The sequence below is a fragment of the Salmo trutta genome, chromosome 35, assembly GCF_901001165.1.
Source record: "Salmo trutta chromosome 35, fSalTru1.1, whole genome shotgun sequence".
Taxonomy (NCBI): Eukaryota; Metazoa; Chordata; class Actinopteri; order Salmoniformes; family Salmonidae; genus Salmo; species Salmo trutta.
The window spans coordinates 7735118-7848966 of record NC_042991.1 but is presented as its reverse complement, the minus strand read 5'-3'; the positions used below and the strand labels follow the sequence as shown (position 1 = coordinate 7848966).

The 113849-nt window shown below is 42.4% G+C and overlaps 2 protein-coding genes across 2 annotated transcripts; one reads left to right on the top strand and one right to left on the bottom strand.

Annotated features, from left to right (window-relative positions):
• Positions 1-11132: 11132 nt before the first annotated feature.
• sf3b6 (splicing factor 3b, subunit 6) lies at positions 11133-16697 on the top strand. Its single transcript, XM_029733182.1, has 4 exons — positions 11133-11271; positions 14560-14678; positions 14824-14962; positions 16310-16697. The coding sequence occupies exons 1-4, from the start codon at positions 11242-11244 to the stop codon at positions 16397-16399; spliced, it is 378 nt and encodes a 125-aa protein (XP_029589042.1). The 5' UTR covers positions 11133-11241; the 3' UTR covers positions 16400-16697.
• A 446-nt stretch (positions 16698-17143) lies between these two features.
• Positions 17144-78334, bottom strand: vsnl1a (visinin-like 1a). Its single transcript, XM_029733181.1, has 4 exons — positions 78030-78334; positions 65787-65953; positions 20213-20428; positions 17144-19773 (listed from the first exon to the last, which is right to left on the bottom strand). The coding sequence occupies exons 2-4, from the start codon at positions 65946-65948 to the stop codon at positions 19576-19578; spliced, it is 576 nt and encodes a 191-aa protein (XP_029589041.1). The 5' UTR covers positions 65949-65953; positions 78030-78334; the 3' UTR covers positions 17144-19575.
• Between the last annotated feature and the right edge of the window lie 35515 nt (positions 78335-113849).

Genomic DNA, 113849 nt, shown 5'->3' with positions numbered 1-113849 from the left:
CGGATGTGTTCGGGAGGAGACTCAGCCGAGGAGGAACGGTTAAATATCAGTGCTTGTGTGAAAAGGTCTTTGTCTAATGCAGCTGTATTGATCCTCTGGGAAGAATTTAACTTGGTTAAGCTTTCATAGTGTCCGGTGAGTTTTTTACTCTGAGAATTAGAACCTAACAGGTCCCACATTCCTAGCACACAATAATTACATCAAGCTTGTGACTACAAACTCGTTGGATGCATTTGCTGTTTGTTTTGGTTGTGTTACATATTATTTTGTGCCGAATAGAAATTAATGGTAAATAATGTGTTGTCTCATGTTGGAGTCACATTTATTGTAAATAAGAATAAAACGTTTATAAAGCACTTAATGTGGATGCTACCATAATTACGGATAGTCCTAAATGAATCGTGAATAATGATGAGTGAGAAAGTTAGACACGCAAATATCATACCCCAAAGACAGGCTAACCTCTCACCATTAAAGCCAATTTATGATTGTTCTGGAAATGCTGTCTGGAGGCTCATTACCGAGGGTGTGATGCAATTGCAGAGCCTCTGGAGGCATGTGGAGGCCAAAGTAAGCGCCGTACGGGGATGAGGTGGGCCTCCCAAATTGTGTAACAATGCGGAGGGCTCCGCATAGCGCCATATAGCTCCGCATTGACATGATTGGTTGACGGTAGGTGGGGACGGTACATCCTGTATAAACACAAACTCGCTTCCTTGACAACAAACCTGGAGAACTTTGATGAAAGGCTATCAGAACAAGTTCACAAGTAAAAACATCTTTATGATACGTTGTGTAAGGATTTCAAAGACATGAAAATGTGTTTGAACTCCTGGAAAGCGATCGGGGAGGTAATGGGGAGATGCAGTAAAGAGGTCAATGGAATGCAGACTGTGGGGGATAGAAGGATGCACACATTCAACAAATCTGATCTAACAAAGTCGATATCTGATCTAATCAAAGTCAATCTGGCACTCATACCATCACGGCTGTCTAATCATCCCCAGCTTACAATTGGCTCATTCATCCCCCTCCTCTCCCCTGAAACTATTCCCCAGGTCGTTGCTGTAAATGAGAATGTGTTCTCAGTCAACTTACCTGGTAAAATAACGGTAAAATAAAATAAAATAAATAAAAATTTGATTGATGTATTGTAAGAGGCCCACAATCTGCCTACTAAAATCTGATTTGGATATATTTGTCTGTTTTCGTTGCATAACATTTAGAAGTTGTACCTTTTCAGGTTTATAAAAAGTTAGGCAAAGTATTTAACTGTAATGCAGTTGATGACGATGATATGAAGATGTATTGGGGTTGACGTCCATGCAAGCGTTACACACCGGTTTTTACACAGTGTGAAAGACACAAACAATAGCCTAAATATAAGATAATTTTGCTGGGGGGCAATTGGGAGAATCGGGATGTAGGTGGGAAAACGGTGTAGCCTTTTTACTTCATGCTATCTTGGCTGACCAATTTATTTGATGTGTATGACAGTTATCCCAAGCGCAAGTATTATGAAAGCTCTGACTTCTGCCGAGGCCGCATCACAGTAAATGATTTACAGCCACTTCTGATCTGGATTGACCATGCAGAGCCTTTTACAATAGCAGGGGAGATGATCATTTTTGTGGGGGAATGATATTTATGCCTCTTTCTCACTCATCATTATTCACGATGCATTCAGGATTATCCGTAATCATGGTAGTATCCACATTAATGTAGAAGTGTTTAAAAACATATCATATTCTTATTTACAAAAAAGCGACTCCAAAATGACACAAAATATTATTTACCATTCATTTCTATTGGGCACAAAATAATCTGAAACACAACCCCAACTAACAGCAAATGCATCCAACAACTTTGTAGATTCACAAGCTTGATGTAATCATTGCATGCTGGGAATATGGGACCAAATACAAAACATTTGACTACTTCAATACATTTAATAAGTGAATTTGTCCCAATATTTTTGGTCCCCTAAAATGAAGTGACTATGTACAAAAAGTGCTGTAATTTCCAAATAGTTCACCCGATATGGATGAAAATACCCTCAAATTAAAGCTGAAATCTGCACTTTAACCACATTGTCATTGTATCATTTCAAATCCAACATGCTGGAGTAGAGCCAAAACAACAAAATATGTGTCACTGTCCCAATACCTTTGGCGCTCACCGTATTTCCATTGTTAGAGCAGTCACTTGGCTATTTTTGCAATATAATATATTATCTTTGGTTTAAATAGTAGATCAATTTCAATGATGTATGAATAGAGGGGTATGCCAGAAATGCAGGAATTCCTGCTCAATCAAGAAAAATAATGTCCCTACTTCATTGGCCTGTGTTATTAGACAGTATTATTGTATATACCGTATGATCACATACATTCAGTGTGTTCGCCAGGAGAAGGCGTCTCTTCCTCAAGCAGCACATCATGCTGCCATTGAATAGAATACCATTAGTGTCATTCAAAGCTTGCATGATGCAGACAATGTGAAGATGCGCGGCTCTAGTGTAACTCAACAGTTCTGTTACTTTGTCCTGTGTAGGAGTGTAACCGATGTGAAATGGCTAGTTAGTTAGCGGTGGTGCGCGCTAATAGCGGTTCAATCAGTGACGTCACTCGTTCTGCGACCTTAAGTAGGGTTTCCCCTTGCGTGGCAAGAGCCGCGGCTTTTGTGGCGCGATGGGTAACAATGCTTCGGTGGGTGTCAGTTGTTGATGTGAGCAAGGGTTCGAGCCCAGGTTGGGGCGAAGAGTGGGACAGAAGCTACACTGTTACTTTGCACCACCGCTAACAACTAGCCATTTCACATCGGTTACACTCACCCCCCTTTTGACCTCCTCCTTTTCCGCAGCAACCAATGATCCGGGTCAACAGCATCCGTCCCCCTCTTCGCCCCAACCTGGTCTCGATGCTAAGCATCGCGTTAGCTCTCACCACTCTCTAAATGCATTATGTTATCAATATTCACAAATGTCGCCAGGAGTCAGTATAATTCTCAATCATCAGAAGGTATCAGAACTTGAATTGTTTTTGGTAACCTGCAAAAAAGGAGTCGACTTTTCATGGTGTGCTAAACATGTTGTAGAGGAAACATAAAAATCAAATAAAAAATAATAAAAAAGGTTAGGTTTCGATGTCTTGCCAAGGCTGCACTGCAGCATCTACTCACAGGTATTATCCCACTACTGGACAGCACGGGGGATTTGACCTGCTTCGTTTCCGACCTGGGCCGGTGCACCCCTCCTTAGACAACCTGGTGGTCCAGGGCTCCCCCAGGATCACCATATCGATACCGAACTTAGCGTGGACACCCGTTCGACATAGCGTGCTGCAGCCCAGAGCTCCTCAGCTCACTTGATCCACCAACCTCAGCCTCCCAGTGCCTTGGATTACAGGCACATGCCACCGCGCCCGGCGAGAAACTCAGCTGCAGGTAAAGATGATAGAGGTAGGAGTCTGTGACGTAATTACGAAGGACGGCTGTAGGCTATAGTCCTTTACATGGGAAAAACTAAGAAGTGCTGCTGACTATGTTGTAAGAAATAAAATACGGATCATGCTTTACTATACATCGTGGAAGTGTAGTCCTATAGTAAAATAACAGCTGTGACTGACAATGAGTCTGACATATTGTTTATTGTAAATGTATTTAAAAACAGTTTCAGAAATTATATATTTTTTAAAAGTTGAAAAATAATTGTGCTCATTTAGAAATCTGTTTAGGCAAATAAAAAATAGTTATAAACAAAACCCTCCAAAATCTCTATGCTGACTTCATTCACAATGGACAGCAAAGAAAAACGTACATAATAGATTATGCTAAAAAACAAGAAGACTCATGAATCAATACATCTTCCAGCCCCCTATGGGCTATTATCAACATTGTAAAACATTTATAATCCTCTATTACTCAAACAGTAAAGCTACAGACAATTCAACGTCTTGGTCCAGCACAGGGAAAATTAGAGAGGAACAAGGGGTCATTTCTCCAGGACCTGAAGCTCAATACCAGAGCCATCTTCTTCTATACAGAGAACAAAACAACAACATACACATCAGACATGTCAGACCATTCATTCTACAGCAGACCGTAAAGATGGAATAGTTAATATGGGTTTTGAAGGACAAAATGTTTATGTCAATCAACTGTTTATGACAAAGGACATTCCATTTCAATTTACGGATCTGAAGAATAGAATATGTGAGAGCAATTAGTTGTAGGTCTATCCAGTCCTTTGGGGTCTGTGAACACTGAATGAGTGTTAGTTGTGGGGAGCTAGGAACCTAAATTGAACTGGGATGCATTCAGTTCGATGAAATGTTTTCTACGTTGTGTGACGGTTTGTACTGAATGACACGTTTCCCCAAATCGTTCCTGTAAAGCTACAGACAATTCAACGTTTGAGTAAGATCTGTCCATTTGGTGCATGTGGCAGCAGCCATTCTGATAGTGTACCCCAACCTACAGCCCAATCCCTCCTTTTTTTTTTCGAATGGTCGTTCAGAACAGCACCTTTTCTGTTTAATTCAAATCAAATTGAATTGTTTTGGTCACATACACATGATTAGCAGATGTTAATGTGAATGTAGCAAAATGCTTGTGCTTCTAGTTCCAACAGTGCAGTAATATCTAACAAGTAATCTAACAATTCCACAACTACCACAATTTTCCTGTACTGCTAAACATTCAAAATGTACCAGGTACTTTGGGTTGTCAGGGAAAATGTATGGAGTAAAAAGTATAACATTTTCTTTAGGAATGTAGAAAAGTAAAAGTTGTAAAAAATATGAATAGTAAAGTGAAGTACAGATACCCCAAAAAACTACTTAAGCAGTACTTTAAAGTATGTTTACTTCAGTACTATACACCACTGTCTCTCATTGACCTCGTAGAAAAACTCCTTGCTTGGTTGGAGAAAAAAATAAAAACTGCTGGAGGGAGATAGATTTTCCACCGAGTTGGGCCTCTCTCTTCCTCTTACTCTTCTGTATTGATGGTGCGTTCAAGACAAAAAATGTTTAGGTATGCAGTGAAGTAAAAGTAAAAGTTGTCAAAAATATAAGTAGTAAAATAAAGTACAGATACACCAAAAAAATACTTAAGTAGTACTTTTACATCACTGCTGATTAGCATCCTATTTTAATTTAACTAGGCAAGTCAGTTAAGAACAAATTCTTATTAACAATGACGGCCTACACCGGCCAAACCCAGACGATGCAGGGCCAATTGTGCGCTGCCCTATGGGACTCCCAATCACGGCCGGTTATAATACAGCCTGGATTCAAACCAGGGTGTCTGTAGTGACGCCTCAACACTTAGATGCAGTGCCTTAGACCGCTGCGCCACTCAGGAGGCCCAACAGTAAGTCAACAGTGTGCTTACTTTACTGCGGGAAAACATTGATATGTTTGCTGTAACGCTCTGGACAGCAGATCATTAGTATAGCTAGTAGGCAAGGTTATGTAACCTTATTTAGTCCTACCTGCTACGGTGGGATTTAAATGAATTGTTATTCACGTATTTGTTTTTGAAGTAGAATTACTGTCATGTTAATGATGCCAAATTGCTAACCTTATTTGCACCTTCTCTATTCCAGAGCCAGTGGGTGTCCGCGAGTCTTATCACCTCTCAATTAGGTAAGCTGTTTCAACCTGGAACACTATTATTCTGCTTTGGTCTGTTTCAGACATTGGAGGAAGTCCTGAAGAGCAGGAGTTTTGTCCCAGGCCAACTCTAACACCTGACTTAAATAATCAACATACCGAATCACGGCGATATAGGGGTGTATTTATATATAATGCAAGCTCCACTCTCAAATTGAAGTTGAACTTGTTGATATAAAATAAAATCAAACAACTTTTCTGTTAAAAATAAATAAATAAATAAAACAGATCTGATGTCTTCAGATGTAAAATTCTTGAGTCCCAAAAACTTTTCTGCCGCAGCCACAATAATGTCCAGTTTCTTCGACTTCTTTGAGACTTGTGCTGTACAGTTTATAACTGTTGTCATGCCCTGACCAGTATAAGGGGTTATTTGTTATTGTAGTTTGGTCAGGACGTGGCAGGGGTGTGTTTGTTTAGAGTGTTTCGGGGTTTGTTGGGCTATGTTTTTGTAAGTCTATTTCTATGTTAGTTCTAGTATGTCTATTTCTATGTGGTGTTTGTTGGGTTGACCTTCAATTGGAAGCAGCTGCTCCTAGTTTCTTCTAATTGAAGGTCCTATTTAAGAGGGGTGTTTTTCTATGGGATTTTGTGGGTAGTTGCTTCCTTGTTTAGCCCAGTTCGCCCTGTGCCAGCACTCCGCTCGTGCAGGGCTAGGATTACCATCCAGCCAGGACGGCTTGTGCAGGAGGTGCACTCCAGACCTCCAGTGCCTACTCATGGCCCGGTGTATCCAGTTCCTGCTCCTCGCACTAGCCCTGAGGTGCGTGTCTCTAGTCTGGCGCCTCCAAAGCCAGCACAACGCACCAGGCCTCCAGAGCGTCAGCCCAGTCCAGCTCGTCCTGCTCTTCGCACTAGCCCTGTGGTGCGTGTCCCTAGTCTGGCGCTTCCTAAGCCAGCCCCACGCATCAGGCCTTCAGTGTGCAGTCCCCGTCCAGAGCTTCCGGCAACAGTGCCCCGTTCAGAGTGTCCGGCAACAGTGCCCCGTTCAGAGTGTCCGGCGACAGTGCCCCGTTCAGAGTGTCCGGCGACAGTGCCCCATCCAGAGTGTCCGGCGACAGTGCCCCGTCTAGAGACGGCCCACAGTCCAGAGCCAGCAGAGACGACCCACAGTCCGGAGCCGACAGAGACGACCCACAGTCCGGAGCCGACAGAGACGACCCACAGTCCGGAGCCGACAGAGACGACCCACAGTCCGGAGCCGACAGAGACGGCCCACAGTTCGGAGCTCCCAGAGTCGCCCTCCAGTACGAGGTCTCCAGCGACGCGCATCAGCCCAAGGTCTTCAGCGATGCGCCTTAGTCCAGAGACTTCGGGAAGGGTAAAATATAATAAACAGTTAGCGGGGGTGCACAGGTTAGGTTCGGGAGTAAGGCCCGGAGCCTGAGCCACCTCCGTAGGAGGAGGTTGGGGGGAGGGGGTGTAGCACAAGAACCGTCGGTGACGGTGGCCACTCTCCCTTCCCTCCCTTTAGTTTGGGATTATTTTTGTGTTGGGTTTATTTTTGTGTTTTTGTTTAAGGTGCATCCGGGGTCTGCACCTTTGGGGGGGGGGGGGGGGGGGGGGGTACTGTCATGTCCTGACCAGTATAAGGGGTTATTTGTTATTGTAGTTTGGTCAGGACGTGGCAGGGGTGTGTTTGTTTAGAGTGTTTCGGGGTTTGTTGGGTTATGTTTTTGTTAGTCTATTTCTATGTTAGTTCTAGTATGTCTATTTCTATGTGGTATTTGTTGGGTTGACCTTCAATTGGAAGCAGCTGCTCCTAGTTGCTTCTAATTGAAGGTCCTATTTAAGAGGAGTGTTTTTCTATGGGATTTTGTGGGTAGTTGCTTCCTTGTTTAGTGTTTGTTGCACCTGACAGGACTGTTTCGTTCTTTTTGTATATGTATTTAGTTGTTTCTCCTTCTTCAAATAAGAAGATGAGTGTACATATTCCCGCTGCATTTTGGTCCAATCCTTACGACAACTGTGGCAATGAACGCAACAAAATCCACCTTTTTAACAAACCTTATCTTTTGTCTGACAGCAAACATTTACTACAGTCTGTGATGTATCCACTACCATATCTTTGCTAGCATCACTTATTTTCTCAATTCTTTTAATCACCGCATAGGAGATTCGATTGACAGCTCTAACTGTTGCCACCTCAATTTCCTTCACCCTTACAGGGCACTTCAGGAACTCAGGATCATGATCCCCACCACAATTGCAACACCATCGTTCTTCTACACACCGTTCTTAAGTATATTCTGTTCGTCTGCACACACTTGAAACATGGCCAAATTAAACATTTTACATTGCAGTGGTTTGAAAATGAAAGCTCTTACGTCATATCTTACATAACCAAGCTTCACATGCGTAGGTATTTGCTCTTGATCAAAAAACAACAGAACAGACAGACTTTCTTATTTTTCTCCATTTGCCCAGCGGGTCAGACGCCAGAAACCAACCACACCAGGAATTCTCTTCAGGTATTCAGCCTGAACATCTGTCGTCACCCCTGAGATGACTCCTTTGCTGGGTGCTCTACTCAGAAGTTCAAAACTTCTGTTGTCTGGATTCTTTTGAGGCCCACTGCAATCTTCCTCAGCTCTTCAGATATACACTCCTGGTCACTCTGACAGACTCCACTTTTCCAAGCGCATAGTTCACCATTTGACACCTCAAACGGGTTTCCCACATGCATCCTTAACTCAACAAATGCCTCAAAAAAAATTGACAGATAAAACGCATCCCAACAAGAAGCGATTCATTATCATTTACACATGTATCCTCTACTCCAATTTTAGACAATTTCCCTTTTGTTCCAGTTTTCGTTATTACTACTACCAAATTTACTTGACGCGCTGCTTAATTCGAACTCAGCATCCACTTCCGCCAACTTCCACCACTCGTGCTCTGATGCCTTTAGGTTCCTCTCCATCTGTAGGCTATTGTACTGGCCTGTGTGGTAGTCTTTCATATGTGTCGTAGTATTGCTTAGTTTATCATTTGTGTCAACTTTGAGTTCAATCTAAGCCACAGATTATTAACTTCCTCCATTTTGTATTTGTCCTATCGACGCAGACCCGAATTCATTCAAGCAGCACTTTGAGAGCAAGCATCCCAAGTCTACCATGGTCCCAGTACTGGTTGATGTGCAAGCCTAAGTGTACCATCATTCACACACACAGTAGACATAGTGTAAACCACCATGTTGTCAACAAAAGGCTGTCCTCAATGCTTAAGTTGTATTGCCTATGGCTCAATTTGTGGATATGCTGTGATCACTCATCGTCTTTAATGTTGTGATTCACAGACACACGATGACCACGATTTGAATGCTGCAACTGAGACGGAATGAAATTGAGGGACACACGCGAGACCCCGAGTATGACTGAACATGGGCCGGATAGTTGTGATAACGACCTAAAAGAGGTGCAGAAGCACACCAGCACCCCATTCTATGTGTATTCCATGGCCAACCATCTCTCTGACTACACCTTATTCCACACTGTAGCACTCACTTCGTTAATCATAAAGCGCTTTGAGAGGCTGGTTATGGCACACATTAACTCCACCATCCCAGCCACTCTAGACCCACTCCAATTTGCATACCGGCCCAACAGATCCATAGACGACGCAATCTCATTTGCTCTCCCTCACCCACCTAGATAAGAGGAATACCTATGTGAGAATGCTGTTCATTGACCACAGCTCAGCATTCAACACCATTGTCCCCTCCAAGCTCGTCATCAAGCTTAGTACTCTGGCTCTGAACGCCTCCCTCTGCAACTGGATCCTGGACTCCCTGACATCATCTCCACCACGCTGACACAGGGGTGTGTGCTTAGTCCCCTCCTGTACTCCCTGTTCACCCACGACTGCGTGGCCATGCACAACTCCAACGCCATCAAGTTCGCTGACAACTCAACGGTGGAAGGCCTGACCAGGCCTACAGGGGGGAGGTCAGTGACCTGGCAGTGTGGTGCTGGAGCAACAACATCTCCCTCAATGTCAGCAAGATCAAGGAGCTGATCATGGACTACAGGAAACGGGGGTGAGCACGCCCCCATCCACATCGACGGGGCGGCAGTGGAGCAGGTAGCTACTGCTACTCTCTGTTTATCATATATGCATAGTCTCTTTAACCATATCTACATGTACATACTACCTCATTCAGCCCGACTAACCGTTGCCTGTATGTAGCCTTGCTACCGTGTATATAGCCTCGCTACTGTTATTTTTCTGACAGGTCTGACAGGTCTGCCTGTCTGATTTGTAAAAAACAATGTATAGTTTTGCACTTGAGCATGTATAATTCATGGTCTTTTTACTGTTGTTTTTATTTCTTTACTTACCTATTGTTCACCTTATACCTTTTTGTTGTTGTTGAAATTGCACTGTTGGTTAGAGCCTGTAAGTAAGCATTTCACTGTAAGGTCTACACATGTTGTATTCGGCGCACATGACAAATAAACTTTGATTTGAGATAGCTTCAAGTTCTTTTGCGTCCAAATCACTTAAAATGGTCCAAACGCACATGCAACAGTCATGAAGAAGGTGCGACAGTGCCTCTTCCCCCTTAGGAGGTTGAAAAAGTTTGGCATGGTCTCTCAGCAGATCCTCAAAAGGTTCTACAACTGTACCACTGAGAGCATATTAACTGGCTTCATCAGTGCTTGGTATGGCACTAGCAACACCCTTAATCGCATGGGGCTACAGAGCAGGAATGGAGCTACAGTGCAGACAGCCCAGTACATCACTGGGGCCATCCAGGACCTCTATATCAGGCGGTGTGAAAAGAAGGCCCGGAAAATCGTTAAAAACCTTAACCACCCAAGCCATAGACGATTTTGTCTCCTGCCGCATGGCAAGAGGTACCGGTGCATCAAGTCTGACACCAACAGGCTCTTGAACAGCTTGTATCCCCAAGCAATACGACTGATACAGTAAATAGCTACACAGACTATCTGAGTTAACCTTGTATGTTTATTGACCTTTTATTTCAGTTTCACTGTCTCTATGCACACTCAAAGGGCCCTACACACTCACACACACTGGATACCCTCATTGTGAAGAAAGTGGATTTGTGGCATTTATAGCCACAGTGATTAATTGTACAGCACAAGTGTCTAATAAGTCCAAAAAGCTGGATATCATTATATCTGCAGCCAAAAACGTTTTTGGAGCTCCAAGACTTCACGGTAGAAGCACAAAAATAACTATTGTCGCTAGGAAATGTTTTGCCCTCACAGGAGGCTTCTGAGCCTGATTAGAATGAGATTTTTACAGAAAAGCAGGTTAATTTTGTTTAGTTAATAAATGTTTTGGTAGTTTGTATCATATTTTATAATTTTTTGCCCAACTGTTTTCCTTTTTGGATCCTTATTATTCACCAGCACAGTAGGTGGCGGAATGCACATGTAATTGTTGCGAAAGCCATTACACCATAGAAGAAGAAGAAGCAGCCGCAGCAGCTGAATCGTCTGGAAACGGAAATACGTAAACAAGCTGCGTCTGTTTGTCGACCACCAAAGTAGTACTCTATTTTTGTTAGAACATTTTGTACAGAAAACATACAACTATGGCTATGCAAGCAGCTAAACGAGCTAATGTAAGTTCACATCTATCATGTTTTTGTTGTGTTGAAATGATAGCTACAATCAACTGAGTCAGGTTTACTATCTAGAAATACAGAATTAGCGTGGTAGCTGGATGGCTGACGACGCGTACTGTTAGCTAGCTAGCTCACTTAGCGACGTTAACGTTATTAAGAAACGCTAAATAAAGGCGGATGGCTTCATCGATTAATTTGTATTTTATGAAGACATTAACTATAAAACACAACTTAAATGTAATTTTTGGAGGGAAATTAAAGCTAACTGCGAGTTGGCTAGCTAGTTAACGTTAGCTAGTAGTAGCTTGTTTTCAACTGAGTAACTAACGTTAGTAACGTTAACATTACTGTTTATAACTTGGCACAGTTGTTGATACTTATTTCACTTGATTTTGTTGTAAATAAAGCCCCGTTTGCACCGGCACTTAAAATTAGGGCCAAATTAGAGTTGCCTCGAATGTAATTCTCAAATTCGAGCTGGGTCGAAGGAAACCCAGGCCTGCGCAGCCCAGTTTCACAACTTGTGCCAGCTCAATTAGAATTCGGGCTGGTGACGCCTTTATTATGCTACCACCAAGCTGATCACTGCTGGATGCGCCACAGCGGTCTAAGGCACTGCATCTCAGTGCTAGAGGCGTCACTACAGACCCTGGTTCGATTCCACACAGTATCACAACCGGCCGTAATTGGCAGTCTGATAGGGCAGCCCACAATTGGCCCAGCATCGTCCGGGGTAGGCCATCATTGTAAATTAGAGTTTGTTCTTAAATAACTTGCCTAGTTAAATAAAACTAGTGGTGCATGACTCCGACCCTTGTCATTGGAGTCGTAGGAGTCAACTCTGGCTCTACTCCCTAAACACGCTGAAACAATGCACACACAATATTATTATACCTTTATTTCAACAAGGAACACAGACTGAGACCAAGGTCTCTTTTACAGCTGTGCCCTGCGTATATATGTTTACACACAAAGTTTAAGTACAATGATTAAGAAACTACACAAGACAAACAAAACGATCACAGATAACACCAACAAAAATACAGCAACAGATTACATTTACACACAGGTTATACCCCTAACAGCACAATAACTTGCATTACCCGAAACGGTTACAAGCAATCCAAAAATAAAAATCCTCCAATAAATATTTAAAATGGGCAAGGGGGACAAGAGTCTCAAGTTTAAGCTTAGTCTGCAGGCTATTCCATAGGCAAGGAGCGTAACAGGAAAAGGCAGCCATTCTCAACTCTGTGGAAATCGCATGGGCCTCAAGTGTAATCCATGCTTGAGACCTGGCTTTAGGAATTATAATTCTAATATTGATGAGTGATGATAAATAAGAAGGTAGCTTATTCAGAAGTGCTTTATAGACAAACACGAGAGCATGTTGTTCTCGTCTCACGGACAGTGAAGTCCAACCCACATTTTGATATAAAACACAGTGGTGAGTTCTGTAGCTAGCACCCGTAATAAACCTAAGTGCGCAATGATAAGTAGCATCCAGCGATGTAAGTGTTGATGCCGTAGCATGCATGTAAATAATATCCCCATAATCTATAACAGACAAAAGTAGCTTGCACAATTTGTCTTCTATTTGTAGAGGACAAACATGTCCTGTTTATATAGAGGAAGCCTAGCTTGATTTTTAGCCGTTTACAAAGTTCCAATACACCATCTCATTATTATGGAGTCCTACTAGGAAGACTACATTTGTGTTCTAGTGGAATGACATGACCATGACGCTGCCCATTTGCCTATAAAAGGCCTATTTTTGTTTGAATATAGAAGGTGATGTGTGAACTAGAATATTAGTGATATTTCTTCTGTGTGAAGCTTTGACGGATCCCATTGGATGATGTGTGCACTCTACGCTGATAAGCCTATTCTTTTGCGTGTTATAGCCTTGTTCAGACAGGCATTACTAGAGATGTTGGTTCTGTAATTATTATCCAAGCATGTGTGTTATTCCAGACGATGATTCACACAGGATTTGTTTTTCCAAAATGCCCCTTGTAATTATTTTTCTTCAAATTGAATTGACTCTTATAACAGAAGCCTGGAGGTTATTGTAGCCGTGAAGATATTTCACCGTCATGTCTAGATGATAACAGGCTACACTGATAACTCGTGCTTGGCTGCCGTATGTATAGTTCTCCCATAATATTTACATTGATGAAGTGTGCTCATAATCATTACTTTAGCGATCTATCCTTGGTAGATGTCCTTCCTGATAACAATGCCCCACATCCTGCTGATTTGCGCTTCTGAACCGCGTTTGCACTTGACTATGTTTATGGATGAGAAAGTGAACTTGCCATTTCCAACTAGTTTAGCGGGGAGGCTGCTTTGCGATCTATTGCCTAGGACATTGCTCTTCAACCCTGTTTGTGGAGATCTACCATCCTGTAGGTTTTCACTCCAACCCAAAACTAGTGCATCTGATTCAACAATTAGCTGGTTGATAAACTGAATCAGGTTAGTTATAACTTGGGTTGGAGTAAAAACCTACAGTAAGGTAACTCTCCAGGAACAGGGTTGGTGAGCCCTGACCTAGGACATCAACAGCCATCCAGTCTTTCATTAAATAAGCTATAGGCAATACTTTTTATTGCACATTTAGGCCTAATTAAACTGATGCATTTGGTAATGTTCGACTTCAATTCACTGACACTATGAAGAATAGCTTAGCCATTCTCATTGATAGCCTAATATATACTGTTGGTGAATTTACGAGGCATTGCTAAATACAGATTACCAAGATATCGTCTATGCGCACGGTTCTGACTCTGCCTGGCCTGATCCGCTCTCCCTCGCCTGCTCCGCTTTCTTTTTACTATGAAGAACGCTGGTGTCTGTTGCATGTAGAATAGCTCTGCCTACTCATTGATAGCCCCTACTTTAGTGAACTTACGCGAGACATTGCAAGCCAAGAAATACAGCATTGCGATAGAACTGTCCATCGGTAATCAAAAGATGTAGGCTGTCTGCCTGCCTGACTGGTTGCCGACAAGCCTGGCTGTGCCCCTCCAATCTCTCTCCCTTGCTAGCTCGCTCTTTCTTTGCTGTCCTGGTGAGGGTGAATTAAATTCTCCAATATCATGCTAGCAATATTAGCGAAGCCAGCTGCAGTCACATATTGGCTACCTATCAACATAACATATTTTATTTCTGGAGGCAGTAGAAATGCAATTTGAGCCAGCCCAACCTGGGTTGATTTCAAAGTGCCAATGGAAACATGGCTTAAATGGAGCTTATCAGTTATGAATTCTGTTTCCTTTGCAGATTCGATTACCACCTGAAGTCAACAGAATACTCTACATTAGAAATCTACCATATAAGATCACAGCTGAAGAAATGTACGACATCTTTGGGAAATATGGACCAATACGACAGATTCGAACGTAAGTCAAAGATTGTTGCTCTGGATGGGATCAGCCCGATTCTAGGTATTATCTTCTTGTGTGTAGTCTGCAGAACTGTGGCAGGTGTTCAACCACAAAGTCTCATCCTTGTCTTTTATGTCTCTTGTTGTGCCCTGTTTTTCAGTGGAAACACACCAGAATCAAGAGGGACAGCTTACGTGGTCTACGAGGACATCTTTGATGCCAAGAACGCCTGCGATCACCTGTCTGGATTCAATGTCTGTAACAGATATCTTGTAGTTTTATACTACAATGCAAACAGGGTACGTAGACCTATGTATGATCTATTATATCAAGGACCTGGCAAAGTCTCTTACCATTGTCGATAAATCATCTCAAAGGGGTATCTAGTAGGGATTAATAACTTTCATCGCTTTGTAGATAGAGAAATTATACTGAACAAACAGTGTAGTCAATGCTGGTACTTTACATTTTACCCTGTAGGTGTCTGGAGGAAGTCCAGCTCTGTGATCATTTTAATTAAACTGAGACAAAGCAATTTGTTGCCACGAGCAACAGGGTGAACCACAGATATTGCAGACAAGTGATGCAAGATGATGCACTCACAGAAGATTTGCATGGGTGCGCTACTGCGCGTCACTCTGCAGCAATGTGAAGCTGCGGGACCAATACATCGGAGAAGTTTAGCCTCCCTCATCGCACTGGTTATGACCAACGTACCGTCTCCGTAACGTGATCCGCAGTTTTAACAACTCGCGCTGATCTATGAGACGTGATATACCGCACGCAAAAGGCAGCATGTCTGCGAACAAAGGCTAGCTTGAAGCAGCGTAGTTTTGCCCTTTTAGTCTATGTTTCTTGGCAGCCAGAGCATTGCAGAGACATAGATTCACAGAAACGCATAATATCAAATATAAATTCACAAATCTCCAATAATAGTAAAACTAAATAGGAAAATGGCCCTTGGAAAATCCCTTTTGGATCGGTGCCTTGCCGGCGTCTCAGGGAGGGTGGGGTCGAGCACACCCGCTGACCAGAGCGACCATTTGTGGTGTTTATAAAAATATATATTAGTAGGAAAATGGCAACTCACCCTGGCCTGCACACGTTGAAAGGTTGTCTCACATTTTAGGCGTGTATTTAAAAAAAGACAAAGTACATTCTACATTGGATGATCTAGCTAGCTGTATTGATCACTTCACTTGCTATACTCCCAATTTCATTGGACATTTGATACAATTACAAGGTTACTTACCCGTAAAATGTTTAGCTTTAAGAAAAGTTTCATGTTTACGGATAAAACCAGAGAAAATCGCAGCTATTGCGTCACTGACGTTTGTGGCCACACATCTCGTCACGCTCCCAGTGCAGCACCCTGAAAACCACGTTGACGGAGGTATGTCGGTACGCTCTCGTCACGCTGTCTATGTAGTTTCACTGCTCGTTGTTGTGGAAGTCGGCCCGATATTGCAGTTTACTATGTACATCACTGACTCTACCATTAAGGAGATAATGTGAGGTAAATGTTGTAATCAATGTAAAAAGAAATTGCCTGACAGGTCTGCCTGTCTGATTTGTAAAAAACAATGTATAGTTTTGCACTTGAGCATGTATAATTCATGGTCTCCATGTCACGCTTTCTCTCACAGGCGTTCCAGAAGATGGACACAAAGAAGAAAGAGGAGCAGCTGAAGCTTCTGAAGGAGAAATACGGCATCAACACAGATCCCCCAAAATAGACTCACCTTTTTCCCCTTTTCCCCATTTCCCCATTGTCCTTCCCTGGTACAGAATGTTCATTTTGACAAGTGTGAAATTGTTTGTCGCAAAATTTAGCATGCAGGTATTTTCTACTTTTGTTAGATTTCATTGCGTTTGGCAGGCTTGTTTGTCTTTTTACTTAATTGGTTTCTGTGGTGCATATTGAACACATACCGTCTCTGAAAAATCTTCCACAAAATGTATGCATCAAAAATCTATTCATACAAATTCACTTTTAGATTTCAGATTCTGTCAAATAAACGTATTTCGGTAAAATGGTCCTTTTTATAGAAGCTGCTGGCCATACGTCTTGCACGAATGCACATCTGTTATAGCACTCTTGGTGAAAAAGTAACGAGGTCCAGGTCAAAGTAGAGGTATAGGTCACGATCGTTGCATACAGGCACACACGACTGCCTGCAGTTCTATTGTATATTATATACACACAATGCGCGGGGTCTTTCACACTATCCTGAACCGGGGATCTTTGCAGTCAGTATTTCACAGTATAACATCAGCCTGCTTTATTTTCACATAACTTTGTCTCAGCTAACACCATATTTGTCATGGGGGTAGTTCAGCTCGTATTTAGAGAACTGAGATGTTCTGGAAGTTGGTAGATCTATACCCAAGACATCAACAAGAGGACAATCTCTACCATTGGTTTGCCTGCGTATTCTAATATCACTAACACAAGTGACATCTGGTGGCTATATGCAGTACACTTTCAGAAAACAGCCCATAGATATTTTATTAGTTTAAATCACAACACGAGTAGTGCAGCCATGTTATCAGGGACACAATACATGCTACATGTACAAAATAATCCTTTAGTTGACACTGTTGCCTTTGCTTACATTTGGTATCTGATTAATAATAATTTTAAGTACAAACATTTCTGGGCAAAGATGTTCATGTGAAGTTTCAGATTACAAACGGTCAGACTAATTTCTTGAGGAATGATGGTGGACTTGGTCTTGATATCGCAGTCAATTTGAAAATAAATGAATCAAATAACTCCTCCCAAATGTGCAGATGGCATGTGAAACGAAATGGGTAGTTAGTTACCAAATTGCAACTAGTGATTTATATAAGCCTTGTCTGCAATCTTTAAACAAGGCAACAGTAAACATGTCCTCCCACACCAATGATGCAGCGCCCTCCCTTGGTTCAATTGGGATCGTATGACAAACACATTTCTGTTAATTTCTATAGCGCCTGCCTAGGTCCATTCAGTGTAATTTAGTAAACGCTGGATCTCTATGGCAAGACGCATTATTCACCCAAGTTTTGTCCAAATCGGGCCAGAGCTGTCTGAGATTGCGTGTGACCATCGTACGGAGACAGATCCACAGTACCGAGACAATGAAGGTGTACAGGTGAATTACTTAATATTTCCAGTCAAGCTGGGGTCTTAAAGCCTGCTGCCAGATCTGTTTGTGCTGTCTTGCCAACTCCTATGTCGCACCGTGACAAGATGGCACAAACCGATCTGGGACCAGGCCAGGGGTCTCGGGCTATTTCTAAGCTGTTGTTTTTATTGGAGGATAGGATACACTGCACCTGAAAAGGAAGGAGCTACTATACAGTTTGTATGCTTCAGTGAGAGGAATAAAAAAGTAGAAAAAGTTGATCAATAAAGAGGAGCGCGTCGTTGGGTACACTTTGGGCAAACTGTATAGCCTACCAAAACATGGTTTAAGGGTTTTTGTCCTCTTGGCTTGGTTCATAAAGAATGGCATTCACTTGTTCTTTCAACACATTGCTCCTTTTTTGCACTCGTTTTTAACTGAAAGAGACAAACAGTATGAGATAATATTAATCAATGTCTAACACAATGTCGCACTGGCCTTAGATCATTTCCTCTTTATATCTATGAGTGGTATTAATAAACTCATGACAGGAACTTCATTGAATTCAGCACATTGATATGCAACCTGTATCTTCATTGAAGAAACTGTGTGATGACATAGACCAAAACTAAGTGGAGCAATAATACGTAGGATAAAATACACTATAAAACTCTACATTGTTATTGGGCTGCGCTAATTTTCAGATAGATGTTACATTGCCTCTCATTAGTTATGCCTCGTAGGCTATACTTCCCCCGACATTACTGATGAGGTGGTTTTATTTCAATGTATTTCATTTCTTTCGGTCCAAATCAGCCAAATATTTTTCTTGTATTCATACAGACTTGGTTTTGTCGTTAAATATGGCACATTCAATATCTCCTCGTTCAAAATGGGCTCATGAGATGGAAGATTTTAAATAGGGGTATGTTTACTATTATTATTATTAACTATTATTATCTACAAGGAACATGCTCCCACAAAAATAATGTCTTGACAAATCACAAACAATACATCCCATTCATCAATACTTGTGACCTATACTGTAATATGCTTTTCATATTAAAATATTTTATGTTTAACTGTTTAACGGCATTTCGTTGATAGGCTTTGTCTTCGTTATTCTTATAGGATGCAAAATAAGGAGATCATTCTTAAGGCAAAACCTAAAGGCATGCAAATGAACTACATTTATATTCACCAACAGTACAAGCACATTTGGAAGGAAACGTTTGTGATGAATAGGCTACTAATCCATCTCTTTATCTATCCAAATCTAATCTTTTATAAGAATGGATACTTGGTTTATCAGAAACAGTTACGTTACCATAGGAATTTGATTTGGTTGACATTACTCAATATCTGAAACACATAGCTAGCGTCAGTAAACTCAGAACAATAAAGTTGTAGCGTAATTCAACATAGCACATCACTGATGCTCAAGCTCCAGTGGAATGAGTGTATGGAAAATACTTTGCACACTTCACATTTTGGCAGTTGATTTTAAATAATTGAAATATAATATTTATATATCTATATATTTGTGCGTAGTGTGAATATGCAGTGAGTGTGTGGTTTGTTTGTATCTTATGGGGTGTGTGTAGCTCGTTATGTGTGTGTATATGTACGTATAAATTGTTTCTAGCAAATAACATTCTCATGCACACAAGTGTTTCAAACATCAAGAAGCGGATCCATTGAAAGGTAGTCCAAGCATATTTTTTTCAGTGGAAATAGCTGCAAACTGAATGGAACATGAATCTTCTGTGCAGTCTGTGGCGGTTCTCAAGCTCCCCTCTCCTCTATTTCTGCAGGTCACACTGCAGGAGTAATACAATGGAAGGGTCGCTCTTTGCTGCCTCTTTGAACTCGTCCAGTGATATCTGGTCGTCGTTGTTCTTGTCCATCTTGCTGAAGATCTTGTCCACTCGCTGCTCGGGCGTCAGGCCGTCCTCATTCATCTTCATCATGATCACAGTCCCCACCATCTTGTAGATGGCCTTCACAGAGGGGGAGAAATTAGAGTTCAATCATTGTTTACTAAAGTAGAGAAATTTATAGGTCAAACACGTTCTCCGAAAAACCCAACCTGATTTGTATTCAAGGCACCTACTGTACGAGGGCATTAAGGGCAAGAGGAGGAAATGTAAACGTTCAGAAGGAAAAGAGTCAAATCTAAAGTGCAGAACAAAAGGCATTTTTTGAGAAAGACCCCGTAACCATGACTAATATTTCAACACCTTAAACTCATATGACATGAATAGCTGAACCAAAGAGATTTGGTTGCATCCTAAACGGTACCATATTCCCTATATAGTGAACTACTTTTTACCAGAGCCCTATGGGCCCCAATTAAAAGTAGTGTACTACGTAGTGAATAGAATGCCATTTGGGACACAGATTATGATTCAAGCTTAATCTGTACGGGCTGAACTCTACCTCAATGATCTCCAGCATCTCCACTCGTGTGATCTTGCCATCTCCATCTAGGTCGTACATGTTGAAGGCCCAGTTGAGTTTCTGTTCGAAGCTGCCTCGAGATGTAATAGACAGGGCACAGATGAACTCTCTGAAATCGATGGTGCCGTCCCCGTTCTTATCAAAGGTCCTGAATGCATGCTGGGCAAACTTTGAAGCATCTCCGTAGGGGAAAAACTGAAAGAGAGAAAAAGAACAGAAGAGATCCCATTTGTATTAGTTACAAGGGGAACCCCAGCCTCACAAGCAGGTTCATCAATCATTCAAGACGATACCACATGTAGCTGTCTATACCTTTGATATTAGTTCATGGCACATACAGTACATGATGTGCCTGATCGCCATCCTACTAAGCAGTGTGTGTGTGTGTGTGTGTGTGTGTGTGTGTGTGTGTGTGTGTGTGTGTGTGTGCGTGCGTGCGTGCGTGCGTGCGTGCGTGCGTGCGTGCGTGCGTGTGTGTGTATGCATGCATGGGACTCTAAGTAAGTGTATGTCTGACACTCAGTGTGTATGACACCAGCCCCACAGCATATTGTTGAGATCCCGCAGTGGGATGCAATGCGGACCTAAGCTTTATAGTCAGTCTGGGAGAGGGAGATGGAGAGGAGAGATGCATAGAAAAAAGGAGGAAAGGGGCGAGAGAAGTGAAGAGTGAACGAGGGAGAGGAGAGAGCAGAAAGCTCCCTCTGTTCATCAGATGGAAACATCGTGGTGCTTTGACATGTTTAAGCTCTCAGAGTGCAGACTTGTCCAGCCATTGACTTTAACGGTGCCTGCCTGCCTACTTTAGAAGCTATGTTGTCTGCAGCTCAATTGGCTCCCCACTAGGTCTGGTCAAAAGTAGTGCACTTTTCATTGCACCCTGTTCCCCATTAGGGTGGATCCTTGAGTGTTCCTCCCCCCAAACTCACAGCTACAACAAATGCACCCAGTGATTAACAATACACGGTTTAGTGCAAACCCGAAAGGCTTAATAATATAATTTAGAATTCTGCCTAAATCCTCCACTGCTACTTACCCTATATTCCAATTACATTTATAATCAAATGACAAGGACAGCATTAACAAATCATAAATATTTGTCATATTTTTAAGGAGGATGATGTCCTTAAAAGCTCTGTACCAATTAATCATTCTACACAGCTCCTTTTCACTGAAGCTGTTTTTATTGAGTGTTAAATAAACACATATTAGGATTTTTTTCAGAAATCCTGGTTGAAGGATTCTGGATTTCCTGCTTATCCCATACTGATTCTGGGAATATTCAAACTGGGATTTCTGTAAAACATTAACATTTTGGGAAGAATTTTTGACACATCCATTTTCCTATTCCTGGACTTACTGTGGTTCAGACAGTGCCTCCGTGGACAATAAACAGACGGACAGGGTAGAGGCTAATGGGCTGTAAAGAAACACCATGTAAGATATGATGAGTTTCTGTTGCTGTATTCTAGTTGGGAGGCTGTGGTTCAGTTGGGTTCTCCAGGGGAAAAGGCGAATTCATTAGAGCAGACCTTCCACTTGCCCTCTCTGATAGCAGGAGTAGAGGTGTTGGAGAATATGAGCTCTTTTCTGCTCTCAAAACACATGCATTACAATGGGATGTGCCACTGCCAAAGAAATCCCTACAGATCTAATTGTTTTCAAAGTGTTGCTCTGGTTTGTCCTGTAGACGTTTCTCACACTAAAAACAACAAAAACACTCACTCCTTTGAATATAATGAATGTATGAAATGCTCATGAATGTGTTATGAAGATCTTATGAAGGTACCCTTAAAACAAAAGTTACCTTACACTCACTGCCTGTCTTTGCATAATGACACTTCCAGAACCCACACCCTGTTTGAAATCTGGACTGCACAGAGCCCAGAGCACAGGGCAAGGCTATAAATTCTAATGGCAGCTAGCAGAAGGCAATAGTCCTGGGGAGGGAATTCTGCAAACTGTCCATCTGCAGAAATGTCCTCCCATAAAAATCTGCTGCAGTGGCAAACTGATCAGACTGCAGTTAAAAGTTAAAGGAAAGAGAGAGGGAGGCGGAAGATGGAGGGAGAGGGAGAGACAGAGGAAGGTAGAGGGAGGGAGAGGGGTAGAGAGAGGGAGATAGTGAGAAGGGGGAGGAAGAGAAAGAGAGACAGATCGAGGGAGAGAGATAGAGGGATAGAGAAAAAGAGAGAAAATGACACAGAGAGTGAGTACAGTTACATGCACACAATAATACTATTATTGTAAATAGATTAATATAACTGTTTGATTGAAGCTTTACATGCTTTGCAAGAATAACTATTTCCCTAATAATCCTGTTTAAATGGATACATCCGAAATCAGGCTACCTGATGGGACTTTAGTAAATGCAGAAAATTGTCATTCAAAATAAACGTTCTAGATCACAGCGACTGTGTTATTTTCGGGAAGCCCATTTGATTCTGGGTTTAGACATACAGCATAAAGTTTGTATGTGAAAACTATTTCTAAGATACATACTTTCAGTTTTTCCAAACTCACTTCACTCGCCCATAACAGGGAGGCTTGAGCTGCTGGTGCTAGATCAAACACACCGCTGGAACTCCGATTAAACTGTACATCATTTGAAAGATTGCTCAGAAAACCAGGTGTTTTAATCGGCGTATGCGTACTTCAGTTACGACCTTATGCTGATGAAGATAACCAGAGTAAAGTGTTAAGGTGACTAATGCCATACTCGGCCTACAGCCATAATCAGTTTAATATCGAATTGTTAGTCTGAATGCAGTCGTAATCAGTGAGAAACAGAGAGATAGCGAGAGAAGGAAAGTGAGAGAAGAGGGAGAGACAGAGATAGACAGAGAGAGCGAGAGCCGCGAGCAGTTGTGGGGTCAGCCTTTCTGTTCCCAGAGAGCCTGGGTGCTCTCTGGGTGTTGTGGGTGTACCAGAGCCTTGGGTCAGGCCTGTGTAACCCTGCCAGGATGTAAGGCACACTATGATACAGCATGCACAAATGCAAATTGACTCCCTCACAGGGCTGGCCCTGCTGCTCCATATGGCCTGGCACTGTCTGGCTGTTCCTGCTCAGTCAGGAGGGACAGCAGAGACGGGAAGAAAGAAACAAACCAAAGGAAAAGTCCTGCAGAAGCGGAGAGGGGTGGGGAGAGAGAGAGGGGTGGGGAGAGAGAGAGGGGGTGGTGAGAGAGAGGGGGGGTGAGAAGAGAGAGAGGGGGTGGGGAGAGAGAGAGAGGAGGGTGGGGAGAGAGAGAGGGGGGGGAGAGAGAGAGAGAGAGAGGAGGGTGGGGAGAGAGAGGGGGATAGAGAAAGAGAGAGAAAGAGTCTGCTGCTGTTCTTCCTCAGCTTGTTCCTCTGTGTGAATCTGTCAGGTTATGAAACACTTAGTTATGTAAAAGCACTAAAGAGAAGAGGGCCAGGATGATAGGACTGACTGTGAAACTCTTTGAGCTTGATGTATCAGTTCCTTGATAAATCAGAGTGATATTGTACAGTTGAAGTCGAAAACTTACATACACTTTAGCCAAATACATTTAAACTCAGTTTTTCACAATTCCTGACATTTAATCCTAGTAAAAATTCCCTGTCTTAGGTCAGTTAGGATCACCACTTTATTTTAAGAATGTGAAAATGTCACAATAACAGTTGAGAGAATGATTTATTTCAGATTTAATTTCTTTCTTCACATTACCAGTGGCTCAGAAGATTAGTATATGGTAGCATTGCCTTTAAATTGTTTAACTTGGGTCAAACGTGTCGGGTAGACTTCCACAAGCTTCCCACAATAAGTAGGGTGAATTTTGGCCCATTCCGCCTGACAGAGTTGGTGTAACTGAGTCATTGTTTGTAGGCCTCCTTGCTCGCGCACGCTTTTTCAGTCTTGCCCACAAATGTTCTATGGGATTGCGGTCAGGGCTTTGTGATGGCCACTCCAATACCTTGACTTTGTTGTCCTTAAACCATTTTGCCACAACTTTGGAAGTATGCTTGGGGTCATTGTCCATTTGGAAGACCCATTTGCAACCAAGCTTTAACTTCCTGACTGATGTCTTGAGATGTTGCTTCAATATATCCACATCATTTTCCTCCCTCATGATGCCATCTATTTTGTGAAGTGCACCAGTCCCTCCTGCAGCAAAGCACCCCCACAACATGATGTTGCCACCACCGTGCTTCACGGTTGGGATGGTGTTCTTCACCTTGCAAGCGTCCCCTATTTTCCTCCAAACATAACAATGGTCATTATGGCCAAACAGTTCTATTTATGTTTCATCAGACCAGAGGACATTTCTCCAAAAAGTACGATCTTTGTCCCCATGTGTAGTTGCAAACCGTAATCTGGCTTTTTTATGGCGGTTTTTGAGCAGTGACTTCTTCCTTGCTGAACTACCTTTCTGCTTCCTCCAGCATCTTCACAGGGTCCTTTGCTGTTGTTTTGGGATTGATTTGCACTTTTCGCACCAAAGTACATTCATCTCTAGGAGACAGAACGCGTCTCCTTCCTGAGCGGTATGACGGCTGCGTGGTCCCATGGTGTTTATACTTGCGTTCTATTGTTAGTACAGACGAACGTGGTACCTTCAGGCATTTGGAAATTGCTCCCAAGGATGAACCAGAATTGTGGAGGTCTCCAGTTTTTTCCGGAGGTCTTGGCTGATTTCTTTCGATTTTCCCATGATGTCAAGCAAAGAGGCACCGAGTTTGAAGGTAGGCCTTGAAATACATCCACAGGTACACCGCCAATTGACTCAAATTAGATGTAGATGTCCTAACCGACTTGCCAAAACTATAGTTTGTTAACAAGACATTTGTGGAGTGGTTGAAAAACTAGTTTTAATGACTCCAACCTAAGTGTATGTAAACTTCCGACTTCAAGTGTATTTGTGTGCTCATGAACGAGTGCTACAGCAACACTGGAACACGCACTCCACTCACCTTTTATGGTAACAAAAATGCCCTCATTTGGTGTATGATTTGGAAATGTTGGAACTAGACCATGTCCATTTCTAAAAGAATGTGTAACAGCAAATTTTATCACATTTCTGTAGAGGTGTGGGCAGATTTCTTTAAATATATTTTGTAATAACTTTTTTAAACACAAAATGCATACTGCCTTAGGGCTGAACTCAATTAGTTGACTGGTCGTTAGGCTGTTGGTCGACTGAGATTGTTTTAGTCGAGCAGTAACAAATATATATTTGCACCCATCTCTGTGAAGTAATCCATTCCGGAGGCCTAGACTAAAAGTATATTTATGCTTGATCCGAAATAGTGGTCGGAGGCTCCATGCGCAAGAATTACGAAAACCCTGACGTCTGCTAAATCTGTATCACAATGCTGCATGCCCTGACGTCTGTTAAATCTGTATCACAATGCTGCATGCCCTGACGTCTGTTAAATCTGTATCACAATGCTGCATGGCCAATGCAGAAATCGATGCACACAGATTAGGGTGACCAGTCTGTCTTGTTTTGTACGCTTTGTACAAATAATAAAACGCAGAACTACAGGATGTTTCTTAACATAACTCTTTATTAACTAGCTACAACTACATGTTCGCCTATCTCCAACCACGATCAACTGACGATGCCCTAACCGTCTGGGTGGTCTTAACCAATCACTGCACAGTAGGATACGGCGGTAAAATGCATCCAATTATAATTCAGTATGTATTCACATATGAATATTACATCCCCCTTCTTTTAAAACAAAATACAAATGTTTACATATTCTAAGCTTTTCTTTTGAATACATGCTCTGTAGTTTGAACTCAAGGTAAGTAACCATTTATATTGCATAATACACCAACTGAATCAACATAGACTCTGAAACAATGATCCAACATACTGTTACTTTTAGAACAAGGGATTCTCAGCAACTCAGCTTTCACTGTAGAAATGACATCTTAACATTTCAAACAAATACAATACCAAAGCATTTCAAGTGAACTTTCAATAACAAGTTTACAGTCTGGAACTCTTTTAGGGCAGCGATCCGCCTACACCCTTTGACATTTCACAGGTCGAGGACAGCTCTGGGCTTGACCTCTCTTCCTGACCTTGTGCGATATGATGTTGAGCATGCTTCTGTGTCAGTCAACAGCTCTTGTGGTGTTGCAGGTAAGTATGGTGTATGTTGTGCTGTGTGTGTGTTTAGTCCATCACGTTCTCTTTCAGGGGAACAGTTCATCTCATCAGTGTGTTGTTCTTTTGTGTTCAGTAAGTGACGACGATTGCGGCGATACACTGCTCCTTCTGCTGTGCGGACGTGATATGAACGTTCAGTGTCAGCTGGCTGGATGACGACTGCTGGTTTCCAGAGGCCATGCTCCTGGATTCTAACTGACTCTCCGTCGATCAGTGGTGGCAGTGGTCTAGCTGACCTGTCGTAGTATCGCTTTTGTTGTTGTTGTCTCTGTGCACGTTTTCCATGCATTTCATTGTAGCTGACGACCTCAGGTTGCAGCTGCTGGTTGGTGCTGGGAAGGGTTGAGCGAAGTCTGCGGCTCATCAACAGCTGGGCTGGTGATTTGAAGTTGTCAACTGGAGTGTTGCGGTATTCAAGGAGACTGAGGTAGGGGTCTCTCTTGTCTGCTTTTGCTTTGTCCATGAGTGATTTAGCAATCTGCACAGATTTTTCAGCAAGGCCATTACTTTGAGGGTAATGTGGGCTTGTGGTGACATGTGTGAACTCCCATGCTTTTGTGAAGGATTCAAACTCATTTGATTTGTAACAGGGCCCATTGTCAGATATTAAAGTCTCTACAATGCCATGCCTGGCAAAGGCTGCTTTTAGCTTGTGTATCACAGCTGCAGATGTGGTGCTGTGAAGCTTGTCGAGTTCGAAGTATCTGCTGTAGTAGTCCACTGTTACGATGTAGTCCTCGTTGTTCCAGGTGAACAGATCGGTTGCCACGACCTGCCAGGGTCGGTCTGGGATACAGTGAGGTAACATTGGCTCTTTGGTGTTTGAGGGGCGTCTTTCAAGACAGATGGTGCATCTACCAACAATGTCCTCTATTTGTTTGCACATTCCAGGCCAAAACATAATGTCCCGTGCTCTCTGTTTGCACTTTTCCATGCCCATGTGTCCAGCATGGATCTTTGTCAAAATCTCTTCTCTGAGACTGGTAGGAATAATGATTTTCTCTCCTTTGAAAATGATTCCGTTGATCTGTGATAGTTCATCACGATGGTTCCAGAATTCTGAGACGCTCTGAGGGCATTTTCTCCTCTCCTCAGGCCATCCATCCTGTATGACTTCCCTCAGCTGTGTGAGTTGAGAGTCCTTTCCTGTTTCTGCTTGGATCTCCTTCAGTTTTGTGTCACTAACTGGTAAGTTGCTGTACACAGTGTGTACTTGCATGTCCATGCCTTCACTGAGGCTGCTGTCCTTGTAGGTAAGAAACTTCCTGGAGAGTGTGTCTGCGACAGGGATGTCTTTGCCTGGACGGTGAGTGATTGTGAAGTCGTATTTTTGTAGTTGAAGGATCATTCTCTGTAGCCTTGGCGGGGCTGCAGCTAGTGGTTTCCTCATGATTGACTCAAGGGGCTTGTGGTCGGATTTCACAATGACTTGTCGTCCATATACGTACTGATGGAAACGTTTACATCCGAAAAGAATGGCATAGAGCTCCTTTTCAATTTGAGAGTAGTTGATTTCACAGTCTGTGAGAGATTTGGAAGCGTAGCCGATGGGCTTTCCTTCTTGCAGTAGCACTGCACCTAGTCCATACTTCGACGCGTCCACTTGGAGTCTGAGCTCTTTGTTGGGGTCGTAGTAGGCAAGGATTGGTCCTGGTTCTCTCGTGATCAAGTCTTTCACATTCTGGAAAGCAATGTCGTGTTGCTTGTCCCAAAGAAACTCACTGGACTGCTTTAGCAGTTGACGCAGGGGTGCATTAGCATTGGAGAGGCTGGGTGCGAACTTGGATAAGTAGTTGACCATGCCAAGCACTGTTTCCAGCTCTGCACGTTTTTTTGGTGGCTCCATTTCTTTTATGGCTGAGATCTTCTGTGGATCTGGCTTGATTCCATTCGCTGTGAGAAGATGTCCGAAGTAGCTGACCTCTGTAGCGCCGACTGTGCTCTTCTCTGGGTTGAGCCGGACTCCTCTCTCGCGGGATCTTTGCAGCATCGCGCGGAGGTTTTGGTCGTGCTCCTCTTTGGTTCGACCATAGACAAGGATGTCATCCACAATTGCCACAACTCCGTCGAGGCCTTCGTACACTTCGTCGATCTTTCGCTGAAACTCGTCTTGGGCTGAGATAATCCCAAAAGGCAGGCGATGGAACCTGTAGCGTCCAAACGGTGTGTTGAATGTTGTTAGCTTAGATGACTCTTCTGTGAGCTTGATAGCCCAGTAGCCTGATCTAGCGTCCATGACACTGAAGTAGTGTGCTCCCGCTAGCTTGTGTGTGATGCCATCTAGCGTCGGTAAAGGGTAATGGGGCCGTTTGATAGCCTTGTTCAAGTCTCTTGGGTCGAGGCATACTCGGAGCTTGCCTGTGCGTGGTTTCTCCACCACCACTAACGCCTTTACCCAGTCGGTCGGTTCTGTAACCTTGGTGACTATGTCAGATTGCTCCATGCTCTCCAACTCTTTCTTCAGACGGGCACGGAGAGCAAGGGGAATCTTTCTCGGGGGGTAGACCACAGGGGTTGCGTCTGGGTCAAGGTGAATGGTACATTCTCCTGGGAATAATCCTATTCCTGTAAAGACATCAGCAAACTCCTCCAGTACATTTACTGTCTCTACTGGTGCTGTTACTGATAAAACTAGCTTGATGAGGTCCATGTCTAAACATGCTTTAAGACCTAGCACTGCAGGTGCTCTAGTGTCAACAACGTAAAAGTCCAACATCATGTCACTTTCCTTGTATTTGCATTTGAAAGTGCATGTGCCTTTTACTGGGAGCTGTTCACCACCATAACCAGTCAGTCTGCGCATGGTGGGCTGTAGCTCGCACTCAGATGTCAAGCTGCGGTACTTATTCAGAGGAATAATGTTTACTTGTGCACCAGTGTCTAGTTTGAACTTTAGCTTTGTGCCTTGTGTTCCTATCTCAATGTCAGCAAAGGCTTGCTCTGTCTCTGATATGTGACTTTTTTGTGTCACTGAATCAATAAACAGTTCATCATCATTTGACTCTTTGATTGACATTTCATCTTCACTGTGTGTACTGTTTTTCCACGGTAAGCTCTGCACACTTTTGCAAAGTGATTCCATTTACCACATTTAGTACACTGTTTGCCTTTAGCTGGGCAATTTCCTTGTTCGCCATGCACTTTGTATCCACAATATCCACATGTTTTGGGGCGTTTTGAGTCTGTGTCGCTCTGTTTTGGAGTTATGTCTCTCTCCGTTCTGAAACGCGCTCTCTGGGCACCGGAGGTGTGCTTTGATGTCTGCCTGACTGCGTGCACTGCTTGTTCACGTGATGCGCTCGTGCTGCGGCGCGAAATGGTTTTCATCTGAGCCTGTGCTAGCTCGTGAGATCTGGCTATGTCGATAGCTTTGTCCAGCGTTAGCTCAGACCCAACATTCAAAAGTTTCTCTCTCACTCGCGGTGAGTGTATTCCAAATACAATACGGTCCCTGACCATCTCATCCTTGTTTGTATAATCACAGTCTTTCACAAGCAGACGCAGCTCAGTCACAAACGGTTCAAAAGACTCGCTAGCTCCCTGTACTTTCTCATGGAATTTGTACCTAGCGAAAATTGTATTAGTCTTCGGCACAACATATGCTTCAAAACGATCGTAGTATGTTTTCAGTACCTTTGATTCAGCCTCGGTAAGTGTCCATGTGTTGTAAATATCTCTCCCTTTTTCACCGATCCAGAGGAGCAGGTAGCTACATTTTTCCTCTTCTCCTCTTTCCTTCAGAGGACCCGTGAACATTAGCTCCACATGCTGTTTGTACTTACGCCATGCATCGGGTAAGTTTGTAGACTCCCAGTCCATTCGAGGTGAAGGAACTCCAGAAAAATCCATCTTTTAAGACCATTTACTCTGACACCATGTCTTGTTTTGTACGCTTTGTACAAATAATAAAACGCAGAACTACAGGATGTTTCTTAACATAACTCTTTATTAACTAGCTACAACTACATGTTCGCCTATCTCCAACCACGATCAACTGACGATGCCCTAACCGTCTGGGTGGTCTTAACCAATCACTGCACAGTAGGATACGGCGGTAAAATGCATTCAATTATAATTCAGTTTGTATTCACATATGAATATTACACAGACGTCCCCGTTTTCCGGGGACAGTCCCCGTTTTTGGTGGCCTGTCCCAGGCTGGAGCTGTCCCCGTTTTTAACTGTGCGTTAAAAACAGACCGCAAAGTGAAATATTTTACTTGGCAAGAAAGACCGGGCAGCAGAGCCTACTGGTTGACGTCTCAATCGCGTTGTGCTTGTTTAGGCCAACAGAGGGGGCTGCTCGCTATATCAGCTTCATTAACTCTTATTCTACTAACTACTTGCTCGCGATAGTTTTAGAGAAAACTGCTGTGGAAAACTCGGCCAGAAGCTAGCAAGTGTCAAGTGAATCCACAACATCACCACAAATGTAGTTTCAAGCCAGGTAAGTTACAATTGTTTGAGATACTAGCTAGTGATGTTATAATGCCACAATTTATTATATAGATAAGATGATCTGCTCAATAAGGTTTTAAACAGGTTATGCTAGCTAACGTTAGCTATGAAGACTAAGTTAACTAGCTAGGTTAGCTAGCTACTGTTATGGTAGCTAGGTTAAACAACGTTCACATGTAAACATGCAGTGGACGGGCTATTTTGAAAATATGATTATATTAAATGAATGCACAATTAATTACAGAATATTTTTTGTAGATTACAATTTTAATGGTTTGGCATTATAATAAGTAGTGTGAAAATATATTTAGAAATGTTCATGGATAACATTAGCAGTGGAGAGGAAGGAGAGGAGGAAGACTGGAGAGGAGGAAGAGTGAAAGAGAGAGGAGGAAAGGTAAAGATATGGTTACAGAGCCTGCCAATTTATTATTCCAAATAATGTTTTTAAGTTAAAATACAAAAATGAGGTAAGCAATGGGAATCTGTTAACCAAAATATTTTATCTAAATAGTATGCTATTTATTAATACAGATTGGAGAGGAAGGAAAGGAAAAATTAAGCGAGTAAAAAGAGTGAAGCAAGGAGAGTGTAGAAGAGTGAGGTGGAAAGGTGAAGAGAAGGAAAAAAAGGAAGGCGAGTGAAGAAAAGAGGAGGAGAAAGATTGGAGGAGAAGAAAAAGTTGAGAGTAAGAAGAGTGACACAAGGAGAGTGAAGAAGAGCAGACAGAGGAGATGCAATGACTCTTTCCAAGAAACGGAAATTCACTTATGAAAAACATGATGAGAGAATTTCCATTTATACGCTCAGGTCAAGATGATAGAATGGTTCACTGCACCCTTTGTAATTCCTCTCTTTCAATTGGCAGCCTGAGAAGAATGTCAGTGGTAGAACATCAGCAGATGAAAAAGCATAAAGCCTCTCTGGTTGCCCGTGTTGGTATGCCCTCTGTCACCACATTCTTCAAGAAGGTAGAGCCTTCCCAAGAAGAATATGGTTTAGCTTTGCAGGAGGGTGTCTTTGTATACCACACTATGCGACACAATCATAGTTACAGATCTATGGACTGCCCAGCACAACTGGCACGGAAGCTTTATGAGCCAAAGTTTACATGTGCTAGGACAAAATGTGACGCCATAGTGAGTAACGTGTTAGCACCATAGGCAACTACTTTGGTAACACGGGACCTAGAACAGGTTGCATTCGTGTCCCTGTCCATTGATGCGTCCATATCATGGACATGTAAAGCTGTTGCCAATAGTAGTCAGATATTGTAAGATATATGATGGCAGCACATCTGTGGAAACAAAACTGCTTGATTTTGTTGACTTGAACGGAGAAACAGCAGAGGAGATTGCAGCTGAGGTCCTGGTGGTCATCCAAAATCATACCTGGAAAACATTCTCTGCCCGACAACAAATACCAACTTTGGAGGACTGAATAGGCTGGGGAGGGTCAATGTCCATACCAAAGTTATAAATGCTCTGCAGCGGGAGGTGATTGGCTTAGGTTGTCCTGCCCACATCATTCATAACACGGCCAGAACAGCTTTGGATATGATGTTGAGTACCTGCTCACAAAGATATTTGGATATGTTCATATTTTCACCGTCAGGGTAGAAAGACTGAAGGGCTTTTGTGAGTTTGTTGGCCAGGAGTACTATAACATTTTAGGACACAGCAATGTTCGCTGGCTGTCCATGCTCCCTGCTCTAGAAACAGTGCTGAAAATGTATGTGCCATTGAAATCCTTTTTTCTTTCTGAAGACAAATGTCCTGTCGTCCTGCAAACAATGTTCGAAGATCCACTGACTGAACTTTGGCTGGCCTCTATCCATGGAAACTTGACCGTAGAGTCAGCTGCAATTCTGAGAAACGTTGAGGCAAAATTGACTGCAAGACGTGATGAAAACTTCATTCCAGTTTTGGTCAGAGGACTTCTGAGAGAGCTGGAGGAAAATGGAGCCATGTCTAAAGAGAGCTTTCTCAAAACATCCCAATCATTCTTCACTATGGCTGTGAACTACTTCCAAGCATGGGGAAAGCACACAGATAATCTATAAGATTTACATTGTCTCCTTCTAAAAAAGGCAACCTCAGCGTGAAGAGATCCAGAAGGCAGCAGGTACGCTGCAGGAAAAATGCCCCAATGTGACCATCAATGAGGATGCATTGTGTGACGAGGTCACTGGCCTGCAAGAGTTCCTAAAGGGGGAATCGCTTGAAGAATGGAAAACATCTGAGACACCGCTTAGTCAGAGATGGAGCACGGTGGTTACCCACTTCAAAGAGAACAACATCCCACACACTAACCTGGCTAGATTAGCGTATGTTGTCATGTGCTTACCTGGAAGTAATGCACCAGTCGAGAGAGTGTTCTCCCAAATGAATGATATATGGACAGCAGCAGGAAATAGGTTCACTGTTCCTACCATCAAGGCCATGCTTATTGTGAAGACAAACTTCAACCTTCCCTGCCAGGAGTTCATGGAGAAGCTGTCCAACGACAGAGCAATCCTGAAGAAGATACATTCTTCTGAGAAATATACAGATTAGGTTGGTATAAGTATATTATGTAGTTACCAATCTCATCAGCATCTTATTTCTTTATTATGTTGTTAAGTATTTCACATATACTGTTGTCTGTTTTTTCAATTTTGCTCATGTTCTCTTCTGCTCTTATTCTACCAGGACCACTGAATGGCTGTTCAGATCGGACAGTTCTGTCTTGTCTGTAGTGTTTCTGTAATATACTTGTTTTCTCTGTCTATCACAGTGTGCCTGCTAAATACATGAAACCGGAATTGTACCCCATTTTTATTTCATAGATAATATAACATTGGATATTTTAATTATATATTGACTGGGAAATGTCCCAGGTTTTCATTTCAGAAATCTGGTCACCTTAACCCAGATGCCCAATGCACTTCTCTCTCCAGAATGCGCTCTCTCCTGCCAATTTGAGCACATTCATTGTTTCATAACTTCATTGTGTGATTTTTTTGCGTTTGATTGTTAGTGTACATCAATTCCCCGTTACATATATCACCAGCAATACATTTACGTTAATTCCTATAATTTCTAATCTACAATGTTTGTTATTTTGGTTATTGTAATTTCTGTTAATGCATTCAATATTCTTATTCCAGTCTTGTCATTATCATTGTCGGAGTGGACACATTGTTTGCAGAGTGCACAACCTATGCTACACTTGTGAGAAACAAGTTTTGGTTTATTTCCATTTACGAGTTTTGTCAAATTTAGTCATTGTCTTTTGTTTAGACAGTTCCTGTCAATGTTGAGTAAGGACACGCATGCATAGAAGTAGGCCTATAGGCTACCTTGTCTGCGCGCCAATTTAGGCATATAAATTTGCCCATCTGGGGATCTGATAGTATTTCTGATTGGCTTAACGCACCACCACTAATGAATGACCTGTGGAGCTTCTCAAAGTAATGTTTTCTTCACCTCAAACAGCAAGCAAACAATGTCTGTTTTTCCATCCATTGAGAATAATAGTTCCTCAAATGTATTTGAAAAATCTTTCCAGCTCTCTTCCTTTCGATAACCACGCAGCGTGAAAGGGAAAAATGTCATGCTCTGATCCAGTGGAAACGTCATAAAATAGGCCTACCTGATTACTTCTTATCAGTGCTTGACTTGGAGTGAAATAGGCTCCGGTACTCATTTTGGGTGCTGGTGCTGTTTATATTTAGGTGCATGAGCTCCATAATACTTTTGAGCTAGTATTCTATAAGAAGAACAGGAGCTCAAGCACTGTGAAATTTTGAGGTGCTGGTACTCAGCTCTTTGTTGCAGACAGGCCATGTGTAGCCCAGTGGTGTAAAGTACTTAAGTAAAAATACTTTAAAGTACTACTTAAGTAGTTTTTTGGGGTATCTGTACTTTACTATGAATATTTTTGACGACTTTCACTTTTACTTCACTACATTCTTAAAGAAAATTATGTACTTTACTCCATTCATTTCCCTGACACCTGTAACGTTTGTCGTCGGGAGACGAGGAAGCGGACCAAAACGCAGCTGGGAGCGAATACATGTTTATTTAACACACTAGAATTAAACATGTACACAAAATCAAGGAAAAACTGCCTATACGTTACGTGCTCAAATAACGAGACAACAACCCACAAACATTGTGGGGGAAAAGGAACTTAAATGTGATTCCCAATCAGACTTCACAAGCGACAGCTGTCTGATTGGGAAATCACCCCGAGCCCAACATAGAAATAAAACACAAAGAAAGGCTATAACCAAAACATAGAAAATAAAGCATAGAAATGCCACACCCTGACCAAAATAGCAGAGTTCACCTGGTCAGGGCGTGACAGTACCCCCCCCTCCAACGGTGCGTACTCCCGGCGCACCAAACTAAAGTCTATTAGGGGGGGGACCCGGGTGGGCGCCTCACCCTCGGTGGAGGCTCTGGCCCCGGGCGTGTTTCTCCCCCTGCCTCCACCCTAGCCCTACCCCTCTGGCCCGGACTGGACCACTGTGGAGCGGCATGCTCAGGCTCCGGAGCGGAGCCGTCGACCGGAACATGATTGGGCACTGGTGGACCAGACACGGGCCGTGCCGGACTGTGGACACGCACCGTGGGCTTGGTGCGGGGAACAGGAACGGGCCGGACAGGACTGTGGACACGCACCGTGGGCTTGGTGCGGGGAACAGGGACGGGCCGGACAGGACTGTGGACACGCACCGTGGGCTTGGTGCGGGGAACAGGGACGGGCCGGACAGGACTGTGGACACGCACCGTGGGCTTGGTGCGGGGAACAGGGACGGGCCGGACAGGACTGGGGACACGCACCACTAACCTGGTGCGGGGAGCAGGGACGGGCCGGACAGGACTGGGGACACGCACCACTAACCTGGTGCGGGGAGCAGGGACGGGCCGGACAGGACTGGGGACACGCACCACTAACCTGGTGCGGGGAGCAGGGACGGGCCAGACAGGACTGTGAACAGGTACTGGTGACCTGAAGCGTGGAGCCGGTTTAGCCACTCGTCCTGGCTGGATGCCCATCCTAGCACGGCATGTGCTGGGCATGTCCACCGGACGTACTGGGCTGTGCGGGCGCACTGGCGACACAGCGCGCAACTCTGCATACCATGGCTTGGTGCGGGGAGCAGGGACGGGCCGGACAGGACTGGGGACACGCCCCGTGGGCTTGGTGCGGGGAACAGGAACGGGCCAGACAGGACTGTGAACACGCACTGGTGACCTGAAGCGTGGAGCCGGTTTAGCCACTCGTCCTGGCTGGATGCCCATCCTAGCACGGCATGTGCTGGGCATGTCCACCGGACGCACCGGGCTGTGCGGGCGCACTGGCGACACAGCGCGCAACTCAGCATACCATGGCTCCTCCTCCAGATCTTCCCTCTGCAGGTCCTCAATCAAACGCCTCATCTCCTTCTCTTCCTCCGCCGTCATCCCCCACGAGAGCAGTGGTCTGGGCTCTTCCTCTGCCCTTCCGGACCACCCCATTAGCCCCCCCCCCCAAAAAAAAATTATTGGGGGGTGTTTTCCGGGCCTCCTCGACCGCCGCCTGCGACTCCGTCTACCGGCTGGCTTTACCTCCTCGACCTGGGAATCCTTCCGCCAGGGTCCTTTCCCCGACATGATCTCCTCCCAGGTCCAGAACTCCTTTCCCTCGCGAGCCCATCTCTCGCGCTCCTTTTCCTCCCGCTGCTTGGTCCTGGTTCGGTGGGTTGTTCTGTAACGTTTGTCGTCGGGAGACGAGGAAGCGGACCAAAACGCAGCTGGGAGCGAATACATGTTTATTTAACACACTAGAATTAAACATGTACACAAAATCACGGAAAAACTGCCTATACGTTACGTGCTCAAATAACGAGACAACAACCCACAAACATCGTGGGGGGAAAAGGAACTTAAATGTGATTCCCAATCAGACTTCACAAGCGACAGCTGTCTGATTGGGAAATCACCCCGAGCCCAACATAGAAATAAAACACAAAGAAAGGCTATAACCAAAACATAGAAAATAAAGCATAGAAATGCCACACCCTGACCAAAATAGCAGAGTTCACCTGGTCAGGGCGTGACAGACACCCAACAGTACTCGTTACATTTTGAATGCTTAGCAGGACAGGAAAATGGTCTAATTCACACACTTGGTCATCCTTGGTTATCCCTATTGCCTCTGATCTGGGGGACTCACAAAACACATGCTTCATTTGCAAATTATGTCAGAGTTGGAGCTTGCCCCTGGCTATCTGTAAATAAATAAAAAACAAGAAAATGTGACCATCTGCTTTGTTTAACATAAGGAATTTGAAATTATTTATACTTGAAATGTGATGTTTCCTTCCACGAAGACCTGCAAATTAACTGCTTTTAGTGTTTGCGTCAAAGCTCATAGCCAACAGCTGTTTTTCAATCTTTTTTATTTTTATACTCTTGATACTTAAGTACATTTTAGCATTTACATTTACTTTTGATACTTAAGTACATTTAAAACCAAATGCGTTTAGACTTTTACTCAAGTAGTATTGTACTGGGTGACTTTCACTTTTACTTGAGTCATTTTCTATTAAGATATCTTTACTTTATCAAGTATGACAATTGGGTACTTTTTCCACCACTGGTGTAGCCAATGTGATTTATAAGATTTTTGTTTTATCAGGATATTTTCTACCTGTAGGCTGCAATATATTTTTACATAGTTGGCAATGACAATAGAAGTTAGGAAACTTTTTAGGTTAGTATCATTTTCATTTAGATTCGGATGGAATTTTGATTAACTACATGACAATGATTTTGAGATATGAAGACGTTATTATAAATTAAATGAAAATGTTTCATGAGAATGTGCATATGAAAACCATAACTGGCACGTAGATCAGTAGAGATGGTAAGATAAATTGGCATTCCACATGAGAAAGGTTGCCGACTCCTTCACTCCTCATTTGGCATATAACTGGCAACTTCAGGAGAATAATGGCAGAATCTGCGAAAGCCAGCAGGAGCGGGAGGAGAATAGTTGGGTCAGGTTCAGTTTTTTTTTTCTTTCTGGTTATTTAGATCTCTGGCGCCATCTTCAGGCATTTGTCTTATTTAATCAAACAGAATATTTAAAGCATCAGACAAGCTCAATGCACATAGTTGCTTTTATTAAAACACATTGGGTGTGTCTTTAAATGAAAAAAAAGCAGATAAAAGAAAATTGAACAATCAATTGGTTGAAAGAAGAGACAAAGTTTATTTTTAGTCGGGGACAGCCCTATGCTGCCTATAGCGTGTGCCAAACACTGGTTGCGCATTGTGCATAATTAATTGTCTATTAAAACCATTTAAAAGTAAACACTACAGCCAGCCCACATTATGTAAAAGACAAACCTTTGTCAATAGATGATTGTGTTTCTATCTCCTGTCTTGGAAGAGGCTCAGAGATTAAATAGGCTATAATGTCACGCTCCTATCTGACAGCAATACTGCAGCCTACCCATAATGTCTAGGCAACCGGTCTATTACTTTCGAGTATGCTTGGCTGTTGAATGAGCAATGGACATGCTAACCTCTCACCATTACAATAACAGGGGAGGTTAGCATTTTTGGGGTATTTGTGCGTCTGTAACTTTCTCACTCATCATTATCCGTAATCATGGTAGCATGCAACTTATTGTAGAAGTGTTTATAAACATGTTCTATTCTTATTTACAATAAAAGTGACTCCAAAATGACACACTACATTATTTACCAGACATTTCTGGATGAAAATACCCTCAAATAATTAAAGCTGACAGTCTGCTCTTCCACCTCATAATCATTGTATAATTTCAAATCCAAATTGCTGAAGTACAGAGCCAAAACAACAAAAACACGTTCAGTGTCCCAAGTCCGTTTGAGGTCCAGAAGCTGCCCCACCAGGCAGCAGCCGCATCCTAGCAGGGAGGCTGTAATGTGTGTGTGTGTGTGTGTGTGTGTGTGTGTGTGTGTGTGTGTGTGTGTGTAGGCCCAGGCAGCCACAGCTGGCCTAATAAACGTTGATGTCTGTCGGGTAGAAAGAGGAACAGAGCAGCGATGACCGATGCTCCAAGCTTAGCCAAGAGCCCTCCAGACACAACCCAAATCACACAGCACTAAGTGGAACATAAAAGCCTTCATAATCAGAGTACAAGCTGTCACCTCCACTCTTTTCTGTTCTGTCCTCGCCCTATCTGAAAGAGAGTGGGAGAGAGAGAGGGATGGGGAAAGAGGGAGGGAGGGAAGGGGAGGGAGGGAGGGGAGTTGGATATAAGAGAGGGATGGTGTTAGATAGAGATAGATAGAGGAAGCGATAAAAAGAGAGAGAAGTGGAGAGAGATGCAGGGACCTTGCTTGCCGTGGCCACATTAGCTATGCAGTCACACTCCTAATGGAGGCCATTTCACATTATCATAACAGCAGTGGCCATGATCAGGCTCTGGATGCAACAAGGCTTATGCAAGCAGAATGACAACAGCCCTGCCTGAGGCATATCACCCTACTCTCTAAGACACACACTGTCTCATAACCACGATAAGAAGAGAACATTCTCAGAGTAAAAGCTTTTGCTGTTGACTACATAATATGAAACAGTTATGATCTTTTCCAAATGCTATTTTAGTGACATATTAAGTGTAAGAGGATCATACTGCCACAACCATTACTAGATATATACTGTAATAACAACAAAACAACAAGTAACATTTATGGAGACTTCCTACTTGCTTCTGTACAGACTCCTATGATGACCCAACCCTGGCTGGCACCCTGTCCCACAATCGTCAGTTTCTTTTGACAACCGACAGGACAGGGCTTGACTGGATAGGCCCTGATCGAAAGTAATGCACTATAAAGGGAATAGGGTACAATTTGGGACGCACTCCTGGGTTGGGCTGCCCAAATAGATGACCTGCCCTCTTTCCAGTCTCTGCCCTAATGGCCAATAATGCCTGGGCTGGACGGGTACCATGGCGACTCTCTCTGTCTCTGTCATACACAACAGTTTCCATTGACAGTGTGTCACATGGAGACATGGAGAGGCAGAGCCTTCTAAAGCTGCATGAATGGGTCAGGGATATACAGTGCATTCGGAAAGTATTCAGATCCCTTGACCTTTTCCATATTTTGTTACGTAACAGCCTTACTCTCAAATGGATAAAAAATTAAATTAAATTATATATTTTTTCCCTCATCAATCTACACACAATACCTCATAACGACAAAGTGAAAACAGTTTTTTTTTAAATGTTACGAATTTGTTAAAAATAAAAAACAGATACCTTATTGACATAAGTATTCAGACCCTTTGCAATGAGACTCGAAATTGAACTCCGGTGCATCCTGTTTCCATTGATCATCCTTGAGATGATTCTAAGACTTGATTGGAGTCCCCCTGTGGTAAATGTAATTAATTGGACATGATTTGGAAAGGCACACACCTGTCTATATAAGGTCCCACAGTTGACAATGCATGTCAGAGCAAAATCCAAGCCATGAGGTCAAAGGAATTGTCCGTGGAGCTCCGAGACAGGATTGTGTCCAGGCACAAATATGGGGAAGGGTACCAAAACATTTCTGCAGCATTGAAGGTACAACACCGGTACGCAAGAACACAGTGGCCTCCAGCATTCTTAAATGGAAGAAATTCGGAACCACCAAGACTCTTCCTAGAGCTGGGCGTCAGGCCAAACTGAGCAATCGTGGAAGAAGGGCCCTGGTCCGGGAGCTGACCAAGAACCCGATGGTCACTCTGACAGAGCTAAAGAGTTCCTCTGTGGAGATGGGAGAAACTTCCAGAAGGACAACCATCTTTGCAGCACTCCACCAATCAGGCCTTTATGGTCGATTGGCCAGATGGAAGCCACTCCTCAGCAAAAGGCACATGACAGCCCGCTTGGAGTTTGTCAAAAGGCACCTAAAGACTCTCAGATCATGAGAAACAAGATCCTCTGGTCTGAATGCCAAGCGTCACGTCTGGAGGAAACCTGGCACCATCCCTACGGTGAAGCATGGTGCTGGCAGCATCATGCTTTGGGGATGTTTTTCAGAAACAGGGACTGGGAGACTAGTCAGGATCGAGGGAAAGATGAACGGAGCAAAACACAGAGAGATCCTTGATGAAAACCTGCTCCAGAGCACTCAGGACCTCAGATTGGGGTGAAGGTTCACCTTCCAACAGTACAACGGCCCTAAGCACACAGCCAAGACAACGCAGGAGTCGCTTCGGGACAAGTCTCTGAATATCCTTGAGTGGCGCAGCCAGAGCCCGGACTTGAACCCGATCGAACATCTCAGGAGAAACCTGAAAATAGCTGTGCAGCGACGCTCCCCATCCAACCTGACAGAGCTTAAGAGGATCTGCAGAGAAGAATGGGAGAAACTCCCCAAATACAGGTGTGCCAAGCTTGTAGCGTCATACCCAATTAGACTCGAGGCTGTAATCGCTGCTAAAGGTGCTTCAACAAAGTACTGAGTAAAGGGTCTGAATACTTATGTACATGTAATATTTAGTTGTACATTTTTTATACATTTGCAAAAATGTCTAAAAAACAGTTTTTGCTTTGTCATTCTGGGGTATTGTGTGTAGATTGAGGAAAAACAATTTCATCAATTTTAGAATGAGTCTGTAACGTAACAAAATGTGGAGAAAGTCAAGGTTTCTGAATACTCTCCGAATGCATTGTATGGGCTAGCTAAATGAATGTAGCTGTTACCTGCATTTCAACATCACTTATTAGTGTTAGTAGGAAGTTATTGGTTTCTCGCTGTCATAGACTGAATTGTACACCTATTTACAATCATAGCATCAATCATACAGTATATAATTATTAAATCGTAAACTAGCAAAACACTTAATATAATACATGTTTAAAATATGCAATATATACATACCAACAATACCACAACAAGGTTTGGGTGTCCGCTTAGAAACTACATATTTAGAGTTCTTAGGAAGGCCTTTCTAAGTCCCCTGGGCTATATGGTGTGTGCATTGATCAGTTTAGTGAAGTATGTAATAGGATAGTTCTCATAACTCCCATGACACGCACAGGCTGCTTTCAGTTTTTGGCTATTCCGGGTTCCCCGTCCAGTAATATGCTGTCTGTTCAGGGGTAGCCAGTCTGCAAACTGAGAATTCTGTCAAATAAAACTGTCAAATAAAATCCTCACATTGAGACTACAGGGAAGAGCATGCAAGTCGAGATTGTCATAAAACAAAGCCTTGTGTTCAGAATAAATGAATACACAATATGTAAAAACCAGCTCCTCCCTCAGGGACTGATCATCTCGAAAACTAAAGCAGATACAATGCTTCGGCCTATCAAATCAAATCACACAGGATCCTTAGCTTAGTGATGAGCTTTGAGGGCACTATGGTGTTGAACGCAGGTATTCTCATGTAGGTATTCCTTTTGTCCAGGTGGGAAAGGGCAGTGTGGAGTGCAATAGAGATTTCATCATATGTGGATCTGTTGGGGCGGTATGCAAATTGGAGTGGGTCTAGGGTTTCCGGATAATGGTGTTGATGTGAGCCATGACCAGCCTTTCAAAGCACTTCATGGCTACGGACTTGAGTGCTACTGTTCGGTAGTCATTTAGGCAGGTTACCTTAGTGTTCTTGGGCACAGGGACTATGGTGGTCTGCTTGAAACATGTTGGTATTACAGACTCCGTCAAGGACAGGTCTGCTTGAAACATGTTGGTATTACAGACTCAGTCAGGGACAGGTTGAAAATGTCAGTGAAGACACTTTCCAGTTGGTCAGCGCATGCTCGGAGTACACGTCCTGGTAATCACTCTGGCCCCTCGGCCTTGTGAATGTTGACCTGTTTAAGGGTGTGTTCAGTGTTGCTTGCCTCGAAGCGAACATATAAGTATTTTAGCTTGTCTTGTAGGATCGTGTCACTGGGCAGCTCGCGGCTTTGCTTCCCATTGTAGTCAGTTATAGTTTGCAAGCCCTGCCACATCTGACTAGCGTCGAAGCCGGTGTAGTACGATTTAATCTTAGTCCTGTATTGACGCTTTTCCTGTTTGATGGTTCATCGGAGGGCATAGCGGGATTTCTTATAAGTGTCCGGGTTAGTGTCCCTCTCCTTGAAAATGGCAGCTCTACCCTTTAGCTCAGTGCGGATGTTGCCTGTAATCCATGGCTTCTGGTTGGGGTATGTACGTACGGTCACTGTGGGGACGACGTCATCGATGCACTTATTGATGAAGCCAGTGAGTGATGTGGTGTACTCCTCAATGCCATCGGAAGAATCCCGGAACATATTCCAGTCTGTGCTAGCAAAACAGTCTAGTAGCTTAGCATCTGTATCCTCTGACCACTTCTTTATTGACTGAGTCACTGGTGCTTCCTGCTTTAGTTTTTTCTTGTAAGCAGGAATCAGGAGGATAGAATTATGGTCAGATTTGTCAAATGGAGGGTGAGGGAAAGCTTTGTACATGTCTCTGTGTGTGGAGTAAAGGTGGTCTTGAGTTTTTTCCCCTCTGGTTGCACATTTAACATACTGTAGAAATTAGGTAAAACGGATTTAAGTTTCCCTGCATTAAAGTCCCCGGCCACTTGGAGCGCTGCCTCTGGATGAGCGTTTTCCTGTTTGCTTATGGCCTTATACAGCTCATTGAGTGTGAACTTAGTGCCTGCATCGTTTTTTTGTGGTAAATAGACAGCTCCGAAAAATATAGATGAAAACTCTTGGTAAATAGTGTGGTCTACAGCTTATCATGAGATACTTTACCTCAGCCGTGCAAAACCTAGAGACTTCCTTAATATTAGATTTTGTGCACCAGCTGTTGTTTACAAATATACACGGAGCGCAACCCCTTGTCTTACCGGAGGCAGCTGTTCTGTCTTCCCGATGCAGCGTAAACCCCGCCAGCTGTATTTTATTCATGTTGTCATTTGGCCACGAATCGGTGAAACATAAGATATTACAGTTTTTAATGTCCGTTGGTAGGATTTTCGTTATAGTAGCTCGTCTATTTTGTTATCCAATGATTGTACGTTAGCTATTAGGACTGATGGTAGAGGCAGGTTACCCACTCGCCGTCGGATCCTTGCAAGGCACCCCGACCTTCGTCCCCGATATCTCCGTCTTGGGGGCCTTGTTGGGTGGCTGAAGTAAATCCTTCACGTCCGACTCGTTAAAGAAAAAATCTTTGTCCAGTACAACATGAGTAATTGCTGTCCTGATATCCAGAAGCTCTTTTCGGTCATAAGAGACAGTGGCAGAAACATTATGTACAAAATAACGCAAAAAAACACACACAATAGCACAATTGGTTAAGAGCCTGTAAAACGGCAGCCATCTCCTCCGGCGCCAGGTCATCTGATGCAGCACTCCATCACTCTTCTTCTTGGTCAAATAGCCCTTACACAGCCTGGAGGTGTGTTGGGTCATTGTCCTGTTGAAAACAAATTATAGTCCCATTAAGCGCAAACCAGATGGGATGGCATATCGCAACAGAATGCTGTAGTAGCCATGCTGGTTAAGTATGCCTTGATTTCTAAATAAATCACTGACAATGTCACCAGCAAAGCACCATCACACCTCCTCCTCCATGCTTCACGGTGGGAACCACCCCTGTAGAGATCATCCGTTCACCTACTCTGCATTTCACAAAGACACGGCAGTTGGAACTAAAATCTCAAATTTGAACTCATCAGACCAAAGGACAGATTTCCACCAGTTTAATGTCCATTGCTCGTGTTTCTTGGCCCAAGCAAGTCTCTTCTTATTATTGGTGTCCTTTAGTAGTTGTTTCTTTGCAGCAATTCGACCATGAAGGCCTGATTCACGCAGTCTCCTCTGAACAGTTGATATTTAGATGTGTCTGTTACTTGAACTCTGAAGGTTTATTTGGGCTGCAATTTCTGAGGCTGGTTACTCTAACGAACGTATCCTCTGCAGCAGATGTAACTCTGGGTCTTCCTTTCCTGTGGAGGTCCTTATAAGAGCCAGTTTCATCATAGCGCTTGATGGTTTTAGCGACTGACCATGTCTTAAAGTAATGATGGACTGTCATTTCTCTTTGCTTATTTGAGCTATTCTTGCCATAATTTGGACTAGGTCTTTTACCAAATAGGGCTATCTTTTGTATACCACCACTACCTTGTCACAACACAACCGATTGGCTCAAACGCATTAAAAAATAAAGAAATTCCTCAAATTAACTTTTAACAAGGCACACCTGTTAATTTAAATGCATTCTAGGTGACTACCTCATGAAGCTGGTTGAGAGAATGCCAAGAGTGTGCAAAGACGTCATCAAGGCAAAGGGTGGCTACTTCGAAGAATCTCAAATATAAAATATTTTGATTTGTTTAACACTTTTTTGGTTACAACATGATTCCATATGTGTTATTTCATCATTTTGATGTCTTTACTATTATTCTACAATGTAGAAAATAGTAAAAATAAAGACAAACCCTGGAATGAGTACTGTATATACACTACCATTCAAAAGTTTGGGGTCACTTAGAAATGTCCTTGTTTTTGAAAGAAAAGCACATTTTTGTCTATTAAAATAGCATCAAATTGATCAGAAATACAGTGTAAACATTGTTAATGTTGTAAATGACTATTGTAGCTGGAAACGGCTGAATTTTAATGGAATATCTACATAAGTGAATTGAGGCACATTATCAGCAACCATCACTCCTGTGATCCAATGGCACGTTGTGTTAGCTAATCCAAGTTTATCATTTTAAAAAGGCAAAATGTATCATTAGAAAACCCTTTTGCAATTATGATAGCACAGCTGAAAACTCTTGTTCTGATTAAAGAAGCAATACAACTGGCCTTCTTTAGACTAGTTGCGTATCTGGAGCATCAGCATTTGTGGGTTTGATTACAGGCTCAAAATGGCCAGAAACAAAGACCTTTCTTCTGAAACTTGTCAGTCTATCTTGTTCTGACAAATGAAGGCTATTCCATGCGAGAAATTGCCAAGAAACTTAAGATCTCGTACAATGCTGTGTACTACTCTATTCACAGAACAGCGCAAACTGGTGTGTGTGTGTGTGTGTGTGTGTGTGTGTGTGTGTGTGTGTGTGTGTGTGTGTGTGTGTGTGTGTGTGATGGGATGTATAGACGTTATGGACAGTATGTGAACAGAATTTGTAGTATGTCTGAAGAATATGTAGGATAGAATAGTATATGTACAGAAATAGTTAAATAGGATGGCCTCGACCAGGATACAGTATATACATATGAAATGGATAAAACTGTGTGTAAACATTATTAAAGTGACCAGTGTTCCAAGTTTATGTAGATAGGGCAGCAGCCGCTAAGGTGCAGGGTTGATTAGTTAACCGGGTAGCTAGTGACAGTCACTAAGTTCATGGATGAATAAGGCTTTATGTTTTATGCAACCTCTCCAACAACAAACGTAGTTGGCCTATTTTAAGAGCCTTACAGCACAGAGACGGCAGGGAAAGGGAGCTGTTACCATATCTCTGTCCGAAATGGCACCCTATTCTCTATACAGTGCATTACATTTGACTAGAGCCCTACAGGCCCTATAGAAGGAATAGGGTGCCATTTCAGATGCAACCTCTTGTCCCGAGAGAGCATCACTCACACACAGATGCTGGCTTGTTCAGCGAGCAGAAAGAGAGAGAGAGGGCTGCTGAGTGCATTCATAATCCAGCATTTGGATGTTTCAAGTTTTGTGCAACCGCCCAACCAACGGGGTCTCTAAGATGCTTTCTGAACTCTTACGTAACACCTCAGTGACATGCAAGGCGGAGAGAGGGGAGAGAGCCAAACTCAGGCGATATAGCCAGCCAGCACCCTCCGGGGCCACTGTCTCAGCTATAAAACTCACACACAAACACACTGAGCGGCCGCAACGTGTCTCTCCCCAACCATTCAGCTTTGCAAATAGCATTTTTTATCATTTACTAATTACCCTGGGAAGGGATAAACAGCATATGCTTACCATGCCAAATGTCAAATTAAAACGTCTTTACTGGTCCCTGCAGGACTAGGGAGCGAGAGAGGCTGAAGGGAAAGAGAGAGAGAGAAAAAGAGAGAGAGAGGAGGAGGCTACAGGGAGTGAGAGAGAGAGAGAGAGAGTGATAGAGAGCGAGAGAGCGGAGGGTACAGGGAAAGATTGCACAGCAGCATGCCCACTCCCAAGTAGCCACCATGACTGTATCATGAGAAAAAAACAAGCTAATTATGACAGATTATACAAAAGGCTGTACACTACAGATATCCTCCAAAACAGCAGGGAGGATGGCAAGGAGAGGTTGGATTTGAAACCACATTATGGTGTCAACAAATTGACTAAGGCTGCATCCCAAATGGCACGCTATTCCCTATACAGTTCACTACTTTTCACCAGTGCTCTGGCTAGGATTGGGGAACGAGATAGCTGATCATAGATCTCTACCTAGGGGAAACTTCACCCCGGAGCATCATCTTGCCACAATACTGTCAGTCTGTTTATCAACCAGCAGAGGGAGTCAGTGAGAGAGGACGCAGAGGGAGCAGGGCCATTGAAAATGCCAGCCTCCCTCCCTCTAACTCAGCTTTTAGTGGCTGCCAGGTAAGCCCGGGGACAGCCCTAGTCTCCCTTATCTGTTCAGGAGTGCTGATATAGAATCAGGTCACCCCTGTCCATATAATGTTATTCAATATGATCTAAAAGGCTAAACTGATCCTAGATCAGCACTCCTATTCTGATATGATTTATTAATGCGGGCCCTGGGGTTGCCCCTAGTCTGCTACCCTAGACTTAATGTGCTCAGATCACCAATGCTCCTCCATATTCTGTGACCCTGTTCGCCCTGCACTACTCACCACAGTCCAGTCCTCCTACAGTATACCAGAGCATGGACTCAAAATAACAGCGATGGGGATGTCTGTGCGTGTGTAAAGGCTTCACTGCTCACTTAGTGAGTACCGCTTCCCCCTGACTGAGCTTATACTGAGGACTCAGGACCCTTGCCTCGCAAACACGCCTGACCGACCTCCTGAAGAGCCTTCTTCAATTGCACAAGGGGCGACACTTCAGGCTGAGTGAGTTTCACAGTTCCCCATCTGGTAGATGTATCTTTCAGTCATAATATAGACTTGATTTATAAGCCACAAATTATTACGCTTCATAATAATGTAGAATAGTGTTGCACGGTATACCGAAACCTCTCTACTTTTCCATACGAGAACATGAAAAACGATACTAGATTTTCCTTTTTTTTTTTTTTACTTTCGGTACTTCTGTCAAATGTGTTTCACATCATATACGGATTGAGAGGATCGAGTCTGTCTAATAATTTGTCTGAATCTCCTCAAAGGGGCAGTAGTAAACTAGACAGGCTACTTGTGCTTGCACATGCAGCTGAAACAGTGCAAGCAACTTTTGCGAAGCGAGCAAGAGAGAGAAAATGCTGACAGCATGGCTTCTTCTTACGAAAGCATAATACTTCCACGCCCGCAGCTTGTTGGCAAAACTGACTCCAGAAGGGAAATATGGGAAAAGTTGCTTACAGAGCAGATGAGGGCCAGCCCACCGAAACAGCTATGCAAAAGGGGTTACAAAGCAGTGCAGTGCAGACATAGAAAACAGTTTTACACATGACATTTGCATTGTAATAATATTCTACTAGCAACTAAATTCAAATTGTTTCTCAGTGACAATGACATGAACATATATTCAGCATGACATTCATGTAAGCATTATAATATGATTACAACGCAAAAGTAATGTGAAATGCACTCCTAACTTAGCCATGACAGCAATATATTTGGATTATTTCGCATTTGTCTGGGCTTGCTAGCAGTAGCCACTAGCCAGCCAGCAGCTATGGGCGGAGCACTCTGGGAATCATATTATGCTGTGTAGAATCCATCATAAGGTGTGTAGACTATTGGAATTTACACTCAGGGTCCAGTTTATTAGGTACACCATCCGTTCACAAAAATGGATCACTCCTACAGACAGTGAGCCACATGGCCGTGGCTTGCTATATAAAGCAGGTAGACAGGCATCAAGGCATTCAGTTACTGTTCGATTGAACCTTAGAATGGGCAAAACGAGTGACCTAAGCGACTTTGAGCTTGGTATGATCGTCGGTGCCAGGCATGCTGGTTCCACTATCTTAGAAACAGCCGGCCTCCTGGGCATTTCACACACAGCAGTGTCTAAAGTTTACGTTGAATGTTGCGACAAACAAAACACATCCAGTCCGTGGGCAAAAACAGCTCGTTGATGAGAGGTGGAAGGAGAATGGCAAGAATTGTGCAATCTAACAAGCGGGCCAGTACAACAGTGGTACGCAGAATGGCATCTCGAAATGCACAACTCGTCGGTCCTTGTCACGGATGGGCTATTGCAGCAGACGACCACACTGGGTTTGACTACTATCAGCTAAATACAAGAATAAGCGGCTCCGGTGGGGATGCAATCACCAACAACGGAAAATTGAGGAATGGTCTGACGAATCCCAGTCCCTGTTCATCATGCTGATGGCAGAGTCCGGATTTGGCGTAAGCAGCATGAGTCGATGGTCCCATCCTGGGGCGATCCTGGTGTCAATGGTACAGGCTGGTGGCGGTGGTGTAACGGTGTGGGGAATGTTTTCCTGGCCACGTTAGGTCCTTTGACCTTGGTTTTTTACCAAATGAGCAACGTTTCCATGCCCCGGAGAATTCAGGCTGTCCTGGAGGCAAAAGGGGTCTAGATGGGTGTACCTAATAAACAACGTGTCGTTTATGTCGTTTTGGAACTAAACTATTAGTTGTGATTAATAATAGGTCTAAGGAATGTCATTTGACCCAATATTATGGCCATAGATGAACAAATTAACCCTGATATGTATCAAATCAAATTTGAAACAGTTTAGATGTAATTGTAATATGATTTTGTTTGCTGAGAGTCTCATAGGGTTTTGCATAAGGGTAATTTAAGATATTCTTCAGTTATTTAATATAGTGTTTTATTTTAGAAAGAAATTGAATATAGAATACATACTATTTGTTAATTTGGTTGTTCTACCAGTTATCAACATTGTTCAATGTAAAAAAAAAAGTTATTCTGTGATTTTAACTTTTTTGTCATCGTATTATTTTGGTATCGAGTATCGTTTTGGTATCAAGTATTGTTATACTAAACCTGGTATTGGTATCAAAGCCAAAATTCTAGTATCATGACAACATTAATGTAGCGTAACACTGAATTTTTGTCTCCTTACATAACACTGAACCATGTCCCCTTACATCTCCTACCATTGCTAAAAACAGACCATAGGGAGCTCTAATTAAGAGAACATTCCCTTTATGTAGTGAATTAAAAATAAAGAGTTTAGTTCACACCATCATCCTATTTAGTGTAGCATCTCTCACACTTTCTTGCTTTCCCATCCTCTCAACCTCTCTCTCTCAACCTCTCTCTCTCTCTCACTCTCTCACCCTCCCCATCCCCTCTCTCGTCCCCTCTCACACTCTCTCTCTCTCTTTTTCTCTCTCTCCCCCACCCCCTTCTCTCCCTCTCTGCAGCCAGAGTCAGAGGAGCAGTGGACGGGCATGTTGCCCTTTCTCTAGTGATTGAATTAGATGGGCAGTTGGCCTGCGGGATAACAGGGCTTGGCTGGCACAACACAACACAACCCCCCTCTACTCTGCTGCTCTGCTACAATCCCAGTCCAGCACACACACACTAGAGCTGGGACAATAAGATGAAAATGATCGACACAGACAATACCGATCACTTACCGCAGGCATTTGGCTGATATCATTCATTACGATAAGTAGCCTATACTAGAGAAATTAGAAGTTTGAAATGAAATAAGTTTGCTAATATGGGTGATTGTTAATGGGACAATTGATGGCTAAAATCAAATAGTAGTTTAAAGAATAATAAAAAACAAACTGTGGCGCACATTAATGTTATAAAGGAATCATTCTATTTATCGTTATTGCATCAAGTTAGGCAAATTATCGCAATATGGATTTTTGTTCATTTCGCCGAGCCCTAACACGCGCGCGCACACACACACACACACACACACACACACACACACACACACACAGTCCCAGGCACGGTTAGACCTACGGTATAAAAAGGCTTTTTAACACCTCTAAAGTGGCCGTAGCTGAACAAACTTTGTCAGGCAAAATAAATGAATACTTTAATGATTTTCTAAATTTTTCATGGTCGGAAAAGTCATTGATGATTCCTAGATCATTAAAGCATATCGTTCTTAGATTTAATTTCATTGATTTAAATGAAGTGCCAATGTTTGATCATAAACTCTCTGGCTTGATTTTTTACTTGATTGTTACTGTCTAAAACTGGAAGGGATGTATTATATATTGGGTCACTGAATGCAGCTAGTCACAATGCAGTCAGCCTAATAATCACACATTTCCTGCATTGGGGGATGAGTTTATGATTAACAACATGAACATAACCACAAGTTTTTTTGCACAATTCAACAATAACTATGTTAATGCATTTGTATTGCTGCTCTTCTGTGAGGAAAATGGCATCACTGAGAAATCTAGGGTGGGGCTCTATCCCTATGTAGTCTCTGGTAAATGCAACGTTTTTCACGGTCTGACGTATGATGCAGGCTCTCAGCCCCAGCTTAGCTCCAGCCCTGTCCCCAGCCCCTAGCTTCAGCCCCAGCCTTAGCTCCAGCCAGTTCCCCAGCCCCTAGCTCCAGCCCCAACTCCACTCCCATCCTCCTGAGCCCTAGACCCAGCACTCTCTCCCAACACCATCCTCCATCCCCAGCCCCAGCAGCAATAGATCACAGCCACTAGTGTTGGGGTAGGGTGGGGTGGACTGACTGGGCTGGTGGGAGACCTTAGGGAGACAGAAAGAGTAGGCCAGGGGAGGATGTGCCAACCGTAGTTTAAGTGGTGTAAGGTAAGCCTGAACTGCACTTCATCCCAAAATTGCCAACTGTAATTTAGAGAGGGAATCTGAGATTGGTACCTCTATATTTCAACTTTTAACTTAATGACATGTAGCCATTGATTCTTGAAGACTATAACTCTCTTTATCCACGTCTTCATTCCAGCACATGGGTTTCCTATTGATTAGGGAAGCAAGGCAAATTTATGTCCTTTAGAAAAAATTATAAAAAACATATAAAAATATGTAACCTACTGGTGTTACCTCTACTGATGCTGCCTCTATATTTATGCAGCACCTCACACGAACAGTTCCACTGCTGTACAAAATACTGAGAAATGACTCCAGTTCAGACAAAATGAAGTGAACAATATACTATTGTTTTCAATTCTCCCTCTGTTGTGACAGTGATGGAGCATGGCGTGTGAGCGCTCCAAATGACAGCCGCTATTTTTAGACCACCATCACTACAGACATACTTAGGCAGAGAGAGAGGGGGAGAGAGAGGGGGGAGAGAGAGAGAGAGAGACTCCAGGTTTGTTGTGGGACAAGTACGAAAAATGTATGAACTCACTACTGTATGTCGCTCTGGATAAGAGTGTCTGCTAAATGACAAAATATATATAGTGCTTTCGGAAAGTATTCAGACCCCTTTACTTTTTCCACATTTTGTTACATTACAGCCTTATTATAAAATTGATTTAATTAGGTTTTTTCCTCATCAATACCCCATAATTACTAAGCAAAAACAGGTCTTGCAAATTTATTACAAATAAAACACGGAAATATCACATTTACATAACTATTCAGACCCTTTAATCAGTACTTTGTTGAACCACCTTTGGCAGCGATTACAGCCTTGAGTCTTCTTCGGTATGATGCTACAAGCTTGGCACACCTGTATTTGGGGAGTTTCTCCCATACTTCTCTGCCGATCCTCTCAGGCTCTGTCAGGTTGGATAGGGAGCGTCGCTGCACAGCTATTTTCAGGACTCTCCAGAGATGTTAGATTGGGTTCAAGTCTGGGCTCTGGCTGGGCCACTCAAGGACATTCATACACTTGTCCCAAAGTCACTCCTGTGTTGTTTTGGTTGTGTGCTTAAGGTTCTTGTCTTGTTGGAACGTGAACCTTCGCCCCAGTCTGAAATCCTTAGCGCTCTGGAGCAGGTTTTCATCAAAGATCTCTCTGTACTTTGCTCCATTCAAATCCCCACAGCATGATGCTGCCACCACCATGCTTCACTGTAGGGATGGTGCCAGGTTTCCTCCAGACGTGATGCTTGGTATTCAGGCCAAAGAGTTCAATCTTGGTTTCATCAGACCAGAGAATCTCTCATGGTCTGAGCGTCTTTTGGTGCCTTTCGGCAAACTACAAGCGGGCTGTCGTGTGCCCTTCACTGAATAGTGGCTTCTGTCTGCCCACTCTACCATAAAGGCCTGATTGGTGGAGTGCTGAGAGATGGTTGTCCTTCTGGAAGGTTCTCCGATCTCCACAGAAGAACTCTGCAGCTCTGTCAGAGTGACCATAGGGTTCTTGGTCACCTCTCTGACCAAGGCCCTTCTCCCCCGATTTCTCAGTTTGACCGGGCGGGCCAGCTCTAGGTAGAGTCTTGGTGGTTCCAAACTTCTTCCATTTAAGAATGATGGAAGCCACTGTGTTCTTGGGGACCTTCAATGCTGCAGACATTTTTTGGTACCCTTCCCTAGATCTGTGCCTGGACACAATACTGTTTCTGAGCTCTACAGACAATTCCTTCTGCCTCATGGCTTGGTTTTGGCTCTGACATGCACTGTCAACTGCAGGACCTTATATAGACAGATGTGTGCCTTTCCAAATCATGTCCAATCAATTGTATTTACCACAGATGGACTCCAATCAACTTGTAGAAACATCTCAAGGATGATCAATGAATACAGGATGAACCTGAGCTCAATTTCAAGTCTCATAGCAAAGGGTCTGAATACTTATGTCAATAAGGTATTTCAGTTTTTTTAATTTGAGTAAATTAGCAAACATTTCTAAAAACCAGTTTTCACTATGGGGTATTGTGTGTAGATTGATGAGGGAATTAAACTATTGAATCAATTTCAGAGTAAGGCTATAACGTAATAAAATGTGGAAAAAGGGAAGGTGGCCGGAATACTTTCCGAATGCACTGTATATTCTGGGCTATAACGGGGTAAGACAGTTATATTATACTAAGTTCATTAGGTACTATGTTATATTCTTCAAGAATCAATGGGTATACATTAATTGAATATCATTAAATATTTCAGATTGCACTTCTAAGTGCCTACTCTCCGTTTTTTTCTTCATTTTAGTCATTTAGCAGACACTCGTATCCAGATCGACTTACAATTAGGTCATTCATTTGAACCCTTTGTATGTTTTTCATGTTTTGAACAGGTATTTTGATTCATTTCATCCATAGCCACTTGTTATGAAAGTTTTTATGTCCTTCATTCAAAGTGTTCTGCTTCTGTGATACTCAGAGGCTGAGAAATTGATCATTGAGCTAATCTGATATACCGGTAGGACCTACTGTAAGATGGCCACCGATATGGGTGTAAGAGGCGATATGGACTCCGGTGCCACCAGACGTTTGTTTATCTCTAACTTTGGAACGCTATGGGCTATCAACTCAGTTGAATCAAACCAATTGTATCTGAAAGGTGAGACTCTCAACTTGGTATGGAGACATTGACTGGAATGTATTTACATTTTTCAGTTATTTTTTGGTTATAGTGTCTGACACGCCCCCCCAGGGGCCAAAATCTATATATTTTCAGTGTACATACAACTAACTACCTTTGTGCTTTTATCACAACGTTTACTATTATGTCCACATTTTTCAACTTAGTCGTAAACCACTAGTATACAAAAGAGATATTATTTTTCATTTCTCCATATTAACACAGAACCCTTGGGGTCAAAATTGACCCCTGTTGGGGCTTTTATGGTTAAAATATCTAGGTGAGATAACCACATATCACAGTCTTAGTTAGTACATTTTTCCTCAGTGCTAGTAGGAAAAGACAAGTGCAGGTCATTTTTTTGGGGACCGGGGGCGCCGTGTTTTTCTTTAAAGATACTGTACTCTTTGAAGAGGTATGGTTTCAGAAGATTTTCGGAAGATGGGAAGGGATTCCGCTGTCCTGACGTTAGGGGGAAGCTTTTTCCACCATTGAGTTGCCGGGACAGAGAAGAGCTTTGATTGGGCTGAGCGAGAGCTGCTTGTCATATTATTGATTGCTGCTGGCCTCGTCTCTCTCTGTCACTGATCATATGACTGTTTCCATCTGTGGAAATAAAAGCACCGACAACGTCATTCATTCTAAACTTGTGACAGTAATACTCCGACTGTCTGGGGGGGGGTCACACACACACACACACTCACGCCCTATGCATCAAACACCCTACAGCAACAGAAGTGAGAAGCACCAAACCAGAATCTATCTATCCATCCCATCAATCCAGGTCAGCTTACTGTTCTGTGTCTCCTGGTGTGGTGCAGTGTGAGGGCTGGGTTGGGTTTCCGTGCGTGCGTGTGTGTGTGTACCTCTGTGTGTGCCTCTGTGTGTGCCTCTGTGTGTGCCTCTGCGTGCGTGCGTATTAGGCTGAGCTGGATTGGGTTTCGATCAGCGTGATCCCCTGCTATGTAGAGAGACCAAGGTCCTGCAGACTACTGCATGGTGCTCTGTGGGGTGGCGTGTGATGTCACTGCGAGTCTTTCATTAGAAACCAAGGCCGGTTGCCAATGCACATTGCCATTTATCTCTTTTCAGTTACAGTATTGAGATGTACTGCACTGTGTATTGTATGCTAGTGATGTACCGAGTTTCAGATGTACTCATGTGTAAACTTTTTATACTGAAAAGATTGACAGTGTTGACCAAATCCTCCTCCTCATCTTCCTCTTCCTCTTCCTTCTCTACCCTCGTCCTCCACCCCCCTCCACCTACTCCTCATCTTCCTCCTCCCCAGCAGCATACCACCCTGCACCCCACTGCTGGCTTGCCTCTGAAGCTAAGCAGGGTTGGTTCTGGTTGGTCCTTGGATAGGAGACCAGATGCTGCTTTCCTCTGGTCTGAAAAAATCACAACATCCCAGTGCCCCAGGACAGTGATTGGGGACATCGCGCCTGTGTAGGGTTCTGTCTTTCGGATGGGAGGTTAAACGGGTGTCTTTACTCTCTGTGGTCACTAAAGATCCCATGGCACTTATTATAAGAGTAGCGGTGCTAACCCCGGTGTCCTGGCTAACTTCCCAATCTGGCCCTCATACCATCATGGTCACCTAATCCTCCCAAGGTTCAAATTGACTCATTCATCTCCCCTGTAACTATTTCCCAGGTCGTTGCTGTAAATGAGAATGTGTTCTCAGTCAGCTTACCTGGTAAAATAAGGGTCATTAGAATACAGCACCAAGTGCACATTTCCTCCCCCCTTCTCCCCCAGTGTATATGCTCCCCTTAGGCAAATTACAGTGTGAAGGCTGTATTCAGCAGGAACCATACATTAAGTCCAATACTCTGCTGTTCATCACTGATGACGGCAACATCTACATCATCACAACAAGACCAAACACACACTGGCAACCCAGTCACTTACCTGACACCACTGTCATTACCCCGGAACCTAGACAGAGTACCGCAGTATGAGTCAAAATACCCATAAAACCTAGTGGTCAAACAAGGAAATGGTTCCAATTGTTTTTTAGAAACACTTAAAATAAGGGCTGTGTTTCGTGTAGGCTTACCCTGGTGTGACGTTTTGATAACCATGTAAATCTCTCTTGGACAAGGTGACTTTTATCTATTTGTTTAGCTAAAATGCTAAAATTGTGCCCAACACGACTTGAACATATCTAGCTACAACCAGGCCTGCCCTGATTGTGGTTTCCACTAACGCAATTCTTCATGCAGAGTGGGGGACAGAGAGACTAGCAACTAATGGAGGAAGTTATTTCTGATTTCTGCACGTAAAAATTAGCACGGGACGGGAGTGATTTTTATCAGGATCGGACAGGATAAATCCGGGGTTATAAAACTGTTGCGTGAGTCGGAAAATACGGAAAAGACTTGACAGGACAAGACGGGACAGGAATGAATTTTCAGTCCTTGGTCAACCTCTGGTGAGGAGCGTCGCACAACGTGGTAAGAAAATGCATGACATATTCTGCTATTCTTTCGGGCGTGCAATGGTGTCAGAGGGGGAAAAAACGGTGTTTGTTGTTTGCAGTAACTTTTTTGCTTTTGTAATATCGCAAACAAATGCAAGCTTCACCATTAAGGATTCCATCTTTAGCATGTGATGACAATACAGCAGAACAGAATAACAGGAATGACATTTACTGTCTCGTGTGGCCAAAAACAACTATCTGATAGCCACGCTCCGACTAAACCACGCCTGCAGTTTTCTGATCTGATCATCAACAACCCTACCTGGCTCTTTTTAAGAAAACAACCCAACTAAGTGACCCAATACCTGCAACCCAGCAGTTGGGTCATCCAAACAACTCAGCATTTTCGAGAGTGTAGGCTAGGTTGAAGATACTGTAGTTAGCTAGCGACCTAAGCCAACAACTAATAATTATCATCATAAACAAATGTCATTACCATCACAAAAACTTTTCAGGATTGAAATAGGAGGCTACGTTAATATAAGATTCTGTAATTGGCTTGACAGCCAATATTGTATTATTCAACATTGCTATTAAAAAAAATTTACATTTACATTTTAGTCATTTAGCAGACGCTCTTATCCAGAGCGACTTACAGTAGTGAATGCATACATTTTTTCCCCCCCATACTGGTCCCCCGTGGGAATCGATCCCAAAACCCTGGCGTTGCAAACACCATGCTCTACCAACTGAGCCACACAGGACCCCTTCTCTTTTTCACATTTTGTTACGTTACAGCCTAATTCTATGGATTAGGATTAAATAAAAAAATCCTCATCAATGTACACACAATACCCTATAATGACAAAGCAAAAAACGGTTTTTAGACATTTTGCAAATGTATAAAATTAAATAAAAAAAAACAGAAATACCTTATTTACATAAGTATTCAGACCCTTTGCTATGAGACTCGGAATTGAGCTCAGGTGCATCCTGTTTCCATTGATCATTCTTGAAATGTTTCTACAACTTGATTGGAGTCCACCTGTGGTAAATTCAATTGATTGGACATGATTTGGAAAGGCACACACCTGTCTATATAAGGTCCCACAGTTGACAGTGCATGTCAGAGCAAAAACCAAGCCATGGGGTCGAAGGAATTGTCTGTAGAGCTCCGAGACAGGATTGTGTCGACGTACAGATCTGGGGAAGGGTACCAAAAAATGTAGTTACCATTGAACGTTCCCAAGAACACAGTGGCCTCCATCATTCTTAAATGGAAGAAGGAAGTTTTGAACCACCAAGACTTAGCCTAGAGCTGGCCGCCTGGCCAAACTGAGCAATCGGGGGAGAAGGGCCTTGGTCAGAGAGGTGACCAAGAACCTGATGTTCAATCTGACAGAGCTCCAGAGTTCCTCGGGAGAATCTTCCAGAAGGACAACCATCTCTGCAGTACTCCACCAATAAGGCCTTTACGGTAGAGTGGCCAGACGGAAGCCACTCCTCAGTAAAGGGCACATGACAGCCCGCTTGGAGTTTGCCGAAAGGCACCTAAAAGACTCTCAGACCATGAGAAACAAGATTCTCAGGTCTTAAGGAAAAAAGATATAACTCTTTGGCCTGAATGCCAAGCGTCACTTTTGGAGGAAACCTGGCACCATCCCTACGGTGAAGCATGGTGGTGGCAGCATCATGCTGTGGGGATATATATCAGCGGCAGAGATTGGGAGACTAGAAGGATTAAGGGAAGCTAAACGAAGGAAAGTACAGAGAGATCGTTGATGAAAACATGCTCCAGAGCTCTAAGGACTTCAGGCTGGGGCGAAGGTTCACCTTCCAACAGGACAACGACCCTAAGTACACAGCCAAGACAACACAGAAATGGCTTTGGGATAAGTCTTTTGAATGTCCTTGAGTGGGCCAGCCAGAGCCCGGACTTGAACCTTATCTAACATCTCAAGAGAGACCTGAAAATAGCTGTGCAGCGACGCTCCACATCAACCTGACAGAGCATGAGAGGATCTTCAGAGAAGAATTGGAGAAACTCCCCAAATACAAGTGTGCCAAGCTTGTAGCATCAGACCCAAGAAGATTTGAGGCTGTACTCGCTGCCAAAGGTGCTTCAACAAACTACTGAGTAAAGGGTCTGAATACTTATGTAAATATGATATTTATGTAGTTTTTTAAATAAATGTGCTAAAAAATCTAAAAACCTGTTTTGGTTTTGTCATTATGGGGTATTGTGTGTAGATTGATGAGGGAAAAAACTATTAAATCAATTTTAGAATAAGGATGTAACGTAACAAAATGTGGAAAAGTCACTAGCTTAAATTGAAAACGAACATGCTAGCAGTTCATTGTGCTCACAATGACGCATCTCAATCTTTACAGCTGATTGATTTCTGAGTTCGGTCTGGAAAACTATTACTGGAAATCATTGGTACGCAGCTGCGCATGCAGAGACAACAGAGAGGATCAAAATAGAATCTACCACCACAGAGGCAAAAAAGAAAAACACCAACGCTATGCCTTCAGCATGCACTGATATTGTGCTCACCCCAAAAAAAGTTTACTCCCTTGATTCCTACAAAAGGATTGCCACTACAAATACAGTTGAAATGAAAAAGGAGTGATTTAAAAGAAAGATTGAATGTAGATTTAACTTAGCCTATTTGAGCACACTGGGACTCCAGAGATTTGACAATAGAAGTAGAGATACTTCAGTATTTAGCACGGTGACAGAAATGGCATCTGGACAGTTGTCTCAGGTGGATGGTTTGTGAACCATTCAAAAGCATTATGTCATGGCCGACTGCCCCCCCCCCACGATCACTGAACACACACTCCCCTACATATTTAGTTGGACGGTGATGCTAAAATGTGTACATTTGGCTCTATACTTCAGCATTTCATGAGGCGACAGAACAGAATGTCACCTTTTTATTTTAGGTTATTTTCATACCTATAGTGCAGACCAAAATTATTGGATCCCTTGATGAAGATGAGCAAAAAAGATTGTATAAAATAAATAACACAAATACTGTATGCTCAAAATGTTTATTTTTTTACAATTATATTATTTTATACTAATACAATTGCTCAGAGAAAGAGATGTTGTTTATCAATACTCCAGCACCCTCCCCTTGTGAGGATAACGGCACTGAGCCTTTTTCTAAAATGTTTTATGAGATCATATAACACATGGGAGGGATCTTATATCGTTCCCACTGGACACAAACAGAATTCAACGTCTATTCCACATTGGTTCAACGTTGATTCAACCAGTCTGTGTCCAGTGGGCTCCTCCATACAAAATATTTCCTGATCCTTGATATCCTTTGTCTGTGCTTATGGACTGCCCTCTTCAATTCAAACCACAGGTTTTCAATGAGGTTTAAGTCTGGAGACTGAGATGGCCATTGCAATATGTTGATTTTGAGGTCAATTAAGCATTTCTTTTCGAGGATTTTGATGTGTGATTGGGGCTATTGTCTTGCTGGAAGATTCACCTGCAGCCAAGTTTTAGCCTCCTAGCAGAGGCAAGCAGATTTTTGACTAAAATGGCCTTATGCTGTTCATGAAACTGTTGACCTTAACAAGGGCTTCAGGACCAATGAAAGAAAAATAGCCAAATAACATCAAAGAACCAACACCATATTTTACAGTGGGGATGAGATATTTTCTGAATATGCATTGTTCCTTCAAAGGCCAAACCCACCGCTGTTGTGAGTGGCCAAAGACCGCTATTTTCGGATCATATGATAATAATTATGCATAATCAGTTACAGACGAACAAAGATCATACCCCCAAAAAATGCTAATACCTCCCTTGTTATTGGTAATGGTGAGAAGTTAGAATGTTTTGGGGGCATGATCTTTGTGCATCTGTAACATTAATGTAGAAGTGTTCAAAAACATATATTATTAATTATAATAAAAATGACTCCAAAATGACACAATACATTATTTACCATTCATTTCTATTGGGCACAACATAATCGAAACACAACCAAAACAAAAAACAAATGTATCCAACAAGTTTGTTGCGTCACAAGCTAAATGTAGTCATTGTGTGCTAGGAATAGGGGACCAAATAATAAACTTTTGACAAACTCTAATGTAATTTCCTCAGAAATCATCACAGAATACCCCATAATGACAAAGCAAAAACTGATTTTTAGAAAATGGAGCAAATTTATTCAAAACAAAAAACAGAAATACCTTATTTATATAAATATTCAGACCCTTTGCTATGAGACTCGAAATTGAGCTCAGGTGCATCCTTTTTCCATTGATCATCCTTGACACGTTTCTACAACTTGGAGTCCACCTGTGGTGAATTCAATTGATTGGACATGATTTGGAAAGGCACAAACCTGTCTATATAAGGTCCCGCAGTTGACAGTGCATGTCAGAGCAAATACCAAGCCATGAAGAGCAATTGTCTGTAGAGCTCCGAGACAGGATTGTGTTGAGGCACAGATCTGGGGCAGGGCACGAAAACATTTCTGCAGCATTGAAGAACACATTGGCCTCCATCCTTCTTAAATGGAAGAAATTTGGACCCAGTAAGATTCTTCCTAGAGCTGGCCACCCAGCCAAACTGTGCAATCGTGGGAGAAGGGCCTTGGTCAGAGAGGTGACCAAGAACCCTATGGTCACTCTGACAGAGCTCCAGAGTTCCTCTGTGGAGATGGGAGAACCTTCCAGAAGGACAACCATCTCTGCAGCACTCCATCAATCAGGCCTTTATGGTAGAGTGGACAGACGGAAGCCACTCCTCAGTAAATGGCACATGACAGCCTGCTATGAGTTTGCCAAAAGGCACCTAAAGACTCTCAGACCATGGGAAACAAGATTGAACTCTTTGGCCTGAATGCCAAGCGTCACGTCTGGAGGAAACCTGGCACCATCCCTACGGTGAAGCATGGTGGTGACATCATCATGCTGTGGGGATGTTTTTCAGAAGCAGGGACTGGGAGACTAGTCAGGATCAAGGCAAAGATGAACGGAGCAAAGTACAGAGAGATCGTTGATGCAAACCTGCTCCAGAGCGCTCAGGACCTCAGACTGGGGCGAAGGTTCACATTCCAACAGGACAACGACCCTAAGCACACAGCCAAGAAAACGCAGGAGTGGCTTCGGGACAAGTCTCTGAATGTCCTTGAGGGGCCCAGCCCGGACTTGAACCCAATCGAACATCTCTGGAGAAACCTGAAAATAGCTGTGCAGCAACGCTCCCCATCCAACCTGACAGAGCCTGAGAGGATCTGCAGAAAAGAATGGGAGAAACTCCCCAAATACAGATGTACCAAACTTGTAGCGTCATACCCAAGAGGACTCGAGACTGTAATCGCTGCCAAAGGTGCTTCAACAAGGTACTGACTAAAGGGTCTGAATATTTGTGTAAATGTTTTATTTAAGTTTTTCAAATTTTTATAAATTAGCAAACATTTCTAGAAAACTGCTTTTGCTTTGTCATTATGGGGTATTGTGTGTAGATTGATGAAGGAAAAAAACTATTTAATTAATTTTAGAAAAAGGCTGTAACCTAACAAAATATGGAAAAAGTCAAGAGGCCTGAATACTTTCTGAAAGCACTGAATGTATGCAAAAGGTGACATTGTACTTTCTCCTCATATAAAACATTCGATCTAAAATCCAAAATGGAAGAGTTTAGAGCCCAATTAAATGTTTTTGCTTATCTGTCCAAATAAATACATAGGGGAGTGTATGTAAGTCACATCAAATATACCTTACACACACACACACACACACACACACACACACACACCATTGGGACATACACGAGAGCGCTCCCACGCATTTGCACAAACACACCTTTTCACAGGAACAGTCTGTCCAGCTAATGTGACATTATCCATTTTTTCACTATCTGAGGCTTTGGATTGAAGTAAAACCTTATCACTGATATCCTGTTGCCTGGAAACAAAATAGAATGCCACAATAAAAGGTTAACATGTCAGCAGCCATCAGCCTTTAAAACCTCTGTGGAACACCACTCTGTAGTCTGTATGGTACATAATGTTCCCCCACAGTGCACTCAATGCATTGATTGTGTATTACAGTAAAATGTTCTCCAAAGTGTCGGAGTACAAAACCCTCTCAGCCAGGCACACAGAACCCCAATTGGGGCTAAGAGGGTGTACATGTAGGCCGCCTGCATGTACAGTTGAAGTCGGAAGTTTACATACACTTAGGTTGGAGTCATTAAAACTTGTTTTCAACCACTCCACAAATGTCTTGTTAACAAACTATAGTTTTGGCAAGTCGGTTAGGACATCTACTTTATGCATGACACAAGTCATTTTTCCAACAATTGTTTACAGACAGATTATTTCACTTATTATGAATTCACTGTATCACAATTCCAGTGGGTCAGAAGTTCACATACACTAAGTTGACTGTGCCTTTAAACAGCTTGGAAAATTCCAGAAAATGATGTCATGGCTTTAGAAGCTTCTCATAGGCTAATTGACATCATTTCAGTCAATTGGAGGTGTACTTGTGGATGTATTTAAAGGCCTCCATTCAAACTCAGTGCTTGACATCATGGGAAAATCAAAACAAATCAGCAAAGACCTCAGAAAAAAAATTGTAGACCTCCACAAGTCTGGTTCATCCTTGGGAGCAATTTCCAAATGCCTGAAGGTACCACGTTCATATGTACAAACAATAGTATGCAAGTATAAACACCATGGGACCATGCAGCCGTCATACCGCTCAGGAAGGAGGCATGTTCTGTCTCCTACAGATGAACGTACTTTGGTGCGAAAAGTACAAATCAATCCCAGAACAACAGCAAAGGACCTTGTGAAGATGCTGGAGGAAACAGGTACAAATGTATCAATATCCACAGTAAAACCAGTCCTATATCGACATAATCTGAAAGGCCACTCAGCAAGGAAGAAGCCACTGCTCCAAAACCGCCATAAAAAAGCCAGACTACGGTTTGCAACTGCACATGGGGACAAAGATTGCACTTTTTGGAGAAATATCCTCTGGTCTGATGAAACAAAAATATAACTTTTTGGCCATGATGACCATTGTTATGTTTGGAGGAAACGGGGAGGCTTGCAAGCTGAAGAACACCATCCCAACCGTGAAGCACGGGGGTGGCAGCATCATGTTGTTGGGGTGCTTTCCTGCAGGAGGGACTGGTGCACTTCACAAAATAGATGGCATCATGAGGGAGGAAAATTAAATGGATATATTGAAGCAACATCTCAAGACATCAGTCAGGAAGTTAAAGCTTGGTCGCAAATGGGTCTTCCAAATGGACAATGACCCCAAGCATACTTCCAAAATTGTGGCAAAATGGCTTAAGGACAACAAAGTAAAGGTATTGGAGTGGCATTCACAAAGCCCTGACCTCAAACCTATAGAAAGGTTGTGGGCAGAACTGAAAAGTGTGTGCGAGCAAGGAGGCCTACAAACCCGACTCAGTTACACCAACTCTGTCAGGAGGAATGGGCCAAAATTCACCCAACTTATTGTGGAAAGCTTGTGGAAGTTTACCTGAAACGTTTGACCCAAGTTAAACAATTTAAAGGCAATGCTACCAAATATGAATTGAGTGTATGTAAACTTCTGACCCACTGGGAATGTGATGAAAGAAATCAAAGCTGAAATAAATCATTCTCTCTACTATTATTCTGACATTTCACATTCTTAAAATAAAGTGGTGATCCTAACTGACCTAAGACAGAGAATTTGTACTAGGAATAAATGTCAGGAATTGTGAAAAACAGAGTTTAAATGTATTTGGCTAAGGTGTATGTAAACTTCTGACTTCAACTGTATATTTGAATGTGTGTTTATGTATAGTAGCGTGTTCTAAAGCCTACACTAAAGCAGACTATGGGTGCATCCCTATTTCCTTTATAGTGCACTACTTTTGACCTGGACCCATAGGGCTCTTGTTAAAAGTAGTGCACTATCTAGGGAATTGGGTGCCATTTCGGAAACAATCTAGAGCAGCGATGGTATTTTGAGCCTGCCATTAGAACTCTGTAACATGGCTAATGTAATGGTCTTTCGTTACGGGGCATTTCCTGAGAGGACTGACCAGGGTAATGATGTAAGTGACTATATATCCACTAATCATAAATCTACCCTCCAGTACACATGACACTGTACACATGGTCAGTATTCACACAGCATAGGATACAAAGTGGTCTAAGGGTATAAGACCTTAATGTTCTTATTTCGATTCATTAAATAGAAGATTATAAAGATTGAACATAGTTTTAATGAAATGTTAGCTATCTAATGTATTTAGAACTAAAACATTTATAATTCATGGGTTCTAATTGAATTAATTTCCTTTTTTGAAGACTTTTCCCTGAGTAATAATATTAAAGGAGATTTTAATCAAAGTGCTCAGTTTCCTGCCCAGATACAAGAGGGAGTGAATAACATAACAGATACAGCTGAGGGAACGAATAGGAGAGGAGTATGATATCGCGTACTGTAATGTTCTCGTTACTCATTACAGTACTTTCATTGAGCTTGCCATAGTATCATGTTGGTTCGATTGCTCTGCCACTGCGATTACATACGCTTCTGTTACCAGTACAAACTACCAAAACCTTTGCATTTCCGCTAGTTCTCAAAATGTCCGTAGAGTATTGAGTTGTATGGTTTTAGAACACATGGACTTGAGGGGAAATTGAAGCCATGTAGCACTGTGCTTCTCTTCTCCACTCTTCTACTCTACTCTACTATATAGAAACATTGCTGATAAAAGTGTCTGTCTATGCAGATATTGGCAAAGTGAAAGTGGTAGTGTGCATCCCAAATGGCACCCTTATTCCCTATATAGTGCACTACCTTTGACCAGAGCCTGATGGGATCTCGTGAAAAGTTGTGCACTTTATAGGTAATAGGGTGCAGTCGGATGAGGGCAGAGTGACAGTGTTCTGTAGCTACCTTCACATAGAGTTGTTGGAACTCGTCCAGGTTGAGTCGTCCACTGGGGCAGTCTTTCAGGAAGCCTTTGTACCACTGTTTCAGCTCGTGCTCATTAAATTCCGTGCTCTTCACCAGGTCCTCCATCACCTCCGGGGTCAGCTTGCTGTTTTTCGCTCCCATTTTGTCTGGAAAAAATGTCAGAATAATTATTGTAGAATGTCAGCGGGAAAAAAATCATGGGACGGTCACGATGTTCTTTTCGAATGTCTGGATGGAAAGAATGACGCTGAACTATTTTGGAAAGTCTGCAAAGAATGAATTCCACATATTTTTCATTCCATTGCATTTCTACCAGACCAGGTTAAGTACCTGGGACAGTCTGGACAAACAATGACAGAAATCAGCAGAGTCATCAATCAGGCCTGCTTTGAACGAGGGAGAATATTCTAGAGCGGCAAATTCTATTTTACACACCTACTCCACACCTCTGTGGCTAAAATGGCTGTAATGTGTCCAAAACACCTGTGAAACTAAAATATCACCCCAGTCCAATACATTATGTGATATTTAGGGCAACGTAATGATGTTGAACACTATGTGTGGAATTATATACCATGTCTATATTTAGCTGCACCAGGGACAATAAAACACAGATGATCAATGGACCAAAGCATATTCTTGGATAGCTTCGATGATTGTCTTATTTTTAACCTAACAGGTTTGATACATTGGTAGAGTTTAGGCCTGCATACACTAGGGAGTAGCCTACCTCCCCGTAGCTGGCTACTACATCAAAGCATACTGTATAATGCAAACAACAATGCAATCCATCACTTCTGCTCTGCCTAAGTACCTAAAATCACTCAACAACACACATGCACCGGGTTAAACCACTGGAGATTGGAGCAAATTAGTCTGTATCCAACAGCAATCCCTTGAGATTATTAGGCTGAGTGGACCCGAGTCGCTCGTTTTAATGTGATGCCATAATTGTGACTTGGTTCATATTTTTTGCTGTGTCTAATTTTCCCATCGGCCCACGTTGCTTAGCCTTAGCCCTATCTCCACAGCCTGCAGCTGTTTGCACCTCAGTCTCTGTATCAGCCCAGCTCACACTGCTTCACATACACACACACGCACATGCACACAGCACATCACACTGATTCTGTTTCAGCCAGATTAGTTAATTAAGCACCATGTACTTAGCATAATTAGCAAATACATTTTAAAGTAAAACATCTGAGTCTCAGCATCAGGGTTGGGCTCAATTTGAATTGAAGGCAATCAATTCAGGAAGTAATTTGAATAGAAAATTCTGAAATCTTTAACTTTTGAAATAAATAGCGTCTACTTTTCAGTTTATATAGAAGTCATTGAAAATAAATGTCATTTTTTTTTATTATTGTAGTGTAATTTTAGTTAACTTCCTGAATTGACTGCCTTCAATTTGAGCATCAGCCCAACCCTGCTCAGCATCACTCTGTTAGCGTGGAAGTGCCCAGATGTTATTGTTGTGTAATTCTTAGCGTGCCAGATTAATGTAAAATGGGTAAAGTACTCAATGTCGCAACTGCATAAAACAATGAGAAATTATAGGATACCATCGGAAAGGCCATATCAATTAATTAATTTCCTCCTGTAGCAAACAAAGAGCAGCACTTTAAAGGATAAATTATATTATTTCTGATTGAATTATCACATATATGGCAAAGAGTATTCTCTAGAAGATAACAAATTGCAAATTATGATTTAATTACATGCAGTATTTTAACATTGCCTCTGCTAAGGGGTAAACAACCACATAAAAAGTGATTATTCATCCAACACCAACCGAATACTAATAACACAAGGAATTCAGAACAAAAAAATAATGATTATTTCATTTCATGGCTTAGAGGTGAAACTGAATGCATGACAAGCGGGACTCACAATCAAATTGCCATGCCAAAAAAACAATGAATAGGGATTGTGAGCTAGCCACAGAACAGAACTGAATAACAATGGCAAGACATCACCAATAGAATACCTAACCTAGCGCAAGGCGAGGCCTCAGATTGCCTGATAAATTAACTGGATGTCAACCTCTCTGATCTATGGAATGAAGTGGATAGATGCTCTCTGTCCTTAGTGATTACCACAGTTTATAATGGCCTATTCCCCTGAGACATAGAGTGTACTGTACACTCACTATCATCTGTGCCTTAGCTCGCACTGCAGGCTAGGGCAAAACAACCCTGATGCCAAGTCTAGTCTCAAATCCTTTCATTGTACTGAGTGAGGTAGCTATGGTACAAATACTCTGTCCCATACTCTTTCATTGTGCTGAGGTAGCAGCATGAGCCAACAAAGTCTCCTTCTTGACACAGAGTGTTTCTTGATATCTCAGATTGAGACAGCTGTTGATATACAGTGCCTTCCGAAAGAACTCAGACCCCTTGACTTTTCCCACATTTTGTTACGCTAAAGCTTTATTCGAAAATGTATTGAAAAAATTGAAAATCTCATCAATCTACACACAATACCCCATAATGACAAAGCAAAAGCATGTTTGTAGAAATTTGTGCTAAATTATAAAAAATAAAACAAATGAAATATCACATTTGCATAAGTATTCAGACCCTTTACTCAGTACTTTGTTGAAGCACCTCTGGCAACGATTACAGCATAGATTCTTCTTGGGTATGATGCTACAAGCTTGGCACACCTGTATTTGGGGGGTTTCTCCCATTCTTCTCTGCAGATCCCCTCACGCTCTGTTAGGGCAGTTGTCCTGTTGGAAGGTGAACCTTCGCCCCAGTCTGAAGTCCTGAGTGCTCTGGAGCAGGTTTGCATCAAAGGTCTCTCTATACTTTGCTCCATTCATCTTTCCCCCGATCCTGACTAGTCTCCCAGTCCCTGGTGGTGAAAAACATCCTCAAAGCATGATGCTGCCACCACCATGATTTCCCGTAGGGATGGTGCCAGGTTTCCTCCAGACGTGACACTTGGCATTCAGAGCAGAGGATCTTCATCAGACCAGAGAATCTCGTTTCTCATGGTCTGAGAGACCTTTAGCTGCCTTTTGGCAAACTCCAAACGGGCTGTCATGTGCCTTTTAATGAGGAATGGCTTCCGTCTGGCCACTCTACCATAAAGGCCTGATTGGTGAAGGGCTGCAGAGATTGTTGACCTTCTGGAAGTTTGGCCCGGTGGCCATCTCTAGGAAGAGTCTTGGTGGTTCCAAACTTCTTATATTTAAGAATGATGGAGGGCACTGTGTTCTTGGGGACCTTCAATGCTGCAGTCATTTTTTGGTACCCTTCCCCAGATCTGTGCCTCAACACAATCCTGTCTACGGACAATTCCTTCGACCTCATGGCTTGGTATTTGCTCTGACATGCACTGTCAACTGTGGGACCTTATATAGACATATGTGTGCCTTTCCAAATCATGTCCAATCAATTGAATTTACCACAGGTGGAGTCCAATCAAGTTGTAGAAACATCTCAAGGATGATCAATGGAAACAGGATGCACCTGAGCTCAATTTTGAGTCTCATAGCAAGGGGTCTGAATACTTATGTAAATAAGGTATTTCCGTTTTTTATTTTTAATACATTTGCAAAAAATGCTAAAAACTTGTTTTCGCTTTCATTATGGGGTATTATGTGTAGATTTCTGAGGACGTTTTTTAATATTTATTCCATTTTAGAATAAGGCTGTAATGAAAACGTCAAGGGGTCTGAATACTTTGTGAAGGCACTGTAAAGTGAATGAATTATAAATATATTACATTTAACGCTGACCCAAGTGACTCTTAGTCTCAACAGACAGGGCTTGAGGGAAGGCGACTGTTGGGCTACATCGAAAGAACATCACCAGGCCGGCCCCTTTCCATATTAACGTTATGGATACATTTGCAGTTCTGACAAGCATATACTAATTGCCTTCCTAACAAAACAACTCTATCATGTTATTCTTGGGGATCGTAGAACAACTGAAGATTACACTCCACTTAAACTATTTCCGGAACTGTCATGTCATGAAATGAAATGAAATTAGATTGTGCTCTAATTACAAATCATCAAAGGGAACATATACCAAAGTGGTGGAGGTAGTTTGGAGAACATTGCGTATGTGACGAGTAACCATGGCTATGCTTCAGCTGGGCTATCAATCTGGCCATGGCACAGGTCTAGTAAAGACCATGATACTTACTTATCTCCGCTCACTGGTCACCATAGCAGCACCCACCTGTAGCACACGCTCCAGCAGGTATATCTCTCTGGTCACCCCTAAAGCCAACTCCTCCTTTGGTCGTCTCTCCTTCCAGTTCTCAGCTGCCAATGATTGGAACGAACTACAAAAATCTCTAAAACTGGAAACACTTATCTCCCTCACTAGCTTTAAGCACCAGCTGTCAGAGCAGCTCACAGATCTCTGCACCTGTACATAGCCCATCTTTAATTGAGCCCAAACTACCACCTTTTCCCCTACTGTATTTATTTATTTTATTTATTTTGCTCCTTTGCACCATATTATTTATATTTGAACTTTTAACTTTCTTCAAACTACAAATCTACCATTCCAGTGTTTTTCTTGCCATACTTTATTTACTTTGCCACCATGGCATTTTTTTGCCTTTACCTCCATTATCTCACATCATTTGCTCACATTGTATATAGTCTTATTTTTTTTCTACTGCATCATTGATTGTATGTTGTTTTACTCCATGTGTAACTCTGTGTTTTTGTATGTTGTCGAACTGCTTTGCTTTATCTTGGCCAGGTCGCAATTGTAAATGAGAACTTGTTCTCAACTTGCCTACCTGGTTAAATAAAGGTGAAATAAAATAAATAAATAAAATACTGTAACTATCTCCATACCGCTGATATTATTGTTGTTGGCTCCTTCTTAACTAAAGCGCAGGAGGACTGAACACACCCACAATAGGACCATGCTATGAACCCACAAAGGTAGTAGCCTAGCAGTATATGAAGCCAACGTCAGACTATCGCTCTCCTGACCCAACAATGCAGCAACCGGTTTGATAGTGAAAGTCAAAGCATATCTCCAGAAGAAGCTGTGTTGTTGTGAGCATACCCAATTGACAAACATCAGGCGACGGTTGGATGGGGCTGTATTGTCGAAGCAAGCAGTATGTTCTGACACAAATGCAAGGGAGACCCCGATGAAGTAGACCCCAAAACAACAGCAGCAGCAGACCGATCTGTCCCATTAGAGCAATGATGAGCATACATCGTCAACTACCGGGCTACTACCCATCCACTCTGAGAGGTGTGACACTTTAAAAGCTCCTCCATTCACACCCTGCGAGCACAGCAAGTCTGATAATGGGTCAATTCTTTGCAAAGCTCTCAAACACAGCACCGTTGCCAAGAGCCATCGGCGGCGAACTAGGCTATCCGCTGATGATGAAACTGTACATATTTCTGAAGTACAAGTTCAGTTCAGAGCATCAGCATCAGCTACTCACGGTGAGTGACTAGATGTGACATGCAGGGATGTAGTGCTGCCGTAGCACGGGGGACCGGCGCTCCCTCACCCTTTTCAATTTGAGAATACATGGCAGTGGCGGTTGGTGAAGTTTAAGATGAGGGAGGACGATTATTTTTTTGATGAGCATTGCTAGGGCTGTGGCGGTCATGACATTTCGTCAGCCGGTGATTGTCAAGCAAATAACTGCTAGTCTCACAGTAATTGACCGTTAATTAACATGAACACATTTAACATCTCCTGGCTTCCACACATACCCTACAAGCTACTGATGCAGACCTTTGGTACATCTACATTTTAAAAAGTCTAATAAATTCATGTAATATAGTCTACACCATCACAATAAATCCATAATTTATTTTAGACAGGTCTAAAGAAACATGATATAAATAAAATGTAGGCTACTTCAGAAGAACAGAATAGCATACTCTGAGTTGTCCATATGTTAGGCCCTGATCTGGCTATACCATATCATATGAATGTGGGCTACACTAGTTCATTTAGCAGACAGTATTTGCTTAGAATTCAATGGCATTATTTTATAGTATGAAGAATGCAATATCTGAATGAAATAGAAAGGATATTTTCTCCAAACGATTTGAGGGAGTGCGCACATGCGGCTATTCTGTGTTGAACGGTTAACAAAGAAACAAGTACTCCTATATGCTTAATTTAGAGTTATTTGTGTAACTTTAGTTGTGATACAGACGTTGGGCTTCATGTTTTGATATTAATACATTCTAAGGCTGAGTGATGCGACTCTAATGAGCTCTAAAGTCGCATGAAAGGCATGAGCTCTGCTTTGTTTTTTTTGCACAGGCTGTACACACTTCATCAGTCTTTCGTTCACAATTTGACAAGCACTTGATAACGCCTTGATTTTCCCAGGGGCATCCCCTTTGTGTGGCCCTATAAAGAATCCATGCCTTTTGGCCGTTGTGCCCTTGGGCTGAATATAATCATCATAATTCCCTTCTTTCAGCTGCATGCTCCAAAGCACTTCTCACTCACATGGCACTTGGTCACCTGATCCAGTCATTCTCACAGGCTACAGGTGAAGACAGACACATCAGGAAGCAACTGCGCTTGTCGCTTGTCCTTATCCAATTCCGAGGTGCATATTGAAGATATTGGAAGAACTGTCCACATTTACTTTTCGTCAGCCAACAAGATGAGTAGGCCTAACGAACAGCAAAGGCACTAGCCTATGTCAATGTACTATCCCCCAGAGTACACATTTTGACCTATTCTATGCGAGAAATACATTTTCCAAACATAGTCTGGGATAGTTGTAGATCCCAAATTAATACAACCACTGGCATCAATTTTTTTTTTTTAAGTAATGAGGCTGACACAACAGATCAGTATGTTTAGCTTAAAATGTTGATTAACTAATAGGCTATTTCTAAACATTATAAGCGCACAAATGCACACACGGAGGTAGGCTACAAGCGCAAATGTTCAATTAGCAGGAAAACACCATTCTCAAAAGTGACTGCAAATACGATTATGCATGTTTTGCTTTTATTAGAAAGGTGCATTTTTATGTTGAAAATTATATTCCACAAATTTGAAACCTTATCAAAACATATACGCCTATGGGCTAGGCTACATTTAGGTGTACGACTATAATTTGAAAAAGTCGCAAAAAAAGGCATGCTCTGTTTCTTTCCTTAAGCAGGGCATCATTCAGAAGTGATAATATATAATTCACAAGTGATACACAAGTGATCAGACACACCCATCAGACTATTCCTGATTTAATCTTGTCTTTACATATACTAAATATTACATGTGAAATTTGTTTGGATTTAGAATGGACCATTATCATGCACCTGTCTCAAAACGGGCAGGGGAAAAAATACATGTCATCTATGCACTTAAATGGCGAATGGAGGACGCTATTCCCGTGGTTAATTTTCATGCTAGCCAGAGAGACTATACACCTGTTGTAAAGAGAAGCAATGTGCTTAAACTTAGGAAAGTTGAGAAATAAATATAGTTGGCCTAGCCTATAGAAAGCTGATGAGAACCTCCTCTTTTTAATAGAGGCCATCACTCTGTTTTCTCACACAATTGCACAGCCTATAGAAATGTTGTGCAACCTGAGCTCATGGGCTCTCATGAAGTGTTTGATTTGTTTTTCATTGCATTTACATTGATGGCAGCGTGATTAGAGGGACAATAGAGCCCTAAGTACCAGACAGTTATCAAGTTTGGTAGGCTACTAATGGCCATCAGTAGCATCAGAACTTGGACAAACCTAATTACCGTGACTAAACAGTCATGTGGAATTTGACTGCCGTTTCTATTACAACATATTGAATGACTGTCATTCATATTTCATTCACGCAGCTCAATGTAACATTGATAGGCTTAGGCTACTACATGATACTCACATTTTCCCTGTACCCATCATGAGGTTGCTACAACCTAGCCTATGAATGAAAGTTTACAACGTAGATGCACAGGTCGAGAGAAATTTGAGTAATCAAGGTGACAGACAGTGACACATTCAATACCGCCTTTTACAATCTTGCCTGCATCTAGCTGATCTAGGGTGTAACCGTTAGTACAACAGTTGCAAACGAGTGTTTCTATTGGACAAATTCAGTTATGTTTATCCCCGTTTCGCTCCGTTTGCTTCGTTTTAAGATTTCTTTTAAACAGAATCGGCGGAATGAATACCGCCTTGATCACACACAAACACAGTTCACCTTCATAGCAGCCACGTACAAACAGTGTGATCCCTTTGATCGTTGGATAATTCCTTCTCTCATTCACGCTCTCTCGTCCTTTCGCCTTTTCCCTTTGCTTGTGGACTTCAGTGCAGCTGTCTGTGACCAGTTGAAAAAACCTTCCAAAGCCAAACCTTTACACCATAACTGCTACACACAGCCTACATCGTTGTCACATAGTAGCTAAAGTCAAGTTAACATAGCTACAATAACTAATTTGTTAGTAAACCCGCTACAATCATGCAGTACAGTGTATAGTTAGAAAGCAGTTTATCAGTGGCAATAAATTAATAAAACCAAAAACTTACCTTGACTTGGAAGAATTCCAATGTTGGATAGCCATAGCCAGATAGGTAACATAGATAACTCTCTGTTTGAGCTGGGTGTTTGAGTAGGCTAAACTAGTTAGCGGCATTGGCTAGCTAAGTAAGTGAAAATATTTGTATTTTTTTATATAGCTAGCTCTCTCTCTCTCTCTCATTTTTAAAGAAAATGTATTTGTTCAAAACTGTTCAACTATTGTCTTTCTCTCTCTTTGAGTCAACTACTCACCACATTTTATGCACTGCAGTGCTAGCTCATTGTACCTTATGCTTTCAGTACTAGATTAATTAGTTGTTCCTTTGAACAACATGTCAGTTCATGCTGCAAGCGCTTTGATAGGTTGGAAGACGTCCTCCGGAAGTTGTCATAATTACAGTGTAAGTCTATGGAAGGGGGTGAGAACCACGAGCCTCCTAGGTTTGTATTGAAGTCAATGTATCCAGAGGAGGACAGAAACTAGCTGACCTCCAGCTACAGCGTGGTGTCACCCTACAGAGTGCTGTTGAGGCTACCTTAGACCTTCATTGCATAACAGTGTGTTTTAATCAATTATTTGGTGAAATGTGAATATATTTAGTATAGTTTTAACTAAATAGTTTTCACTATTTTTATTTGTATGAAATTCTCTGAGGAGGATGGTCCTCCCCCTCCTCCTCTGAGGAGCCTCCGCTGACACACCCAGTCACTACAAAGATACAGATATCCTTCCTAACTCAGTTGCCGGAGAGGAAAGAAACTGCTCAGGGATTTCACCATGAGGCCAAAGTAATACTGCAAAAAATATGGCAAAGAAATTAACCTTAAATTCTGAATAAAAATCATTATCTTTGGGGCAAATCCAACACAACACATCACTGAGTACCATTCTACATATTTTTAAGCATGGTGGTGGCTGTATCATGTTATGGGTATGCTTGTCATTGGCAAGGACTATGAACCTTTTTAGGATAAGAAGAAACGGAATAGAGCTAAGCACAGGCAAAATCCTAGAGGAAAACCTGGTTCAGTCTGCTTTCCAAAAGACACTGGGAGACAAATTCACCTTTCAGCAGAACAATGACCTAAAACACACTTGAGTTGCTTACCAAGACGACATTGAATGTTCATGAGAGGCCTAGTTACAGTTTTGACTTAAATCTGCTTGAAGATCTATGGCAAGACTTGAAAAATGGCTGTCTAGCAATGATCAGCAACAAACTTGACAGAGCATGAAGAATTTAAAAAAGAATAATGTGCAAATATTGTACAATCCAGGTGTGCAGCCAAAGACAGAAAACTCTACCAGGGGATGCTAAAACGGCTTTCCTCAAAACATTTTGTGATGGACTTGGGGCTCATGTACGACGCATGAACTCGCTCTCCTGCTCTCCTGCTTATTGCGTATGCAGACAAACTGATCCACCACATGAACCTCATCATCACTCCAACGAGATCTAGGATCCAAATTCACAGCGTGTCTGCCTTGATGTTCATAAATCACTTGGTTAGGGTGCTGTCCTTTCAGCACCACGATTCGAAGTGCGCTCAAATTGCTTAAAATAACCCTCATCAAGATATGCTGCTTACACCTAATAGTCATACTCTTCACTTATTATTATCATTATTACAAATACAAGATTATCACGTCTTACAATGGTGCTTGTTTAGTAGATCACATAATTATTTATTTGTATTTTACATAACAGAACCAAATAATAGCATATATTGTAGCATAGTAGTCCGGACCGGACCAAAAATCAATGTCCGTGGACGTTGAAATCAAGGCCTGTCTGGACCGCACCAAATCTGAACCAAACATGACATACAGTTACAGTCAAAGGTTTGGACACACCTACTCATTCAAGGGGGTTTTCTTTATTTGTACTGTTCTCTACATTGTAGAATAATGTAGAAGTCATCAACACTATGAAATAACACATAAATGCAAAGGGTGGCTACTTTGAAGAATCTGAATCTAAATATAACTTTTTTGGTTCCTGCATTATTCCATATACTGTATGTTATTTAATAGTTTTGATGTCTTCACTATTATTCTACAATGTAGAAAATAGCAAGAAAATTGAGAAAAACCTCTGAATGAGTAGGTGTGTCCAAACTTTTGAGTGGTACTGTATATGATTGGTTCAGAGATTGTCCGAACCAGACCAAATACCGATGTGGAAACCAAGGTTCAGTCTGTACTGCACCAAAAAATGAAGTCCAAAAGGCGTCGCCGTCAGTCCGTGCTTACAGAGGTGTAGCCTACGGTGTTGCCTGAAATTTAGCCTAACCTTAGGGCCACCAAAAGGCTAGAGGCGACACTGGAGGGAGGAGAAGAGAAGTTTCAAACTGAACTTTCCAAACTGGAAGGCATCTAACAAATATATTAGCCAATGCTTTAACTTCATCGTGACTTGTTCCAGTTTATCAAATAATTCCCTGAAATCATTGTCTGAATCTACTGCTGTAGCATTAGTCGTGTTATTAAAAAATACCCAGATAGTGCAACTCTGCCACATGAGGTCTGTCTGCAGGTCATTGAAGAGAGAGAAAGCATGTTGACTTATTAAAACCTCTTGTCAGTACACTGAGGCAGTACCGAATTGCATACAGTACGTTTCTAAGGATCTGGGGCCGCCTATTAGTAAAGAAAAGTCATTGGCTGATTCTCTTACAGTATATGAACTAGCAGACCTCTCTCTGTACATTGGCCAGGCACATTATGTAACAGCATGTCCCTTTTCCATCATTTTCCAATAGGGAATGACCTTGAGTTAAAACCCAGGACAATACCAATAGCCATATATACATGAATAAATGCTTAGTAGTTGTACTATAGGCCTACATAAAATCACTATCTATGACATGTGTCATATGCACTGTAGGTCTTGCAATCATGACCTCTTAGCACCACCACAAACAAGAGCATGGCTTCAAGAAAATATATCCGTTTCAGATGTTTAAACAACATAATATGATACAAAAAAAAAGAATCTCAATTTAAAAAAGCTGTTTTCATTGTTTGGTATTTTTTTCTGTCTTTATTTCACCACACATGCTTTGTTTCTAAACTATTATCATCGGCCAAATAGTTCCCTGCGTGCAGCCCCAGCAAGCGCAAGCGCATACCGACCTGCCAGTCGCAGGGACGCATCTCCTAAACACATCAGAACCACAGTGGAGGAAAGCTGAGAGGAAAATGCCATATTACAGCTGCATTTAAAAATGTCATATATTGCATTTGACAAATGAATGAAAACAACACCACACGCACCTCTAACAGGATACTATTGACATGTAGCCTTTTTCTTGTTGGACTCCTGATACTTTTGTTTTTGAAATATCCACCAGTGGACTAAGCTAACCCACTCCCTCCCCATACAGTATCAGGCTATTTGTTTGGGTCACAAAGTGCCCTAAAGGACGTAATTGTTTTCTATAGCCTAAATGACAAAATGATGATTTGTAGTCGTACTGATGATCCACTATGATTTAGCATCTTCAGAAGATGGGGCATGCTTCCCCAATGTTAATGCTGCAAACGTCTTTATTTATTTCCAACTTTTTTTTTAAAGACAACTAACCTAATTGTTAAATACATTATACTGCATACTATGCAGTTGTATCTAGCAATGAATGACGTATCTATACAAATCATAATAGAATAGAGGGAGGGTTTCCCTAATGCATTTGACTATTATCCACAACAAAGAAAACATATTTACCTTGAAAGAGTGCGAAGTTAATGGGGCTTTGCGCTCTTCTTCAGAGTGGGTTACGTGCGGACAGAGACGCTATTAGTCAAACGTTTACTTTTCTGTCGACCCCTGTGGTGAGGTTTTCTTGGGAAGCAATGAGTCTAGTCGAAACTCACTGATGCAGTTCCGAGGATGCTACAAGCCAGCAGGACCGTCTACACACACTAATACACTCGCTGAGGATACAATGAAGCGCAGCGTCAGACCGTGTGCATCACGACTCTCTCTTTCCCTCTCTTTCTTTCTTTCTCTCTCTCTCTCTCTCTCTCTCTCTCTCTCTCTCTCTCTGTCTCCCTCACACAGAGTGGTTGATGCATGCAGAAGACTACTGTTTTGGTGGGGTGCTTTTTGAGTTTGCGCAAGATGAGGAAAGAAACAAGCCTTCTGCTGCACCTATGTTATGCAGAACTATGAAATAGAATGAGCAGGTGGATTTTGATGTGGATTAAATGTGCAGTCTCAGGAGGGTCATCGTCAGCAGATATAGGCTATGCTGTGAATATAAAATGCCTACGGCATGCAATCAATCTGCTAACATATAGTGATTATATATCTGCCAGCAATTGCTATCCAACCAGTCCTACTTTCAACAGAAACAACAGCAATTGATTTGTAAGGGAAAGGGGGATACCTAGTCAGTTGTACAACTGAATGCCTTCAACTGAAATGTGTCTTCCGCATTTAACCCAACTCCTCTGAATTAGAGAGGTGTGGGGGGGCTGCCTTAATCGACATCCACGTCTTTGGCGCCTGGGGAACAGTGGGTTAACTGCCTTGCCCAGGGGCAGAACAACAGATTTTTACCTTGGAACATGTGATAATGTAACTAAGCATTTCTTTGTGCTTTTCTTTTTTAAAGGCTACCAAAATTTGGGCTGCTTATCTATCCTATTCTCATAGCATATCTGGTGTAACCAAGGGCCTAGTTTCACTCACCCATGCTTGTTTGCGCCAAACAGCTGGTGGCAGCAGCATCAGCACCACACAGACAGTGTTCAGTAACTATTTGTAGGCCTATTTGGCGAAGCTAGCTGAAGTTAGCTTGCTAGGCTAGCTAGTACCTTCTCAAAGTTGTCTGAGAAGCCAAGTGACCTTGCTAGCGAATCTGTCTAAAACGGCTCATAAATTTGGCACCATCCCAGCTAACAACAAACATTCCCACAATTTTTGAGAACACTCCCTTAAGAGGTTTAATAGGAATGTTCCCGTGATGTGCAAGAAATGTTTCCAAGAGACCATTTCCTTAATGTCAAATAGAACTTACCCAGAACATGGTTACCATGTTCTCAGAACTAACAATATTATTGTCCTAGACACGTTTCATGGGAACGTTGCAAGAACATTAATGTGTCCAGTTTTCTGTGGCTTAGGAGAATATTCCAGCAACGTCCCACCAAACATACACAGAACAATTGATGTTACTATCAATGTTCCTGAACAGATTTCCCTCAGTTTCCCAAACTAAACACTGATTAGCTGCAGGAAAAAGGTTTGAGAGCCCATGGCATACAGAGTTTGGGTGGAATATCACCTGTCGGGCAGCGAGAGCATGCTCCTTAAACAGTGTTTTATGAGTGGAGTGAAATAAGTGTTGTTATATTTATTTCTCAGCTGCTCATAAACCCGATGTAGCCTACAATAGAAGTTCAATGTCTTACCTGTGTTGAAATGTTTTTCCAAACACATAGCTATGTCTAGCATACTTGGGCACCGTGTCCCAACATTTCCCACTCTCCCACAACAAATAACGTGAAGCCACAGGGCTGTTCTCGCAGGCTCTAATTCCCTATCTGGGAGCATTGCGAACCATAAATCAGGATTTTTGATCTGGCTACATGTACATTGAATAACACAGCAGCTTTTTGGCATGTTTTGTTATTTTGGTATAACAAAAACTCTACGACGAATTTGCCTCTTTTACAATGGGGGTCAATAGGAAAGAATGTTGGTTTTCCACAATTTGTGGGCGTGGTCGAGGGGAATATATTATTATTATTACGTGAATATTGACTGGGACTATGTTCTGGGTAAGTTCTGTCTGACATTAAGTGAATGGTCTCTTGGAAACCGTCTTTGCACGTCACTGGAACATTCCTATGAAAACACTAGGTGATGACTTGTGTGAACGTTTGTTGTTAGCTGGGTATATCTTTGGTTCTATACTATTAGCTGTCTCCTAGCAACACTGAACAAAAAAATATATTCTACGTGCAACAATTTCAAAGATTTTAATGAGTTAAAGTTCATATAAAGAAATTAGTAAATTGAAATAAATTCATTAGGCCCTAATCGATGGATTTCACATGACTGAGAATACAGATATGCATCTGTTGGTCACAGATACCTTTGAAAAAAAGGTAGAGGTGTGGATCAGAAAACCAGTCAGCATCTGGTGTGACCACTGTTTTCCTCATGCAGCGCGACATCTCCTTCGCATAAAGTTGATCAGCCTGTTGATTGTGGCCTGTGGAATGTTGTCCCACTCCTCTTCAATGGCTGTGCGTAGTTGCTGCATATAGGCGGGGACTATAATACGCTGTCGTACATGTCGATCCAGAGAATCCCAAACATGCTCAATAGGTGATATGTCTGGTGAGTATGCGGGCCATGGAAGAACTGGGACATTTTCAGCTTCTAGGAATTGTGTACCGATCCTTGTGACATGGAGCCATGCATTATCATGCTGAAACATGAGGTGATGGCGACGGATGAATGGCACGGCAATGGGCGTCAGGATCTCGTCACGGTATCTCTGTGCATTCAAATTGCCATCGCTAAAATATAATTGTGTTCATTGTCCATAGCCTATGCCTGTCCATACCATAATCCCACCGCCACCATGAGGTACTCTGTTCACAACGCCCACACAACACCATACTGTCTGTCACCTGCCCAGTACAGTTGAAATCAGGATTAATCCGTGAAGAGCACACTTCTCAAGCGTGCCAGTGGCCATCGAAGGTAAGCATTTGCCACTGAAGTCAGTTATGACGCTGAACTGCAGTCAGGTCAAGACCCTGGTGAGGACGACGAACACGCAGATGAGCATCCCTGAGACGGTTTCTGACAGTTTGTGCAGAAATTCTTTGGTTGATCAAACCCACGGTTTCATCAGCTGTCTGGGTGGCTAGTCTCAGACGATCACGCATGTGAAGAAGTCGAATGTGGAGGTACGAGGCTGTTGTGGTTACACGTGGTTTGCTGTTGTGAGGCCGGTTGGAGGTACTGCCAAATTCTGTAAAACAACATTGGAGATGGCTTATGGTAAAGAAATGAACATTTAATTCTCTGGCAACAGTTCTGGTGGACATTTTGGCATTCAGCATGCCAATTGCTCGCTCCCTCAAAGCTTGAGACATCTGTGGCATTGTGTCGTGTGACAAAACTGCACATTGTACACCTGTGTAATGATCATGCTATTTAATCAGCTTCTTGATATGCCACACCTGTCAGGTGGATGGATTATCTTGGCAAAGGGGAAATGCTCCCTAACAGGGATGTAAACACATTTGTGCACAACATTTGAGAGAAATACACTTTTTGGGCGTATGGGACATTTCTGGGACCTTTTTATTTTAGCTCCTGAAACATGGGACCACACTTTACATGTTGCGTTTATATTTTTGCTCAGTTGATGTTTTTGGAGCCAAGTTGAGTGGATTCTAGACAGCTTGTGCACCTCAATAAAACGAGCAACAATGGAAAGCATAGTCAAACTGTTCCTCACCTGCTGTAAGGTTATGTAGACATATATTATGTATAAGAACCATTTGTCAATTCAGTGTTACAGTTTTACATCCACTAACTGAAGATGATGTATGTTTTTGCATTGAATGTTTATGGTCGGATTACCTTTCATCTGTTTGAGATTTTGTGTCAGTGAAAGGTTAAAAACAAGAATGAATACCTGCTTGATGGATTTACAGGATGCATACATACTCAGCAGGTGCTTGCAAATGCTGAAAGTATACAATTGCTATCAAAGCATACACTAATGTAGAATTCAATTTTACTGGCCTACTTTATTGCATTTGCTGTAAGCCTATAGCTGTGTTTGAATACCCATACTAACATACTGTATACTACATACTTAATTAGTATATACTGCATACTGTATATTATTATTTCATTGTAGAATACTGTCCTTTCAGTTGAGCGTATTCTGTCTACCGAACTTTTGGCATACAAACTATGTATATCCATACTATGAACAATAAGCATACTATATACTCAATTTACATCACAAATAGTACGGTTAGTGCGGTTAGTATGAGTATTCGAACACAGCCTATATGTATATCATCAACCATATTGAAATAAGAAGCTACAAAATATTCCCTTTGCTTTTAAATCATTACATCATTAGTCAGTCTATTGGTGTTTGATTCTCATGTGAAATGCATCTTTGATATAGGAAACACTCTTTATAGACAACATGTCTTATACAATATGTGTTCTTAGAATAAAAACATGGGTTGACAGTAAATCTGTCTTCGCTTTAGGTTTAGTGGATGATAAAGGAATGGATAAACACACACAAGATAGCTGTTTTCTGTTTGAGGAAGATGATGCTCCTTTGTCTCCTAAACGACCACGCACAGATTGCACAATAACAAACAAACACAGTGGCAAAACCCTTTTCAACTTCCCACAACTGTTGAGTTTCCAGAACATTGCCGGTTTCACGTCACTTCAGAATAGACCTATTCTTCAGGACAATAAAACATATGGAGTTGAATATGTCAAACAGACAGATATGTCAAATACAAATTGACAGGATACAATTGTGAAGAAATGGGAACAGAGGAGAGTAAAGCTCTCAGAGATAATCAGGCAAGTGCAGGATTGTGTGTAGTCAGTCCTCGCGTTACAGAAGTAGACGCTCAAGGCCTGCGTCAAGGGGAAGATGAGAGCAGCATCCATTTAGTCAAACAGGCACGTCTTCTTGCAGCGTTCGCCCTAGAGACGAAGCAGGGTGTGCGTCAGAAAAGTCTCACACTTCTGATGACACAACAACTGATACATCCTCAAGTCATGGTTTCAATCAGTCTGGGAAATCACTTGAATGCACTCTCGTCGGTACTAGTCCCTCAGCAGATAAAGCAGCAGTGACAGAACAAAATGGTGACAGCCACAACCCAGTAAACGACCACAGCTCAAGTGTGAGTGACGCCTCTGAAGAACCTGATTACACCTGTGAAAGCCTGCCTCTGAATTCAGCCATTTACAGCATAGCTTCAGTATAGTCTCTGCTGAAGGTGAAAACAATCATCAGATTCAGAATGAGGAAAAACGTGGATTTAATCAAAATATCAGCAATGAGAAAGATGCCGGGAATTACACATTACCCAGTGATTACAGAGATGTCTTTACAGGAGGGGGGGGGGGGGGGGGGGGGGGGGGGGGTGAAGGAAATGTAGCCAGACTGGAGAAGTGATAGAAAATGCAAATGTTTGTGATAGAGAAGGAAACGCCCAAGTTAACAAGGAGGACTTCATGCATAATGACAGCTCTGCCACAGCTGAGACAGTAGTTGAATATGTAGATGGCTCGGTCACTTGTTATGCGGTATTAGACAGTACTAGGCTGAGTGATGGGGCTGCGATCAATATGGTTCTTAAGCACAATGATCTCTGTGAAATGATGTGGGGGCACGCTGTTGGCACGGGGGCACGCTGTTGGCACGGTGACAGCTGAAACGTTGTGTGAACTGGGTGATTATTACAACACAACACACAAACTGCCAGTGTCAACTGTCCTCGGTCAAGAGCCAGCTGATGTTGATCGCAACGACTTTAGCCGAACATGCAGTTTGCTGTGACGTTGACAGAGTCTCATTAGAAACTTCTGATAGGACTGCAGATATTGGATCATCTCAACCAGTTGAAGAAAGTACGTCTCCTCTCCACCCACCATAAGCTAAATATTTCCCCTTGAGGCCTGCGGAATATGTCAGGAATGCTACGTTGGAGCTCATGTGATTTTGATGCTCAAAACGGAACCTAACTCAAATGTGAATATGAGGACACCTGTCAGTTATCGGTGGAACAGCTAGGGGATCCATTATTGAGAGACACCTCTCAGCAGCACTCCTGGCCCTGAAGAGAGTTCTGATACTGAAGAGGGAAGTGAAACAAGTTCTGACACGGCAAAACACATGTGTGAGGAATGGGACCCAGCTGGCCAGGTTCCTACCAATCAAGACGAACTAAAGACACATGATACTGTTATTTTTCCATCTGAGTACGCAGTTCTGGATGGGATAACGGTGGAAAATAGTGACAATGTTACAGAAACTGATCTGCATGTTGATTCAGTGAACTAGGAACTTGGAATGATACCTAGAAGTGACATGGTAAACACAGGTATCATAGGAGCATTGACTGGTGAGTGGATCAACAACTGGGTTGAAGGAGAACTCTGCAAAATTGACAACCTACCAACACGCCACCTTCCTGTAGAAGCTACACCTGGAACTGTTCTCTTGCAGGCTGCCAAGGAGGGTCCCGCATTTGGTCACACTGACAGAACAGAAGCACTACTCAAGATTGAAAACCATCATGCTGTCCCTTTCACCTCAGTACCCAACAATGCTGTCGTCCCAGGATCAGATTCAAACCCAGAGGATGACACAGTACGGGACTGAGAGGAGGACCGATCAGCCTCAGTCATGCCATCTGTGGCACATATCCTGTCTGACTGTGTGCCCGTTGGGTTTGAAACGGTCGAAAATATCCAGCTCTCTCCCCTTGACACCAATAGTTCCAACTTCACAGTGCTGGTGGCACTATGCCATCAGGAGAGCATTAACAAGGACATATCAGAGGAAATAGAGGACCAACACCAAGAGAAAGCTGAGGGGGGCTTTTTCAACTGTGGAAAAACCAGGTGAAATGAAGTTCCTGTCCCCGACTTTATCTCACCCAAATCTCCACTCCATCAGTCCAGAAAAGCCTGGCCAGACTTCTACTCTTCTCTATGGAACTTCCCAGTTTGATTCTCCCCCTCAGGCAAAACCCCCCACTTTCACCTCTGACAACAACATTCATCCAGTCTCTGAAACCCATGACTTCCCAGAGTTTGAAATGAAGGAGAGGTTCGACATGGTCATGGAATAGCTCTGCTTGTGTTTCGAGATCAGTGACGGGCCAAGTGAGAATTCATCCGAAGAAGCAACATCTGCACTGTGGAGCTTTAGGGATCCTGAAGCTGAGGACAAAACTGCTTTAATGACCTGAGTGTTTCTATGGAATTTATTATGGCTGCTGTGTGACAAAACTAATTTCCCCCTGGGGATTAATAAAGTATTATCTCATCTCATCTCTCATCTTCTAGACAGAGCAGTAGTGACCGTCCAAGCAGCCAGGATGCAGTGGAATACAAACCATGCGGAGGCACATCACTGGGAGATGATGACCACAGACTGAAAATATATCAAGCAGAACCAGAAACTACATGTACCGCTGGGGGCCTTGACCGTGAGCAGGAGGTATCTCTTGAATGCAGCCATCACGTCATAGTTGGAGAGAAGTTAATGTACTCTTCAGTCAAGCACAAAGGTTGGTGTGATTTGTAATTGAGCAAAAGGCCTTGGTCTGATACTTCACTCATTAGTTAACTGTCTTGCATAAATATGTCTCAGAAAACAAGCTAATTGATGTAACCCTAACAAGAAAGATCACTGAGTAGTTAGGATTGTACTTGGATTTTGTTTTGCTTCAATCTGACACAATTCTTTCTTTTTTTTGTCACATTTTGTGTACATTTTTAGACAATCAATACATGTTCCAAAATTACTTACAGCTATGCCATTACAATACTGTCATAGACTATCACTGTCCCCACAAAAAATATTTATATCTCAGGAATGGGCAACTGGCACCATGCAGCCCCCTTTTGAAGGCCATCGGATCAATCCCCCCTCCCAATTAGTATTATTATTTTTCAGAACTCAGTCGGGGTATCAACTTACTGTTGCAGATTAAAATAGTAGAATACACAAGGTGCAATTTCAAAATCTGGTTGTGCTTCAGCAGTTTTTCTCTTGTTATGTCAGTCACTCAATTATCCCATGTCAGCTATATATTTTTTTATTGTTAAGTTAGTCTAGCGGCCAGCTATCTAAACTTGGTAATCATGGTCGAATTACCGATCGGGGGGCCCCCATTGATTTTGTTAGTCAGTGTATTCACAGATGCCAAAGGATGCCAGGCTTCCCTGAAACATTTACCAAGAAAAAAACAAAAAACATATAAAATAATTTATCTTTCATCTCTGTGCGTTTCATCATTTTCCTTCAATTCACAAGAAGCTGAATGTATCTCAACAGAGAAAGCATCCGAGTGAGGGAAAAAGCACCCCTCTTTCTACGTATGTGTAGCCCATCTATCTGATGCTGTCTGGTCAAAAACAATATCACATTGTTGCCACCTGTAGCATTGAATGCAAGGGAAGCCAGTGAGCATTTCGCCTCCCTTCATAAAATGTAAAAAATGATAATAGCCAGTCAGCGTTGTGCTAAACTGAGTGAGCTCAATTGTGGATGGTCCTGGAGCACCAAAAAACAGTCAAGGGAAGGGGATTTGGTATTGTTGAAATGTTGAATTTGAAATGGTGTTGAAATAGTGGAGGCAGCTCCTGTTATCGTTTCGACTTGCGGTAACTGCTCCGTGGTTCTAAATCAATGGTTGTTTAGTTGTCAAAAAATGTCATTAACTTGCTTGACCATGCTGTATGCAGGTCATGTAACTGCTTGTTACATGCAATATGCTTTGTGGACTTCACCGGACAGATGTTGCTCTCTGGTTTTGTGATGAAACAAAGGTGTGGTTGAATTTATTCTGCCACTGTGTCTTGTTATTGTCTCGGCCTTTAGGCCTATATATCACATTGTCAAGGCAGATGAACTAACAGGTTATAGAGCAAACAACGTAATTATCACAACACATAGGTTGTAAAATGCCTTTTTTTTATGGGTTGGCTTCCCCAGTGATTATACCCATACACCGCTAATGTTAGTCAGTCTCACTCAGATATTTTATTAAAACCTACAAGCATTTCTCTACACCCTGTGGAATTGCAGGAAATTAGCTGTAAAACAGCACATTTTCTTCTCCGCCCCATGGCAAAATAAGTAGAATTGCATGAAAAGAATTGTGAAATTGCTAAATCTTCTCTCCTCCCCATGGCAACATGTATAGAATTGCAGCAAAGTTGCTTTAAAGCTGCAAAATGTAACGTTGTTGGCATCCCGACCAAATTCCCATTGAAATTTCTATGGCTCCCTTTCTTAAGCTTTGTTTTTGTATCTTTTACTTTCGGTTTTGTACACAAGCTTCAAACAGCTGAAAATACAATATTTTTGCTTATGGAAAATATATTTCACAGATTAGTACAATGATTCTTTACATTATACTATACCTGGTTGTTTTGTCACCAAAAATGAAATCAGGCAAACTATCAGAATTTTAGCAACCAGGAAATTGCGGAGCGATTTCTGCATAGTGCATCATTTGAGTACGCAAACCCACGAGCAACTGCGGCCCCTCATGATAAGTTCAGATTGTTTTTGTGGCCCCCACCCTATCAAAGTTGCCCATCCCTGGTCTATCTTATCTTAACATGAACGCTTTAACATGATGGTTTTGTCATTGGATTGGCAATGTTTGTGTCTACCCCAGGGAGCAGGGAGCAGGCAAGAGATGCAATATGTGGTCTCCTGCCTTCATGTTTCTCCCATGCCTGGACCAGTTAAACCGAAGTAGGTAACACACACACACACACACACACACACACACACTATGGAAATGAGAGTTAATAGCAAGTCACTCTCAGGGAGTCTTTTGTAAAAAAAAATATATATATATATATATGTTAAAGGAGTTTCAGTCATTGTTACTGAGGACTTTTACTCCTCTTGGAACATCAGGCTATCAACAGCAGCTCTCTAACATATCTGGCCCAGTAATTAGAGTTAGACCTAGATATTGTACACGACAGGCCTGTTCATACACATATAAGTACAGTACAGTATACGATTTGTATCCTTATCTTGCCTTCTGGACAGCCTGAGCAGCAGCAGTCCAAGAGGTTAGAGCCTCTAAAAATGGACACACATCTCATCAGGGTTGGACTCTCCTAGACGTCTAAGACTAAACCACTTCACCACTGCTCCAAGTGAGCACTTGATGACGTGTATTTATGGTGGATATGATGCCTCATTAAATTCTATTTAATCTTCAGTTATACAGGAAAGAGACCCAGGTCTCTTTTACAAGTGAGCCCTGAACACATGAAATACAATCATGTTTATGGTATAGTATTTCTGGGTTTAACTACAACGCCATGCTATTTATTGAAAGTATAAGATTGTATTTATTGCTTTACTTCAAATGAGCAAGTGAGCACTTCATATAATGTATTTATGTAGTATTTTATGAATAGTGTATGTTATCGTTTGCTATTTATTTCAATTCTCAGAGTATTCATTGATGGAAGTTATGTATTTAAAAATGCATTTCACATTTGAATTTTATCAGACACTCCAGAGTGCCTTACAGTAGTGAGTACATACATTTTCATACTGGTCCCCATGGGAATCAAACCCACAACCCTGGTGTTGCAAACACCATGCTTTACCAACTGAGCCACACAGGTTATTGAATGATTGTGCTACATTATTGTGTGAGGCTTGGAGTTGAGTTTTGAAAATACATGTTCACCAGAGGATATTTATGTACATTTCAAATAGAGTACTTAATACCCATGCAATTTATTTAATTGATATATCCGTAGGTTAAGCTCTTCTCTCTTACATATTTATTGTTATCACATACTGACAAAATGTCTCATTCTGTTAACACTACCCGAGAACATGCAAATCATTTTTAAAACATGCCAATCTCGAATCAATGTTTTAATTTGTCTGTTTTTGGATAATGCACCACAGACTCCACTATAATCAAGTTTTTGTGGATTTTCCAATGTTAGTCTGGGATAGGCCACACAGGTGATGAGGCTGGCAATGAAAGATGTCTGTGGGGAAATGTAATGGTGGTAACAATAATAGTCAAGTATGCCTCAGGGGCTGACAGTCATTCCTTCCAGGCGCCACCGTCTGCCCGCCGCTCCTGAAAAACCAAGACAGACTGTGCATGACGTTGCAAAATGAGGTTGGTATGGATTTAGCAACAAAAGTTCAAATATTTAATAATGTTCAATCAGGAACATACCAAACCGTCAGGGAACAGAAGACCCTATGGTCATTTTAAATCAAATTTCTTCCCGATATGTATCTATCGGTGTAGCTATAAATTACATGGGCATCGGTGAGATGTTGTTGGTTGATTACTTTGTCACCTTTAAGGTACTGTAGCTGGAGAGATATCTGGTTGCGTAATTTGTTCAGCATCCGTGTAAAGCAATCTCCATGGCGATATAAGTATACTCTTTCACCAGACTCTCTCTCTCTCTCTGACTCTCTCTGAAACATCTGAAACATCAAATGACAGCTTTTCATATTCCTCCAAAGCACAAATACAAGAACTGTAGAATTCATCTGACAAGCTATCCCACTTCCATACAGAGACTCTGTGGGTTATGTAACTTGTGATATACAGGGGTGGCAGGTATCCTAGTGGTTAGAGTGTTGGGCCAGTAACCGAAAGGTTGCTGGATTGAATCCCTGAGCTGACAAGGTAAAAAAATCTGTCATTCTTCCCCTGAACAAGGCAATTAACCCACTTTTCCCTGGTAGGCCGTCATTGTAAGTAAGAATTTGTTCTTAATTGACTTACCTAGTTACATACAGGCCTAAAAATGTATGTTTCTGATCAGTACTCTGCCAGGTTTTCAGTTTTCTGATTACACAAATGGTCATGTTTGTGCTTAGTTAAAGCCGCTGAGTCTGGTGCCTCTGACTGTGACATGAAAGAGATATTACGACTCTGGATGGGAGTGAGAAACACTTCAAAGTCTCACACAGAGCCAGAAAGTACCTCTGTCTTTTGAAGTTCTTCGAAAATTACTCCTCTGAATCCTGAGAAGATGCTCCCCCCATGTAATTAATTTACTGCAATGATGAGCTCCAATAGTTATGTAACCCAGGATCCAGGATCTTAATGCTGACAATGGAACTTGGCAGGCAGTATTATGTTCTTTCGGGCCAAAAATGTAAGGATTAGACACACTTAGATTTGTTTGTTTTAATTAAAATGGATATGGGGCATTCAAGGCACCAGTAGACTTGAAACTGCAACATGCAGATAGAGACTTTGCATATGCCGTATAACAGTCGAGAAGTTCTTTCCTCCAATATTTTTTTTCTTAATTGATAATGTAGTGGTAATCGCCGACAAGTCGTTAAAACGAAGACGTCATTAAAACAGACGTCACCTTACATGCTCCCTAATTTCATAGTTATGAATTTCAAGGGAAAGCAGCCATTACATAGATTTCATTTTACACTTGAAAAGGATCTATTTTCCCTTCATATCCGGCCCCCTTGCAGATAGATGTCAACTGTATCATCAAAATAGGACCGCATGTCTTTAATGAGTATAGAAAGGCCTAGCGAAGACCGATAGATCACAGTTTGTTTCTTCAATGGAAGAAAAACGATTGCATCATCCGCTTTATCTCTTCTTTCAACCAGCGAAACAACTACAGCATCTAATGCGCACAAATCTAAACCATCAGGTATCTGTCATCATTTAATGGCCGAGTTTGAGTTTGCAATAGTTGATGCATCTCATATGTCATGTATAACAAAAAAATGTAACTGTACCTTAGTGCAGTTAACAGTGAGTTTCTGACCATGATTCCTATTATTTAGCATATGTAACAAAACAGCAACTGTATAGACTAGTACGTTATCATGCCGTTTCTTACCATAAGAATACGAGAATTTGTGCCAAGCTCTGATCTATAGTGATGGAGCGGAATCATAGAATTCATTGGAATTCTGAATCACATAACATATGAAACATTAACAATATACTGTATGATCATTGATCACATAATATAGATGAAACAAAACAGTAACAGTATTGAATTGTTATTGACGTTTCTAGCCCATGAGAATCACAGTGTATAGTAGTTCACGTGGAATAGCTGTACAGTACAGTGGTGTTAATAGGCCTAGCCTTTAGCCCAATAACAATTTGTGTTCCACAGTCACTGAATCAGATCATCGACTCTACATCGAAAAATGCACATTGGGTTTACCTCAGCGCACAAGTTGATTCTCAGGGCAATTTAGCCATGCAACAGAAGAACAAACCTGAATGAATGACTGAATTATACCGCATCTCGTCCAGCTGCGTAATGTTGGCTGTAGAGAGTAACCTAACTATGGAACAATAATAACCCTCATCATATTACTGTATGCTATTATGATATTCAGCATTATGTGCTCTTTAAAAAGCACCAGGTTGGTAGGAGGATTTGAACAGAGCATTATACAGTATGATAGTATTATATTGCATTCAGAGTTGGCTTTGATTCCAAAAGCCCTAATTAGTATGTGGGAAGGACATTGGTCATACAAAAAAACAAAAAAGCACTCATATTAGCATATACAATTAAAAAGTTTATTGTGTTTAGGGCAGATTCTAACCTCAATTCTAATTCTGTATGGATTGTACAATCTGTTCAATAAGCCCCAGCTGCCAGCCAAATAGCTGACTACTAACCCTTATGTGACCGGCAACTTAATTGACTTTAACAAATTGCCACCAAATTCGATTTTGTATAGGGAAAAACATTTCCGGGGGGGCAGTCCCCCACGTGCCCCTACATCCCCCTAGCTGGTAACTTTTTTCATTACACTGGCTACTTCCAATTTGCGGGAACAAACTGATTGTAATTTCAGTGAGGCAAGAGGCCAGCTGAGGTGCATTCAGTCTGAATTAAGGATGTTACCGATTAACCGTTAATGGTTAGCCGCTGGAAATACATTTGACCGGTGATGCTTATCGGTCTATAGGTTAATTTCCATAATGTTGTGAATTAAATTGGCGTTGGTGTGTTTTTTCATTAGTCGTCATGTATCTTATTTATCACACAGGCACAGCAACCAGAGCCTAGTTTTCAGCGGAAATATCACCTGTCAGACAGCAATACAGCTGGATGCTGCTGGAGTGAAACATGTGCACAGTCATTGCGCAACAATTCTAAAAGAAATTGCTTGTTAAAAACCTGGTTTTGATGGCCACGATTAAAAAGAGAGGAGGATCCCAGCTTTCTATTGCCTACGCATTCGCCCTTCCAGTGCATAGGCAAGGTAGGCAGGCTATCAACGCCTCCCCACCACTTTGCAATATGAGCTGGAGGCTATAGCCCTATGTATTTTGAAAACGTATACTTAATTGTCTGAAACCTGAAGGTGTAACTTCATATTATGAGGCATGTCTTACCTTGCTTCAAAGTAGCCTAGCCAAAATCCCACCATAGAAACGTGGAGGCAATTATTTAATCATTTTATAATTGAAATCACTTTCCAGTTCTATTGGTTTACATATCAACTTCCTTTCATTGTTGAGAATAAAAGGAATCACTCGCATCAGGTGCCCTGTTTCGAATGGTGTTTTCCTATGGATTGCATTTTGGCAAATGTTTGAAAATGACGTTTTACATCGTCTGCTTCATTACAGGAGTTACAGTGAGGGAAAAATGTATTTGATCCCCTGCTGATTTTGTACGTTTGCCCGCTGACAAAGACATTATCAGTCTATAATTTTTATGGTAGGTTAATTTGAACAGTGAGAGACAGAATAACAACAACAAAAATCCAGAAAAACACATGGCAAGAATGTTATAAATTGATTTGCATTTTAAAGAGGGAAATAAGTATTTGACCCCCTCTCAATCAGAAAGATTTCTGGCTCCCAGGTGTCTTTTATACAGGTAACGAGCTGAGATTAGGAGCACACTGTTAAAAGGAGTGCTCCTAATCTCAGCTTGTTACCTGTATAAGACACCTGTCCACAGAAGCAATCAATCAATCAGATTCCAAACTCTCCACCATGGCCAAGACCAAAGAGCTTTCCAAGGATTTCAGGGACAAGATTGTAGACCTACACAAGTCTGGAATGGGCTACAAGACCATCTCCAAGCAGCTTGGTGAGAAGGTGACAACAGTTTGTGCGATTATTCGCAAATGGAAGAAACACAAAAGAACTGTCAATCTCCCTCGGCCTGGGGCTCCATGCAAGATCTCACCTCGTGGAGTTGCAATGATCATGAGAACGGTGAGGAATCAGCCCAGAACTACACGGGGGGATCTTGTCAATGATCTCAAGGCAGCTGGGACCCTAGTCACCAAGAAAACAATTGGTAACACACTACGCCGTGAAGGAATGAAATCCTGCAGCGCCCGCAAGATCCCCCTGCTCAAGAAAGCACATATACATGCCCGTCTGAAGTTTGCCAATGAACATCTGAATGATTCAGGGGACAACTGGGTGAAAGTGTTGTGGTCAGATGAGACCAAAATGGAGCTCTTTGGCATCAACTCAACTCGTCGTGTTTGGAGGAGGAGGAATGCTGCCTATGACTCCAAGAACACCATCCCCACCGTCAAACGTGGAGGTGTAAACATTATGCTTTGGGGGTGTTTTTCTGCTATGGGGACAGGACAACTTCACCGCATCAAAGGGACGATGAACGGGGCCATGTACCGTCAAATCTTGGGTGAGAACCTCCTTCCCTCAGCCAGGGCATTGAAAATGGGTCGTGGATGGGTATTCCATCATGACAATGACCCCAAACACACGGCCAAGGCAACAAAGGAGTGGCTCAAGAAGAAGCACATTAAGGTCCTGGAGTGGCCTAGCCAGTCTCCAGACCTTAATCCCATAGAAAATCTGTGGAGGGAGCTGAAGGTTCGAGTTGCCAAACGTCAGCCTCAAAACCTTAATGACTTGGAGAAGATCTGCAAAGAGGAGTGGGACAAAATCCCTCCTGAGATGTGTGCAAACCTGGTGGCCAACAACAAGAAACGTCTGACCTCTGTGATTGCCAACAAGGGTTTTGCCATCAAGTACTAAGTCATGTTTTGCAGAGGGGTCAAATACTTATTTCCCTCATTTAAAATGCAAATCATTTTATAACATTTTTGAAATGTGTTTTTCTGGATTTTATTGTTGTTATTCTGTCTCTCACTGTTCAAATAAACCTACCATTAAAATTATAGACTGATCATTTCTTTGTCAGTGGGCAAACGTACAAAATCAGCAGGGGATCAAATACTTTTTTCCCTCACTGTACATGTTCAATAATACAGCCTTTTTGGCTGTGAGATGATAGGCTTGCTATTGTTGCATGTTTCAATTAAACTCTTCATGAAAAATGTAATTTCCTTGTATGTAAGTATGTATAGTATATTCTGTTGGTCATGTCATTTTACTGTTTGGAACAAATGTAACTGTTTGTTAACCGGTTAATGAGGGTCGGTTAGTCAGCAGGTAAATTGACCGAAATGTGCATCCCTAGTCTGAATCAAGGGAAGGAGCGTGGGTTTGGTAATTTAGCACTGGTCTAGGTGATAGGTGCGAAATCACCTATTAAGCCACTGTAATTGTTTAGTACAGATGGTTGTATTACTTTGTATGCCACCCACCCACACATTGTGCATCATTATAATTTATATATTTTGTATTCAAGCTGTGCTGAATGATTCATATCTGCAATGGAAGATGGATTTCAGTATCTTGTAAGCGTTACCTGTTAAAATCATTAAAAGATGTGACCTCATGTAGCTAAAACGTCCATGTTACATCCATAAAACATGATGTTTTAATGTGTATGACCAATAGTTAGCATTTAGTATGGGACACATAACTCTCAACGTTCACGTGTGGGGATATGGGGATATCATGCAAAGTAGCCTGCATAATGAAAAAAGTTGCCAGACAGTGTGGGGGCAACGCCCCCGGGGAAATGTTTTCCCTACAAAATCGATGCACCCCAATTTGATAAACTCAATTAAGTAGCCTGCCACATTAGGGTTAGGCCCTAGTAGTTAGCTATTTGGCTGGGAGATTACAGTTACGGAACACGCTGAATAATATTGGACAAAATCCCATGAAGTCCTTCAAAATAAAATACCTTAATTAAACTCTGAATGAATAATTTTTAGGTTAAAGGGTTACTGTGAGATTCTACTTACCCAGAGAGATGAACGCGTGGATGCCATTTTTATGGCTCTGGAACCAGTATAAAGGAAGTTTGAGGTAGTTTCGCGAGCCAATGTTAACTAGCGTTAGCGCAATGACTAGAAGTCCACAGGTACAGTAGCATACGCTAGCATACCTGTAGACTTCCAGTCACAATTGCCAGAATCTTGCAATATCCCTTTAATATTGCCTTACATTATTTCCTTCTCTTTGGTGCTTCCTCACTCTGTTTCTTAACCAGGAATACAGTGGCGCATGCATGGCTACATTTTGTCCATTGTTATTTTGCAAATGAGAGAGAGACACCTTGAGATTACACGAGATTCAAGTCAAGCCATTTTTCAATCTCCAAGCGTTTTCAGGGCATTCAGGCTTTTTTAGTGGTGACAGTTATCTGACATTCTGGGCATTCTGATTGTGTTAGGAGAACTCATCTCTGAGCTCATGGCTGTTCTATGGTAGAGATCTAGTAAATGTTATAGTGTTAATGTTAGTTTTTCATTATTGAGCCAAATCAATATGATCATTTGATTTGCAAATCGTATCATCTTTATTTCATACTGTATGTTTGATAGGGATCTCTGAGCAGATATAATAGCTAGGATGAAACAAACGAGACTTTATTAGCTATATTAATTTCAGTGCTGCTTAATAGGCCAGAGGAAGGTTGCTGTCAGTGAGTTTGTGTATAGTATATTGATCTAAGACTCTGGATACTAATTCACATTCCACACAAACCCCTGATACCACCATTCATCTTCAGGGTGCCACTCAACCTGCTGTCGGGGTGATGCTGCTCATTGGTGCTGCTCATTGGGGATTTCATCATTTTGTTTTAGCCTGTTAGACTGCGTTGTATTGTCTTGAAAGTAAACAAATAGACACCATTTGAAGGGTTATAAACGGTAACGTCCTTTTGTTTTGGATATAAACAAACAGCCACACCACGTAAACTGTTGTTAGTGTTTGTTTGTATCACTTAATCACACTTGGTTTTTGATGGCATTGTAACAAACAATGCTAGGACCCATCATGTCATCCATCCCCTTATTTCTTAGCTGGTGACAGAATTGTACAGCCGCTTAAGCGATGGAGGGGCCAGGTTTAAAACGCCACACTCTACGTTCCAACTGGCACCCTCCCTATTCCCTAAATAGTGCACTACTTTTGACCAGAGCCCTGGTCAAAAGTAATGCACTACTTAGGGAATAGGGTGTAATTTGGGACATGATCTTATATTATCTATCTCAGTGTTTCTCTGCTTTAATTGCCTCAGATAAATCTCTGTCTCTCTGTCTGCTTTTGATTTATATTGAATGCTGCTGTACGTGGTGCAAATGGACCCTCCTTTTTCTGCAGACTGTGGTGAAGCTCAGGGAATACTTTGCAACATTCATTTGAGTATTTCCTTTACTTTGATTAAAGTGGATTTTCTATAGGCCTTCCTTGCATATTCAGAAATTCAGTGAAATCAAATATGGTCATTATTATGTATTTGGCTACAGTATTATTATTTTTTAACCATTGAATATTTTCAAATAAGTTATTTGCTTGAGTGGAATAATGCAGCAAATGATTAAAAGACGAACAAATGTCTATACCTTGTCTACACGCAGTCAGGTCAAAAATGATTGTCATTCTTGATAATCATGAGCAAAAAAGACTGTATAAAATAAATCATACTAATACTGAGCTATATTGTATGCTCCAGAAGATGTTTAACAAGTAATACTTCCACCCTCGAACACACACACAAAAAAATAGGGGTAATACCTAATGGATAGTAATAATGAACGACGTAAAAAAGATGTTCCACGACGTGCTAGCAGAGTGGAAATAACCTTCCACCGAGTTGCATTATTTATTTTCCAGAGAACACAGAGCACCAAGTTCATTATTATCCATTTTTATACCATGGCTATAATTTAGAAATGTGTTCATTTGCAGGTAGAAATGTGTTCAACATCCACTGAAGTAGCGAGCAAATGTACTAGATAGCTACAGTAGTTGCCTTGGTAACCAAATAAACATACTTGCTAATTTAGCTAACCAAACCATCAGTCATAGCTTGCTACTATGAAAATGGAATTCAACCGTGCCAATAATGTTTTCAATCGACTTTTGCTTTCTAAAGCAGCTAAACAATAGAACATATAAGATGAACTACGGCCACTGAATTCTACCGTGCTGATATACCGTGCGTTATAGAGATATAATGCATGCTCTAGAATGCTGTTGTGAAAATTCTTACCCATGTCGTGGAAATTACCACCAGGGACACTCGAAGTCAATCTTAAATGAATCATCTTATATTATCAGGGTGCTGGAGAGGTTCCAACCAACTGCATGATTTAGCATAATTAATTCATCATTACCATTTTGTTTCATTCATGTGACTGATCAATACTGGTTCAGGCTTCTTCTCTCTAAGCTGAGAACTTGAAACTGAGATATATTTCGTTCTCAAAACAATGGTCTGGGCATACTGCCAAATTGCAGCTACTGATAGTGAGGATTCATTTAGTCAGTCACTTGCATGAACACATTAATAGAAAAGCACATGAATAGAACACAGAAATTAGTTATTTGAAAAGCACAAACATGAAAAAAAATCCAGCACAATGCCCTTCAAGCCAATCAGAAACAAGTATTCAACAATGCCATGGTATAACCACAGATAGAACAATGAGACAGATATTTCACTGGATGTATAGATCTGAAGCATCTGGTTGGCATTTCCATTCACAACCAAATATGGCAGTGAGAGAAAGTCCACAGGCGGGCAGCGGGAGAAGATGGAATGAGATGGATTTTGGCCAACATTCTGCAAATTTTCTCATTGATTAAACATTTGATTTCAATGCAGTTTTCTGTTCCCAAAACTGTTGTTATGAACAGAGTGGACTAAGTTTTGTTGACTTTACCCTTTTACAAAAGTTTTAAAAAATCGCACTGTTTAGAAGGAGTGCAAAGGCAAATTTAGTTATTGCACACACACACTTCACATAGTAGGCGTTCCCTAACGGAAATATGCAGATGCATACAATAGGATATCGCCTGCGCGTGCTTGGCTCTGCCCACCTCCTTGTTTGTTCTGCCCACTATGACTCATCTGTTCCCATTGTAAACGACAAGCTGTGGTCTATCTTGGTTTAGTTATACAAATCTTGGGTATTACTTTCATTTTAAACTGGCCGGTTTTAGCCCTGAATGCTGATTAACTGACAGCCATGGCATATCAGACAGTATACCACGGGTAAGACAAAATATACTTTTTTACTGCTCTAATTACGTTGGTAACCAGTTTATAATAGCAATAAGGCACCTCTGGGGTTTGTGATATATGGACAATATATGTGTCCAGGCACTCCACGTTGCGTCGTGCATAAGAACAGCCCTTAGCCGTGGTATATTGGCCATATACCACACCCCCTCGGGCCTTATTGCTTAATTATAAACTGGGTGGTACGAGCCCTGAATTTTGACTGGCTGACAGCTGTGGTATATCAGACTGTATTCCACAGGTATGACAAAACACTTATTTTTACTGCTCTTATTACATTAGTAACATAATAAACGGCTCCCTATCCACCGGATGTTTACCAAGCTCACTAAATGTGGCAGTAATAAAGCCTCTCTTGAAAAAGCCAAACCTTATAAACAAAACTATCGGCCTATATCGAATCTCCCATTCCTCTCCAAAATAATATAAAAGCTTTTGTGCAGCAATTCACTGCTTCCTGAAGACAAACAATGTATACAAAACGGTTCAGTCTGGTTTTAGACCCCATCATAGCACTGAGATTGCACTTGTGAAGGTGGTAAATTAGACCGAGGCTCTGCGTCTGTCCTCGTGCTCCTAGACCTTAGTGCTGCGTTTGATATCATCGATCACCACATTCTTTTGGCGAGATTGGAAACCCAAGTTGGTCTACACGGACAAGTTCTGGCCTGGTTTAGATCTTATCTGTCGGAAAGATATCAGTTTGTCTCTCTAGATGTTTTGTCCTCTTACAAATCAACTGTACATTTTGGTGTTCCTCAAGGCTCCGTTTTAGGACCACTATTGTTTTCAACATATATTTTACCTCTTAGTGATGTCATTCGGACCATAATGTTAACTTTCACTGCTATGAGGACGACACACAGCTGTAAATTATGATGAAACACGGTGAAGCCCCAAAATTGCCCTCTCTGGAAGCCTGTGTTTCAAACATAAGGAAGTGGATGGTGGCAAATGTTCTACTTTTAAACTCGAACAAAACAGAGATGCTCGTTCTAGGTCCCAAAAAACAAAGAGATCTTCTGTTGAATCTGACAATTAATCTTGATGGTTGTACAGTTGTCTCAAATAAAACTGTAAAGGACCTCGGTGTTACTCTGGACCCTGATCTCTCTTTTGACGAACATATCAAGACTGTATCAAGGACAGCTTTTTTACATCTACGTAACATTGCAAAAATCTGAAACTTTCTGTCCAAAAATTATGCAGAAAAATGTATCCATGCTTTTGTCACTTCTAGATTAGACTACTGCAATGCTCTACGTTCCGGCTACCTGGATAAAGCACTAAATAAACCTCAGTTAGCGCTAAACACAGCTGCTAGAATCTTGACTAGAACCAAAGAATTTGATCATATTACTCCAGTGCTAGTCTCTATACACTGGCTTCCTGTTAAGGCTAGGGCTGATTTCAAGGTTTTACTGCTAACCAACAAAGCATTACATGGGCTTGCTCCTACCTATCTTTCCGATTTGGTCCTGCCGTACATACCTACACGTACGCTACGGTCACAAGACGCGGGCCGCCTTACTGTCCCTGGCTTTCTCCTATAGAGCTCAATTTTTATGGAATGGTCTGCCTATCCATGTGAGAGATGCAGACTCGGTCTCGACCTTTAAGTCTTTACTGAAGACTCATCTCTTCAGTAGGTCTTATGATTGAGTGTAGTCTGGCCCAGGAGTGTGAAGGTGAACAGAAAGGCACTGGAGCAACGAACCGTCCTTGCTGTCTCTGCCTGGCCGGTTCCCCTCTCTCCACTGTGATTCTCTGCCTCAAACCCTATTATGGGGGCTGAGTCACTGGCTTACTGGTGCTCTTCCATGCCGTCCCTAGGTGGGCTGCGTCAATTGAGTGGGTTGAGTCACTGACGTGATCTTCCTGTCCGGGTTGGCGCCCCGCCTCTGGTTCGTGCCGTGGGGGAGATCTTCGTGGGCTATACTGGGCCTTGTCTCAGGATAGTAAGTTGGTGGTTGAAGATATCCCTCTAGTGGTGTGGGGGCTGTGCTTTGGCAAAGTGGGTGGGGTTATATCCTGCCTGTTTGGCCCTGTCCAGGGGTATAATGTCGGACGGGGCCACACTGTCTCCCAACCCCTCCTGTCTCAGCCTCCAGTGTTTATGTTGCAATAGTTTATGTGTTGGGGGCTAGGGTCAGTCTGTTATATCTGGAGTATTTCTCCTGTCTTATCTGGTGTCCTGTGTGAATTTAAGTATGCTCTCTCTAATTCTCTCTCTTTTTCTCTCTTTTTCTCTCTCTCTTTCTCTCTCTTTCTCTCCTTTTCTCAGAGAACCTGAGCCCTAGGACCATGCCTTAGGACAACCTGGCCTGATGACTCCTTGCTGTCCCCAGACTCCTTGCTGTCCACCAGTTCGTGCTGCTGCTCCAGTTTCAACTGCTCTGCCTGCGGCTATGGAACCCTGACCTGTTCACCGGTCATGCTACCTTGTCCCAGAGCTGCTGTTTTCAACTCTCTAGAGACAGCAGGTGCGGTAGAGATACTCTGACTGATCGGCTAGGAAAAGCCAACTGACATTTACTCTTGAGGTGCTGACCTGTTGCAACCTCTACAACCATTGTGATTATTATTATCTGACCCTGCTGGTCATCTACGAACATTTCAACATCTTGGCAATGTTCTGTTATAATCTCCACAGCCAGAAGAGGACTGGCCACCCCTCATAGCCTGGTTCCTCTCTAGGTTTCCTCCTAGGTTACGGCCTTTCTACAGAGCTAGCCACTGTGCTTCTACACCTGCATTGCTTGCTGTTTGGAGTTTTAGGCTGGGTTTCTGTACAGCACTTTATGACATCAGCTGATGTAAGAAGGGCTTTATAAATACATTTGATTGATAATAGCAATAAGGCATCTCAGGGGTTTGTGATATATCACATCAAATAAAATGTTATCACATGCAGATGTTAATGCGAGTGTAGTGAAATGCTCGTGCTTCTAGCGCCGACAATGCAGTAATATCTAAAAAGTAATCTAACAACTTCACAACATCTACCTTATACACACAAATATAAAGGGATGAATGAGAATATGTACATCAACTCAGCAAAAAAAGAAATGTCCTCTCACTGTCAACTGCGTTTATTTTCAGCAAACTTAACATGTGTAAATATTTGTATGAACTTACCAAGATTCAACAACTGAGACATAAACTGAACAAGTTCCACAGACATGTGACTAACAGAACTGGAATAATGTGTCCCTGAACAAAGGGGGGGGGGGTTAAAATCAAAAGTAAAAGTCAGTGTCTGGTGTGGCCACCAACTGCATTAAGTACTGCAGTGCATGTCCTCCTCATGGACTGCACCAGATTTGCCAGTTCTTGCTGTGAGATGTTACCCCACTCTTCCACCAAGGCACCTGCAAGTTCCAGGACATTTCTGGGGGGATGGCCCTAGCCCTCACCAGGTCCCAGACGTGCTCAATGGGATTGAGATCTGGGCTCTTTGCTGGCCATGGCAGAACACTGACATTCCTGCCTTGCAGGAAATCACGCACAGAACGAGCAGTATGGCTGGTGGCATTGTCATGCTGGAGGGTCATGTCAGGATGAGCCTGCAGGAAGGGTACCACATGAGGGAGGAGGATGATGTCTTCCCTGCAACGCACAGCGTTGAGATTGCCTGCAATGACAACAAGCTCAGTCCGATGATGCTGTGACACACCGCCCCAGACCATGACGGACCCTCCACCTCCAAATCGATCCCGCTCCAGAGTACAGGCCTCGGTGTAATGCTCATTCCGTCGACGATAAATGCGGATCCAACCATCACCCCTGGCGAGACAAAACCGCAACTCGTCAGTGAAGAGCACTTTTTGCCAGTCCTATCTGGTCCAGCGATGGTGGGCCTTACAACAGGCCTACAAGCCCTCAGTCCAGCCTCTCTCAGCCTATTGCGGAAAGTGCGTTCCTGGTGTAACTCGGGCAGTTATTGTTGCCATCCTGCACCTGTCTCGCAGGTGTGATGTTTGGATGTACCGATCCTGTGCAGGTGTTGTTACACGTGGCCTGCCACTGCAAGGACGATCAGCTGTCCATCCTGTCTCCCTTTAGCGCTGTCTAAGGCATCTCACAGTACGGACATTGCAATTTATTGCCCTGGCCACATCTGCAGTCCTCATGCCTCCTTGCAGCATGCGTACGGCACGTTCACGCAGATGAGCAGGGACCCTGGGCATCTTTCTTTTGGTGTTTTTCAGAGTCAGAAGAAAGGCCTCTTTAGGGTCCTAAGTTTTCATAACTGTGACTTTAATTGCCTACCGTCTGTAAGCTGTTAGTGTCTTAATGACCGTTCCACAGGTGCATGTTCATTAATCGTTTATGGTTCATTGAACAAGCATGGGAAACAGTGTTTAAACCCTTGACAATGAAGATCTGTGAAGTTATTTGGATTTTTACGAATTATCTTTGAAAGACAGGGTCCGGAAAAAGGGACATTTCTTTTTTTGCTGCGTTTATAAATTTACATTTACGTAATTTAGCAGACGCTCTTATCCAGAGCGACTTACAAATTGGTGCATTCACCTTATGATATCCAGTGGAACAACCACTTTACAATAGTACATCTATATCTTTTTTTTGGGGGAGGGTGGGGGGGTTAGAAGGATTACTTAATCCTATCCCAGTTATTCCTTAAAGAGGTGGGGTTTCAGGTGTCTCCGGAAGGTGGTGATTGACTCCGCTGTCCTGGCGTCGTGAGGGAGCTTGTTCCACCATTGGGGTGCCAGAGCAGCGAACAGTTTTGACTGGGCTAAATATATGGATGTGCGATGGACGTGTGGATAAGGCAATATGCAGTAGATGGTATAGAATACAGTATATACATATGAGATGAGTAATGTAGGATATGTAAACATTATTGAAGTGCTGTTATTTAAAGTGACTAGTGATACCTTTATTAAGTCCATTTATTAAAGTGGTCAGAGATTTGAGTCTGTATGTTGGCAGCAGCCTCTCTAAGTTAGTGATGGAAGTTAGTGACTGTTTAACAGTCTGATGGCCTTTGAGATGTCCTTAATTGTCCTTGTTGTCCTTAATTATCTTTATGGACTTCCTGTGACATCGGGTGCTGTAGGTGTCCTGGAGGGTGGGTAGCTTGCCCCGGGTAATGCGTTTTGCAGACCGCACTACCCTCTGGAGAGCCTTGCTGTTGAGGGCGGTGCAGTTGCCATCACAGGTGGTGATACAGCCCGACATGACGCTCTCAATTGTGCATCTGTAAAAGTGTGTGAGTGTTTTAGGTGACAAGGGAAATTTCTTCAGCCTCCTGAGGTTGAAGAGGTGCTGTTGTGCCTTCTTCACCACGCTGTCTGTGTGGGTGGACCATTTCAGTTTGTCCGTGATGTGTACGCCGAGGAACTTGAAACTTTCCACCTTGTCCACTACTGTCCTGTCGAAGTGAATGTGGGGGTGCTCCCTCTGCTGTTTCCTGAAGTCCACGATCATCTCCTTTGTTTTGTTGACATTGTGTGAGAGGTTTCTTTCCTGACACCACACTCCGAGGGCCCTCACCTCCTCCCTGTAGGCCGTCTCATTGTTGTTGGTAATCAAGCCTACCACTGTATGTCGTCTGCAAACTTGATGATTGAGTTGGAAGCGTGCATATTCATGCAGTCATGGGTGAACAGGGAGTACAAGAGAGAGCTGAGAACACACCCTTGTGGGGCCAGTGTTGAGGATCAGTGGGGTGGAGATGTTGTTTCCTACCTTCACCCCCTGGGGGCGGCCTGCCAGAAAGTCCAGGACCCAGTTGCACAGGGCGGGATTGAGACCCAAGGTCTCGAGCTTAATGACAAGTTTGGAGGGTACTATGATGTTAAATGCTGAGCTGTAGTCAATGGACAGCATTCTTTCATTGGTATTCCTCTTGTCCAGATGGGTTAGGGCAGTGTGTAGTGTGATGGTGATTGCATCGTCAGTGGACCTATTGGGGCAGTAAGCAAATTGGAGTGGGTCTAGGGTATCAGGTAGGGTGGAGGTGATATGATCCTTTCAAAGCACTTCATGATGACAGAAGTGAGTGCAACGGTGCGATAGTCATTTAGTTCAGTTACCTTAGCTTTCTTGTGAACAGGAACAATGGTGGTCATCTTCAAGCATGTGGGGACAGCAGACTGGAATAGGGATTGACTGAATATGTCCATAAACACATCAGACAGCTGGTCTGCGCAAGATCTGAGGACGCAGCTAGGGATTCCATCTGGGCCGGCAGCTTTGCGAGGGTTAACACGTTTAGATGTTTTACTCAAATTGGCCACGGAGAAGGAGAGCCCACAGGCTTTGGTAGCAGGCCGTGTCAGTGGCACTGTATTGTCCTCAAAGCGAGCAAGGAAGTTGTTTAATTTGTCTGGGAGCAAGACATTGATATCCTCGATGGGGCTGGTTTTCTTTTTGTAATCTGTGATTGACTGTAGACCCTGCCACATACGTCTCGTGTTTGAGCCGTTGAATTGCGACTCTACTTTGTCTCTATACTGACACTTTGCTTGTTTGATTTCCTTGCGGAAATCCACGGTTTCTGGTTAGGAAAGATTTTAATAGTCACAGTGGGTACGACATCTCCGATGCACTTGCTAATAAACTCACTCACCGAGTCAGCGTATACATCAATGTTATTATCTGAGGCTATCTGGAACATATCCCAGTCCACATGATCAAAGCAATCTTGAAGCGTGGAATCTGATTGGTCAGACCAGCGTTGGATAGACCTGAGTATGGGAATTTCCTGTTTTAGTTTCTGTCTATAGGCTGGGCGCAACAAAATGGAGTCATGGTCAGATTTGCCAAAGGCAGGGTGGGGAGGGCTTTGTATGCATCGCGGACGTTAGAGTAGCAATGATCCAGAATGCTACCAGCTCGTGTCGTGCATTTGATATGCTGATAGAATTTAGGAAGTCTTGTTCTCAGGTTAGCTTTGTTAAAATCCCCAGCTACAATAAATGCAGCCTTAGGATATATGGTTTCCAGTTAACATAGAGTCCAGAGAAGTTCTTTCAGTGCCGACGAGGTATCTGCTTGGGGGGCATACACACGCCTGTGACTATATTCGAAGATAATTCTCTTGGAACATAATGCAGTCGGCATTTGATTGTAAGGAATTCTAGGTCAGGTGAACAAAAGGACTTGAGTTCCTGTATGTTGTTATGATCACACCACGACTCGTTAATCATAAGGCATACACCCCCGCCCTTCTTCTTACCAGAGAGATGTTTGTTTCTGTTGGCGCTATGAGTGAAGAAACCGGGTGGCTGTATCAACTCTGACAACGTATCCCGAGTGAGCCATGTTTCCGTGAAACAGAGAATGTTACAATCTCTGATGTCTCTCTGGAAGGCAACTCATGCCCTAATTTCGTCCACCTTGTTATCTAGAGATTGGACATTGGCGAGTAATATGCTCGGAAGCGTTGGATGGTGTGCTCGCCTTCTGAGTCTGTCCAGTAGGCCGCTCCGTCTGCCTCTCCTGCGGTGACCGCGTTGTTTGGGGTCGGCCTCTGGGATAAGATCCCATGTCCAGGGTGGAGGTCCGAACAAAGGATCCGCTTCGGGAAAGACGTATTCCTGGTCGTAATGTTGGTAAATTGACAACGCTTTTAAAGTTGAAGTCGGAAGTTTACATACACTTAGGTTGGAGTCATTGAAACTCATTTTTCAAGCACTCCACACATTTATTGTTATCAAACTATAGTTTTGGCAAGTCGGTTAAAACATCTACTTTGTGCATGACACAATTAATTCTTCCAACAATTGTTTACAGACAGATTATTTCGCTTATAATTTACTGTATCACAATTCCAGTGGGTCAGAAGTTTACATACACTAAGTTGACTGTGCCTTTAAACAGCTTGAAAAATTCCAGAAAATGATGTCATTGCTTTGGAAGCTTCTGATAGGCTAATTGACATCATTTGAGTCAATTGGAGGTGTACCTGTGGATGTATTTCAAGGCCTACCTTCAAACTCAGTGTCTCTTTGCTTGACATCATGGGAAAATTAAAAGAAGTCAGCCAAGACCTCAGAAAATATATTGTAGACCTCCACAAGTCTGGTTCATCCTTGGGAGCAATTTCCAAACGCCTGAAGGTACCACGTTCATCTGTACAAACAATAGTACGCAAGTATAAACACCATAGGGCCACGCAGCCGTCATACCGCTCAGGAAGGAGACGCGTTCTGTCTCCTAGAGATGAACGTACTTTGGTGCGAAAGTGCAAATCAATCCCAGAACAACAGCAAAGGACCTTGTGAAGATGCTGGAGGAAACAGGTACAAAAGTATCTATATCCACAGTAAAACAAGTCCTATATCAACATAACCTGAAAGGCTGCTCATCAAGGAAGAAGCCACTGCTCCAAAACCGCCATAAAAAAGCCAGACTACAGTTTACAACTGCACATGGGGACAAAGATCGTACTTTTTGGAGAAATGTCCTCTGGTCAGATGAAACAAAAATAGAACTGTTTGGCCATAATGACCATTGTTATGTTTGGAGGAAGAAAGGGTGAGGCTTGCAAGCAGAAGAACACCATCCCAACCGTGAAGCACGGGGGTGGCAGCATCATGTTGTGGGGGTGCTTTGCTGCAGGAGGGCCTGGTGCACTTCACAAAACAGATGGCATCACGAGAAAGGAAAATTATATGGATACATTGAAACAACATCTCAAGACATCAGTCAGGAAGTTAAAGCTTGGTCGCAAATGGGTCTTCCAAATGGACAATGACCCCAAGCATACTTCCAAAGTTGTGGCAAAATGGCTTAAGGACAGCAAAGTCAAGGTATTGGAGTGGCCATCACAAAGCCCTGACCTCAATCCCAGAGAAAATCTGTGGGCAAATCTGAAAAAGCGTGTGCGAGCAAGGAGGCCTACAAACCTGACTCAGTTACACCAGCTTTGTCAGGAGGAATGGGCCAACATTCATCCAATTTATTGTGGGAAGCTTGTGAAGGCTACCTGGAATGTTTGACCCAAGTTTAAATTGTTTAAGGCAATGCTACCAAATACTAATTGAGTGTATGTAAACTTCTGACCCACTGTGTTGAAAGAAATAAAATCTGAAATAAATCATTCTCTCTACTATTATTCTGACATTTCACAGTCTTAAAATAAAGTGGTGATCATAGCTGACCTAAAACAGGGAATTTTACTGGGATTAAATGTCAGGAATTGTGAAAAACTTAGTTTAAATGTATTTGGCTAAGGTGTATGTAAACTTCCGACTTCAACTATATCCAATAGTTCTTCCCGGCTGTATGTAATAGGACTTGAGATTTTCTGGGCTAAAAATGTAAGAAATAATACATAAAAAAAACAAATAACTGCATAGTTTCCTAAGGATCTGAAGCGAGGCGACCATCTCTGTTGGCGCCATCTTGTAGGCCAATATACCATAGCCATATATGGCCAATATACTAACGCGTTGTGTTGTGCTCAAGAACAGCCCTTAGCCATGGTATATCTTCCATATACCACACCACCTCAGGCCTTATTGCTTAAATACTCACCTTGCGAGGATAATGACAAAGAGCTAATTTTAGAAAAATGCTCAATTTTCATGTCATCTGGCCATAGCACTGATTCCAACTCAAGTGTCAATACCGTTTAACCAATGCCAATGCTGTTTGCATTTTAGAAAAAGGCTCAGTGCCAATATTCTCTCAAGGTGAAGTATTGAAAGGTATTGAAAACGGGTGCTAATAATTTTGACCCCTATCTATTTGTGAAGAAAAAGTATTACTTGTTATCACGAAATCTATTTCTCTGAGCAATTGTATTTGTATAAAATAATATACCTCGTCAATTACTTTGAGCATGCAATATAGAATTTTTTTGGTGTGACATATTTTATGCAGTCTTTTTTGCTCATCTTTATCAAGGTTGCAAAAATGTTTGGAATGGACTACCTTCATGGTGTATCATAAGGTACTCCCCTTTCTCGAGGCAAAGCTGTTATCATAACTGTATTATTAGTCGAAAAGCATTCTATATACAGTGAGGGAAAAAAGTATTTGATCCCCTGCTGATTTTGTACGTTTGCCCACTGACAAAGAAATGATCAGTCTATAATTTTAATGGTAGGTTTATTTGAACAGTGAGAGACAGAATAACAACCAAAAAATCCAGAAAAACAAATGTCAAAAATGTTCTAAATTGATTTGCATTTTAATGAGGGAAATAAGTATTTGACCCCCTCTCAATCAGAAAGATTTCTGGCTCCCAGGTGTCTTTTATACAGGTAACGAGCTGAGATTAGGAGCACACTCTTAAAGGGAGTGCTCCTAATCTCAGTTTGTTACCTGTATAAAAGATACCTGTCCACAGAAGCAATCAATCAATCAGATTCCAAATTCTCCATCATGGCCAAGACCAAAGAGCTCTCCAAGGATGTCAGGGACAAGATTGTAGACCTACACAAGTCTGGAATGGGCTACAAGACCATCGTCAAGCAGCTTGGTGAGAAGGTGACAACAGTTTGTGCGATTATTCGCAAATGGAAGAAACACAAAAGAACTGTCATTCTCCCTCGGCCTGGGGCTCCATGCAAGATCTCACCTCGTGGAGTTGCAATGATCATGACAACGGTAAGGAATCAGCCCAGAACTACACGGGAGGATCTTGTCAATGATCTCAAGGCAGCTGGGACCATAATCACCAAGAAAACAATTGGTAACACACTACGTCGTGAAGGACTGACATTCTGCAGCGCCCGCAAGGTCCCCCTGCTCAAGAAAGCACATATACATGCCCATCTGAAGTTTGCCAATGAACATCTGAATGATTCAGAGGACAACTGGGTGAAAGTGTTATGGTCAGATGAGACCAAAATGGAGCTCTTTGGCATCAACTCAACTCGCCGTGTTTGGAGGAGGAGGAATGCTGCCTATGACCCCAAGAACACCATCCCCACCGTCAAACATGGAGGTGGAAACATTATGCTTTGAGGGTGTTTTTTTCCTAAGGTGACAGGACAACTTCACCGCATCAAAGGGACAATGGACGGGGCCATGTACCGTCAAATCTTGGGTGAGAACCTCCTTCCCTCAGCTAGGGCATTGAAAATGGGTCGTGGATGGATATTCCAGCATGACAATGACCCAAAACACACAGCCAAGGCAACAAAGGAGTGGCTCAAGAAGAAGCACATTAAGGTCCTGGAGTGGCCTAGCCAGTCTCCAGACCTTAATCCCATAGAAAATCTGTGGAGGGAGCTGAAGGTTCGAGTTGCCAAACGTCAGCCTCGAAACCTTAATGACTTGGAGAAGATCTGCAAAGAGGAGTGGGACAAAATCCCTCCTGAGATGTGTGCAAACCTGGTGGCCAACTACAAGAAACCTCTGACCTCTGTGATTGCCAACAAGGGTTTTGCCACCAAGTACTAAGTCATGTACATGTTTTGCAGAGGGGTCAAATACTTATTTCCCTCATTAAAATGCAAATCATTTTATAACATTTTTGACATGCGTTTTTCTGGATTTTTTGTTGTTATTCTGTCTCTCACTGTTTAAATAAACCTACCATTAAAATTATAGACTGATCATTTCTTTGTCAGTGGGCAAACGTACAAAATCAGCAGGGGATCAAATACTTTTTTCCCTCACTGTATCCTCTGGGAGGGATTATCACTCCTCTGACCCTGGCCAGGCCACACTTCCATGGTCAACTATCTCCCACCAGGGCAATTGACACGGTTTGGACCCTCCCATTTAGTGCACTACTTTTGACCACAGCCTTATAGGTACTAGCAAAAAGTAGTGTATTACAGGGAATATAGGTGCCATTTGGGGGACGAAACCTTTGACTAATTGCTGCGGAGAAAAGAAAGGTGGAGGTCAGATGGGATGTGCTTTGAGTTAATATTGATGTCTTTCTAACTGTCTGTTCACTTTCATCTTCTTCAGATGGGCATCATCCCTCCTGATCATTTCAGTGGGAGGAAATATTGGAGGAAAATGTAATCAGCGTTATTAATGAGTGGATGGTTATAGCGCCGATATTCTGGACTAGAGAGTTAATGAAACCAGGGAGGAACTGTCTCTCCTGCGCTTCCTATAAGGCTTTATACATGATGAGGATGTTGCAAAATGATTGCCAGTCATTAGATGGAGAGGTGTGTGTGTGTGTGTGTTTCTGGTGTGTCTGTGTTGGACAGTCATGTATTATTCTTCCCCACTCCCATCGAGGGAGAGGGTTTGGTGGGAACGAATACTGCAATGCAGCAAAATAAATCGTGAGTATCAGTTAAGTGGTCCTGATTGCAACGAGAGCCCTTGGTATGTTTCCAGTCTGACGAGCTCTGCATGTGGTCAACCTGAACGTTAATGAATGACATGAGATGAAAGGAATCAATCATTACTCATTTTTATTTATATTCAGGAAAATAACGGAAATGTGATTAATGGTTTGAAAAGCACCCAATGATGTTGTATGTATTTTGCAATGCGTTACATGAATTTCTTTTAGTTGCCTATTTAGTCTGTTGTCTGAGATGTACGTGGAAAGGTGCCTCAACTCTGAAAATAACGCAGCCTTTATCCAGAAACGATGAAAAACAGGAACTCCATCAATAACAGAAAACATGTTCAAAACAATTTCATCACATTGGCTATATCACCTGTCAGATGTTTCGCAAGCTCTTCATGTGTTGGTCGGTATAATAACCAGTATTAATCTGAGGCGTTCCCTTATACAGAGAAAAATTATACAAACACTCACAGACCAGATGAAAAATGACCAATCTGACAGAAACAAAATGACAATGGGATTATCTTCACAGTTTACACCCAGAATAAACTGCTCATCGTGGTTGCTAATGATTTGACACAAAGAACACTGTTTAGTAGAGCATGATATTTCAGTGGAGAATTAAGGCCGGGTGTGAAATCAATTGCTCTTTCGTTGATCTTAGTGGGCTGAGGCCACTGCGTGCCTATATGTGCCATGCTGAGATAGTCGATATTCCACTTGCTTGAACGCTCTCGGAGACCTGAAGCTATCTGGAGAAGAATGAAATAATACTGTACAGTAACAATCACAAACTAAACATTATGACTGAATTTGTTCGGGTAGGGATGGTGAGATACCTGTTTAAAAGTATATCTAAATGTTTTCACCTTCTCCCTAACCGATTATCATTCAGGTATGGAAAATACAACATTGTGAGGGTTGCCGTTACATGATGCTGAATACAAAATAAGTGATTGGCTATACATAAAATAGTCTTAATGAAACATAAAGGTCGATTAATGTTGTATGCAGTACAAGTTGGATCTGACTCATTGCAACAAAGACGTTTGATATCGTAGCAGACTTAACTGGTGAGCTTTCTGTATGTTTATAATAATCACTATACAACTAGCTATATCACTAAGCCTATATCATAAATCACAAATTCAGAATCTTGTCAAATATCATTCACAACATCTTACGTAACTATGGAAATGTCATCATCATACTATAAAGTGTTGAGTGGATTGACAGTGGAGACCTATCACTTGGGTAACATGCCATGCAGCACACCACCTCCCTCCCTCCAGGTGAGATTCCAAGCAGTGAGTTTTGCACTGCAAGCCAAGGCTTTGTTGTAGAGGCTTCATACAGCTGAGTCACTCTTCCTTTGGTTACAGAGTAAACCAAATACTTGATCCTCTTATTGCAGCAAAAGCTCAAAGAGAGATATCTATTGGACAAACAGAGAGTTCATATTGTATTTATTGGACAGTTCCCTATCCCTTTGCTTGCTCAGCTTCGACTTTTCACTATAGACTGGTGCCATTTCTTTCTAAGGGTACCTCCGAGAATATTCCTGTGAAGTGAGTGCGGTTCGGTTGCCCGACTTTGGCTGAAGATCAGAATAGAGGGCGAGTTTCAAGGCGATTATATTTCTTTAGGTTGTCTTGAGTTGCGAGCTGAGTGGGAATATTTTACTGTAGAAGAGCCTCAGGGAGAGCGACAGAAAGAGAGAGAAAGAGATGGAAGGCAGGGATCGATAGCTGGTAGCTGCACTGAGAACAAATCCTGACCTTTGAGGACACAAAGCTGAGCAGTTGGTTGAGGAATAAAATGGCTTCTCAATCTGCAGAGGCAGACGGCGACCCGGCACTTGGTGTATCCAAAATGGCCGCCTATTCTGTATACTTTGAAAGGGCCGTATAAGTAGTGCCCTATACAGGGAATAGGGTTCAAGATCTAGTCAAAAGTAGAGGATGAGGTATACGTAACCCCAGCTCAGTACCACTAGCTGTTTCACCTCTGAAAAGGGACAAGAAAGATACATAATGATACATGTGAGAGAGAGGCTCATTTATCAGAGCTGGGGGTGGCTCTAGCTTTAACCCTATGGACACAGACGACTTTGTCATTAAAACCCCACACCAGACCTGGGTCGAATACATGTTTGAAATATTCCGAACACTATTGAGGTGTGCTTGATTTAGTTAGTCAGGCACAAAAGAACTAACGCAACCTCTGTACGTCAGGAAAGCTACGTCAAATGCTTCTCGAGTATTTGGAATAGGTATTCAAGCCTGGTCTGATATATGATACTATACAGGTAGGTCACAACCCTCTCCCACACTAAGACTTAGAGCTGCACTGCAGTGGGGTAACATAAGCTGTAATAAGGCAGAGGTTAACAGTACAATGCCCTCTCCTCTCCTCCCCCCTACTCCTCTATAATGTGAATTATTTATCCAACAAACTGGCAGAGTCTTTCATCTTATCAGGAAGGGAACAAATCGGACATGGCACCTTTTGTCAACGGTTCTGCTACCTGGAAACTAAGCCTCATCAAGGCCTGGTCTATTGCGTGGCTAGGGTACTGTATTTGTGGGTTTTTCTCTCGCTTTCAGTTGAGTGATAGTTGAAAAATGTACCCCCGGGCCCACTCCAACCAATCCCCTTCTCTCTGGCCCTGGAGAATTCACATTACCATGCTGCAGTGTAACTTCATTTAACTTTCATCACCATCTTGGAGCGGTGCACAACCGTTTCTCTCTACTCTCTTTTCCTCTCCCTGTCTCTTCTTCCTCCCTTCCCCATCTCTCTCACTGTCTCTCTGTTCCTTCCCTTCTCTCCCTGTCTCTTCTTCCTCCCTTCCCCATCTCTCTCACTGTCTCTCCGTTCCTTCCCTTCTCTCCCTGTCTCTCCTCTGCTCCTCCTGTCTCTCCCTGTCTTTCTCTCTCTCCCTCTCTCTTCCTGTCTCTCCCTGTCTTTTTATCCCTTTCTCTCTGTTTCTCTCTCTCTCCATGCATGATGCAGGCCTCCACAATCTCCGAAAAAAAAGGGTTCCAGAAGGGTTATTCGGCAATCCTCATAGGAGAACC

Coding starts and splice junctions, on each gene's coding strand:
- sf3b6 (XM_029733182.1), top strand. CDS start 11,242: ATGGCTATGCAAGCAGCTAAACGAGCTAAT. Junction 11,272..14,559: donor AAGCAGCTAAACGAGCTAAT/GTAAGTTCACAT, acceptor TTTCCTTTGCAG/ATTCGATTACCACCTGAAGT. Junction 14,679..14,823: donor CCAATACGACAGATTCGAAC/GTAAGTCAAAGA, acceptor CCTGTTTTTCAG/TGGAAACACACCAGAATCAA.
- vsnl1a (XM_029733181.1), bottom strand. CDS start 65,948: ATGGGAGCGAAAAACAGCAAGCTGACCCCGGAGGTGATGGAGGACCTG. Junction 20,429..65,786: donor TCCAACAACTCTATGTGAAG/GTAGCTACAGAA, acceptor TCTCTCTTTCAG/TTTTTCCCCTACGGAGATGC. Junction 19,774..20,212: donor AGATGCTGGAGATCATTGAG/GTAGAGTTCAGC, acceptor CCCTCTGTGAAG/GCCATCTACAAGATGGTGGG.